The following is a 144179-nucleotide window of genomic DNA, read 5'->3' on the forward strand; positions in this document are numbered from 1 at the left end:
CACCAACTCAGAACTTTGTGTGTATTTGATGTCAATTGCCTGGTTCCTAGTGTATAACATGGGGTGCTGGAGAGCCCAGTGAATCTATCGCTATCGTGATTTTGTGATAACTTTGAGACATCCCTGGGTCCGCACCTGCGTCCCAATCCCCCCTCCCTTTTCCTGACAGAAATGATTGTGCCATGTCACTGTTTCGAAAACACGAAAAACAGCGACATCCCTGTGACATCCAACGGCATGTCACTGCTCTGGAACAGGGACGTTTATGTGCCAGGGCATGTGTCAAGTGTGAGATGCCTTCCAAAAAATGTTGTATTTTAATTGAATTTTAAGTGCATATTTAACTCTTTATTGTATAGATATATAAAGAAATATGATTTGAAATATAAATTTAAAAAATGTATTTTGTTGACCCAGGATGTAACGACAGATTAGCAGCAGGCAGCATCAGGTCCATTTACAGCCAGTGTTGCCAACTCCTCAGTAAGGAAAGTAGCTATTGGCTGTCCCCCAATGTCTTTGTGATGTGTAGCTCGTGAACGATTCGTTCAAAATGAACGAATCATCTGGGTGAACGAACTGAACTGAATCACTTACTGAAAAGAGTCGTTCATTTCTCAACTTCAGTTACCCTCTCCTCTCATGTCTCTCTCTTTAGACCAGGGGTGGGCAAACTTTTTGACTCACGGGCCACAATGGGTTCTAAAATTTGACAGAGGGGCCGGGCCAGGAACAGATGGATGGAGTGTTTGTGTGAACTAATATAAATGACATGTAAAAGCCATTACATGAAAGGATTTGGCCTTTAACAGGTAGCAAAGCATGAATATGCAAGGCTTAACTTGGATCTGTGAGGGGCTTTGTTGATGTTCATGACGCTGAATGTCTGCTCACATACGTAGGTATATCGCTTAGCTCAGGAAATTTGTCGGATTTCCCAATTAACTCCAAAAATGCGCTGATCTCCTCTTTCAGCTCCCACACTCGTTGAAACACTTCGCCCAAACTTAACCAGCGGACACGAGAGTGGTACAGTAAGTCCTGATGATCCGCATCAGTTTCCTCCAGGAAAGTAATAAACTGAAGATGCTGAAGTCCCCTTGCTCGTATAAAGTTAACAAGTTTTACAACTGGATTCACGACATGATTAAGCTGCAATACAGACTTACACAGAGATTCCTGATGGATGATGCAGTGAAGGAAAATAACATCCTGGTTTCACTTTATCCTGGATTCTTTTCAGCAGTCCAACATGTTTTCCAGTTAAATTTGGCAATCCATCCGTTGTGACATTGGCAAGTTTACTCCAAGGTAGCTTCATTCTCTCGATGACAGCAGACACCTGGTTAAGTCCTCTCCTCGCGTTTTTCCTTTCAGGGACTCCATGGTCAAAAACTCCTCCGTTATCTCAAAACTGTCATTAATCCCTCGGATAAAAATGAGGAGCTGAGCAGTGTCTTTCACGTCATTACTTTCATCCAGCGCTAGTGAATATAACTTAAAGGACTCAGCCTTTTTGTTTAATTCTCTGGCTATATCTTCATCAATCAGTTCCACACAGCGAGTCACAGTCCTGCGTGATAACCTGATTTTTTCAAACTGGCCTTGGCTCTCCGGACACAAGAGACCTGCTGTCTCTACCATGCATTCTTTTAAAAACTCGCCTTCGGAGAAAGGCTTGCTAGTCTTTGCTAATTTGAATGCCAGCAAAAAACTTGCCTTGGTAGTTGACTCTTGAATCGCAGTTTGTTGGTGAAAATAATGTTGCTGAGTCTGTAAATTAGCCTTCAACCTCTGAGCCGCAGCCGCCCGTTCTTACGGGGACTGCTTGCTAGCGTAGTTAGCATGCTTCGTAGCAAAGTGACGGCTGATACTGTACTCTTTGAAAACTGTGACAGTTTCTTGGCATATCAGGCATACAGACTTTGATCGGACTTCAGTGAAAAAATTTTTAGTTGTCCACTCCGTATTAAACACTCGGCATTCACTGTCCACTTTTCTTTTCTTTGATCCGCTCATTTTTACAGAAGGGCTCATACGGGTTCATAGGGCAAAGTGAAGAAGGGCGTAATACACCACACTCTGAAGTGCGCCATCTATTGGGGAAACGTGGGCATTACAGGGGAAAACGAACGAGGTTTAATTATAATAAAATTTTATTTAATAATAATATAATTTGGACAAGTTCGGCGGGCCGGATTAAAAAGCCCAACGGGCCGTAGTTTGCCCATGCCTGCTTTAGACCGTAAGAGTCGCTCAAAGCCCGCCCTCCCTCCCTCGTGTGTGTGTGTGTGTGTGTGTGCGGTTCAGTAAACGAACTGAACGTGTACTGAACGTACTGAACAGAACGGTCGGGGAAAATAAATGTGATTGTTTTAGCAGCTTTCAGTTTGCAAACTGTAACTTTATCCAACTAAATTCTCAGCTCATTGGTTTATTATTCACCACCGGCTGTTCTCCGTACGATCGCGAGCAGAACTAAACGTTTGGCCGTGTTTGAACTTATTAAATTCTGATTCACAGACAGAGCTGCGGAGAAGTACTGAACAAATCTTTTGAACGAATCACTTTACTGAACTGATTCTACTGATTCAGTACAGTGAAAAGAACTGCTTTTCCCATCACCACAATGTCCCCTTTTTAGATGCAGTTCAAGATTCAAGGTTGTCTTTATCATCCCTGCCAGAGGGCAATTTGCGTTTCAGAAAAGTTGACATCTACAGTCCAGCAGTAAAGACAGTGGCATTCAGTCTAAATGCATTTGTTTTGTTTTTGTCCCCATTCCCCCCAGATCACTACGTCAATTATTCTATCCTGTTTTTCCCCAGTTGGATAAATGTGAGCGAGAGTGCAGACTAAGAGGTGCATTCATAAGGCTAAATGTGATAGGAAAACACAAAAAGAGCTAAACAAATATGTCTTTTTATTTTCATTACTCCCCAGAGGAAGGCATTGACACAACTGTTAACAATTTAACAACTTTAATTGTAACATTGGTCAATAAAATTGAATAAAGTCTAAGTTGCATGAAACTATTACTTTCAACAAACAACTGTGCCACTACTTTGACACCAAGGATGTTCTGATAGTATAGCACTGCTGTAACATGTTACCTTCCTAAAGCTAGATTAGGAACCTTGCAGTCCTTTCTTTTAGCCAGGCAGAAGAAAATATGTGTGTATGTGGGTTTTTTTTTTAATTCTTGGTCACGTTGGGTGGTGAGGTTGACTTCCGTAGGACACCTTGTGCAGATGGGTAAGGACTAAACAGCTTTAAAATCTCTGCTGGAGGACATATGGAAAGAAGAAAAAGATTAATGGTTCAACACAGTTAGAAAATGCAGTACAATTTTATTTCAGAGGGTCTTCCCATTACAGTTAATGTTGATCTCCCATATTTTTTTTTTTAGATCATTTCTTTTAGATCATGCTGAATTTGTAATATATACAAGTTTAACTATAACTTGCATGTAACCATAACTTTAATGAAAGTTTTCTGTGTGTTGTCTGCAGCTTGTTATCCTTGAACTGCAAGCTTGTTAAGTAATTAAGTAAGAAAATGAATGATTCCTATTTTAATTCAAATATTTTATTTACATCATTTTTCTATTTAACGCTCCAGCAGGGAGAACATCCTCTCCATCTGTGCCTTGCTCTCCTGTGTCCTCTTCTCCGCTGCCTCCCTCTGGAACTGCATGTCCTCTTTGATTAATTGCATCAGTTCATCATGATTGTCCCTCTCTCTCTTTCTCTTTCCTCTCTCCCTGACCTCTCCTCCTCCTGGTCACCCACTGCCTTGCTTGGCCCTGGTGTGTCCTCAGGGATGGAGGCAATTAGGACAGGGGGTGGGGTGGAATGCCTCTGTCCCAACACCTCATCCATGAGGACAAACCAGGACCAAGTTGCGGCAGTGGGTTTCCCACTCACGCCCTCTCCTGACCCTGGACACTTGCAATCCTAAGGCAGAGGAAATCAATCATGGTAGTTGACAACAACAGCAGCAGCAACGCAAATGTTAGAAAAAGTCAGTTTATTAATTTGTATGAATATAACATAAAGTAACATAAATTCAATTTGAATGCACAAATTACATACTTTGTATTTCTTTTTAAGATTGTCCCATTTTTTTTTTTTGCCTGTAAAGGTGACACACTGCCAGAAACACTAGGATACAAAGTTACAAAATAACACATGAAACACTAAAGACTAACCTAGAAAACACACAAGAGAAACAACACCATCAGGGAAGAATGAGAACTGAAAACAACAAGAAAAACTAAACTCTGAAAATAAGAAACCAAATCATGACAAACTTCGCATTTATAGAGTTATCCCCAAACGAGCGGGAGCAGGAAAGACATACGGGGTGGTATAGAGCAGCCGTTAGCTATGCTGTGAAGTGGACTGCTAATGCTGAGCTAAATGGGCGGAGTTTAGTCCCGCCTTAATGCTGTTGCTAGGTTGATCCAAAGTTTGTTGAGACAGCAATTCCAATATGGATGCGGCCTTTGATTAGACTCATTTGCCGTCTCCATAACACGCGGGTACACAGCGTTGACAGTCTTCATTCAGGACTTTTATGGCTGTATCTCACTAAAGTGACTCGAAATCAGCCATAAAGTCAGTAAAGTAGCTGCCATGGTCTCTGTGTTGTTCTCCGATGTGCGGACTGCCAGCGCGTCACTTTTTTTTTCTCGAGTCCGCCTGTCTTGTAAACTAAGCACGCCTCATAATTAGACTACGTAAAGTCATGTGTTGTATTACCACATTATGTACAAGAAATGACCGTGCTCAGGCCTGGTTAGTCCTGGATCAGTGTGCAGGCCGGTGGCGGAATGGGGAGGGGGGACAATCATACTTAAGCACTGTAGCCTACTTTGCTAGTTGGAGTGCGCCCTAAGATTGTTCTGCAAATTAAATGTAACGTGTGATCGACTTGTTTCTATAATCAAATGCTAAATTAAATAGTTAATAACTAAATAGGCAATGTCTCATTATCATATAAATATAAGACATGAAAATGACGGATCATTACAGATTATGACGGACATTTTCAACCCTGTCCGTCATAACATGAAAGCCTAGCGCAACCTCTGATCACAGTAGAGATGATGAAGAGGAGCAGGGCCTTAAAGAGATGAAACAACAATCAGAAAGTGAATTTCATCATTCCTTTAGTTATTAATGCAAACAGTAATACCAGCAGCACTTTCAGTAAGTTACTTTGCCTTTTAATGGTGCACCTTGTCTTGTCATGTGTCCAGTGTGTGGGTCCTTTTTAAAGTCCTCTGCATCAATGGTGGTGACATGAGAATGGAGCTGGGATAAAGTTGCAGAGTTGGGTGCGTCTACTTGTTTATTAGTTGAAAGTTTTTCTGCCACAGGTGAATCTCAGTTGGGTCTTAAACACTAAGTGGTTTGGACTGGTGGCAGCTGATAAAAGTCTCCATGGACACCTCGTCAATCATAAGGATTTCTGCATTCAAAAGCTCACATCTGACTTCATCCAGTTGGTTGCCAAGACCTTGAGATGGTTGGTTTAAGGCTTCTTCTGGAGCAGCTTGAGGAGAGAGTTCAGTGTTGTTCCAGTGAAAGCAGTCAACAGTACAGGAGGGTTTGATATATCCGCTTCCTCATCACGTGTGGGCAGTTTGCACAGTATCTTAGATGCCTCTAATAGATGCGTTTACGTAATAAAAAACTGCTCTGGGTTTAGTCCACAGACACGCTTTATGCACCAGTCTCTCACAGCACAGAACACACACGCTTGTGTCCGGTTCAGACTCTGATACATCTGACGTAACAGTGCTGATTGATCACAGGGGGCTCTCTTATGGCTCTGACTTCTGTAGCAGCATCATCCTGTTTACTGTAGTCAGGTACATTCTCTTTTACATTTTCACGATCTGGCTGTCTGGCTTCCAGTTCATCAATACACTCCATCCCCACCATTTCAGATACTGGTGCTAAATTAGACCACTCATCTATCATGTCTATGTTCTGTTCATAGTCCTGGAGAGCACTTTCAATTTCTTCACAGTTTTTTTCACATCTCTGTTTGTTTCTGTCCACGATGTATTTTACACACTCAGGACGGGGAGAATATGGCAGCTGAACTACAGCACTGTTGTGGAAGGACTCGTATGTGGGTAGAGACTGTCTTTTCAGTTCTTGGTCTGAGCGGTGAGGAAGATACAGTTTGAGCAACGTGCCATAATACTGCTCAGGATATTTCTCCTCAGATATGCGACGAGATCTGATGACTGCAGGTTTATCAGCCTTTCTCCTCTGTACATGGCCCATCTCATTCAGCAGAGGCACAACATTTGTACCCCTTGTCTGTTGTCCATACACAAATCTGCAGCAAGAGGCAAAGTCCACCATGCACATCTACTCAAACTCTGGTATTTTGGGTCTGGCTTTAAATTTAAAGATGTCATCCACACATTTAGACTATCTGGTGTTGTGTTGACAAGGCTTGAGCGTGGGAGACTCTTTTTAACTGGATTATCATCTGTCGGAATGAGCACGACACCACGGGAAGACTTCTTCATGTTAAGTCTGGTGCAACGGGCAACAGCTTCCTGTGCGGAAACCTCTCTCTTTTTGGAATATGCCTGCATGATTTCCCTCATTTCAGTCTCTGTTTGAGTTTTCAATGAGTGCTTGCAGATATCGACTCACAGTTCTCACATTTGCACATATATGTGCAGATCTAGTATCAGACCGTAATAAGACAGAATGAACAGTAGGTCCATGTTTGCTGACCACACGTCAAGCAGGTGAGGGTTGTAAGGATTTACCCAGCAGTCCTTTGGATCACGTTTGAGTATGATATTGCTGGAAAGGCTCATCATGTGGAGGTGTTGCTCATATTCATTCATGGTTAAATCAGATCGAGCGAGGACCTCTACTAAACTCAGGGAGGCCGATACAGTTTCATTCAGCATCAGTGGTGTTAGTTTTGTCTTTGCTGTTTCAAGCCTCATCATCTTTAGGTCTCTTTATTATTGTCTCTCTGCAAGGTTGCTTAGGGGAACCAAACCTGCACCCAGATTTTGCACCTTTAAAACAAGTCTTTGAGTGGCTTATGCTGGGAATTCCCTCTTCTGTGACTTCTTGTACAGTTCAGGTTGTGTATTTGGGTCAGGTAGCTGAGCAGTGATGTATTTGGACACAAAGTCACACACAGTTTGATCACCGTCTTTTTCAAACACAGGTGAACCTTCTACCCATAGTAGGCCATGTATGTGACGACTTCCTCTGTGTTGGAACTCAAATCTGTAGAAACAGTCAAAAACATTGCCCAGAGGTTGTGCAGGAGACAATATCAAGTCTCTGAACAGTGCCTCGACATGCTTATCAAACATGCGCATTGTTGTCACAGGATTGCTTCTCAGAATGTCACACTTTGTGGACTGGTCCAGCTCATCAAAATTCACTTCCTCACCCTGCTGTGCTTTTATGGCTATAATCACCTCAGGCCAACGCATTTCTCCTGCAGAAAACGGGCAAAAGAACGTATAAGGATTCCCAGCTGTCTGATCATAGCAAAAAGATCTTTGGTTGTTTTGTCCCAGTATGCTGGTGTTCCTCTGAGTGGCTGCATGAATCAAATTGCATCGCTGTTCCTCACAAGTTTCTCTACCTCATATGTCTCTCAGCATTCTTGACGTTATCTTACGTCCGTCTCTGGTCAAAGGTTTTCCTTTGTGTAGCTGTATTGTAATGCTGGAAGTGGCCAAGTGTATCTCTGTCACAAACTGTGCAATGAACAAATTATTTGTGTCTCTTGCAAAGCCATCGTCAACCCCAAACAGCCTTGCTTTGAAATAACTACTGTCTGTTAGTTGAATAGGTCTGTTTTCATCCAGTGTATTTTGACCAGTTGGAAACTGAACAGGAAAATCTTTTCCCTCCAAGTTCTTTTCCTTAAAAAAAACTGACTGGATTGCTGCCCTCTGCTGGTGCTAAAAGTAAAAGAGTAAATCCCTTCACTAACATAATATCTCCTCTGAAACATCACGTGCAGCTGAAGGCATGATTCCAGAGCTATTCCACCACTATGGTCACTCTCTTGTTGTTTCTCATCATCATCAATATCATCATCACCATTCTCCTGTGTCTGATTGTCATCACAAAGCATCGTGTTTCTTGTTATTTTCAGGGCACATCTCATGTTATGGTCCTGAGTGCAAGATTGTTCTTATGCCTTTCTCATATTATTTTTCTCATAGTTGTCTGTGTTTGACATGGAAGGCTTCATCATGCATAACATTGAGTGATATAAGATCGCTGCCTCAGCCTGAAACCAATATTTTCTATATGTTCTTGTAATATTTTGATTTTGCTTCAGTCGAAATTCAGGATGAACAGCATATCTACTCTTAATATATATTTTTTTCTTTTTGCTGAATTCAGTGTTCTCCCTGTATCTGGTTGTAAATGTTTTTATTTTCTTCTGTTGTATTTCAGGTCTGTTTCTGTATTGGTTGGTAACATATCCTTTGTGTGAATTCTTCATCAGAATGTTTTTTACATAAATAAGATTTTTTTTTTGCCATAAATATTTTATCTGAAGCATAGCCTATGTTTTTCTTTCTCATTTCTTTGTGATTCAATATTCAGATAGCAATAGTCTCCTGTTATATTATTTCCTTTGCTGCTTGTTCATTTTTGAAAGTCTGATGATGCAAGACATTAACATTGGAAAAATAATTTACCAGAGGAAGTTACAGTTCATTTTGAATCAGTCTGATGACAAACGTGATGAATACGTAAGTGAAGTAGAGTTCAGGAACTGGTTATGTTCAGTTTGGGTATCAGGGAACATGATACGGACCTGCGGTTGTCTCACACATGACCCACAAGTTATTTTAGTTTTTATTCCCTGTAATGAGTTATCAGAATGTTTGAAGAAATTCTGAGTATGACAATAACAAACCATTTTTGTTCATCGGTTGTCCAGCCAACATAACTCCTTTGTCGTCCCATGAGCGATAACCATAGACTGTAACCTCTTGCTGCTTCTGCTTCTCTCTGCTCTGATGCTGCATCCATGTGGTGTTGGACAAATCGCAATAACGAATTTCCTAGTTGTAAAATGCACATGAACACCAGTCCTGCTCAAGTCGGAACAACAACTATGAAAGTAATAAGGTGGACAACTTGACGTCAGAATCGTCATGACATAGGGGGCACAATATGCGTTGTCAATTTCACATCATATTTTTGCTTAAATATAAAATGCGACGTTTACACTTCACACATCCTCTTCGTAGCATCAACGTTGTTTCCTGCTGGTGTTACAAAATTCCGACTTTCCGAACTGAAATCATGTGAATGATTTGGGTTAGCAAACACGAACACAACCCTAACAAGTTGGAAGAACGACTTCCCAACTCGTAAACTTTGAACCACCCGAGCAGCACTTGAATGCAGCACGAGACTGCGGCAGACACTTTTCACAGGCTCCGCCCATCAGCCTGAAGTCTCCTCCCACTGCCTGTTGTTTGACAACAACATTGTGCTGTGGCCGCAGCTGAGAGGACACCATATCTATTTGTACTGTGCGGAAAACAAACACTCGCCTTTTTAACCGAGAAAGAAACGTTAACCAGCCTCTTTTCTTTATCGGCGACCCAGTAGTGGTACGAACATGAGGACGGGGTTCGGCTCTCCGGTAGTCTTTTGGCTAGCATTGGCCGCCGTGCTCGGTTTGGTACTCGGGATTAATGAGGACATCGACCGGCCTCTATTCGGGCCTCCGGGCTCTCCCATCAGGCTGCATGAATCCGACCAAGGACTGAAGAAGGCTTTACATTTTGCCGAGGAGCGCTACAACCGGGGCTCCAACGCGATGCACCTCCGCAAAGTGAGCCGGCTTATCTCAGCCACCAAACAGGTAATAACTGCGCCGTGCATACACTGTTATTGTGTGAAGGACTCCGTCATAAAAGATGAGTGTGAACCGATAATGCTGGCTTTACAACAATTTGTAAATGTACAGGTAGCCTACAGTTTGACGTGCTGAGTTGTGTAACACTGTGCCTGAGCTGGTCTATTTAAAGCTGCGTCAAAGCAAGATAAAAGCTAAACAAAGGGGGAAAATGTTGACCTTTTCTTTCTTTGTTTACTATTTTCACGAACCTCTCATTGTGTCTGGGGGTTTTGCTTTATTTGGACACTTCTATTTAAACATTTTGTCCATGCAGCAACAAAAAAAGAATCCAAATAATACAACATAACCATCGTTCAAGCCTACTTGATTAGTATGTGACACACAAGTAGCCTCTTTTATGCCTCAGGTAAACAAGACAAGATACAAGTTATGTCCTGATACATGCTTTTTCTAAGGATCACATGTTTGTGTATCAGAAATGACTGTGGGTTTGTGTTTTCTTTGTTTTGTTTTCCAGCTGGTCAAGGGTATCCGCTACAATATAACAGTGGAATTAAGTAACACTCAATGTAAGAAGGCCACCATGCTCAGGACATGTGACTTTTATCCCGAGTCACAGAAACTCAAGGTAGGTTGTGTGTGTTTGCATGTGTGTCAGTGAGAGATGATCTAAGGGAGAAGGAGGCTAGCTCATTTTCATGGTTTTTAAATGTTATATTTCACTAATCTGTGGACATGTGTGAGCACCTGATTGCAGTGGATATGTGGTGTTTGTTCTGCAGAGTCGTGACTAAAGTATCTTGTGACTTGACTTTCCTCGTGCTTTCAGGCTCATGCATGTACATCACTAGACTTCAGCTTTTTGTATGTTTTTTTGTTCGTCTAATCTCAAAATCTATTTGTTTTTTAAACGGCATCCTAACCAAGGAAAATAAAAGAGATGTTTCACTTGTAAAAATGTAAAAACATGTAGGAGTTAAAAAGATTTGTTTCATGTTAGTAACCTGAGCTACAGACAATACCCCGCTTGTTAGTGAATTTTCAACAATGTTTAATGAAAAGAAATCCCTCCGTGATAATTATCAATACCTGTGTCTTTTCTGTGTCTTTGTTTACAACAGACTGAGGTGTGTGTTTTCGAAGTGTGGGACATTCCCTGGCAGGGCACTTCCACTCTGCTCAAACAGAAATGTCAGCCTAAAGGTCAGACTGCAGCTGAAATGTTGACCCCTCGACCACCTCATTCAAAATCATAGCTAAAGAACACAAAATGACTGTGGACCCCCTGGTGACTTGTTTTTACAATCACACCAGTTATGCTGTATTACAGTTAACTTTCTTTGGATGTGATTTCACTGCTTCTTTTATTTCTTTGTTGTGGAAGCAGTGCCTTGAAAGGTTGCATCTGGTTAAAGCAGTTTTTATACAGAAAAGAATCATAGATAAAAGGATCTACTTGTCTACTTAAAGATGTTGTGGAAGTGTTGAATAACTCAACAATCAAGTAACACCTGAACCAAAAGGACAAAGTAGGTGAGAGGTTACGTAGTTATGAGTCTACCTATAGATGTTAATATCTTTCTCCTCAGGAATGAAAAAATAATCTATTGGAGGGTTGAACCTTGTTAGGGTTATGACTTAGCCTATCTTCCGGTAGTCCTAATTACTTAACTAACTTCTATCAAACCCTAGTCTTTAAAAAACATGTTACATTTACAGAGCTGTTTATGTCAAAGTCACTTAACATGTTCTTCTGGATCTCTCTCTCTCTCTCTTTGATCAGTTTACCTTACACAAGAAGAGACCAACAGTGTCGTGGCTGAATCTACCAGCTCGCTTTTTGAGGTAAAAAAAAAAATATTCAGACCAACAACAGTACTGACTACTTTTTTGATCCTTTATAGCTGAGCTGTTTTTTTATGTACTCAACCTTTGGTCTTCTGTGAAATGTAAATTATTGTGTAAGTGGCTTTCATTAATCAATTGCTTGTCTGCTGTTCCCCAGCAGGAGTCTGTGGAGCTGTTGGGAAAGTTTAAAGAGTTCATGGTGAAATACAACAAGGTCTACAGCAGTGAGGAGGGTGAGTGTATTGTGTGGTTTGTCTGCTCTGAACTCTACTTATAGGCTACTCTTAGCAATTAGCCCTCATGAAAACCTAACCATATGTGAATCAAAACATAATGGTTGCTTTCACAAATATAAGAATGCCATAAACAGTGAATACATGTTAGCAAGTTGAACAGCAATCCAGCTCTGTGTTATTTCTAAAAGTGCAGCTTTGTGTATTATTGTATACAAACATATTACTCCTTCCTTCTGTATTCCTGGTGGAGGGAAACCAAATATAATATTTGTTGGCTGAATCTGTTTCTGTAAGTGTCAAATATTTGTGTTTTGTGTTTATATCATGTTTTTTTGTCATTACCAACTCAAAACACAGAATATGTCCACTCACTCATTGTTAGAAGGTTCACTTCAGAAAGAGGAATCTTACTATTGAACAATAATATTTAAAGTATATTTTTATTTCACTTGTATCTTGCAGAGACAAACCGTCGCTTGCGTATCTTCCATGAGAACATGAAGACAGCAGAAACGGTTCAGTCATTGGATCAAGGCTCAGCGGAGTATGGAGTCACCAAGTTCAGCGACCTAACTGGTGTGTGTGTGCATGCTCATGTTCTTGTATTTCTTCATATTTTCCAATGAACACTGTGTGTGTTGCATCAGCCTTTCTTAACCTATTGTTACGCTTACTTATTACCACAAACACTCTCCTTCTCTCTTTCTGTTTTTCTTCCTTTCCTTCCTCAGAGGAAGAGTTTCGCTCCACGTACCTGAACCAGCTGCTGAGTCAGTGGACTCTTCATCGCCCTTTGAAACTGGCTTCACCTGCCCGTAACCCCGCCCCTGCCGACTGGGACTGGAGGGATCATGGAGCCGTTAGCTCTGTTAAAAACCAGGTACCAGTCACGGGTGGGAAGTGGCCTTCGTCATTAAATATGTAACCAACTGTTATGAGGATTTGGTTTTCTGCTCAGCTAAGTAACGTCCTGGCCAAATGTATGAGAATTAATAATTGGTTGGGATTTGAATGCCATAGAGCCACTAACCCTCAAACAACTAGGGCATCAAAGCATTTATTCTCGTTGTGAATCTGAGGGATTTATGAATACTTGTATGTACACACAATCTAAAACAGACACCACAGTCACGACCGCATTTCAGCTGCTTAGTTAGCCGATCAGTAAAAGTTACAATCAAAATAATCTTGCAAGCCAGATAACATTTGCAGAACTCTAAATGGCATGCTAACACTATTATTTCACAGCTGCTTATTGAGGGAGGAAAACCATTTACTTCACATCAGCAGCATAAGTCAGGTAAACAATGCCTCAGAGATATAATGAATACTTCTAGTTCAGGATTTAAGGTACAATTATTATATTCCATCCAGTCCTTTTTTTTTTTCTTGTTTAACAATTACGGTCTGCAATACACACTGCTGACAGGCCTCTTATTATTCATCCAGTAATGATGTTAAATAAGAAACTTTCTGTATTATGTCATTAGCAGTTTAGCTTGTATGTGCTTATTAGACACATACACGTTGGTTTAGGATGAAGCTACTTCTCTAAACTGTTTCCATGTGATTTAGTCGGGACATATCTACATATTTTCAGTTTGAAGTTTCTAGATGTTCATTACAGAACGTCTATCTGATACATTTGACTTGAAGATGATCTCCTCCCCACAAATGATGTGAGGTGGCAACCACCACATACTCTTTCCACACACCAATGGATTAACTCATTAATAGACTTTTTATCTATGGAGCTCTCTGTGTGTCGGAACAACCGGTCAGGCCAGTCTGAGATTGACAGTGCTGGAAGTGCTCAATGCTGCCAGGGTCGTGCTATAAATACATCTAGTTATGTATGTACTTAGCTAATAGTTTAAGATTCCTCTTTCTCTTTTCTGACTTACAACCCTATAAGAACATATCCTGTGTCATGCACTCGTCAGTTACTGTTCATGCTGATTCAGGGATGTGTTTTTTTGTTTTCTTGAAGGGTATGTGTGGATCCTGCTGGGCATTTTCTGTTACGGGTAACATCGAAGGCCAGTGGTTCCTAAAGAATGGCTCCTTAATCGCTCTCTCAGAACAAGGTAAAACACTCACACACTGATATACATGTGGATGTAGTTCCAAAAAAACACAATGATACAATAAATAATTCATTCTCCTGCAAACAAATCCTTGAAACAAACAAGCCATGATTTAATTGGTCAATTGATTTGCCCCTCTCAGAGCTGGTTGATTGTGATGGACTGGACCAGGCATGCAAAGGGGGGCTGCCGTCAAATGCTTATGAAGCGATTGAAAAGCTGGGTAAGAAAGACACGGGTAGAAGAAGTTATGTTTGTCAACATTTAAAAATGTTTTGTTTTCAGAGGTATTCTTGCATACACATCATTTCTGCTGAGTCGAATAAATACATCAACACTTGTTTTCACTTTTCATGTCTTGTTAAGGTGGTCTGGAGACTGAGTCAGACTACTCCTACACTGGACGCAAACAAAAATGTGACTTCACCGACAGGAAGGTGGCAGCTTACATAAACAGCTCTGTGGAGCTGTCCAAAGATGAGGAGGGTAAGTGTTGTATTCAGATTCAGATTCTTTATTGTCCCACAAGGGGAAATTTGCGTTGCAACAGGAGCTCAAGTTATTAAAGTGCAAAGTGGAGGTGTGCAAATGTGCAATTCAAGTGCAAAAAGAGCAACAAATGGCTAATTGTACTAACATATTAATTGCACTTGGTAAAAATGAGACCTGGAGTCTTGTTTATGTATGTCATAGCAGTAGCAGCTCCTGCTTCCTTATGCAGCGGTGACATAACATCCGCTGTTTCCTTGGCAACGATAAGCATTTTGTGTCTGTCGTGGCGGCTCATCATGGCAGTTGCCGCGACAACACAAGCCCCGTAACAACTATAAAATTACGTATTTCTCTGGCATTGATAACGGTTGGAAATATTTGAGGTAATGAAAGTACTCAACAAGAAAACCTATAACATAAGTTTAGTCCATTTTTAATAGATATATAAATATTTTGATGTTAACATTCTAATAAAATTCTACGTATTTGGCCTTTAAAGGACTTTTATTTTTTTCTCCTCAGAAATCGCAGCCTGGCTGGCTGAGAATGGACCGGTCTCTGTGGCTTTGAACGCCTTTGCCATGCAGGTATCCAGATTTGTCGTTGCTATACTAATCCACCACAGCAAACAAATCTTATAGAATGACATTTCATTATTTTTAATCATCTTTCGAATTTGTATAGTTCTACAGGAAAGGTGTGTCTCACCCTCTGAAGATTTTCTGCAACCCCTGGATGATCGACCACGCTGTGCTGCTCGTGGGATACGGAGAGCGTAAGTGTATTCATTCATCTTTGCTGACCTGATTCCTACTCCTGTAACGGACATATTTGTTTGTCCAGTTAGCCGTCAAACTCCTAAATAACAAGCATATCAACTCAAAAGTAGAATGTTTCGCAAACAACGATACAAGGCTGCCGAGTGAACTGTATGAATGTTTCTGTGCTCTCAGGTAAAGGAACTCCATTTTGGGCCATCAAAAACAGCTGGGGAGAGGATTATGGAGAACAGGTAAAACCACTGTATCTAATAATCATCTTTGTGGATTAGAGAAACATTTATGAAGAGGTTGAGATGGATTAATTTAACAAGAGATCCCACATTAATATTTTGTATAACAGTTTAATGTCTTACACTTCCTCAGTGTGCAGTTACTCTGTTTTGTATTTTTAACAAAACGATCCACTGTTTTATAAACTACATTAAATTCAAACCTTTAAAGACAGTAATATGTAAAGATCTAACTGTTTTATGTCCTTTTCTTTCTCATACAGGGTTACTACAATCTGTACAGGGGTTCCAATGCGTGTGGGATCAACACGATGTGCTCATCTGCTGTTGTCGACTAAAAAACTCGCACCTTATATTGACAGAGACATACAGTACACACACACACACAAGGACACACACCATCATACTAAAGCTGACTCCACATTTACACTACTCTCTAACACACATTTGATCCAGACAGCAACGAGATCACAACCAAACACACCAGGCTAGTCCTCATGTTCATATTTCACACCACCAGTGTTTAACTGCTGAGTTTGCAGACATGTTTTTAGTAGATTTTACTCCTGCATCTCTTTCCGTTAGCCCAGCAGGTGTAAATGGTTGCTGTGTTTTAATTCATTGTATGACCTCATCTTACCCCAAAAGTTACAGTTTCCTCATACAAATGAATATTGTGCACTAACCGTAGTTACTAACTGTTTTTGTGTACATGCTATCTAGTATTAAAGAGGACTTTTGATGTTTGGGGGTTTTATTGTTTAGCACATGACTACATAAATGCACTGTGATTCTAAAGACTGCTGTGAGACGGTGAGAAATGAATGAAGATTAAATAAAGGACTTCAGGAATCATGTTATTTGTTCAGGTGATCTTTTGCACACATACAACCAATCAAAGATCTTATAAAATAAACAACAGTTTTATTATTTTTAAAAGTGATCATGTCACAAATTATGACATTTAATGGGAAACACATTTACCCCCCATAAATATTTACTGCAATTTTGGTGACTGGTATCTTTTCCATTCTGCTCATGATTATTTGATGGTCACGTACCCTACTTTTTATTAAGTTCAAATAAGTCTCAGAGCTCCCAAAAACATGTCTGTGAAGTGTTTTGTTCTAATCCACTCTGATGCTGTATTTGATCAGGTCTATAAAACCCCTCTATTTCAGCCCCGTTCAGAACAGGCTGTTTCTGTGTCTGTAGCTTTAAATATGTAAATGAGCTGTTTCTGACTACGCCCCCTCTCTGGAAGGACTTGGGTGGCTCTAACTTTTTTTCTCCATGCCCAATTTTTTCTGGTGAGACTCAGGGCAGATCAAACACCTAGCTGTGGGAGTGTCATCCACCTGGGGGAGGGGTTACTGCCCTTTGTGATGTCATGAAGAGAAAACGCTAGGGTCGCATATTAATGTTCAAAAACCATGGTGATCGTTTTATTTTGCATAAAATGTGCCCTTTAACAATTCTTCGGACATCACCCCTGGATTCTGGTTGAATTGGACAAGTTAACATAGAGTTTCGCTAAAAATAAGTCTGTCTTTTTTAACTGATTGTCTCAAGGTTTCTTCACTTCTCTACATGGGCCAACACACAATTTATACACAAAACCCCCATTTGCTTGCATCTGAGTAAATCTTTTTTATTTTTCCAAAAGTAAATCACCAATGTGACAAAACGAAAAGACATACGTAAAGCATACTATAAAAACAAAAACAAAACCATCAAACAAACCAGTAACATCAAAACACCAGTCCAAATTCATATGTCATGGGTATGTAAACCATCCCACTTAAAAAAATAATAACACGAGTATATAAATAAGCAACAACAAATAAACAAACAAACACACAAGACAAAACAAAAACCCTGCTGCCCATGGTACGACCCCCGGTTCCACAACTGGGACCGATAACTTGAGATTAAGTTCAAGTAGATACAGTATGAAGCGAGGCAGTAAAAATTCATGTTAGATAAACAGTCAAATTAAAAAATGTCTTAGACATAATACATGATTCATTCATACATAATTCATTGTGAAAGCATATTTAGAAATACAAGAAGTACTAGCAATAAAAAAGTAACTGATAGTCGACTGTTTACAAAACATAGCAACGACAATGACATCAAAATAAATAAATATATATACATAAGAAGTGTGCTCCCTGTGTTTGGTTGTTGACTTCTCTTGATATATATAAACAATCTATTTACTGGGGGTACATTTAAACAAGACAATATATATTTTTTTGTCTGTTTTTATTAAGTTGTAGTGCATCATCTTTATGACCTTTCACCCCTACTTTCTACGTAGCTCTCCCATTTGATCCACGACAAATGGTTTATTTCATGAAGTCCTCTGATTTTATATGTTAACTGTTCCATTACTTTCACTTTTTCAATAAGATCTTTCCATTTCTCATATCTGAGTAAATTATACAAACACTTTGCCCATCTTTTTGGCTATTAAGAAAATCTTCAGGGAAACCATAAGTGTGTGGTCCGAGAATCATGTGTACCCGATAAATACAGGACAATTTTATGTTTAAGTTTGGAAGTGGACTATGGGAGGAATACTGGGCACAGAGGGAGAAGGAGAGGGGATAGTAGATGGGCTCTTTTGTCATTCTTATATTACACAAGGTTGGCAGGCAGAATTTATAGTCTAGGGAAGGTGAAAGACATGATGCTACACACTCTTGTACAGTATGTGACGGTCTGCACCTTTAAGCTGTTTGCGAGCCGCCAAAAAAAGAAGAAGAAGCTTAGGTTTGGAATGGATTTTAGGAAGGACTGACAAAATGAGGCAATGCTTGAAGACTCTTTATTTTGGATTGTAAGATAGATATTTTTAATTACTATTATTTTTTAGGGTGTGTGTGTGTGTGGGGGGGGTATTATTATTAATCAGCAATTTTGAGAATGTAAGCTGAAGTACACGAAGCCCTGAAGTTACACACCGGCACAGCAGGTGGCGATATGCACATGTAAACCGTAGAAGAAGAGAGAATACCGGAAGTGTTTCGTTTTGCCCTGTCAGAAAAATAGGGACGCGTGGGAAAAGTAACTGGAAAGATAATCTGAATTTTCTTGTTTCTGAAGTGATTTACCTCTGCTGTAAAGCTACCAGAACACATTGAGCATCGGAGAAACGCAACATTACAAGGTTTTCATGAAAGAAACATCCTTATGGGGTTAAGTGTGGGGTTATGTGTCTGAAATAACGAAAGTGAGCTTAACTTGGATAATTGTGTTAAACTACTAGAACTTTTAAGATATATGTGTTCCTGCATAGCTCTTATTGCGAACAGAGATATGAAGTGTTTCCATCAGAAATCACATCGAGATAGTCAGTGTTTGTTTTTTAAAATGCTAGGCTAGTTTATTTAGCCAGTGTGTTACTCATGATCGGATCTCCTTTTTGTTGTCTCTTCAATGTGTTTAATCACCACTGTTTATCACCACGATGACGTCACTCTGCCCTCTTCATGCAGCTGGAGAAAAGACCTGAAGAAGCTCACCAATAAACATGTCACAGGCCACAAAACGTAAACACGTCGTCAAGGAAGTTCTTGGAGACTTCGTCACTCCCACAGAAACACAGACCATTGTGAAGGTGAGCATTGGATTTATTATGTCATGACATATTTATGTATTTATTGACAGCAAACATCCACCTAACAGAACCCCTCTCTCTGTGTTTGTAGATCATCAGTAGCCGTGGAAACAACCTCCATGAAACCGTCACGGCGCAGGGTGAGAGCTTCCTGGTCAGCATGCCCACCAAGTTCCGCAAGAACCTCTGGATCAAGAGAGGTACTGAGAGTGGGATGATATGATTTATACTGACAGATTATCATGATCATCACTCATTTATATTTTATATGTATGTCTGTTTTATAATCTGAATGTCGTAGACTGCTGAGTTATGAATCACAACACGCTTAGTTCTTTAGAATTGATTTTATGAATTCTTTTAATTAACTATTTATCTGCTTATTTTTATCAATCTGAATTTCCCCTTTAGGGATCAACAAATACTTTTTTTCCCGAAATCGATGCTTCAAGTAGTCATGGAAACAGTCCTTTAAGGCTTAATATACCGTTGAAGCTCAAGTTGAACTCCTTCTCAGAGCTGATAAGAAGCTGCGATGTTTAAGCCTTTGTTTTATAAGAAGGCTGTTCTCTTCTTTAGTGTTGTCGGCGGTGAATACACTGACAGACTGTGAAAGCAATAGCAGGACTGTTCAAGTGCATATGCATCCTGGTGCATGTGAACAAACACACATAACACCCATTCATGAAAGAAAAAGCCCCTCAGTAGTATTTGTGCTCAAAAATTGACAAAGAACCTTTGAAATATAGCCAAAGAAATAAATGAAGAAACAAGCTGCAGCGTTTTATCAAAATCCATCTGTGAATACTTTATTGAATATTTTTCTTAGTGATGGAAAACAGGATCGCTTGTTTCTCTCTTTGCTGAATCACTCAGGTTAAATTATTAATGTTCATCATCTATTACCCCTCTAGAGATGTAGCTTTACGAGACACTGACGGTTTTATTCCAAGGAAACACAGGAGCAGCACCCTGATGAAAGAGAGAAAAATGTCATAAGTCTCTGATCTTTAATTGTTGTACTAAAATCTTCTTCTGCTATATATTTTTTCAAACTGTTGTGTTCCTACAGGCCTCTGTGCTACCACAGTGGCTATACAAGTTCCTATGTTCAACTAGGGTTTTTTACGCTTTTTTGAACGCTCTCTGCTCATTAAAACAAATCGAATAAAAGATGCCAGCACTTAGAAAAAAACACTAGGTGGACACTTGGCCCAAGACAATTTTTTTCAGTCAGTGTTCTGTGGGTTGGATGTGTGGCGCTTTTAAAAAGGAAAAGATAATACGTTGGTATCAATGGAAGGGCCGATATAACTCACTAAAGTGATAAGTTATTTATTTGTTGTTTGTGAAAAATCTATATATCCTAGCAGTTATATTGAATGTAATTATTTTTTGTTCCATTCCTTATATTGTCTTCTTTCTGATCGCTAAGGGGATTATGTGATTGTGGATCCTATTGAGGAAGGAGAGAAAGTGAAAGCTGAGATCAGCTTCATTCTATACAAAGATAACATTCAGTACCTGCAACAACAGCAGCTCTGGTAAGTGGAAACATGTGCACTAATACATGTAGAAACACATCACACAATTAGCCCCCCACCCCCCAATTCTACCAGTACCTGAGTGTATCATGTTTGACATATGACTCTCTGCAGGCCAGAGGGGTTTAAGGAGGAGCTGTCGGAGCGGGATGTGACGAACAAACAGCGGGAAAAAGACGATGAAAAAGGACAGGAAGAAGAAGATAGCAACTCTGAAGAGGATGATGATAGTGACCTGTTTGTGAACACCAACCGATGTAATTACCAGTACATCGAAAGTGAGGAGGAAGATGAGGACAGTCAGGAAGAAGATGATGATGACAAAGAGGAAAGGACAGAAAATGGTTCATAGTGGCAGCGCTGACGACATGGACGATGGAGAGTTCAAGGCTTGGTAGTTGTGCTCAGCTGCCCTGCTGTTGTCACTGACTGAACTGATGACCAGCTCACTGATGGTCCTGGTGCAACAGCTCCCCCTGCAGTTCATGTTGTGTATGGTATGCTCTGGGCTCAAGAACAGCTGAAGTCTAGTTTTGTGTTTACAAAAAAAAAAGAGATGTTGGAATTTAACTCAAATTGAGTAAGAGATCCAGAGTATTTCCATGTAAATTGTTTAAGATTCAAATGTTCTATAGTGTTAGATACTTATTGCAGATTAACTAAAAACTCAAGCATGTTTGTATACTGACCCCCAGTGCAGCCACTACTGCATTACAATCACATTACAGGGTGAACAGCATTTTTAGGCGAAGTTGAAAGGTAAATGTTTATCCATTCATCCGTCTCCACGGGACAAAATAAACCCTTTAGTGAGCTCTGATGACTCCGAACTTGAATACAAACTCTCCTACGTCAGAGTTGATGAAAGACATTTCTGTTATTCTTGACTCCAGAGGAGTCCGGGTGTGGCGAGAATTTCGACCACAGTCTAGTTTTACCGGTTCTTTTGAAGGTCTTGTTGGATGGATTAGCTCCCTCGTTTGGGGCCTGAGTGAGATTATTGAAGTACTGAACGTGACGTCATTACGACAGCGTTGACATTCCTTCACAATATAATGGTTTGTTTAATATTGGACATTTTTCATAAAGATTCCTTCTTCAGCTGTTTTCATCATCACTTGTCTTTGAAGTCCTGCTGCCCATGTCCTCCACGTCAAGCATAAAATGTTTCTGTCATTCAAAGAACGTCTTTGTCTTTGACCGTGCGTTCTCTTCTTGGAAATATGCAACAGTATCACGAGCACGGCTTTGGTAATAAAAACATTTTTCAAACATGAGCTCACTATGTTTAGCATAAAGCCAAGAGCAGTACAGAGCTACTGCCAGCACAACCAGTTCTATTGGAACATGGATCTGAACTCCCAGTTTACCCCTGAGGTGTATGTGGAGGGCGGGGACAAGTTCCTCAGGCAGCATGCTTTAATTGCAGAACTGTGCTGAATCGTTAGCTCTCTTACTGCTGGAGCATGTTTGGAAGCTGTTAATGTTTCATTTTTTTATGAACCCTGATGAGTGCTGCCAGTGCTCTGTACGTGTTACAGCCTGCGTCAGTGCATTCTTAATAAAACTGCAAATCTGACACTGATTAAAACGGATTATTTTGCATTCTAGTAAATCAAACAAGAATCAAACAGTTTTCTTGTAATCATTGTTTGCCAAAATAATAAAGTTTAAAAAATCTAATCAACCTGTTGTCCTGTACCTGTACAACTGGCTTCAACAGCTCATCTTCAGTGTTACATTTGCTGCCTCAGGAAAAAGGAAATCTTCTGAGAGCTAATAATTCATAGCAGCTTAGATTTAATTCACATATCTTGAGACTCCTCTCTTACATCTTACTCTGTGTTTTTATTGTTTAATAAGGTCTCTACTCGAGATGCTCGTATTGGATTTGATCAACAGACGTTTGTGTTCATAAGAGAGTTTGTATTTGACATTTATGATGTTAGCTTGACCTTTTTTAGCAAGTCAAACTACAGTTAAGTCGAGACTGACTGTATCACCCTAGAACATGCATGGATGCTGATTTGAAACAGCAGCAGCTTTTCTATGCAGATGTAGACCTCAGTTTCAACACCACTTAAAGCCTAAAACCCTGACTGTGTAAACACAGGAGCATCATACAGTTCATTAAATGAAGGGTGTTGCAGGTTTATAACTCATTGGAGAACTGTCACGTGTTCACTTTCAAGCTGCACTTTTGCTTTGTTTGCTTATGTTTAAACAAAAAAACACTTGTTCATGATTGAAGTTCAGTCAGGACCACTTTGTCAAGAAAAAATACTTTGTTGCAATTATTTACATTTGGCGGTATCACTCTGTTCTGGGATCTCCCTGCCCCTTCACATATTAGGTGGAAAGCTTTAGGCAGGAGCAGAACACGTTCCCGCCCTTCCTGTGCATACAAAGAAAGCTTGATGCAGGGAGAGAAGCACCAAAACCCAAACAGAGCAGACCGCAATGACAATAGCGTGACATTGTCAGAACAGCATAAAGGGAGGAGCTGGGGGGAGGAGCGGTGCAAAGGGAGCAGCAGATAGTTTCAGCTGGCCGTCAGCTGACAACATATAAGAGGAGACACGATGGTCATGAATATTTTTATTTTTAAATAAAATAAGTCATTATAATTATGTACAGTATAAAAAAGATGCTTAATGGAAGAATGTCTAATCTGTAAAAAAAGTGACTGAAATGTGCAACAAAAAAGTTTCAAAATCATGAATAAATATTGGTAAAGCATTTTTAACGCCCGGCCTCCAGGGCGCACACGTCGTCTGAATATGGATGCCATTTCATAATACTACAGCTGCCCGCAAAAAGTGTTTGCTTTGGGCCAGTTATGGCTTCATTCCTTCAGAACACATGGCTTGCAAAAAGAGATCACTGTGAAGTTGCACTCAGTGTTTTTTCTTTTCTTTTCTTTTTTTCTTGTTTCCATCTCTGAGGGGCACGTCCCAACACTGTCTCTGTGTCTGTTTCACATCAGCCCAAAGTCTGACCACCTGGTCGGGGCTTCGTTTGTGAACCAGTAGGATTCTGTGGTAAGAACACACCGCCTCCTCTTCCTTTGCAGGGAAGTCAAACGTGAGGAAGGCTGGGTGGTGAACAGGGTGAGTGTTAAGCCGATACATACACATCCCAACATAAACATCGTCAATGGGGAACATGTGAACCGTTTTAGAGATGCTGTGCAGGCGTTTGACCAGCAGTCCTGAGTAAAGCACTCCTCCACCGCCTGCATACATAGGATACAGGCCCCTGTAGAAGCTGTCAGGAATAAAGTACTTGGACTTGTTGACTCTGCTGGGTAAGGCTGCCCCTATGACATCTCCAACCATGAAGTCTTGTAAGGTCTTGTGTGCTTGTGGCATATCGAGCTGGTCCTGGAGGAAGGCTATCATATTCAGAGAGTTGACAAAGACATCGTCGTCCCCCTTAAAGACAAATCGGGTCTGGTTACAGAATTGTGTGAACCAGCTCCAGAAGAGCACATCCTTCAGGGTGAGGTTAAAAAACGTGTCCTTGAAGTCCCACTGCAGAATGTCTCCATAATGTTCACTCTCCAGCTTTAGTAACTCTGTTGTATCCACACCTAGCTCTTCAGGGTCTTCTTTGCCTATCAGAAACACCCTACGAACGTACCCTCCACTTTCTTCTCCCTCACTACTGTTCCTCTTCCCTCCTGCTATCCATCCAACCTGGCCCCAGGTTTGTCTAATGGCCTGCCGGTTTTTAAAATTGAACTCAGTTGACTTGATGGCCAGTAGAAGCAGAGGTGGCTCCTTCTCGCCCTTTGCCCCGGCTCCACACACTCCGTCTGGCTGGTTGAGGGTTGGATAGTCCCTCCTTTGCATGTGGCTCACAAAGTCCTGCATCTGCTGCGGCAGCTTTTGAAACTCTCCACTTTTGCTGTCCAAATCGCTAACTTCAGAGAAACTTTTCCACAGCAGGGACTCGTGAAACTTACTGTTTTGAAATCGCCTCTTCACATTGTTGTTGGGGCGCAGGATGGGGTTGAAATTGCGGTCTATCGCCAGCTGGAGCCGGTTCCAGTAGGCATCGCCTTGCCAGTGGAGCTCCCAGAAAGTTTTAGGGAATGGGGAAAAGCTCTTGTTTCTATAAGTTCCTGAGGCCACAAAGTGAGCCCTGCTTTTACCCACCATCCCTGGGGTTGCTGTGTTATTCATGGACAAACAGACCATGATAGTTATGTAGAAGAATAGCAGGACCAGCAAGATGCATGGGGTGCACACACAGACGATCACTTTACGCAGGCAATAGTAGCGCCGCGCCATCAAGCTGTGAATGCATGAACAAATATGTTAGATGATAAAAATCGTTTTTCTGTGTAAAAAGATGCTATTGAGGAAAAACACACTAAACACTGAAAGACAAGACCTGGTGTTTTGATATGAACTTTTGAATTGTATCAGATTTTCCTTATTAACATTTTTTTGTTGCCAAGTTTGACTAGAATTTGTGAGCAAACTTTGCATCAGTGGATGAATCAGCTACTACATAGACCTGGTGGTGAAACTGTTGTGTCGACTAATGAAAAACTTTCAGACTCAAACATATTTAAAAAGATGAAAAGGGTCATTACAGAATTGGAGGACAAATCAAAAACTTTTGAAAAATTACCATTTGTTTTGCATATTTTTGTTAAATATTTTAGAAAACCAAGTAATAAACCATCAAATAATGTGATTCGTCCAGCTCAGGCATCAAAGACACATTTTTTATTAGATGTTTTCTTTGTTGTGCGCTGCGTTTGGTGCAACCCTGTTACTGATACTCAGGAACCTGTAAAACGTGTATTTTTAAATATTGCTTAAAAAACCCTTCACATTAAATAAAGAGAGGCACATTTACATTGAATACTGATTTAAGAAAATCATTTAAGATTATTTTGATAAACATTACTTTAGACTATAAGTCATGACATAAATGTAATAAATAAACACAGGATAACAGGAACCTTGTTGATATTATTTTATAGGTTTCACAATAGGTGTAAAAGAACTCTGTAAAAAGCCTGTTACTCTTATTTAAGTGACAGGGTTGCAAATCCATGCTAATGCTCAAACTTTTTCTTACTGGTAGATGCTAGCTGTACTAGCAGTTATGCTAGCTGGCAAAGGACAATCTAAGATATATAAAGAAAAAATGAAATTGTCTTATTCTGATAAAATCAGTATCATGGTTGAATTGGTTTCAGTGACTCAATTTAGGCTGAGAATGTCAACAAAATGTGAAAAATAGAAGAGAGCACTTTTTGGTCTGGCCATGGTGTTAGCATATAGCTTAAAGATGTCATTTCTGTTGAATCTTGTTGTTTCCTGTTCTTACTCTTCTTCTGCGTTGCTTAAATTGTTTTGGTAACAGGGTTGCATGCATGTTGTGGGACACAACTTTGAGGCATAATTACTATTATTAAAAGTATGTTCATGGTTAAACAAACAGTATCGGCAATAACAAGAGAAATATATTAATAAAATGATGTAAAAAAAGTGAATTAAAAACGTATTTTAACTGTTATATCTGATATTAAAGCTTTGAGAGGGTGGGACAAGAGATTACAGCCACTTTTAGGGGTGCTTGGGAGGTATTTGGTTTTTAAAATAGGGTTTTAAACCCACTTTCACCACAACTATCTTTACATTTTGCCTCAGGACACAATATGCATAATAACTGTGTGTTTTGGGATTTTTTGCACAAATTATTTTAATTTTCATGGGTGGGACAGAAAATGTCCTCTAAGAGTTGAGTAGGGCAGGTAACCCTTGGAAGTAGAATACGATACAGTGATATTATAAAGTAGAAAAACTTATCATTTAATGTATTTATTTAACATTTCTTTAAGCAGGAAAGAAACTCTTTGACATCATAAATCTCTTTTTCCTGGCCAAGACAAGCAGCAGCACATTTACAGAGATTCACACAAGCACAAAGTGCTATATAAATAAAGTCTTACTTAACTTACTTACTTACAAACAACAAGCTGTGAAACATTCAAATATGTCAAAAATACAGTAGACATTAAGAGAGTAATTTTCTAACATTCATAAAACACTAAAATAAAGACAGCGTATTTATAAAAGCTAATTTAAAGAGATGAGGCACTGCTGAGATACACATAAAAAGTCAGCTGTTGTCTTAGCTCACCAGTATGAAGCTACGCCTCCCACATTGACTTTATACTCGTTATGTTTGTCTGTAACTGTAATCATTTCGGCTCACCTGTTCTCTGAAAAGTCTGCTGTATTCCCTGGAGATTTTGTCAACAATGTTACAAAGTCTCCCCGAGCAGTTTATTTTGAAAGGAGTCAGGTTTGCCCACAAGGAGTAGGCCTACACCCACTGAGGACAGACAGCAAACTGGAAAGACATGTTTTTTGGTTTCTTTAATGATGAGGGAACATGGGATCAGTAACGGACCTGGATGAACTATATAATCTACAGGAGAAAGATGTCTATGGATCACTGATTTCTATCCCCTCCTCCTTATGCCATCAGAACAAGTCAGAACCTGACATATAACGTTGTTTATGTCACAGAACAAACTTTTCAAAAACGTTGTCAGGCAATACACCCATCTGTCAGCCTGAAATCAACAGCCAAGTGAAACTAGTGTGGAACAGGTTTGGCAGCTGGTTAACACAAATAAGCCCTGGTTCTGCAGGTGAGCTGTTTATTTCTTTACATGAGCCCCAGATTCACGGCATTGTCATCCAAATTCTTGGGAGATGAGGTGCTTGAAATGCAATGCACGCAGTGCTTCTTGCAACACTCACGGCAACAATCAAACAAACTGATGGTTTCACTCAATGAAAGAATCAAAAGCTAGCTTCATACAGAGATGTCCTTTTATACTTTTTCATTTGAAAGACGTAGGTCAGATATTTTTTGAGAACCCGCCCTGCACTCCCCTCTCTCTTGGATTTGTATTAAACCATAAATGAGGCAACGCATACATGTATCTAGTTATATAACAAATCTAATGCAGCCATGATTAAATATTTCAACCATACCCTTTGATTTTCTGGTTTGTTTGTCCAGATTAAATGTTGTTGAAAAGTCCAGTTTAAATGATGATATTATTTTTCACAAGAGATCCACAGGGGTATTATTGTTCACACCTGTGGATCTCTCTTATATAGTTATATGTTACTGTGAAATTTTATTTAGTTTAGTTTAATTTAGTTGCTAATACAACTCAAATGTATTAATCTTACAACTTCTTTGAAATAATAACACACAGAGGTTCATCCATCCAATATCTATACTGCCTTTCACTGATCGTGGGGGCTGGAGCTGATCCCAGCTGTCATTGGGCGAGAGGCGGGGTTACACCCTGGACTGTTCACCAGAGGCTCCTGTCTGACGGGGATTCAAACCAGCAACCTCCTCGCAGTGAGGTAACACTGCACCCCATGTGCAGGCTCAGAAGTCACAATTACTAAATAAAAGGTGAACTCTGCCATCTAGTGGAGCCATCTTTTCAGCTCCATCTGTACCTCTGCAATATGTTTAATTGATTTGAATGCACTTTCTTTGTATTCAAACTTATGGAAACTAAAAATAATTGTTTCCAATATGTACACTAAAAACAACAAACAGTTTTGTTGTGTTACAAAGATGACAGTATTGAAACCAAGTGGTAGGAATAAAGTTTTATTTTTCATATGAAGAAGTGGATTTGGATTTTTCTTCTTTAACAAGTAGTATGTCTTTGATAAAACTTGCAAAAATCCTCTAGCATATTCCAAAAATGATGGGCATGAAGAGAAGGGGATTTATTGCTGGATGTTAAAATGAAGACACTTTTTTTTTTCACTGATTGGAAAAACAATTTGCTTGCTGCTTTATCCATGCACCCAACTACCAGTACCACTAGGACATGCAGGGGGGGGGGGGGGGGGGGGCAGGGGGAGGTAGGTAGGGAGGGAGGGATAAGAAAGGGGGACGAGGAAGGAGGGGAAATTAAGAAAGTTGGTCGGTGAAAAGGACAAAGGCAAACTGTGACAAACACAAACATGGTCGGGCTGTGTGTGTGTGTGTGTGTGTGTGTGTGTGTGTGTGTGTGTGTGTGTGTGTGTGTGTGTGTGTGTGTGTCATTTGGTGTGCTTTATGTGTTCCATGTTTACTGTATGTGTGCATGTAGGGTTAGGAGAAAGAGGGCAAGGTATTATTAATTCAACTAGCACTAAAAGCACACTACCCTCACTTGCAGGATTTCCACATTGCAAACCCCAGATTGATTACAGTGATATTAAGACAAAACTAGCCAGACCATTTGGCCCAAAAACACATTTTCTTTTAAATAAATGTAGTTGATTTGCCATTGTTACGATACTTTATATCAGTGACCCATGCATCTTCTGTGTGAAAAACAACAAACTCTGCTCATTTTAAAATTAACTCTAATAGAGATACACATTGTATCTGACCTAGTTTCAGTTTTTCCATTGAGCTCGAGAGGTTTCTAAACCTGATGTATATCTGAAGTGGAAGAGTTTCTAACATGATCAGCTCACTGTCAATATGCCGTTCACTATACTCGTCAGGAAATGGGGCCTAAGATCGTCTACTTGTTGCTTCTAAAGGAGTGAGAAAGGCATGGAGGTGGGTGGTAACGTGAAGTGGAAGGGGGCAAACAGAAACAGACACGTAACAGATCATTCAGTCGATATGAACAGGCAACAGAAATTCAATCAATAAAGGTATAGGAATGCAAATCAAGGATGCAGTAATCAGTATTATCATACCAGTATCATGTAGCAGTGTGAAGCTGCACATAGTGACTCACAAGAATTTTTTTTTTTGTTCACTCAGAGGTGGTTGTGATTCCAGGGACCCACCACTTAAAAAGGGCCTGTAAAGCGCTCAGTAGGATAACATTGATAAATAACAGATAATATAATGAACAGATGTGGTCTTCATCACTTCATCATCATCATCATCATCATCATCATTGTTATCAGGGTCATCATCATCGTGACTCATACACAGCAACACAACAATAAAACACATACATACAATTATTTAAAGTGGAGAAGAAAAAAATAAATAAAAAGAATCTCCTCTCTGATTCCAAGAGTTTTTGCCCATGCTCTCTTAATCGTGGTCACAACTGGAAAAAAACAGAAACAAACCCAAAATAATGAGGGAAAAGAGAGAGTTCCGGGTTGCGGATCTGACTGTGGACACGACTGTGACTGAACTGTGCGCTCACTGCTTTAAGTCTTTTGGCTGTGATGTGATGGGGAAGTCCTGAGACAGTGCGGCTCTAAGCTGCTGGCATAGGAAACGAGTGGGCTGGGCAGCCCACAGGAGGCCAGAGTCAGGCTGGATTACAACGGTATTATGTTCTGTTTGGATCAGCAGCTCCCTGGCCAATGACTGCTCATGGAGGGAGGTTCTAACAGTGCAATGGAGCTTCTGGCAGCGTGAGGATTGGTGGTAGGAGCATGTCAGTCAAACAAGAGACCATACCCTCCAAGGTAAACAGACGAGAAAACCAAATGAGGCTTAATGAGGTTTGTGTGTGCGCATACAAGCATGCACACACACCCACGTGCACACACACGCACTCACACACACACACAAGCACACTTACACGCGCACACACACGGAAAGCACACGCACACACACACACAATACAGACATACGTACTGTAACCATCACCAATGTCATGGCAGCACCCTGAACACCAACACAGGAAATTGGAGTCACTTTCCCCTGACAACAGTAACACTCTTTTTTTCAGGAATTACGACAGATGACTGAGAGGCAGCAATGAGGAAATAAATAACCAATTTGAATCATTCAGAAATCAGCAAAACTACCCTACACATCGGGTCACATGGGCGACCGATGTCCAAGTAAAAGGAGGGTATTGCATGGGTGATACTCATGTAAACAGACACATTTACACAGAAATTAATATTGCATGATGACATAATCAGATCACAGTTCAAAAAAGAGGAAGATCCCAAATAAGTGAAAAAAAAACACAAAGCAAAAGGAAGGAAGAGGGTTCGTCTCTATAAAAAAAGGAGTCTTTATAAGAAAGGCTACAAAACTCAATGGGACCTCCGACTTCAGCATACAGCAAAAGGCACCACAATATTATTCTATTTATCTAACTTGTGAAAAAATTGGCACATAATCCTCTTGTATTTTCATCTCTTACAATGCTGTAAATCAAAAAACTTTACATATAAATACCCCCCCGTTATAAAAAAAACTCTTTGCTGTTAGCCAGTAGACAATTTTTGCTGAAATGAAAATAAATATTTCATTTGTTTAGAATATCTGTCTGTTATACAAAATAAAAATATTTCTCCTAGGTGCAGATCCCAAGTCACTGGTTGGTGTAGGAGCAAGGGGAGTGTGTGAGGTGGAGAGAATGGGTGACTGTGAGGGATAGGCTAAGTCTTAAAGGGGAACGTTGTCAGCCTTGGAGCGCTGTGACTGGTAGCCTCGGCTTTGCCCGTTGGTGCGTGTTCCCGCCCGGCTCTGCGCGCGGTGAGTCCGTGTGTCTGCACCTGATGATGAGCGGTAACTCTGGACCGTTAGGGGCGGGTCCATGTTCATGTTCTGCATACTTAGGAAAGGGGTGCTCTCTCCATGAGCGTCCTCTTCCTCCTCCTCCTCCTCTTCCTCCTCCTCCTCCTCCTCCTCCGACTGGCTAATGCTCTGTGAGCTGCAGTCCCTTAGGCCTGCCGAGCGCTGGGAGATGTGTCCATTGAGTCGGTTGCGTCGTGGGCGGCGCCGGCTCCGTATGGGTTCCCGTGAAGAGGCATACTCTTGGGTGGTCTCGTAGGCCTCGTCGTCAGGGAGACGGTAAGGGCTGGATGGTAGACTTCCTGTGCTCTCTGCTAGGTACGGTCGCCGGGGACGCCGCGGCTGCCTGTATAGACTGCTATCCTAAAATACAAGAACATGAGAAAGAATGGGGTGCTTGATAAACACTTGAACCAATCACAGGTGAAGGATTAGGTTAAATAATACCTGGTTATATACCATACGTTTCCCAAAAAACAGCTTTTACACCATTACCATGCTGCATGAATTATATCACAGATATTATTTTGTGTTCTACTTTTCCGTACATCAGGGCAACGTAGTAGTGGCTGGTCGTCCTCTCTGCTGTAGGCGGCAGCGGCAGGAGGCAGGGAGAGGGCGTGGCCTGTGTTGGGCGAGGTGATCTGAAAGGTGGGAACCTGGGGCGGCAACGGGGGGTAATGGAACTCCACAGGAGACAGGCGAGCTGGCGTAGTCAGCGCTGACACATACCTGAAGAGGGAAACATCCGCAGTTCATGACAGTGTTTGAATCCCACCTTGAACACAGCTTCACAAACAAAGTCCAACGACAATTAGCCATAAAATATAACGGACAATTATGGTTTGTAAAGTGATGACACTCTGTTTGAATGCTGTACTCAAACCTTGAAGTAGCGTCAAGCTTTTGGAAACACATGACTTCAGTATATTTATGATCAGCTCTTTCTAACTGTGCTGCTTGGTACCAAATGATACCAGAAGATCCCCACATTAGAACCGCCTAATGGGATGGCCTACCCCTCCCCCGTTTGTCACTATCTGTCCTGTATCTCTCTCTATCCCATTTTTGAAACTGGCACAGTTTCGGCAGATGGCTGTTCACCATGAGTCTGGTTTTGCCCAAAAATTTCTGCCTCTTTAAAGGCTTTATATGCCATTTTTTGATCCAGCAGATGTCGCCCTTGAGCACCAGCATGAAACCAAAACAACTCGCGCTGCACTGTTGTGTTAGCATGCTAATGCTAGCGATCTTTATTATGCTCGTATCTTCACACTGCATGTAAATTTACCTGAAATGAGCGTGATCTAGAAACACAGTTAAGCAGTGAGTACAGTATGTTATTCTTCTTTTCTCTAGTCCCTCAATTAAACAACTTTTATACGTGAGGGGAGGAGTCAGCCGGCCGTCCTGACGATGTAAACAAACTGAAGATAGGACTCTGAAAACTCTGAAAACATCACAGACAGTGGGACTCGGGTGTTACACTCATTGTAGACAGTCATGACTCACAGAGTTATTTTCAGAGGATATACTTGATTTATATTACATTTAAGTGTAAAAAATCACATATTAAGCCTTTAAAGGATGTTTTTTTCTTGCCACTGTAACTTTGCTAAATGTTGCTGAGTGTTCATGATGGATTAATGTTGGATCTTTGTAGATAACACAACAATAACAAGGTCTTTTACCTGCTTTGTGTGTGTCTCGAGATAAATTTGTTATGAATTGGCGCTATACAAATAAATATTGATTGATTGAACAGGATAAGTCTGAGGATGTATTGTATTTATTTTGGCACGAGCGGTTCGATTGTTGGTGACCTTACAGTACAATTTGTCTAATTCTTATTTTTGAACTGATTAGCCACCTTGCGAATCATTTAATATTTACAAAGATGGGAAAAGCAACTCTGAATATGTGCCATCACAGCTTCTTTTATATGTAATTGACTTTAACTTAGAAGGTAATGCACAGACATTCATTTTCAAAATGAATTGATCTAAAGCTCTTCCTCATAAATGATCACTAAACTCATGCTCATATATCTGGACCAAAAAAATAAATTTGGATGCCTAACCCGCCTAGCCATACACCTGCCTGCTAGTGCACACTCATTGTGAATGAGGGTTGTCTGTCTTCAATAAATCAAAAACAAGCTAGCTAGTGACACAAAGTGATGACAAAGAAAAGAAGTTTGATACAGTTAGTAAAGACAATGACATGCTGCACTCCTCTCTCACGCAGGCTTCATCCTGCAGTTTTAGATTAGATTAGATAAACTTTATTGTCTGTCTCAACAGTGACTCCTTTGACAAGGCTCAAACAATAAACACGACTTACCTTAAAACACATTTTAAAAAACAGACATTAAAAGGGGACTGTTAAAAACACCGGCTGATCAAGAAGGTGTATTTGATTTTGTTCAGGGTGGTTATTGCAAGGGGAATGAAGGATCCAGAGGGACTTTGTAGCGTCTGCCTGATGGCAGTAACTGGAAGGAGTGGTGGAGGGGGTGAGAGGGGGTGAGAGGGGTCCTCTGTGGCTTTCCTGATCACAGAGTGGTTATACAGTTCAGAGATAAACCAGTTATATGTGTGTTGTCGTAAACATTTGACAAATGCAATCCTGAGTGCGTGCCATCAGCTAGCACGTTTGTTTGACAGTGATGTTAAGTTTATACACGTTTTCACACATGAAATCCTTAGTGTCTTAATGATGAAGTTCACACACACACACACACACACACACACAAACACACAAACACACACACACACACACACACACACACACACACACACACAAACACACACACACACACACACACACACACACACACACACACACACACACACACATTTCTACTGTCCCCACCTGTCACTGTGAGGCGAGTCTCTTAGAGAATCGTAGGAATCCCCGTACTGCATCCCTGGTCCGGATATGTCCGCACAGCCCCAGTGGGCAGCTCTCCTTGCCATGCATGCCGGGCTGCTGCATTTACTGGTTCCCACTGAGCTTGACAGCCCCCCTGACTGGCAGTCTGAGTTCATACTTTCTGTTCGCTCTATGCTCCACGTCTGCTCCTCATGTCTGTGTGTGTAAGTAAAACAGGTGAGAAGTAAAAAGAGGAGCAGGAGTACACAGAGGAAGAAGACACCCTGGGAGAAGAGACTTCAAAATGAGTTCAAAATGTGGTGAACTTCCTGTACTTTGTCTTTGACAGTGAAGTTTTCCCTTTGACTAAATGTATACTATAAGAAAACCATGAGGACATTTATTTCAAAGGTACATTTGTCCATGAAGTAATGCTTAATCATGAATATTTCATGATTTTTATGATATTTATGAAGCCAAGTACCTCCAGCTGTAGCTATAGTAACGACTGCGACACTTGTAAGTTAGTTTGCTAACTTTAGATTGGCAAGAAATACAAAGACCTAAGTTACCTGAAATGACCCTGTGTAACATCTTCTTAAGTTCCTCTTAAGATTCTGTGCATGCAGATATCATTGTGCCAACTATCAAGGTTTTAGGATCGCTGCCTCTCTATGACTTCTGTTGCTAAAATAATGAAAGTAAGTTTAATTAAATAGCACTAAAGCAAAAACAATGAAATGAAGCAGGATAATTTATTTTCTTAACAACAAAAAGGTTTCTATGAATTCAGACAATTCACAGTCCACTCAACCAAAAGTCATCATCATAGCTATTTTCTACAAATGGAAAAGTCTCCTAAAAACAGTTTACAACTTGTAATTTTTAATATTTGAATATGTCCCTCTGCATGTGTGTGTGTGTGTGTGTGTGTGTGTGTGTGTGTGTGTGTGTGTGTGTGTGTGTGTGTGTGTGTGTTGGGCTTACCTTGAAGCATGTGAGGCAGTGGTGGAGTGATGGGAGCGGGTTGACATTCGGCTCCCTGCGTAGTTGCCCGCACCCTCAGCTCCATGGCTGATCACACACTCTGTTGTTGGGATGCTCTTGGAAATGTACTACAATAAATGCACATACATATAAAAAAGAAATGTTAATACATTTCATCTGTTGATTTTAACATAGCACATAACATTATACAGAAAGGAAACAGAAAACATATTTACAAATTACAGAATCTCAACAGAAAGGAAATGTACTAAATGCAGAAAGTGACCCGGAAGAGAGTGAGTGAGCGGTCAATCGGTTTGTTTTGGCGGAAACACTGTTGATGGATTTTATGGACTAATGGTGACCAAATGATGTTTTGTCCGGTTTATGGAAGCCACCTGAGACAGTTTACATGATTTAGCTTTTTGTCTAAACGGTCTCTGGAGTTTTTAAAAGACATGGACGAGACAGAAGGTCTGGAAGGTGCCCTTGGTCCTCCCGTCTCGACCATGTCCTTTCAATAAACACATTAACCGTCTTCACTAAAGGGACAGAACATCGTTTGGTGTTCGGTAAAAGTGTTTCACTTACGTTGTTTTTTCTCAAATGTAAAAATGTTTTCCAAATTGTAAAAACTGTTTCACACTATCATTTTGGTTTGCACTTCCCAGCCACCATAGTTTCTTCCCCCTTTTTCAGTCATGTGTAAGAATAATTCCTCATAATGTCAGTAGACCAAAGTAAAAGAGCTTCTTAGTGGAGTTAACTCTAAGTATCAAAGTTAAAACATCTCGACACTACCTCCACCTGAGGATTCATGAACAGGCCGAGGCTCTGGTCCTCTTGTGGACTTTACTGAAGTAAGGCTGACAACCACTATGATTTATTTTTGTATCCTTCTTTGAACATTTATACTGATATAAGGGTATTCTGAACATTTAAACCAGCACATTTTATTGGACAATAACATTAAATGAATTTAATTTACCATTGACTTTCAGGAAACTAAAATAAGCACGGAAATCTAAAATATGATTTCTATCGGTTGTGATTGGTAGTTTATAGAACATTGTCAGTGATTTGCTATTGTTGTACTTTATTGTTTTACTTGTCCCTGAAACAATACAGTAAAGACTGTAGACAAAGAGTTAAAATGTCTTTGGTACATTTCAGCAATAAACCCTTCTTCAGCCTTTGCCCTACAAGAGTTTCTAAAAAAAAATCTAAATGATTTCATGAAATTATTTGAACTTTAAGAGCTGCTCAGATTGAAGTGCAGGGTTTCAGGAAATGGTCTCAAAATCATCTTTAACGGTGTGTTTCTTCACTTTGGACTCACGTCGCCCATCGGAATCTCCTCAGGACCAGGTCCAGGGTGGTTAGGTCCATTGGCCAGAATGCGGTTGGGCTGCTCCACACACTGATTCTGGTTCTGGTGTGGGTGACTGTGCATCTTCTTCCTCTTCTTCCTAGAGACACGGTGGTGGAGGGACAATAAGACATCTGGCGAGTTAAACTAGAGACTGACACTGATGCTACTCAGTGTACTTACTTCCTTTATAAAGTCCCTTTAATGTCTGTAGAGTTCATTAAATAGCCAAGCCAGCACCATGACTACCTACCTACTCTGCATGAATGCACACTATCATAACACTGATCCCACTGGCTGCTTGTTTCACCATGTTCTCTGAGATGTCGTTTTAATGCAGCAACTCAAAGCTCTAAGTAGGGTTAACACTTCTTTTCATTACAGTCCTATAAAGCAGTGTAACCTTTATAATTTCAACCAGACATTCTAGCTGCAGTCAGTCTTTCGTTGCAAACAGGACAAACAGATGAAATAGTTGGTCACATGACCCTCTACTCGGCTGCATGTTGAGGGTTTCCAGCCAATAGTCAAAGCTCCTTGTTAAGCAGTTTTCTAAATTCCCCAGATGATAAATGTGTGAAAGGATACATCTTAATTCAAATCAATTTTTCCCCCAAAAAGCAACAATTAAGAACAGTTACAACATTTTAGATTTTTGTCGAACTTTTACTGTAACTGAGTATTTCAAGACTGTTACTTCAATTGTTACCCTTACTTAGTAAAAGTGTAAAAGCGCAGCAGGATGCATGAGCTTAATTTGAAGTTAGGAGCACTAAAAAAAACGGTGAGTCAATAAACCCCCCCTCAAAGACACATACTTAGTTTTGCAGTAGGCCACCACACAAACAATGCCGACCACCAGTAACGCCACACAGATGCCAGTGATCGTCAGCACACGTTTTTGGTAGAGCTCCTCAGCCTCTGTGGAAGGAAACATCCACACACACACACACACACACACACACACACACACACACACACACACACACACACACACACACACACACACACAGGATCACATGCATGCACACGTTCATTTATTGCACACAGAAAATAACAAAACAGACAATAATACATGCACACACACACACACACACACACACACACACACACACACACACACACACACACACACGCACACACACACACACACCCATGAGCACTAATCCATTGATGGTTACTATAGAAACATACAGTATTTCTTACTAATAACCCCTGTAGCTGTCACTGAAGCAACACTTTCCCTACCATGCCTTAGCTTTAAATGGACTACAGTGAAACAGGAGTTGTTGTTCTTATAAATATGTTGATAAAAAGCAGAGCTGTTACCCTACATGCTGACAAAGACTTCTTATCCTAAGCACATGTATTCACAATGGTTATGGGGATGAGATGCTACGGGTGGTGATGGAGGGAAGCATTCCTGTATGAATATGGGCAACAACAAATAGGTCATCCAAATGAAACATTGAATAAAGCATTTTCTGTTCTAACTGTTAACACCACAATGGCCAGGGAGTAAAGTCATGAAGCTCACCATACCACTAACTGTCACAAATGTATATTTTAATTTTGACCTTAATTTGAAAGGATAAGACATTTCCCTCCCCATATATGAACAGGTTAAGTTGTTTTATCAGGTTTGACCGAGAGGAGCCTGGTCCTGTTTCAGGTGACAGTCTGGAGGTCTTCTGCTCTTTTTTATTGGAACTTATTTCAAGTGTTTTGTTTTTATTGTCAAACCATGCAGCCAAATCTCATTCCTGTGTCACCTCTGACCAAGACAATCATTACTGAAGGAGATGGTTTAGTTGCTTTTTTTTTGCATCTGTAAAAACACAATTTTGCTCCTACTCCTCAACTACACTTCTACATGTCTACAGCAAGGCGAGATGTTAAACCTGAAGAAGTATGACACAAAATGTAAAATAAGTGTATAAAGGTCATTTCAGTAACCTAAAACTTAATCCTAATTTGATTACCTGAGGTTCATCACAACTATCTCTACTTTTAAAGGGAAAATATATTCTCCCAAGCATACGCATATTACTCTTTGTATGTGTGTGTGTGTGTGTGTGTGTGTGTGTGTATGATTACTTGTGTGGTTATTGATGTTTGCTTTGCAGTGTGTATGACTTTATTGATTTGATTTCTGTATCTTATTCATGACTGTGGAAACATTTTGTTTGTTGTACTCAGTGTTTTTAACCTCAATGTAAAGCACATTGAGCTGACCTATTTATTTATAAATAAAATAGCAATTGCTATTTTCAATTAAATACAATTAGCAAAGATATTTTATTTGTATAAAATAATAATGATGACGTCTCAAGACAGATTATTACGTTAAATACATTCTGACATGGTTACGGTGATCATGTGTGAATAAACATTGCAAATCATCATTATGTAGAATAACGGATTAGTAGTGACCTGGTTTAGTTTGTAAAGGAGCTGAAACATAATTTAAATTCATATAATATCTGTATGTACTCAAAGTAACCAATCCAATCACAGCCTGATCCGGGTTTGACTGGTCAGTCATGAATTTCAGAAGTTGCTTAAATCTTTTTCCATTAAATGTCCACTATTATGACTAAAATGTTATTTATTAGTTGTTAAAATTAGAACAATATCATAAGTGACTAAAGCAATCAGTCAAAAAAGCATCATGGATTTGTAGACTCTGAATAATACGATGCTAAAATGTCATTTTCAGAAATGTAAAAGTAGGTCATGGTGAACGTGAACGATCTTCGTTCAGGTCTGGGCCTGTTGTGCTGTTACACTCTGTGTCAGAACAGCAAGCGCCACAACAACATGACAGAGGGAGCAACAAACACGGCACAACATGAGGAAAGGAGGGAGGGAACGAAAGGAGAAAAAGCAAAGTGATGAGCAAGAAGACTCATGAGGTCATACATTGATTAGGGTGGGTGGGGGGCTAGGGTTCAGGGGTGAGAGGGCAGTAGGGCCATGTTCAGGAGAGAGACCCTGACACCAAAGATTGACCTGACTCTGTCCCCTTATAAACTAAAACTAGATTGTTAGTCATGGACGATTAAATCCTCTAATGACTATTACATGGTTACCTATATAGTCTTTAGTTCCATTGTTTCTTCTCAGGTAAATAAATACAATGACATCTATCAACAGATGAAGGCTATCAGTCAGAGTATCTATAGCTGTTTTTTATGTAAAGTTGTTTAAAAAATTGGATGTAACACGTCAGAAATATATTTATTGATTTATTTCTGAAGTAATCTTGAGAGAAGATCAGTTGAATCAACAAATCGTCACCTCGTCTTTCCCCTCCCTTAAAAGCTTCAGACACGCTACATAAGGTAAGGGGACTGCAAAGGTGTTCTAAATAAAGGGTCTGTGTAGGGATTTTAAAAAGCCTACAGGAGCCCTGGCTTGGCTTTGTGAGTGTGTCACAGGGTTCTGATAAAGAAAGGCTAAGGGGAATGGGAAGACAAGATCCCTGGCAGAGTTGGACTCACAGCCATCTTGATTGGGGACAGGTGAGCATCTGAAGAATAAGGACTGATTACGTGTTCAGGTCTTTGACTGGCTTTTGGCAACAATTTGCAAAAAATGTTTGCTGCTTCCATGTTTTTGTCTGACAGGCTGTTTGAGGCGGTGTGCACAAAGCCCAGACGAAGAAGCAGATACTTGTTTTCATAAATGATGTAATACATTCTCCGAGATGAGATCTTTGATTTTGTGTTTGAATAAACACATCTTTGTTTGGTGTTTGCCCCATTGTATTGTGTTTTAATTAACCCCTGCACTTTCATTTATAAGTATGTCAATTTGTCTTTTCCTCTGTCTCCCGTGAAAAAGTATAAGATTGTGAAAAGGTTGCATGCAGAGAAGGGATGTAACATGTCTTAAAAAGCAGGATTGTGGGCAGGAGAAAAAGAGGGACAGATTGAGGGAGACCCAGTTGTTGGTTTTTCGAAAGAAGATGGTACATTAATGTGTGACTGTGAGAGGATCTTGGCAAACCGTTTAAGCACAGCAAAATGAATATTAATGATCCATACCCATAAATTCAATTCTGAGAAGCTCTGCCAGCGCAGATGGTAAAAGGAAAGAGACAGATAGGGTCAGGAGTAATGTCCACTTTGTAGCAGATATTTATTTTCATGTCCTGTATACACAGAACCAGGAAATGAGTTAATTAGTGCTTCAAGCCATGGCGATTGAAATGTGTATTGTCCAGTAAGAGACAGACAACTCAGACAGCCTCAGCTCTGTAACCCCCAGAAATGAAAGGACAAAAAAGGAAACGTGCAAAAATCAAGAGCAAAGGGATACAATGAAAAAAAAAAAAAAGGTAGAAAGAACGAGAAGCCAACAGGCAGGAAATTGCATGCAGAGACAGACGGACAAAGACAGCAAGACAAGAAGCCACATCACTTACTGCTATATTTACTAGACCTCATTTCTGGAGTAACAACACGGGACAGAAATATAAAACAAAATGAAGAAAAAGAAGACAAATGAAAAAGCATAAGAAAACAAAAGACACAAAGCAGTGGGTTACTCTCCAACATAAAAACACAATGAGGCTGCAGATGGTGTCGGGTGCTCTAACTCATTTGACTAAGGGGAGTTGTGTGCCTTTGTATTGATTATAGAATACCCCTTGTAAAGCACTCCCCCCCCTTCTGCTTCATATCACTGTTATAACCTTTCATATGATTCCAAAGACATCATCTGAGCATTCAGCATTTCTATTGCATTGCATGCATTTCTATGTAAATAGAGAGAAGTCAATCCTTTGTTGAATAAGCCTGTCGTCCCTATAGGGTTCCCTCAACTTACTGAAGGAGCATCACAATGCCAAATAAAAGCACAACATCACACGGACATATTGAAGCGTGTAGTTTTTGTACATTTTGCTTAGTTTAGCAGCGTGAAGCCTTTAAACTAAACAAAAAAAGTATTAGTATATATTCATGGTAATCATTCGACATTATGCAGTTTGGAAAGGTCAAGAAAAGACAAATAGCAAAGCAAGACCACATGGCATGGAACAAAAGTTTTCAACAATATAAAGCCCTGTTTCCACCAAGCGGTCCGGTTCGGTACAGTAACCCATGTATTGGTGTTTCCACCGTCAAAAGTAGGGAAGGGTACCAATTAAGGCATACGTACAGTCCTACTTTCTTGTTACCCTTCTGTTGGTGTGCCATGGGTATCAATCCGACACTAAAGGGTCCCTTGTTTACTGTGTCCCGTAATAGCGGGCTACACTGTGTTGGGCTGCTATGATGTCACACTATTACATAGCTGACGAGGCTATCTCCATCTGGATTACACTCCGCTTACCACATAAGGGTACGGTTGGCTGTGGAAACACAAGCAAGTTCAGGGTTTACCGTACCGAGCTGAACCAAACTGTACTGAACCAAACTGGACTGCTTGGTGGAAACGGGGCTTAAGGAGTTATATTTCATACCTCCTCTATTTCCCTATGATTGCTTGGCCAGTAAAGGCAGCCTGCTCCATCAACTCACAGGAAGCTTCTGTGCTCAGCAACATTTCTTTTTCACATGTGCTATTGAAAAACGTACTATTGGTGTTTTAGTGTCACTGCCCAAGCAATCATAACAGAGAGACAACAAATACCCCATTTGCATCCTTGTGCAAAACGTTGGGAAATCTGCATAATTTGGTCTTTGCCTAGTGTTGGATGAGGAGATAGATAGCACTGTCTTGCTGTACGGTGAACATAAAGCTAGAGCCAAGAGACTATTAGCTTAGCAAGCATCAGGACAGGACGTAGGGTGACACAATTTCATAAATAACAAAACACCTGTGGTTTCTAAGTGACCTCAGGCTAAAGAAATATGACACCTGGAACCTCCTTTTAGCACTTAACTTAGAATGAGTTGATAATTTAACAAAATAGATGAAGTTTTAATCAGAGAGGTTTTTAGTTGCTGGTAGGTTGATTTTGTTGTACACGATTTCACTGTGTCCAGTCCTGCAGCTAAGCCAAGCTAAGCGTTTCCTGACTGTTATGTACTTATTTCCTACAAATGGATTACACTATGTGGAGGAGAAGGAGCAAAACATGTGGCACCACTTTGACTATATTGGAAATCAACCCTTAACGGTTGAAGCAGCATTTGGCCCCATACAATTTTATCGAATGGTCCATGGATGCACCGAGTGAAACAACACTCACTGCTGAATTTCATTGACATGAATAAATTGTTTGTATTAGTAGAAATATCATAAAGGCAACATGTTGTCTGAAACGCGAGGCGCAAAGTGATTGGGGGCGTGTCTTACTATATTTTGGAGGCAGAATCTGGGCGTTATATTAAGCACAGTGTGCAGAGGGGTTGGATTAAGTCGCCTGATTATACAAAGGTGTGTATTGGGCTTAACATGAATCAAACCAATCAGAGCGTCAGCTGTCATTCCCTTTAAGAGCCAGGGGCGCAGGCAGGCTGGTGCGACAGCTATATGGTGAATTTCAGTCTTTATTCCTGGATAGACCAGACTCCGGCCAGCTCATGTAACTTCTCTCCTTTCATTGTGCCCCTGAACACACAGAACACACACAGGACACTGTATCAAATATGTTCATGGCGGTTTCAACATCAGAAACGATCAGTGCCTTCCAACATTAATAGAGAAGCAGTGAACATTTCTGCATTAGGGAACTAAAGTGTATCCTCATTAATTATTAAAATCTTATGCCACGCCGCCATGGATCGGACTGGATCTTATTTAAACTCATGTTCGCTGTGCTCAACAGAACTGGGTGTCTGTGTTCAGCTGAGTTTCTGGCCCTGAGCAGGATTAAGGTGTAGCAGGCATCCAAGAGGATGACATCAACAGATCAGCCTCATGGAAAAGGAATGTAGCCCAAAGATGACAAGAGACGAGGAAAACAAAAAGCTCGCCATTTCTCCTGTCCCGGTAAAATCTCAACTTGAATGTATCAGCAAATGCAAAAAAAATATTCATCTGAGCAGAGTGAGCGGCTGTGCTTCACTTGTGTCTATTGGGCAAAGGAAGTCCGTTATCAACTCATTGATGTATGCCCATCTTCCTGCCGCGCCCTCTACAAAGCAGGAACAGATAAAGACTTTAGACCAGGTTTCAGGTGGTCTGAGCTGAGATGACTTCTGTGTCCCCAAGATATGTGCCGCCTGTGCCCCTGACGACACCTCATTTTAAGACCAACACACATGGGCACTAACCAGGGAAAGATTCTTTTGTGGGCTCTGTGTGCCTTTATCGGAGAGACAGGACAGTGGATAGAGTTGGAAATTATTGGGCAGGAGAGAGTAGGGAATGACATGTGGGTAAAGGAGCCACAGGTTGGAAAGGAACCTGGGCTGGACGCTCTACACGGGGGCCGCACAAACAAACCACTCGACCACCGGCCCACCATCAGTAATTTACTTTTTACACACTGGTGAGAAAATGACAACTGAGTTTGGTGGAAAATAGTAAACGCACCTGTGCTGGACCGCAAGATGCTTGGCACCTAAAAAGGCATTCCTTTGTTCATCATAAGCTTTAAATGTCTGTCATGGTAAGGACTTCAAACTTTACTGTCAGAAATCATAGACGCATCAATGGACCATCAACTACGATATGTGCACAATAAAAGCTAATAACTTTAGCCTCTGCATCGTGGTTGTGCTCTGTCTCCTCTGTTTCTCTCAGATTGTCTGTACAGTTTACAGTACGGTAAGTGGAATTTAAAAATGTAAGAGTATATTCATAATCGAGGAAGATGGTGCTTAATATTAAGTTTTGAATTGTGGTGCCTTTTTTAGCAGCTAAATTATGTGACCAAATGAGCACCAAAGAGGAACCAGGGGAGACAGTGAGAAGAAGGGGGAGGGGGTGGGGGGGGGGGCACAGAGGCATGCAAACTCACACTCAAATACACCCATCAAACTTAATTTAGCATGAAACATATTAGCAGGTGTTAAACACACACGAAGAACACTCCCTCAATGCAATCCCTCCAAAAGTAGCATGCGTCATCTCAGTGAGGAGGAGACAGACGAGAACAAATGGACATACTGTAGAAACCGGCCATTACGGAGTTTTGACAGCGGTCCCCCGAATAGTCATTGGGACACCTGATGGAGGGAAAACGAGACACAAGAGGGGGAAAGGGAGGTTGGGTTAAAGATACAGTGGGAAGAGAGGAGGGGAGGAACACAAAAGACAGATAGGAAACAGGGGAGAGGAGAGGAAAGGAGGAAGAGAGGGAGACATAAGAGAGCAAAGAGATGAGGGATTAGAAACAGCACAATTAACCAACTACAGAAAGAGAGAGATGACCTGCATACTGTGAAATCACTTCTACAGTTCAGTCAGACAACTCACATTTCTATCTGTTTAAAATATTTGTTGCAGCAGCGGAACAGAGTTTGTGTTTATGTGTCTATGCTCCGACCTAATCACTCCTCACAGTTTCATTTTACATGCAGAAACTTTCAGAGTGAAGGGGTGATATCTTAAATCTCCCAGTCGGCGCCAACTGGTGGATTTCTGGTGTTAGTGGTGGGGGCCGAGCGAGAGTTCAGTACTGGTGCAGGTCAGAGCTGGCCATGAGAGAGCAAAGGGAGAGACCTGAAATCTTCCATCTTAAATAGAAAGCTAATTGACAGGAGGTGTTGTCAGTTGACTGCCTGAACGGGCTCGCAGGAGTCGCCTCATTTAAGAGCGTCATATGATGGTGGTGCAGGAATTAGGGGGGTTAACAGATATATTCTCCAGCCTTCAACCCATCTCACACACAAACACAGATGGACACAGACACACATTAACAAACACACACACACACTGTATGTGTATGTATTGATTGTGGCATGTAACCCAATGCATACTTTTTAACCCCTGACCACAATGATGAGATAATCATAACAAAGTAGAAGTAATAATACAGTCACAGGGGTGCACATTAGAATAGCCTGTAAGTTTACAGACACAGACCTTTTAGAGACTGGGGAAAAGCACAATATCAATATGCACATAATATCAGCTCATTGAAATGATAAGCTACCAGACATCAATCACCGGGAGTAAAGAGAAACAGAGAAACTTTATAAAATCGAATTAATTTTTACTCCACTTTTAGCTCAGCTCAAACAAATCCTGAACAAATATCTGGCTTGTTGCTGCTTACTGTGTCGTTGTGCTGTTTGGATATAAGCAGGTAGCAACATAAGGATGATGAGAGCGGTGAAACTGAACCTAAACATCAAAGTTTGAGGTCAAGAATTATGAAAGGATTGACCCTTTGTTATAATAACCTTGGGAAGAGCTGAATTCTCTCTGTAATGCTATGTTTATGCTGTGTTGTGTGTTCGGTGTGAACACCGGGAAGAAGCCATAAATGAACACAGCTAGCTGAGCTTAAAACAATGAATGAACATCTGGCAGATGCAAAATGAGAGATGTAGAAGATATTATAAAGAGAGAGAGAGTTAGAGAGAGAGAGAGAGTTAGAGAAGAGAGAGATAAAGCCTCCACAATGTGAGAAAAATAAAATTGTTTCCAGATTTTGGATGTTCACAGCACCTTCAGTTTACATGCAGCTGCAGAATGTTGTGTTTTATTTCTGAGCTGTCAACTGAAAGTGGCTGGAAAAAGTTTTATATAAGGGCATCCTCCATCAAATTCACAACATTAAAGCTAACAAACCAACTCTCCTCATTGCTTCACAACACTAATAATAGCTGTTGCTATTACTTGAGTTGATACTTCCATTGTTTTTGTTAATCCTCAACGGCTCTTTTGTCAGTTGTCCTTGAAGATAAACTTTCTTAAGAGAGTGCTTCAGGTTGATAAATGTCTTAAACTCAGAGCTGTGGCGGGTGTCACTGTCATTGCTTTTACCCAATAAGACAGATCTTATTTCATCTTTTCATTGACGTCATTGAAAGCAGCTCAGCCTAATTGGCAGTCTTATTAACTATAGGCATGTTTTAGAAAATCATGTGCAGCTGCAGCGCAAAAAATACTATTGACAAATCACAACAACTGACAAACAGTTTTAGGTGTAGGTATTGCCCCATTACAGTAACTAAATGATATCAGAAGCTTTCTCTCTCATGACACTACTGTATCTGTTAAACTCAAGTCATGTATAACTTGCAGGACCTTAGTCTTACCCTTACAAACGCTGTCCATATAACTACCTGGGTATCCTCTGTCTTACCACTAAAGAGACAGCTTGCATTTTGAATCAATTACAGGAAAAATCCTCCAAGAGCCAACTCAGCAATTTCCCATAGAGTTAAAAATAGAGCAACTAGGGAGAGGTTGGAAACACTTGGAGCAGAAGAAACCCTATGCCGGCAGAGATTTCACTGTATACCATTACTTCTTTCGCCCCCTTCTTCTCTTTTCTCATCTTCTTGACAACCTTTTTTTTATCTGCCAATTTTTGCTTCCCTTTCTTTACAGTCTGTTCTGTTATTTCAGCCACAAGACCAAACAGAAGAGAGAAAAACAGCCGTCTTTGTTTCCCAACCATTCGGATGGGAAACAACGAGAGCTTGTAATTCAATTTGTTCTGAGTTATACAAGGCTCTTAAAACTTCAGAGACAAGGCATAGACTTTCATGAACAATATGATCAGGCATCGATGCTAACCTTAACACATGGCATTGGAAATGTAGCTGGGAAAACATGGCCTAACGTTTAAAAGACTGGATGGTATCAACAAGGTTTAAATTAATTTTAAAAATGTAACAATCTGCAGCTCTGCTCATATAGGCTGAAAGGAATACGCATCAAGATTTTATCTGCCAGTAGCTAGCCAGGGGGTGTTAAGGTATGATGTAATCCGCACATTATTATTCATATTCCGTTTTAGCCAAGGTGCATTTTCTGTACTGTCCCCAACTTTGACCAAACAGTCATTTTGTAGGACAGTTTTAGTCAGTCCACAACTTCTTTTAAAACTCAATATGTACGCGCCTTGACCTATAACTTTTTGGCTCATGAATTTTAAACATATTTTTTCTTTGTTTACTAAAAAGTTAGAGATAAACAGTTAGGGCAACTTATTTATATACTGAGTTTTAACTGTGTTCATTATTCTTAATGGACTTGTGCTTGTATAGCGCTTTTCTAGCATTCTGACTAGCCAAAGTGCTTTTCACACCACGGGTCACACATGGTTAACATTCATATCACATTCACACACTGATGGCAGAGGCTGCTAAAGTGTCCATCAGTAGTGCACAATCACACACTGCTGACGCTGAAGCAGGAGCAGGAGCACTTTGGGGTTCAGTGTCTTGACTAAAGACGATTTCACATGTGACTGCTGGAGCTGCGTCAGACCACGTGTGACAAACGAAAGAAAGCAACACAGTTTTTCTTATTGAATATTAATTAAGTTACTTGTAAGTAATTATTTTTACTATTTATTTTACAACAGCTCCTACCTGTACCTGTATAAAGTTAGGTGAAACATTTTCCCACAGCGCTAAGCTTAAAGTATTATGCCCTTTTTGGGGTTCATATATTTAATCTATCTATCTACTTTTGTACGTTCACAATAGCTACAAAAATGAAAACAGACATTATTGGGATGACTTAGATTGGGTTGATTCTCAATGCTTATTTGGATGTCAAGTAAGCATTTTAGATCACAGTCCTTCCCTGTCAATTAACATGCAATGTGAAGCTACGGGCTAACTAAAGCATGCTAACATTAGCCTGCTAACACAACAATGCAGGACACAGGGAATTGCAGCTCGAGGCAAGGAACATTTTGTCTGCCACTTGCGCTTTAATTATGGTGCGTTCCAATTTATAACTCCTTAGTGTGAACGTGAGGAGAAGGGGGTTGGTGGTATGTCGCTGGAGGAGAGCTGGGGTGATCAAACTAGATCAAAAAGTCACACATTCTTCCACTAATGAAAAAAAGTTTTCCTATTGTGATAATAGTAAAAGATGTAAACATCAAGCCTTTGAGACAGAGAGTGGCTCTATGGGCTGCAGGTGCACGTATGTGAGGAGGCTACAACCAGGGAACAGAAGATAAAGTGATGCACAGTGTCTTTAGAACAAACAGAGAGAGAGAGAGGGGAGGGGTAAGAGACAGTGGGAGCTACTACACATGATGACTGAGGGGAAGAGGGCGAATGAGCGACCGACTTACTTGCAGGACAGCTGGTTAATACCATGTATGAAGTAACAGTCTCCTCCGTTCACACAGTAAGCCTTCTCTGAGTCGTTGCAGCGCCTTGCATGACTCACACCTGGCGACGGGCTGGTTGTGGTCACTACAAGGGGGACAGTTGGACAAGACAGTAGTACAGCATATTTTGTAAGCTCTTCGTTCAAATAACATTTTATGGCAGTTATAAAACATATTTTCAAAGTACACTGTCACAAACTTTTTAGAAAACTTAAATACATTTCAAGAAGCTAAAGGTGTGACAAATGTAATGTTAATGTTGTTGAGCACTGCGCAGAGCAAAAACATGGAGCCTTTCAAGGGACAGAGCTGCTGTAGGGACTAAATCAAAGCTTACTTTATGCAGACGTTCTGATGTTACAGTGCTGTATATCACTGAACATCCTGTCTGTGCTGCCTGGTCACCTGACAGGTAATCTATCAATTTACATGGCAGGAATGTCATGTAAATCAATACCTCTCAGCAGATTCTGACAAGAAGATGGACTATTTTGAATGTGATTACGACACATTATCATGATCACATAGAGACAGTTCTGGTTTGTTTTTTAAAAGTATGAGAGAAGAAGAAGAAGAAGAAGAGATGTGATCTAGTTAGATTGTGAAGACATATAAAACCACGTTTTGTTCATTTTGCAAACAATGTGGATGATTCATTTGCCTGAATAAGTTTTGAAATGGTAAACGTTAAGTCAAATGTTTTTTATTTACATCTTCCACTGACAATTGAAAATTTACCAAAGGGTTGAAGAAACTTGTGATTCACACTAAAGACGTTATTCTATTATAATCTATTCTATCATAATCCTTTGCCCCAGTAAAAGGTAAAGGTGAATTAAAAGGTTTTTTTTTACAAACGATTATCTAAAGAGAGCTAACAGGAGAATAACTGTTTCGGTTTTTGTTCAAGTACATGTTGATCCAGTTTACTAGCAGATACATCAGTTGATACCTGCAGAAGTTTAAGGTTTTCTAGGGACAGAGGGAAGAAACTCTCCATGAAAAATACAATTAGAGATGAAGGCCAGAAGAACGAAGCATATTTAAAGGACATTAGTATTGGTATGCTACATCATGATAGACTGTGACAAACAGAGAGACAAAGACTGTGTCGTTGCTTACAGATCTGTACACTGATTATACTAGTGGTGTTTTCTTGTCCTAATGAGTTTTCAGCCACGCAGGTGTAGTTGCCAGAGTCTTCTTGACGGACGCGACCGATCTGCACCTTTGAGTTTTTTCTTAAGGAAAGGAGAAAGAGAGGCAGAGACAAGAGAGGAACAGAGGGGGTCAATAAGACAATGTCAGCTGACAATCTTTAAAAAAAATATATAGCAGACCTGTCTGTGACTGACTCTGGTGATTTCCTGGCAAGACAAAAAAACTAGTTCATCCAGAAAAGAGCACTACCCTCACTGTGTCATCTAACAGTGAATGGGAAGGTGTTTACAGAACAATTGTTTGATCTAACGTTTTAAGTGCAACAACAACTAATGTTCTACTTCTAGACAGATTTTGGATTCAGGATGAAGTTTCCCATCGTCAATCATTTTAAATTTAATGATTACGGTGGCTAGAAGGTGCAAAGGCTTGGCAACGGCTCAAACGACGTACCTTTAAGAAAACGTAGGCTGCTTCTAAAACTTCTAAAACAAATGCAACGGCTGAAACGTGCTGCAAATGAAACAAACGTGCTGAAAAAAGCAACTAAATTCACATCAAATTAGCTGCAAATACATAAAGGAAACATTTCAAAAACAAAAACTGCAAGTAGACCAAGCTGCAACAGTACAAGTACTCCAGGGCTGTAGGAGGCGCTGTGTCGAACAGTTTATTTATGTGAGAGACTGAGCGAGTTCAGTCAAGGAAGGTTATGTTTAGATTGGGGAAGTTGCATCGTTGAACCACAGAATAATGTCAATATTACAGCAACAAGGAGATTTAAAGTGCTTTGAGAGATGATGTCTGGTTGACAAATAGCTGATAAGAAAGCTGCCTGCGCGCTGCTGGTACTGCTGCCTGGGATGGGCACAGGACTTCTGACCATCAGGAGATTGAACTTGTCAGGCCCGGGGCACGAGGTTCTCGGTGGGGAAGGTGTAATTGTTTGGTGACAGGGAGGAAAGTTAAACTGTAGCCCTGATATTTAAAGCAAGTTCAACCTGGACTCTGACAGCGGGGACGGCAAAAGCATGATGGGTAAGGTTGTGTCTGTGGGGGGCAAAGGGATGTGTTGGAGCTGGAGCTCATTAGGCCCAGACATCCCGGGGCTGCAGCGACGGATCGCCCGCTCAGGCTGTCTTGTACCCGACTTTTAATTGTGCAGCTTTTCTGAATATGCTGTGGGTTTTTCTAAATGTCGTTTCAGCCGTTGCCAAGCCTTTGCACCTACCGGCCACCGTACATCAGTCACTGAAGTATGTGTAACAATTGTTTGAGTTATGAAGTTATCTGTCTGGATTTGGAGGAATTTCAAACATTTTTTTACATAAAGGTTCAGTAAAATGAAGAAAAACTTGGACAGAGCTATAACCATGACAGCAGTTATTGTTTGCACACAGAGACAAGATTCATGCTATAAATGTTTATCATTTGTCGTTGTTGTTTTGTGCCTTGACTGTATGTTTGTGTGTTTTGATTATTGGTGGATATTTGTTTTGATTAATCATATGCACGGATTCTAAACGTAAACATGTATACAATCATTTTTTACAATTGTAATTCATACTGGGACTGTTTCACTCTAAACATGCACAAAACATTGCACATTGCTGATACAACTTTCAGTGTTTCTCTGCTCTTGTCCCACACCTGGACTAAACTAACAAATCCATACTCACTTATTGGTCTTAATTTTAAGATCTCTGCCTTTTTGAAGCTCGTGTCCGTCTTTGTACCAGCGAAAAGAAGGGCTGGGGTTCCCAGATGACTCGCACTTCAAGTACAGCTTGTCCCCTTCCATCAGAGACTGGCCTCGCATCAGCCGGAGCTTAGGGGCAGAGGCTAGACGGAGAAGAAGAACAAGACAGAGGGAAGAGAAAAAGAAAATCAAAGATTTCACTATAGAAATGATGTTTCTAATTAAAGTACATCTTCATGTATACCTGTGAGACTTTGCATGTTCGTTTATTTGTGTGGCCGACAAATAATCTGTACGGGCAGTAAGGGTTCAAATGTTGGTTCAAACAAGAGAGACCCTCAGAATCACACACACACACACACACACACACACACACACACACACACACACACACACATATGTGCGTAAAGAGTATAAGTCATTTGTTTATTAATAAAATAGGTAAATGTTAACTTTAACTGAACTTTAACTTTAACTGATATCGAAGTTAACGTCTTTGGTAAATGGAGTTTCGTTTTTCATTAACTGTGCCCACCTCTGCCAATAGGTGACGTCACTGAGTCTATGACACTCTTCCAGGTCCTGCTCCTGATGTTTCCCAACATGTGTCCGCCCCGCCCTCATTACACTCACCTGCGTCTCATTATCCTCTGATTGACTGTGTGCTTATTTCTAATGTGTCCTCCCTCATGTTAATGGTGTATTTCTCTGTGTTACCTCTTTTTTGGTTTGCTCGTGCTTTTTGGATTAACCATGTATCCAAACCAGACTGTGATTAAACCTTCTCTTTGTACTCTGCCGCTTGAAGTCTGCATCTGAATCTTTTCTGAGTGTGTGTCTTTGTGTCTGTCTCTGCCATAAATACTCCAAAGAGCACCAAACATGTATTGCTGCGCCTCTAAAAATACTCCAAAAACAATTCACTTTCAACTCCAGTTCTGTCACCTTAGCAGGTTCCAGTTGTGTCTGGAACATCATTCAGCCATTAAAAAGAAGAGAGAATGTATATGTGATTAAACAGGTGTTTATCGATGGGTTAATGCTTTGGTGGTTTGTGGTCATCAACTGTTAACGTGTTAATCTTGATGCAATCAAAGTAATGCAGTAATTATTTTTGATTGCATTAATCCCATACCATTTTGTCCCTTTTGGTGCACCGTAGTTAATCCATTCCATTATGAAAATAAACGACACTGTGGCGCCTTGCATTGGCTCAAAACAACTCACAGACAGTTCAGTGGTCGAGTCAAACATTATATCCACCTTGTGACATCAAACATTTCACTCTTTTACGCTAATTTCATAAAGTCATCGATCTGCAGCAAGGTCCTTTTTCTGTGCTTAAGTTAATGTTGTAACTTTTTTCGTTCTGAGGGAAGTTCACATCTTCTTCAAACAGGAAGTACAACAATGTGAGCTTAAGATCGTACAAAATGTAAAATAAAAGCATTGAAAAAAACGTTTTGAAATGCAAAATAATGGAACGTTTTTATATAAGTAGTGAAGACGTATAAAAGACAAAAAACATTTAATGCCCTGTGCATGAGTGTGTAAAAGTTAGTGTTTACATGTAAATGTAATGGTCTTTTGCTTGGCTTCTTTATGTATTGGCAGCTTGTGTTTATGAATGTAAAACAAAACACTATAAATAAAATGTAAAAAAAAATTATAAGGTTAGCAATGTTTTAATTAATCATTTACAGCCCTGGTTGAAGGTCTTTTCATGGGGTTTCTTCTTAGTATGATAACATAATTCAATGCCAGCCTTAATCCTTGAATCACACTTGGGTGAGTTGCTGAGTTAAAGAAAGACATTTTTGTGCAGAAAAAAAGGGAAGAACCTCCATGAAGCACCATCAAATCAGCGTGCAGTTAGGACTTTTGGACTCACAGCAGAACAAGCAGCACATCTTAATATCCAGTTCCCACACTTTAGAGGGATTTAGTCAAAAACACACAATATTTATATATATACACACTATAGAGTCATCTCAACATCACCAGATGCTGACTCTCTCTCTCTCTCAAGGGCTCCTGGCTTGTGATGGTTTAGGCTAAAGAATAGCAGTGTCACTACCATCACATATATTTGTTAGAATAACTTTCCTGCTATTTTAGCGATATATTTAAAATAGCTGAATATATTTCTTTGGGGGGCTTGAGGTGCCACAGACCCAGTTTGAGTAGATTCACTGTTCATACTTGAGTTAACAAAGCTAGACTTGGTCTTATCTTAAAAATGAAAAACAAACACACACACACACACACACACACACACACACACACACACACACACACACACACACACACACACACACACACACACACAAACAAAACAAGAGTGTACTTATCAAACCAACTGCAGATGAGACACAGGACGCACACAGCTGTTTACCCTCTGTACTGGCAGCCCAGAACCAAACAGCAGAAAAGTGAGGGACTTAATTTAGCTCTATTGTAGGAGTTTTCTCAGGAGTTGCTGTTGACGAGGTGAATGTTTGTAAGGTCAGCATGTCACAATACATGCACAACACAGAGGGCAAGGTCACAACACATTTCCACTCTGCTTCTTCTCTCCGCTTCCCCACTTCAACATCAGAGCATTTGTTAATACAAATTTAAATTGAGCTTTTTGTTGGGACAAAGGGCCGAGAGCAGGCAAGCTTTTGATTGCCACGTCTCCTAACTATTACACCTGTTTTACCTAAGAGAGATTCCTGCTCTAAAAATTTCCAGAGAACACAGACCAACACAACAAGCCATGCAAAACTAGATGCATGTTCATCAAATAGAAGCACACACACACACACACACACACACACACACACACACACACACACACACACACACACACACACACACACATACACACACACATCTAAAGCAATTCAATTTAATCCTCAAACAAATCTAACAGTTCAACAGATGATCATGAAATCAGAAATGAAAACAGACTTTCCAGTGTCCATTACGCACATCTTAGAGAGTAAAGCCGTGGATTTCAGCAGCAAAATAGATAAATATTAATTAAAATACTTCATACAATGTGTGCCTGCGTGTTCAGGGGCAAAATTAAATTAGAGAAGTTAAATCAATCAAATAATTAATCTCTATTTTGTATAGCACCTTTTCATATCAAATGTTATCTCAAAACACTAGCCTACTAAAGAGCTTACTCTGGACCTGACTCTTTGTTATTTACATGAGCTGTTCAGAGTCGGGTCGATTTATAAAAAAGGGCTGAACTCCGCTGTGTTCATAGCAACGTGTCAGTATGCAGGAACACCTGACACAGCTGAGACTGAGATTGGTTTGATTCATGTATAAATATGTATAATCAATCACCTTATCTAACCTTTTGCACAGCTTAACTATCAACATGTAGCAGGACACGCTCCAATACACTGCGCCTCCAGTTTTAGACTGGGACCAATAAGTCTCCCAAGACTTATCTTTCTTGACAGAAAACTCAATTACAATTGGTTAAATCACAATTGCTTTCAAAATCGGACTGAGTCAAGGTGTTGCACAACATTTCACAACATAAACTACAGTTTACATGTGGTTTACATTTTTAAAGCAAAACTGATAAACCAATCATAAACCAGGCAGATCTGACTGACGTTTTCTAAAATATGTGTGGGAGAAAGAGAGTGAGGTGTTAAAATGAATTTGAGGTATCTGCAAATTGGAAGAAGCTTGGCAAACCACACACAAGCAGGATGTTCAGACAAGCAGAAGATGAATGAAAGGACGTTCAGTTTGTCTGTACATGTAGTGTGAAATAACAGTCAAGCCTTCAGTCCATCTGTTCACCAGTCCTTCCCAAATACCTGAAGTGGTGAGTTATCGAGTACAACATACCTCTTCTTTCTTGTTGTTGTTCCCACTTTGTAGCAGGAGCTCTGAAAGATCTCCCCACAATAAAATAACGTGATTTCTTATGACAACAGTTACCAACCAAATGCTGTCAACACCCTGTACTATACTGAGATAATAAGAGCAGAAGGGACCACATTTTAATTTAAGAGAATGCAATGCCAGCTCTGTATACCAGTCTGACCAGTACCTGCCAGCAGCATCACTTCCATCAACATCACGTGGAAACAGGCACCAAACGAACAACAAATCAACCTCAGAAACACAAAGTAACGTGTTGTTTGCACGTTTTTCTCTTTATTCCCCCATATTCTGATGACTCTGCGATTGTCGGCTTCATCACTGATGGTGATGAGAGTTTGTCAGAGCTGAACCAGTCTAGTTCCAGTGGAACTTTCTCAAAATCAACGCTGGAAAAACTGAAGACCTGGTGGTGAACTATTGCAGGCTTTGCTTTGTTTGTTTTGCTGCTCTTAACACTGAACAATATCCTGCTGTGGAATATTACAAGTGCTTTCATTATAAACTAAATTGAGATAATTGTTCAATAGAGGCCTTACTGATTTAAGGAGGTCATCAATTAATAAAGGACAGTTGAATTATAATTTGGCTTTTTAAAGGGTTATTATTTTATTTCAGTTATTAAACTAGCAGTTGTTATTTTCAAATGTGTGTATGTGCATGTATGAAGCATGTCAAATAACAGAGTGAAAAACTGAAATTTTCCTTGGTGATTAAAACATGTAAAAAACTGTAAAACATTTGAACAACCTTGCTGTACACTCTACTGTTTCTGTTTGATGTTTCAAAACCATGACAAAAGAATGAGAGGAAGGAGCTGTTTTGGGTTCTACATCAGGGACTTAACTCACACAGCCTTAACACACAGGTACCCTAAGTGTGTTAAGGCTGTTAGAAAGGTGATTAAAAAAGAGAATGTGGTAATTTATTTCATCTCAACTCATTGCCAGGAACATCTTTCTCACTATATTAATGAGCAAAAGTACCAACATGTTGAGAAGCATTGAAACTCTCACTACAGGGCAAGCTACTGCACTGTTCAACATCATATGCACATTGAAACTCTACTAATTATGTCCCTTAGTACAGGGACATAATTAGGTGTACCAAGTGAGGGTTAGTATGATGAGGAAATACTTAAACTCTTGTGAACATTTAAAAACCAAAAGCCTGCACAGCCATCTTCCTCCATGCATAACATTAGTGCAAGAAACTCTGAAGTATGCTTGCATGAAAACAATTAGAGTATTCACACATCCCACACACCACCGCCAGCCTTACAGGTCTATTTCTGCAGCTGCAATTCAAACACAGAGGTTTCCACAGCATTGTGAATGTGCATAAAGGGGGTGACATAGAACGTCTTCATGAATAAATGTAGGATACACAGATATGCATGTGACCATTTATCCACTATTATTTCTGTTTATATCTGTGTGTGTTTGTGTGTGTGTGTGTGTGTGTGTGTGTGTGCGTGCGTGTGTGTGTGTGTGTGTGTGAGCATACACACACTGTAACTTGCTGATCCAAGCCTTCTGTATCACTGAGTGATGGGAGAATTCCTCAGTGAGACCCCAGAGAGGTGGGGGTGGGGGTGGGGGTGGGGGATGGTTGGTAGGTGAGCCACAAATGTACAGCAGCATTTAGGGAATAGCCTGTGACCAGCCCTGCTCCAACAGCCAATCCCATATGACCAGCGCTCCCATCAGCCGTCCATCAAGAGGTCTTTCTTTCAAGGTCAGCTGATGCTCACTCCCTCCACTCCTTCCCTCTCTAACCGTGACTCTCTCCCTCCCCCCTACCTTCTCTCTCTGGCTAAACAGGCATCAACAAAATTAATCTAATTTTTGCTAACCATGATTCAATAACAGAGAGTGATACGCAAGCCAAACCAACTGGGTGTGTTTTCACAGTGTTTTTCAAAGGGGGGTCCATCCCTCTATGGGACTGGCTGAACGTCCCAGCCACAGATCAATATCCAGCGTGGTACAAACACACTTATGCCCACAAGGTCTGCCTGGGACTTGGGCGTCATGATTGATGACCAGCTAACATTGAAGGTTCAAGTAGCCTCGATTGTCCGGTCATGTCGATTTGCCCTGTACGACATCAGGAAGATCAGACCTTACCTGTCAGAACATGCTACACAGCTCCTGGTACAGGCTCTTGTGATATCACGCATTGACTATTGCAACTCTCTACTGGCAGGTCTTCCTACATGCACTATCAAACCCCTGTAAACTTTTATTTTTTAAAATCTGATTTTTAAATGTGTAAACAACCAGAAACAATGTGTCAGCTAGTAAGCAAACCGAACAGCGTAAACAGAACAAGGGCTACATCAGGTGGAAACTGTTGAGCACCAAAACGCAGGACTACATTTGATCATTCATCTTTTTCAGTAAAAACTGACAGAGTTCAAGGTTTTTAAGACACAAGTAAAAGTGGCTGAAACTGAAGAAAGTATGTGAGCATTGACTGTTTCATCTTAGAATAATCATTTTACTGTTTTGTCTTATTTAGTCTCTTGTTTGTATTGGGTTTATAATGTCTGTATTTGTATAGCATCACTGTTTCTGTATTTCTTTTAGTCTAATACTTCTGTTTTAATCCTAAAAGCCGAGTCAGGGACAGGAGTTGGAAATTAGCCAAAGCTAGAAACTTGTATGCATGACATCTACTTTGTACTAAATATATGGAAGCAATGTTCACTGCATGTGTCCCTGCTAAATCAACGAATAAAATTAAAAAATTAAAAAACTGCAGAACATCCAAAATGCAACACGACTGGTCTTCAACCTGTCCAAAAGAGCACTTACACTCCACTGTTTATCTGCCTTCACTGGCTCCCAGTTACTGCTCACATCAAAATTAAAACTCTGCTGCTCGCTTACAAAACAGCGACAACAACGAGAACAGGACCGTAAGACTCTTCTCCTCTGTCGACCAAAGTCCCTTTGCACCTTTAAGAAAAAGCTAAAGACCCAGCTGTTTCATGAACACCTGCCCACTTTATGATAGTTATGATGAGGATGAAGGATGAAGTCACTGACTTTTTGTTGTTGCTTGATCTGTTTACCCATATGCCAAAAATAATCACAATAATAGTCTTACTTATAAAAGCACCTTTAAAAACACGAGTTTACAAAGTGGTTTGACAACTAAGTGGAGAAAATCAAACAAACAGTAACTCAAAAAGTAACAAGCTCAAATCACAGTCTCAATCTACCCTCCATTCAGTCTTTAAATCAAACCATTGTAGTTCACTCAGATTAGGGATGCACATTGTTTCCATGTAAACCTCTAATGTGCGGTGGATGTAAATAATGTGCCACTCCTTAGGATATGATATTCTTTAATGATTTAAAATCTCAACTATTATGTTTTTAAATACAAAAATAAACCAAATGATGCTTAAATTATAAATGAATATGCTGCAGACTTTAGTTTGATTAAAGTTGCTGGGAAAGGCAAAACAAATGTTTTTGACTTCTGTTTTTTAATTTGGCTTTGATATAGATTAGTTCAATATGTGGCCTTTATGTTATATTTGTATATAACGATGCCTCTCTTTATTTTAAAGGCAGAGGAGTAACTAGAGCTTTGCAAGGTGACAGCTTGCTTGAAAAAGAAGTGGAGACAACAGAGGAAGTGTTAGGATTTTATGCTGTTAGGCTTCTTACCCAAAAGGGGACACCCTTTCTACAGAAGCGCTGCTTATCAACAGGCAGCTGATTGGGGCCAAAAACCAGTAGGGGGCATCTGAGGTCTCATAAACTTAAGCCAAAGCAGTAGCCCAAAATGTGCAATTTTTGCAATGACAGTAGAAAACCTCCCGAAGAGGGCCCCATATGACAGCTCTCACTCTTGTTGCCCTGCTAAGCGTTGCATGCATTACTGCTGTGAAACCAGTTTGTCAAAGAAAGTCAACAAAGAAAGATGAAGAGGAATTATCCGTTCATAGGAGAGAAAACAAGAAACAGGAAAAAGGAGTAAGTGCTGGCTGGCAGACATAATGGTGATGAACGCTGGTTTGAGGGCCTTTCTATGGAGTATGCCCCTGAGGGGAGGGTGGTGAACAGAGAGTGTCCAGGATGTGATGGGTCCTTCATGATGTTTGAGGCTCGGCAGGGTCCGATATATATATATAAATGATCACTCTATGATGAAGTGGATGAAGCCTGAGTGTTGTCATCCATCTGTTACTGCAGGGGGTCCAGAGGCTCATCGGCAGCAGCCGCCATGTTCGAAATCCTGTCTCAACCTAACTTTCAGTCAACCCAAAGACAGACTGAGAGCTGGAGCTGAGGCAGGTTTAAAGCCTCTTGATGAACCTTTACATCACACCCACCTGTCAATCATGTCAGCTACGCGCCTAATAATGGATAACATGTATCGTTTTCAAAAACAGTGTGTGTCAGTGATAACAATAACTAATCAGACCTATTTTGTTTTTTGTACCAGGCTGTAAATATGTTTGTTTATGCCGTAAAAACGTTTTTTTTGCCAGTCATGTGTATGTGACTTCCAGGGTACCTGGAGCCAGCCTCAAGCGGATACTCAAGGAACTGCAGGATTTTGCACTTACACATTGGCTTCATTTTTCAAGACAGGAGGGTGCCGTTTGAATAAAACATGATAAATAGGCCTTCTTATACATATGAGGATGTCATAACATAGTGAAGAGACTTAACTGTTAGAAGAGAAATTGAAACTGCCTGCCTCACATTACTTCAAATTAAAATAGGCTATTTATCGGCTTTAATCTCCTCCAGTTTTTGAATAATCATATTATAAACACATCAGCTTATTATTAAAACATGTTAAATGAGCTTATTGCACTTATAGTCTGCACTATAATATTTAAAGAGGGAGTTTTGAATGAGATGTGTTCCTTAAGAAGACAGCCTTAAACTACAAGTGGAGACTCAATGAGCATTATTTTACTCAAAATGTGATTCCTTCACCTGTCCAACTCCTGTCTTTACTGAAATCATCAATAGCAAGTGTAATTAGGATAGGATGTTCAGTATTCACTAATCACTAAATCGCTTAAACTGGAAGTGACTACCCAACTTTATATTGAAGTATATTGGGTGCATCCCCTGATAGGAGTTTATAAATGAATGAAACCCTAACCGGAAGTGCAACCCAATTTTATTTTGAAACTTTTTGTGTGTATGTCACACAATTGAACAATTATGACGACTTAATGTACTCAGAGGGGTAACGAGGCAGACAGGATAGGATACCCCCCTTTGGAGTCTAGACCCTGGTGGTGGTGGTGATAGAAGAATGTAGGATGTGATGAGGAGTGGGTTTCTGAGGCTGTATCTGAACTCTGCTGAGCTGGAATGAAGGTGACCGGGGCGGAGGAGGAGGGTCGCAGTGATCACACTGAAATGACAAACTGACTGTGGAAGAGAGAGAACAGGTTCTAAAATTTGACCGCAGCAGGATGATTGGTTGGATTATTACTTAAAGGGTAAACGCCCCAAATCAGCTGATCACCAGAGCAGAGAGACGGAGGAAGGGTAGGGAGGGAGTGACTAAGTTGAATGAAGAAATTGAATAAATGTGTGAGAGGATATAACCAGTCTTCCTGTTTGAATTTACGCTGAGTTCCATTTTCCAGCAGTTTGGGAACCCCTGTGTTAGTAGACAGGTATAGCACCTTTAGAAGGCCTGATCAGCAACACGCCTGCACACGTGAGCAGGATGTGTGTCAGCTAGTGTCTGTGGGTCAGCTGACAGAGTAGTGAGAGAGAAACGTGAGAGTACATTCATAAAATGTACAAAGACACCAGGAGGGGAACTGGTGTGTTCATCATGAATTTTGAAAGCTGTACAGTATGTGCCATGCTTTTAGTTGTATTGTGTGTGTGTGTGTGTGTGTGTGTGTGTGTGTGTGTGTGTGTGTGTGTGTGTGTGTGTGTGTGTGTGTTGATGTGCGTGTGTGTGTGTTTGAGAGAGAGAGAGAGAGAGAGAGAGAGAGAGAGAGAGAGAGAGAGAGAACAGGCCTGCGTATGTGCTCATGTATAAAAGAGAAAAGCTCCCTCTGTCTTACTCTCTGATCAGTGTGATTTCTGCAGCGCACAGCAGTCACCATGGAAACCAGGGAGGGAGCAGGAGATACAGAAAGACAGGATGTAAGGCAGAAAGAAAGGGGAAAAACAGATTGTGCAAGAGTTGCAGTGAGAGACATTTAGACTGAACAAGAGAGGGAGGAAAAGGGAAAAAGGCGGAGAGATAAGAATTGGTTCTCAATGATAGCAGCCACAACAGACATTCATGCAGTATAAGCTAGCTCACCTCTGCACAGCAGCAAAGCCAAGCTACAGGCCATTGGTACGTGTGTGTGTGTGTGTTTGGGGGGGACACACTTTTGTATATATGCCGATCACAAGAAAATGATGTTCATCATCATGTATGCAAGAATGATTGTCAATAACACATTTAGCTTCATCCCATTCCTTTTTTATTGCAGTCACACAAAATCAATTGCTCAGAAAAAAAACACAGACACACAATGACTTGCCCTTGTTTGGCATCACTGTTTGGCATTTTTCTATTGGCTACATCGAGATCATTTCTTGTTTAAATAGGTCCTAATGATTCAAACGACCTCAGGCATTCTTAAGACACACACGCATACGCGCACACGCACACACACACACACACACACACACACACACACGCACACACACACACACACACACACACACACACACACACAGAGGTTAACTAGTACTCAGAGACAGAAATGTGTGTGGTTTAGTGATCTTTTTTATGTAGGGATGTATGTAGCCTATGTATGTATGTGTGAATTATGTAGTATGTATATGTCTATGGCATGGGACATGCCCTATTATTTTATAATAGTCTCACACATGTGGGGCGCCGGTAGCCTAGTGGTTAGTGCGCACGCCTCATGTACGGAAGCCATGGTCCTATAAGTAGTTGACCCAAGTTCGAATCTGGCTATTCCCCACTCTCTCTTTCCCTGATTTCTGACTCCATCCACTGTCCTAAAGGCATAAAAAACTCCAAAAATAAACCATAAAAAAACATAGGTGGCATACGTAATAGTGGGGTTTTCAGCCCACCTTTTCTCAAGCTTTCTCACATTTCTCATTATGTTTGGTACTCTGTATCACGCATCTGATGGACATGTTAAAATTGCTGAAACATGGATTATTCACACAAAATAAAACACGTGAGCTCGTTTTTATTTTATCCAGGGGCTTGTGCTTTGGCTAAGAGAAATCCTCCAACAGACAGCTGCTGCTGCAGCTGGATCAGGATCATCTGTCACGTCTCCAATGTCATTGTCCAATCATGACCTTCACTGTCCAATGTGACATTGGGAAAGCTTTTGAAGTAAGCCAATCAAACATTCTCTACATTGTGAGGCAGAGAGACTCAAGACTTGTAAAAGTGAGTTATTTATAGATCTTAATTGTTTTCTTCTGACAGAGCTATGGTTACATATGGTTTATATATAATTTACTGTTAGTGACATTTAACGGCAGGCTTATAACAAGTTAGCTGCCGCTAGCTCTGTCACAGTAAGAAGATAGTCATCACAAGATAACAAAGCTTATAAACAATAATTCAGAAGAATATCTCTGAGTATGTCAGCGTATTTAATTTCAACCAACCATTAAAACGTCCGGAACTAGCGCCTGTAGTAAGGTTTACTGAAGAGTCTACCAATGGGCGTAGAAAAACAACAAGTATTCACTGTCGTTAAATTAAGTAGACATGAATGTATCTGTAAATTAACAACTTAAGTAAGAGCACAACCCGTTGATGACGGCTGACAGCGCTTGTAGTTAACGTTACAACAAGTAATATGCCAGTGTGTGAAACTGTCCAAAGTAAGGATTAGTGAAGTTGATACCGAGTGCATGTGGTGAAATAGAGTAATTTTAATCACTCAGCAACATCACGTTTCAGTTACAGACTAGCTTGTTATCGTACTCAACAGAATGCACTAGTGAAGCAAACCCAGGGGTGGAAGTAGTTCTTTTTCTCTACCACAACCTTCATCACTTCATATTGCTCACCTCTCCTCGGCTTCAAGCATCCTTGAAAAAAACGTTTCAATATTTGAATAGGCTACCTGTATGGAGTAGAAAGTCATTACAAACACTTGACATTGTGTATTTCAGTGGTTCTGAAACTTTTTCTATCATGCCCCCTCTATGAGGAGAAACATTTTTGTGAGCCAAGTTTACCTCGGTTTATGCCATTGAAAAGTCTAATAGGCCCTATTTGCTGTTTTTTTTGTTTTAAGAATCAAATTAAGTACATTGATTTTCATGCATCAATGTGTGCCTTTTCTGCACAACTTTATAAATGTGTTCAAGTCTCTTTGTCCTTTTGTGTCTTTTTCAAATATCTTGTAGTGTTCATCAGCAGACTCATCACACTGAGGAATGCATTAATTTAAATACTTATGACATTATTTCATTTTCTTTGATGCACTTTGTAAAAAGGCAAACAAGAAAAAAATTAAGCTAAGGACTTATATTTCTGCATCTTCCTCAGAGTCAAACCAGTGCAGAGGCAGTGCGTCAAAACGTTAGTCCTTTGCACCAAAATAAATATGCCTTAAGTGATTTGTGTGCTCAAACACTTTCTTTGGATTCTGCCCTGAGAGAAGGAGTCCATTGAATTATAATTTGAACATCTAAGGTCCTTCTCTGAGAGCACCAATCTCTATTTGTGGAGAGTTTCCTTCTACCTTGCTTTCAGAAAGGGAAAATATCCTCTATATATTGACAACAGCGGCACGAGTGAAATTAAAAGGCACTTATGTCCATCTGTAAGTCCAGCTGCATGCACTACTTACAGACACATGTACGTATGTGTGAACACGTTTGTTTCGTGTGTCTTTTCTTGCTCCCCCCACACACACCATCCCACGTCACGACACTTTCTATCCATTCTCTCCTCTCATTTCCATCTTTCTTCCCTCCCCCCTCCCCCCTCTCACCTCTACCCATCTTGTTTTCATCCATCATGCTCCCATGCCTCCCCTTACTCAATTATAATTATCCTTCAACCATCACCCCACCCTTTCTCACCACTCATCTCTTCCCTCAACCTTTGTCCCTTAACATGCTCACACATCATAAACTATGATCTGTAAAGAAGAATAACAGACACAATCTAATTGGGAAGGGGATTAAAACATTGATCAAATTTGTCCTCCAGAAACAGCTAAAGATTCTCCAGGAGAAAGATGGATTAAAATCCCCTGGTGCACCACAGGGATCTTTCCTTGGTCCCATTTTTTATCTGGCCATATATGCTGTCATCTTTCCCTATAAACAGGTAACGCACTCTCCACATTTCTGTTAACCCTTATATCAGAGAACAGATAAGAACCTTTGACTTTGATGATATCAGTGAGGGGTTTGCACAATAAATTTCACACTTTCACACAAAAACGGGATGAGGACTAAACCTTTGAAACATCTTGTTAACAACGCATTATGATTTCTGAAAATCATAGAGGAGTCTTTTCTAACCCTAAACTCAAAAGCCAGAACACCAACATAAGTACTCAAATGGTGTATACACTTATCCACATTTGGCTGTAAACTAAAGAAATGATTCAAGGTCCTGTGGACTCAGAAAGTAGCAAAATATCACTGAATTGATGTCAAACTGAGCAAGACGCAGACAAGACATCCATACAGGTTGACATCATATCCTCAAGGTTGTTCAGCAGTGACTATTGGGAGTACAGAGTTATCTTATTAATTATACATTTTTCTGAGTTATTATTATTTTTGTAACAACAAAAAACGAAAACGAAACGACATTAACATAAGAGCTCTAAATGAGGTAGTTTAACTTTATAAGCACTGCATAACATCCAACTTTTGTATTACAAAAAATGTATTGTGTCACTAATATGTTTGGTGTTGCCTGATACCAACTCAAATGAAGAATGTTTCACTGGAAGGGTAATATTTCAAACAATATATATATGCACAATCATATGGAATAGATTAAAAAAAAAACTGTGATGGGGTGGATGTGTTTCTCAATGCCGTTCAAATTTTAAAAATCTAATACCAACAGGGACAGTTCGGGATTTTTCTCTGTATAGGTGGTCGCCAGCAAACGATGTGGGCTTCATAGATAATTGGAAGTCTTTAGGGGGAAAACCAGGTCTGTTAGGTAGAGACAGCATCCCACTTTGGATGGTGCCGCTATTATCTAGGAACATTGCAGAGTTTATTAATCCAAAACCATGACAACGCAGAGTTCAGACCAGGAGGCAGAGCTGCAGTCTTACACGCTCCTTGACTCTGGTTTTGGCCTCAACTAAATGTTGCTTAGTGCTGTGCTCATGATGGATAAATGTTGGGTCTTTGTAACATAATACTGTATAACAAAGAGTAGGGAGTCTCTTACCTGCATTTGTCATTAATTGGCGCTATACAAATAAAGATTGATTGATTGATATATATGCCAGCTTTGCGTCTCTCAAGGGTAACAGCACAAGTTGTTTTTTCAACCGTGTATTTTTATAATGTATATAATTATATAATATAACGATATAACGAGACTGTTCACTGGATGGACATAGAAAATAGGGAGCAATGCTTCAGATGCTAACCTGAGTGGAATACTTTGTACCCTGTAAGTTCATTTCAGTTTCACACACTTGTATTTCTCTTTCTTCTTACTGAGGCATAATTTACTTTTTAATAGTTTCCTGTTGGTCTGCCTGTTGATAACCAGAGACCAGAGGCGCTGCTTGTCAACAGGAAAGGCAGGCAACTGCTGACAAACGTTGAATCACAGCAGCCCTAAATGTGCAAATTTTGCAATGACAGTAGGAAACCTCCCTAATGGGGCCCCATCTAACAACATTATCTCTGGTTGCCCTGCTGAACGCTGGTGAGAGGGCCCCCTAATTAACTTTTGCCTAGGGCACCGACAGACTCTAGAATCGCCATTATTAATATTATAAATGACTCCAAAACTCACAGCATGAAATGCACACTTACTGCTAACAAGACTGTTTGACAATCCTTTTATTGTCCATAGTAGTTTACAGTGAGAGGAAAAGACCCCACATTTCACACTTGTTTCTTTTTGATAATACAATAAATCTGTGAAATAAAAATAAGGGTGATGTGATTAAGGCGGCAAAATGTATTTTCACAAATGTAGTCCAGAGATTAAAATGTTCAAATGTGCTCAAAGAAGTGAAGACAGCCGTGACTGCTCCAAATAATAAGCATGTTTCAATGTGCAGCTACTTCAAAATGTAAAATTAATTAAATTAGCTTCTTTTTTTGGTATTACTGCATGAAAGGTAGGACGATAGGGTGAACAAGAGAATGGATGATGCACGTACACAGCCCTTACCTTTACAGAAAGATTATAACAACAGATAATGTTTTGATGACTCCTGGTGGATACTAATGATTAACAAAGTCAAACTGATAAAACACATGAAGGCAACACATGGTAGATCTATCAGATGCCTTTAAATCACCAGGATCCTTACACTCAACTGTAATCTTTCCAGGGAAAACGCATTGGCGAACAAATACATAAACGTGTACAGTATGATGAACACTAAACAAGCTGAAAAAAAACTTGAATAAACTTTAACACTTAACACTTTAACACAAAAAATAATTTTCTGTAGCAATAAATGGACTTGCAGCTGACAGCAAGAGAAAAGAAGAAATACTTTCATCAGTGCTTGGGTTGCTATGGTGGCTACAGTCTGTGTGTGCTCAGCAATAAGTTTAGATCAGCCACTCAACACAACCAGCCATACCAATTTTATAGCAGAAAATAACATAGAGTACAATGTATTGAAAAACAGGGACACAGTGTCTTGTGGTAAGCATGTTATCTCTTCACCCACAGCAGAATTTATGCAGAATAAACAATCTCACAAGATTTTTCAATTATGTGATTTATCATTAATGAAACATGTTCTCTGGTCAAACACAGCTGCGACTAACTTACTATCAACCCGTGGTAATGTTTAATGGACATAAACTTTCCGGTTGAGAGACGACATACTCTACAAACTGAGCCACAGTCGACCCTTCATGGTTTTTCTTTGTTCCCATCCTTTTTCATGCATCATACATTTTCCTTATTTGGCTTCAGATGACAGTAATACAATATAACTAGTATGGGTCAGGGTTTCTAGAATTATGACTTGAATTAGGGGTCAGTATAAAGTCTTGTGTTGATGCTCTTTTTGGTGCAGAGCCATTTCTTAAAAATATGTTCCTGTGCCTATCAACCAAATGTTTGTTTTATTATTTCTGTAAAATGTATTGAAAATATGAAAATTAGATTCCAACAACAGGTTTTTTCTCTTGCGGAAGACTAAGGGCTACACAAAACAACATGGCATGCAGTGCAGGTGTCTTTACGATTTTCGACCACACACAGTTGTTATTTTCAGGCCCAGCACCCACGTTGTGTAAATTACAAGAAAATATGCATCGACGTTAGTGCCTGTGGGTGTGTTGGTCTTAAAATGAGGTGTAGTCAGACACACAGGTGGCACGTTCCTTTCTTTAGGACGCAGCCATCGACTTAGCCTTAGATCACCCAAAAACTAGCCTAAAGTCTAAATGCTATTTAGAGGGCAAGTTACAAAGATTGGCTTGATGAACTCAAAGACACACGAGTTCATAAAGAATGTCAACTCAACTCTGTAACACACACAGCAGCTCCCCCACTGCTCAATGATTTATATTTTTGCATATGCTAATACAATCAAATTTAGATTTTAATTTGACAGAGGGGGGGCGGGAGACGGCAAACTTTTGTTTCCCTTATCACTTGTCATCTTTGTATTCATTTTGGAATTAGGTCGATCTAGTGATGTCAGAATATGGGGAAACATTCAGCACCACCTTCACGTCAGGGATAATCTGCGTGAGCCACACACAGCCAAAAACAAAACTTCACTAGTGGAACTGGACCTTCACAGTGATAGGTCCAGTTGAGATTGAAGAATAGACACTGGTCCATTAGGATTTCTCTGAAGAGTTGCTCTATATGGTAAGAAATGCCAGATAGGGGTCTGTTTATTTTTTAGAAGATTTTTCACAGTCTGAACTGCTCGTCCTGCTTCCCCTTTGCTCTGTGGAAACCTTGGACTGCTTGTTAAATTGTCCAGAAAACTGTACTCCTTTATCTGACATCAGGATCTCTTGAATGCCCGGTCAGGCAAAAACAGAAAATGACATCTGTGGATTTGGTGTCAGGCAGGTGTTTGATCTTGCCAAACTTGGAAAATAATCTACAAGTAGGAAGGTTTTTCAGGTCTGCCCCCAACTTTTGCCATGGTCAGACTGTAACAGTGGTCTTTGAGATTCTGTTGCGCTTCTATGCAGGTTCCACATTTAAGCTCCATTTCCATTTGTTGTTTATGACCAGGCCACCACAATGACTGACAGACATGCTCCTTAGACTTCACCACATCTTGATTTCCTTCTTGCAGGTTATCGAGGACTTCATTACGCATTGCAGTGGAGATAACAAGCCGTGGATCTTTCAGTAGTAGTCCATCTTTTACTCAATGAAGCTTGTTCTGATCATTCGCATTTAAGCATTGGCCACCCTCTTGTAGTTCAGCCCACTACAAGATGATCCTCTTGTAGTGGGCTGAGCTACTAGAAGCATCTGCTGAGCTCCTCCCCAGACCCTGTGGTAATGACGGATGAGGTCTCGGGCATTGAACTCTTTCTCAACCTTGATAGAGAGAGAAGGATGATAGCCATAGACACACTAAAGGAGGAAATACCAGAAGATGAGCCAGGGATTGTACTATGAGCATTCTCAACTGATATGAGATACTTCTCCAAGATGCAGGGTTCAGAGCAGTAAGGCCACAAAGTCCTACATCCAGTGTCCTGATTAAGGTGTTCGGTTTGTCAATTAGTCAGACTGACTGTTGCCTCCAAGAGCAAACAAAAGCCCTTCCAACATCCATAACTCTTAAAGTGACCATTGAGGGTACAGAAATCTGAACACAGAAATCACAACATTTCCTGATTTGAAAATTAAAAAATAAATACTATGTAAAATAAATAATAAGATATGTGCCTTTAGGAGCAATGTTTCACATATATGATTAACGTGTGGGAGGTCATCATGCACCTCTTAAAGGTACATGATGATCACTCTGAGTTGATGTAGTGAGCCGTCACTGTGAGTGGCACAGGAGCTCTATCCATCTGTTTTGAGTGCAACAACAGGTGCAGTGGACATTGTAAGAAGGTTTAAGCACAAAAAATACTTGAAGCCACGGTCCTCTACAACTGCAAATGTGCACAAAAAGTTGATAAGGGAGCGCCAGATAGCCTAGCGGCTTTGACGAGCGCCCCATGTATGCAGGCTATAGTCCTCGTCTCAGCGACCACGAGTTAGAAACCGACCTCGGCTCCTTCCTGCAGGTCATGCACCGACCCTCTCCTCCCAACATGTCCTGTCTCAGTCCAGTTCTCCTATCCAATAAATGCAAAATGTCCCAAGAATATATATTTTTAAAATAAATCATTAGCTTCGGTAATGTCTTGGACCCTCTCTGCTTTTACACCAGAAGGCTTTTTAAAAACAGTGCAGATAAGTTGTTTTCTGTTGCCTAGCTCCGGTGATTGGCATAATATTCGTGTTTGTGGTGTTTCCAATGACATACTGCACTGTGAGCCTGTAATTTACCCACAACACTGATTTAAAGAAGCAGGGTCTTCTAGCTCCGCCATGTCTTCTTGCTACAATTCTACATCATCATTACCATCATCATCAGCATCAATAATATCAAAACCCTCGTCATCATCATCATCGTAGGTTTTCATGGAAGAGCTGGGTCTTTAGCTTTTTCTTAAAGGTGCAAAGGGACTCTGAAGAGCCAATGGAGTTTGGCAGTTCGTTCCACCACCAGGGGGCGACAGAGCATAGTTAACGTCTTAGGTTCCTATAGTGAAGGTTGGATCAGACACCTTTCATTGGCAGAGCGTAGTGGGCGGGAGGGAGTGTAGACCTGGATTGTAGAGTTTAGGTAAGGAGGAACCGTTTTTGTTGATGTTTTTTAAGCGAGCAGCAGAGATTAAAATAGCTATATCACTCTTCTTCTCCTTGTTTTTTGTTGCGTTTGCTTTTCTTATCATATTTTTTGTATTCATAGTGGGTTGCAAACAGTTACCAGAAATACGCCAACTATATTGGGTAGTGCATACTATCATGTGAGATTGCCTTTTTTTCTATACTTGGAAGTCTTCGTCTAAAACTGCATGAAACCAACTGTGACTTCCATACCATGACGGACTCACACACACAAACACAGGCAGGCATCAGAGGGGAGAAATCCTCAGCCTTCTGTAATTCAGTGTGCATAATTTATAGCAGCCCCAGATCTTCCTGCAAATGACAGCACTATGGGGCATCTGCTGCATCTCTGCTACTGCAACAACTAACTGGCATAGCTTTGTCTTGTTTCCAGGGCTGTGTTTTAAGGATTTGTGTGTAAGTGTGTATTGTGTGTGTTGGTTTGTGTGTTTGTCGAGGTACAATGCTCTGTCAATGCATGGACAGTAATTGAAACAGAAGAGAAAGAGAGACACAGAGACTGTCTGAAGTAGACACAGATAATGCAACAAAGAGGAAAAAGAAAGAGGCAGACAAAAGACCTCTTGCAACGCAGACACACACACACACACACACACACACACACACACACACGCCGTCATATCTATTTACTGATACAGTCAGGGTATCTCCCTGGATGTGCATATAGTATGTATGTTTGTTAGTTTGAGCACCACATTCACTCTGTTATAAAGTGTGATGCCTGTTGACAATTCACTAAGTACTGTTCCGAGCACAAACAGCAGTGTGAGCATGTGTTCACATGCACTGAGGAGCCTGAAATTCACGACTCAGCTTCTTTCACAGCACCATATACTCTTCTCTCCCATATCCTCCTGACCTAAAGGTGTTGGCACCAAAAAAAAGCCATAATGAAATCTTAAATTCCCCAGGACTGGTTTCACAGTTTCTTGAAGGCTGTGGCTATGGATATATTTCCTTTTGCAAGGATTGTTTTAAACATGCTGCCTCAGATCAGTTTAAAAGCTTAATATATGAAAGCTAATGTGCTTATGTACTTTGCTTTGAAGGATGAGATCTGAAGCCACACCAGTCTCATGTTTGCTTGTGACAGTAAGAACTGAGCTAAAATCATGATGTGGTTAGCCTAGTTACAAATAAAGCTTGAAAAAAAGGAATAGATAGTTACTCTGACTTATTGACTGAAACTGTGGTGCCTGTGTCATCTGTAGATCAACAAGAAGTATTTCTGGATGTTTTAACAGTTACCCTAAATTAGCATAGTATCTCCAACCATGGCAAATTAACATTTTTTTGTGAGTGTTTTGTTGTTGTTGTTTTTTCTTTCTTGACTCGTGCTGTCAAACGTCCTGTCTACTTTTGTCTCTGCATTGTACATTTCTGTATTCTAGGACCCCCTCGAAAACGAGATGACACATCTCAAGGGGTTATTCCCAATAAAGAATTTCATGAGTGTGCAGAGAGAAGTTGCTGGTTTTGGTCTCTATACGAGCACAAGTTACCAAACTTGACTACAGGACTTAAAAGACAAATAGCATTGTTGCAACAACACTAATAACTGTTCTCTGTAGACCTTTTCATTTATGAGTTAGATAAAGGAGATAACGTCTGTCGTTCTATGAGCTAAAGGGAAGATTGTCAGCATATTCTTGAACTTAGAACCGAGGGGGGGATTTGAGGTATGCAACACTAGCTACAGCATCAGTGACAGGAGAATGTTTGGGCTTCAGATAAAGCTTAGGAAGAAACTGGCAATGCATCTTAAAAGGCATGCCAACAGCATTGATCAGAGAAGACCTACATTATGCCAGAGACTGTCTGGGATGTAAGTCAGGATTTGTTTTTTACGTTTTAAAACAGGGGGTGTTAGCAGTTCAAACACCATTTTTTTTTACTGACTAAAGCAGGTGATGGTAGTGAAGGGGAAGCTGTTCAGGCCTGTTCAATTCTTTGGGGACATGTAAGGTGTTTTGTCAGTCTTGTAGCCTTGGTCCTAAATATAGTTTGTGAGCAATTCTTCATTACATTTATTTTTATCTGATCTGCAAAGTGTACTCATCACATCAGTAGTCTGTGCTTTTTGGAGAAATCATGTGAGAAAAACCAACAAGTGTAGTTTAAACAGATATTAGTAAAGAATGTATTTATGGTTTGTATTATAATAAAAACATTTATCTGGAGCTCAGCGTAAGTTCAAGCAGGAAGACTGGTTATATTCACTCACATTCAGTTTTCTTCATGATGATGATCAGCTGACTATGGGCGTTTACTCTTTTAGTAATAATCCAACCTGACTCAGATACAGCCTCAGAAACCCACTCCTCATCACATCCTGCATTCTTCTATCACCATCACCACCAGGGACTAGACTCCATAGGGGGGTATCCTATCCTGCTGTTGGCCTCGAGTTCCCTCTGAGTGCATGAAGTCATCATGACGGAGTCTAAAGACATTGCACATTTGTATTTTCCTGATGTGTTAAATAAATAATCGTTAACTCTTACTTAAGTCTCTCTTGACTGAAATATCCTGTGCTGATAGTCAATAAACAATATAGCTTTACAAAGAATACCATTTTAAACACTTTGTCGGTGGATAAAAAGGGCTATAAACACAATAAATGCTAACTGTAATGTGCTATTCATTTCTGTTTGTCACTCTAGTATGTTCGTTTGCTAAGCTGCGTCCTTCGTACACCTACAAAAACTGAAGAAAATTCTTGAACAGAAATATGAAGAGATATGTAAAAAGGTGAGTGTTTGAAAACTTTCCCTTAGGTTCAGCTTTGTACAGACTTCAGATTGTGGATGGGTTAGGCTGAGGGTGTGTTGTCTGCTGGCAAGCATCCTACCACAGCCTTTATAAGTGGCACTTACTTACGTCTGAAATGTGCCCCCTCTAATGAACATCTCCAGCCGGCCCGTAGCAAGCTGGAGATGTTCATTAGAGCTCCGCTGTAGATTTAGTACTCTGACATTACTGTATCCACCCAACAGTAAGGGACAGTGCAGTCAGTTTGCTACGATGACTTTGAGTTCTCGCCAAACTCAATCGGAGGCAATTTACAAAGTGGGAATTTATTTTGAAATACATCACCGAAAGTTTGAGATTGAAGATAGCACATTCAACTGCAATTGTGCTGCAAAAATATTTTAATTCAGTATTATAACTAGGGCTGTCAAACAATAAATCATTTTAATTGCGATTTTTCATTAAATTTCAATAGTTATTCGGCTTTTATTGTTTTTTTAATCGCGTGTTTGAAATTTCATTATTTTGCATTTAAAAATAAAAAAATCTTTTAAGGCTTTTATTTTGCATTGCTGTACTGTCTTCAGCTCAGAGTACATCCTGTTTGAATTTAACACTGCTTTTATTTTTAAATAAAATAAGGGTCATCTGGTAGATCGAAGCTTATAGTAAATGGCATTAACTTAACCACAGAAAAAAGAACTCATTACGGATCACAAACTAAAGTAAAACAGCTCAAAGGAACAGTAACAACCTGAAATGTTTGATGTCAGGAGGTGGATATTACTATTAGAGTTTTTTTATTGTGAAACGAGACATTCAAAGATGCAGCATTCTTTTCAATCACTGTAACTACAGGAAGATGCTGCGGAGGCTTATCTACGTTGAGCTTAAAGGGACAAAATATAGCATGTGATTTATTGGAAAAAAATGATTTATTTCAGTCTTTAATTAACTAACTCAACTAGTTAATGCTGACAGCACTAATTATAACACTTAAGTGTGATGTGTGTCTCGGGTAGAGTCGGACGCCTCTCAGCCGAAAGGTTGGACATTTGGATCTCTAGGTCGTGCGGCCACATGTCTAAGTTTTTATGTGCAAGAAACTGAACCCCAAATCACTCCCACTGCTACACCAGTGACATGTTAAAGCAAGTGAATGGAATAGTACTGGGGCCGCCATCGGAGTGTGAATGTGACGTGTAGTGTAAAAACAGCGTTGAGTCAGAAGACTAGTTATCCCTGCCTCTGGGAACTTCTGCAACGTAAACACAGTCATTTCTTGGTCATTGTAGCTCCAGCTGTCAGTAGTATGAGCCCCAAAAAAACAAACTAACCTTGTGATATACTAACACTTAAACGCACAGTATGTAAAATACGCCGCCAGGGGGCTCTCAATCAAAACAATAACAAAAGATGACGTCCAGGCTAGCGGGGAGTCCTGGGAGTTCTCTCTGCTACTGCTAATGTTTTATCTACAATGGATTTTTAGCTACACTTTTATGCAGATTTCTATTTATAGAGACGTATAGATAATTATTAGAAAACCATCGACGGGAAAACCATCCCCTCTTTACTGGAAAAGAGTTGTAAGAAAAGTGATTAGAATATATATATGTATTAAGCATATCCTTACTATTACTACTTTTGGCCATACATTTGAAATTCCCATAGTAATTTAGGTAGGTGAATCAAGTCAATGCTCAAAATAAAGGATAAATAAAAATTAAACAGATGTTATGATAATGACAAATATCAATGTTCTTACAGCAGTGGAAATGTAGAGGAAACTTTAATTGTATCAAAACAGACTCTGCAGTGTCTAATTATGTTGAGTTTCCCTTCATTGTGTGTGTGCGTGTGTGTGTGTGTGTGTGTGTGTGTGTGTGTGTGTGTGTGTGTGTGTGTGTGTGTGTGTGTGTGTGTGCTTGTACATGTGTGCCTGTGCACTGGGTGGCTGAGCTCACTGAGTATCTTCTCTCCTGAACTTAATCTTGCTTTGAAAGTGTGTTTCAGACAGGTGCTGTAATGCCACAGCACTGTCATAAATAAATGACTTGATAATTTTAGCATGATGTTGCTGAGGTAAAAATAGAAATGCATTGCCAGCAATACCATGCAAAGCTGGTTCATCCAGCCGGTGGTGAGAAAAGGGTTCAACTTTTATCCTTTAAGCCCCATCAATGATAAATTAAGGGAGGAAATGTGAACATGAAAATAGTAAACGTGCACAACTCCCATCTTGATCTGCTGCCCTGTGTATTTACCTCGGGTCATGTTAAGATAGAGTATTTAAGCTTTTCTGGTGACAATGAGTTAAGTCAAGATCTCACACACCTTTTCAGCTGCTGCACAACAGTTTCAGCTAACTCTTACAAACATGAGTTTTAAAAACAAGACCAAGTGCTCCAGGAGATTGTGTTGTTACACGGGGAAACAGTTCAATTTCAGATATCCATGGTGGAAACTTGCAACAGGTTGAGAGATTATTATTGTTACCACTGCTCGCCATCAGGATGTTATACTGGCTGTAGAAAATTATACAAAGTTCAGAAAGGAGGTTACCTCAATAAAAGGCTGCTGTTCCTGCCTTCTCATGCTGTGGCCCCTTTCTTCTCGGAGCTGCCTGGCTTTCACTTGTGTGTTGCACAAGCTGACTACTTCATGCAGATCTTACTTAAGTTGCAACATCTCCATTAACTACCAGTTCTTGTCTAATCGTCGTCAGAAGCCAGCTGTTTGAGGCATAACCTCAGGTTTATCTAAAATATTAAAACTGTCTCTGCCTCTCCATCACTTGCACTCACACACTAACATACACACATCCATTCTCTGCAAGGCTTCTTATTGCATTATGGGTGACCGGGTTATGGAGGAGGAAGTTTCAGGAAGCGCATGCATGTTTTTTAAGTATGCTGAAACATTGTATAGACCACACACGCGCAACCAGGGAACGGTGACCGTCTCCTTACATCACCATGGCAGTTTCAGTGTCCCTGGTGAGTGTGAGAGTATGGCAGGTAAAACGAAAAAAAAAGCCTTAAACTTACCGCAGTCCTCGCACAGCACTCTCTCTACATCCTTCTTCAGCTCCGGCTCACTGGCGTCAACAGGGGCGTAAGATGCTTTAAATACCAAGGGCTCAGCAGTCGGGTCCATGAAAAAGATATATCTATGGTCCTTCTCCACCGTGGTGCAGGGGGCCTCGGAGCCGAAGTCCCCGACGGTCACGAGCTGCTCCCTCTCAAGGCCGCCGCTGTTGACGGGCCACACGTCCAGCACTTTGACATTCACACTGTAGGGCTCCCGGGAGGAGACGTTCTCCGTGGAGGAGCGCACCTCGCCCTCGATGACCACGGCTGATCGGTACGCCTGGTCCTGGAGGGAGTTGAGACTCGGGGCGTAACAGGCGAAGGAGACCCCGATGACCAGCATGGAGAAATGCACTGGATCAAGCCTCATGCCGTCAGCCTGTGCTGTGCTGCAGTGCTGCTGGGCGGCGGAGCGAGCTGGAAGAGAGAGACGGCGGCGAACGGGCTCCGGCAGAGCAGGCAGGGCAGGGCGGCAGACCTTGTGGAAGTGTCCATGCCATCTGTGTCTGCCGCTGCTTTCCCCATACGGCTGCTGGCCTCGGATGGAGGGACACACCAGCCTAAGAACCGGAAACGGCCCGCTTCTGCATGCTTAAAAATGTGTTTGCTGCATTCTCCATTCTCCTCAACCAACCACCCCCCTCTTATCTCCTCTTTTCCTGAAAGGCAAAAAAAGGACTCGTAAATTAGCCTCTCCTCGAACCTAGCTCTAAACGGCTATCTCTCTCTCCCACTCTCTCTGCCTTGCTTCCCTCACTCTCTCTCTCTCTCTCTCTCTCTCTCTCTCTCTCTCCAGCTAATAGGCTAGCATCGCATGGGTGGGCGCATTGCCTCTGTTGAAGGGAAAAAAAGCAGTTTGCGCGAACAGAAGAAATCACAAGAAACAATACGCACTCCACTCACACGCAAGGTCGGGTCCTTTGTCCACTCATCTCGGTCGTCAAAAGAGTCCCACAACTGCAAATCTGTTAGTCGAGGATCGGATTTAGAAAAAGGCGAACAGAAAACGGAGGGGGGGACAGACAGGATAAGATAGCAGCGGTTGTCCGGTGAGGCGATGCAACAGTAGCGCGCACCCTCCAGCCGCGTCCCCTGCGCCCCTCATCAAACGCGAGCGGCTTACGTGAGCAAACATCACCTGCCCGGTCATTGGCGTCGGCTCGCCACGTCCTGCGCAAACACCCTAATGACCCGGCACCCCTCCGGCACACCGCCACAGACCCAACCCGCATGTGACCATTTCAGTTGACAGTGTAAAACCTCTGCGGGGTGGCTGCAAGAGATCCAACACAGGCAGAGTACAGACACCCAGCGTTGAGTGCGCCTGTAGCCAAGCCCTGCACAGCACCCACTGAGGATCTCCAGTGCAAGAGGTGCAAGGGGGGCTATAGGCGACCACACACACTGCGGATAGTTGTTGCGATGACTAACGCTGCGAATTTCTTTCCGCGGATTCGTTACTACGGCGCGGCGAATCGGAAGTTTCAACACTTCAGCCTTCCTGAAATCCTGAAATTACCCACATTTTAATTCATGACAGTTCAGTATTGCTTTTGGACACCATAACAGCCCATGTGTATTATAGGCTACTGAGAAGAAATACCCAAATATGTTGCCAATCCTGTTCAACTATACAGCTTATAAAATCACTTTTCACTCAATAAAATCTCCACATTAATTCGACTTTCTCCACAATATGCTCGTGCTTTTTTTTTCTAATGGCCACAAAAATCCCCTCCTCCCGCAGCAAACTGGCCTCTATATCCATCTGTGTATCCATCAATCAAGCCATTCACAAGATTTGCTTTTCTCTCCCTGTCAGGAGTTGTGCGTCCTTCACTAGAGGTCAGAAAGCCTTCCATTGGTCGTGCTGAGAAAGGGATAAAATAGAATGTCATAGGGGACAAGTGGACCGCTTTTTTTTTTTTTGTTACAATAAACGATTTAGATGACAAAGAAAAATGCACGAGGTACTATTTCATCACAGTATGCACCTACATCATGGCCTTACTCACATTTTACCAGCAGTAGGGTCATACAGGGACCAGTCCATGGTGCTGAAAGGCTTGACAGGTTTACTGCTATGTCCCAACAGGCCAATCACATGAATCCTCATCTAGAGCGAAGGCCAGAGTCAGATTTCTGCAATAAAGGTTTGTCTCCTCTCTGCATGTATGTACCCTTCCTCACTTTAATATACTGACATAAGTTCCACAGAGTTATCTTCTTCTACTTGTTAGTGTTTCATACAATTTCACTCCTGTGTTTGCCCCTGGTGCTCATTGATTACCAACATGCAGGTTTATATTTTCTCTTAGTCAAATGTTCATGGTCCTACATTACTGGGATTGTTTCATCAAATCACTTTAGGAAGGCAATCCAGCCCAATTTAGACCATTGTCTCATCTTTATTCAGGCAACCTCCCATCTATTCATCAGAGCCCTTATTCAAAGACCTTGGACACGAATTAAGAGTTCCCAAAGCCTTAAAAAGCAAATGATGAGTTGTCAAAGCACAGGAGTCCTGCTGACTTGTCCAAAAGACTGCCATGAACTGCTTCATGATTCCCTTGATACTGAATTCATGGGGATGATCAGAGAGGTGCTTTTTTTAAATAATGCACATGGCATGTCAGCAGGGTTTTGATGTTATTTTCTATTTGTGATGCTAAATTAAAAATGTTTTTTGGCATAGCTGCTGTTTTTTTTTTGTTACAGTCAAATAGACAATGTCTGTATGCAGTTCCCCTTACAGTCATATTTACCTCAAATTTACTTGAATTTAAACTTGAATCCAATTTGTTGTTATGGTTAAAAAATACAGAAATGAATGGGCTTTTTTAAATAGATCAGTCTAACCTTTCCTTTTCTGATCAAAACCCTTCATTTACAGGTTCCTAAGTCATATAAAGCATACTTCTAGAGGTAAATCATTCAAACAGATAAATTGTATGTGCACATATAGCAAACCAAAAATGGTGAAAGTGATTCGGATAACAAATCTCTTCGTCATACATGTGGTTATAGATTTATTCTACGCTTGTGCGTTTTGAAGAAATTCTGCTTTTTGGGGCTTGTATCAGTTCATGGCCTACAGTGTGAACCTAACCCACTTACAAAACTTAAATAAGTGCTTAAAGGACATAAATGAACTACCAAGGAAAATGCTTTTCCCTGATGTTTCCCTACATTTTTTAAAAATAAACAACACACAAACAACTATTAGTTAACAACTAAGGCATGTGGTGTTGTGTTCCTTTTTCAGAATTTGTCAATTAAAAGTAGGCTATCGATATTTCACACCATGTCTAGAATTTGACAATTAGCTTTTTACTGCTTTTCACTGCAGAACCCTTACACAGTCATTGAGACACAATAGATATCATGCAGATCCATTCAGAGGGTGATAGATCATTGTTTATTCAGATAGATTTATTTCCCCCTTCTCCCCCTGTCCCTCTGTCTCCTCAAACAGGGACTGTCCAAGTGCGCTGTCCGTGGTGCTGAAAGGCACAAAATCTGTCCATGGTGCTGAGACACCCAAACCAGTAACAATACTGTTGTTCCTTTTCTTCTATCTATCTGTCTATCTATAATCTATCTATCTATCTATCTCTCTATCTGTCTATATATCTATCTCTCTATCTATCTATCTATCTATCTATCTATCTGCCTGCCTTTTTGTGAGTTAACTTCAGTATTAAGCTACACTTAAGGTCAAACAGAAAACTCTGCGACACGTTGCAAAAACAGCGCTATTGTCTTGAACGCAGCCTGCTTCTTTTCCTCCTCTCCCACTCTCTCATCTCGCGATAGAGCGGCGGAGTGGTTTGACGGGCAGTCGAGGTTGCAGCAGGCAGAGGGAGACGGTGGAAGGTAAAGCAGGGAGGCAGCATCATGGCGGACAGAGACAGTGGCAGTGACCACGGCGGGCCCACCGCAGGCCCCGGCTCGCTGCCCCCGGGTGCGTTGGGTGCCATGTCACGGCTGCAGCACGACACCGAAGAGCTCGCATCCAAGCGCGTCGACATCCAGAACAAGCGTTTTTACCTTGACGTGAAGCAGAATGTTAAAGGCCGCTTCCTAAAGATAGCCGAGGTCGGAGCTGGGGGAAACAAGAGCCGCCTCACTCTCTCCATGTCGGTTGCCGTGGAGTTCCGCGATTATCTAGGGGACTTTATCGAACATTACGCCCAGCTGGGCCCGACTAACCCGGACTTGGTGCAGGATGAGCCCCGGCGGGCGCTAAAGAGCGAATTTCTGGTGCGGGAGAATCGGAAATATTACATGGATCTGAAAGAGAACCAAAGGGGGCGGTTCCTGAGGATCCGACAGACCGTTAACCGGGGGCCCGGATTGGGAAGCGCGCAAGGCCAGACTATTGCTCTGCCGGCGCAGGGTCTCATCGAGTTCCGTGACGCTTTGGCAAAACTCATTGATGACTACGGCGTGGACGAGGAGCCGGCGGAGCTTCCGGAGGGCACCTCGCTCACGGTCGACAACAAGCGCTTCTTCTTCGACGTGGGCTCCAATAAGTACGGAGTCTTCATGCGGGTCAGCGAGGTGAAGCCCACGTACCGGAACTCCATCACGGTTCCGTGCAAAGTGTGGTCCAAATTCGGCAACACCTTCTGTAAATACGCGGAGGAGATGAGGAAGATCCAGGAGAGGAGTAGAGAGAAACGGGCCTCCGAACTGCTACCTGAGGGCCCGCTCGGCGGAGATGACGGCGAGGATGACTGACGCGGATTTTAAGAGAGCAGGAGTGAACCAACAAAGAAAAAAAACTGAACTCTGAGTTAACGAGACTTTTAACTGTAAAATAGAAAGAGATTTTCCAAGGGAATCACCCCACACACACACAACCTCCACAGACATGGCAGCACTTCTGCTGTCTCCTCGCCCATTCTACTGGATGTCACCCCACTTACCACCCATTAAACAGTAAGCCGCTGCTATCAAGGATTGAACTGTAAGATATGAACTGTTTCCTACTTGATTTAAATGACAATGAAGAGTGTTTGTATCTCTATCAAATGACAGATTTTGCACACATCAAAGCTATTTCGAAAAAAAAAAATGTTGAAATGTTTTCAAACTGGTCATATGCTAAGTTTTAATCAAACATAAAACCAGAGGTCTATTATATAAATAACAGTCTTCATGTAGAACGAATTTTGAAATCCGCACAAAGAGAATATATTATGGACTTTATGAAACCAAAACGTGATATCAGATGTATAGTTTAATATAAAGGTACGCATAAATAATATGAAAGTGCTCTAAAAGTGTATGAATTGCAGAACGTAGCAGCGTTAGCATGGGGATAAGCTCATGTTTTGAAAATAAGCTTGGCAGAAATGGGCTATAGTCTGTAATTTGACTTTAAACATAGTAGGCTAATGAAAGCATCTCTCTCATGATATTATGAATAGTTGGAGACTCATAACTAAATTGCCTATTTTGTGCGCCTCAACAAATGGGATTAATCTCTCTGAACTACTCTACTAAATATCAACCCTCTTGCAACATGTCCATATAAACTTTAATGAAAAAAAAGAAAGTGCTAACTAAGATGTAATAATTATGATTTTGTGAATCAGCTGTAAAAAAAGACAAATCCTTATTAAGATACCCACGTTTTCTGTGGGTTAAGTATTTTCTTTGTTACTTTGTTTTTTCCTCTGGAGGGGGTTGGGGATGCAAAAGGATAGGTCCACTTGTGGGAGCGCAAAGCGCTAAAAGAAAAGAGATATGTCAGGACAGCACGCAGCGGGACAATGCATCCTCTCTGACATCATTACGACCCGTGCCTTATACACTCCACTCGTTTACGTGTTCTCACGTGGATGGTCTGTGACCTTGACCGCTGTACGCTTTTATTTACGAGTGCTGTTATTAGGCCGAAATACACTCACCCGGGCTGCAGGATCACATCCCTGCGTTGCATGAAATATAGGTGGCAACAGCAAAAGTAAGCTGAAAAGCTGCTGGGAGAATGGGGGCCAAGGATGATCGTTAACACAAACAGAGCTCTAATTCGTTTAGGCCCTTCAGAAACATGGGGTGCCACTGTACATACGTACAATTAGGAAACAGGAAGGGGGGGGCTCAATGTTATGGCACCCTCTGCCCCCTGTATCCCTAACAACAACCCTGGCCCGATGGCCTCTCATGGAGTAGAAATATGGCTCCCTGGAACAGGAGAAAGACCCAGGTTGCACTGCCTGTGGCTGCCGACATGGATGCTATCTAAACTATATGCACCATGATTATAACCGGAGCAAAATCAATTCTACACCAGGAATGGCTGGTTGAGGCTACGTGTCGGAGCTAAGAAGGTTGCAGTTAAAAAGCCAGGCAGTCAGCCTGCCAGGCAGTCGTGCCGGGCTGTCCCATGCTATCAGTCTATGTGCTGTCCAGTGGATGTGGAGGCCTCTCAGTGCAGGGTCGAGGTAGTTTCTTTCTCTTTATGGTGCTACAGGCCATCGATCGCTCCAACGGGCCTCACTGTTTAGAATATGTTACTTTCACATCATTTTCTTTTTCTAATCCTCTTTACTTTTGTCAAATTCCTTTGCTCCACATGATGTTGTCCACAAGGTGTCAGGTTTCTCCTTCCCAGGCAGAGAGGAGGCCACTGACTTGTGTAGGACATTTCATACTAGTGTGCAATATTGTGTGAGTGCCAAACCCGGCATTGTATCACGTGTATACACTATTAAAAGAGAAAAATGTATAGGCTATGTGTTCAGTAGATATTTGAAAGCATGACAATGAGGTTGTTGGACCTGCATTGTATATCCAAAATGTGAAGTCTTTCTTCTCATGCACTTGCTCAAAGTGAAAAAAGGCAGACTTGTAGTGAGGTATTTTTCCTGTCATGTTCTGTAAACCAGTTGGCTGCCTTGTTTGTCTATCAGTATGCGTAGACTAGTTCGGGTGTTTTACGTCCCCCTATAAGTAAAAGCCTCTCCCTCATCATTCCTCTGCTAACAAACAACACAAACATCACTTTCTGTCTCTTTCAGTACATTTTCATGCACAGATAAGTTGAGCTATAATTATATAGATATAGCTTGATTAGGGCCATTTAATTGGACTTTGGTCCTCATCCTAGAATACAAACAGCGGGGGAGAATCGTTTTATGGACAGACGTATGTCCAGCCCTGCTTCAGTCGATGGTGATATGCCCCTTTCAGCTCGTTACAATTGAAACGTCTTCTGGTTGACTTATTATGTCACATTCAAGACAATCAAAAAACAAGTCAGCAAGCGGCAAACCTAATTGTACATCAAATGGTGTAACATGGACAACCTTACAGCTCTGTAGATTTTGGTACTTTCTCGCTCTAGCACACCCAATGTTGATTCCTGCTTCACTCCCTGCGCAGGAACTGTAGAGCATGCACGGAACGCCTAGGCCAGTTTTGGGCCCGTTGAGGTGCAAGAGTTAATCGACCCCAAATTATCTAGGTGTGTTAGATAGATAGATAGATAGATAGAGACCTTATTGATCCCGAGGGAAATTCAACAGTTAGTTTGAGGAATTCAACTAAACCACTTTCAGACTAACATGTCAACATGTATTTGAAAGTCCAGTTTTAGTTGGACTAACACAATAAGTCGACCTTTTTAACATCATCTAAACGAACTGCTCGTTAGCCCTGCAGACTGATGTTGAAAAGTCTCTTAGAGCTTTGGTCTAGTGTTGGCTTACACAAACAAACACACACAGACTCTCTCTCTCTCTCTCTCTCTCTCTCTCTCTCTCTCTCTCTCACTCTTTCCCTCTTTATAGGCCTCTTGTTGCTATCCGAGTGTTTGGAGGCCTCTGAAGTATTCAGGATGGTATCTAGACGTGCACTGGGTCACCTGTCCTTAGAAGTCTATAAACTGCAATGAGCCTGAGCTCTCTTGCTTTGGACTGCCCATCACAGGACAGGTGAACTACACTACATTGAATTCGTCTAGTTCAATATGAGTTAGGAAAATGTGATCGGCCCAAGGACATCCACAGAAAAAAAAAACGAGTTTGATATATTTCTAATGAGGATCGCAGTCCTTCTCTGGAATACTCTTTGTCAGACACATAGCCCTTTCCTTCCTTTGACCCTTTAAACATCTTGGTTTCCACTATTAACAAATAATTCCCCCAAGTGGTTATTTCACCTACTAGCTATATTTAAAGTAGGTTGGCCTACACCTGTTAATACGTCTGGTCATAGGCCATGTCAGAGTTGAATGCCATCTAGGTTGCATGATGAGGAGGACTTGTGGCTTGCGGCTTAAGAGACCTCAGGTGGATAAAATGTACCAATGTGGTCATAGCCTGGGCTTGCCATTAATACGGGATATATGTGGCTACACTTAAGTAGAAAGCACACCTGAGCTGAAACAGTGCCCTTTGAATCGCTGCCAATTAAAGTTGATCTGTGTTTGATTAGGCATGCCTGTAACAACACGGCCAAGGAAAATGTTCAAAGAAAATCCCATCTGTTATGTGCAGGACTTTTTGGCTAAATTGCGTCTCTGTGTATTGTTGAAAGGCCTCATGAAGCCTGGAAATGTATAGTAGAAAGCTTACCAGCAGCCTAGCTTGACCTATTGACCCATCTGTCAGACAGATCCAGTTTTTCATTTTCATCTCTGTTTGGAGAAATGATATTATATCCTCACACTGCCCTTTGGAATATAAAAAGACCATCCTCATCAAACACACATACAAGCCACCAATGACTATGTGCCCAACAAAGCACATCTGAGGTCGTTCTGAGTTCATCTGGAGTTCACCATGAATCTGGACTCTATGTTGAGATACAGCACTTACTCTCCTAAGTGTCCTAACTTGAGCTTGATTCAATTCAGGCCTCTTGGAAGCCCATGCTACATGAAGACTGGAAATACTATACTTCCTTTCCCTTACAAACAAATAAAAGGAGAGCCTAGACCTGGTCATAGTTAACATTGGTAATGCCTCACTCTGTTTAACGCACACATTTTCTAAAAGACTAAAAGACGTGTCTTGTTTCGTTAAGAGTCTGTAATCGCCATGTGCTACTGGGTCAGTTGTGTTTGTAGTGCAGAATGATTGTGTTGTGAAGCATGACTTGTCTATTAAGGAATTAGCTTTATCTGAGTAACGGAGGAGGGGGCACTTGGGATTTTGCAGAAAAAAAAAAACCATGGGACAGATTGGGATTTCTCAGCTTTTGAGACCTTAACCGAGTGTCCCAGCTAAACGTGCAGTGACCTTGCAGCCATGTTGTGACAACACCAAATGGTCATCCATTTCCGGGACCCAAATGCTAAAATGGTTGGCTGATGTTTGCTGTCTTGCTCTCTGCATGAGGCTTCAGTGTTGAAGCTGTTTGCTGTCTTCAGATGTTTTCTGGCTAACTTCAGAGTAATATTTGATGTTTGACTGAAGCACTGACAAGAATAATGTCTTGATTTATTATACAGCTACAGCCATCGTAGCAATCCTTAATCATGACCTTATCCTGTCTTTCTCTGATATTACTGCTGAGTTCATCAAGTCCCGTTTTGTTTAAAGCAGGGATTTTATGCTCCTCAGTAAAATGTGACCAGACCATTTCTTATACATTTGAATAGATGTTGAAATAAATTGTAGATGATACTCTTAATGCAGCAGTAGTTACTTGTTGCATGTAAACATAATCGATTGTTCCGATCTTAGTGGATTGCTATGATGGCTCCAATGGCAGGTGCTTGGTCAGCTTGTTCCCCGTGTCTTAAATGGGGAGATTATTCATGTCTTTGACTGCAGTTCAACAGCCACAGGTGCAGGACTGATAACAGCAAATATCAGCTATTGAAAAGTGGGTAAACAAGTACTGACTTTAAACAGACTGAAACTTCCATAATGTCTATTAGATAACCAAATCTGTTCTGTTTCTGGTTACAGTGTTGTAGTCTTTGATTGGCCGTTCAGAGTTCCTGGTTAATCACACAGCCAATTGCAGCATCTGGTCAGAGCCAAGCACTGACTCATCCCAAACTACTGACAGAGAGAGTCATTCAGCACGCCTTCTGTTTGCACAGCAACCAGGTTGTAGGGTCCATCATGTTTGCAGATTGGACAGGCTACTGTTGTGTTTAGCTATAAAGAAGTTCTTTCAAATGTTTGGAACTGGAGTTTAAGGGGAGGGGCCAATGCACAATGAACATATCCCATGTCACCGTTTGGTCTGTATCCCTTTACCATCCCCATATGAGATAATATGTTGTATCTTTCAAAAAATATTTTATCTGTGGTGTGTATGTATATATATATATATATATGCGTGTGTGTATGTGTGTGTGTGTATATATACATATATGTATATATACATATGTATATGTATGTATATGTGTATATGTGTGTGTATGTGTGTGTGTGTGTGTGTGTGAGTGACACACACGCACACACACACACACACACACACACACACGGTTTGTTTGTTATATATGATGCTCCTCCTTTCAGAAAAATATAACATGTAAACAGGAAAAACATAATGCTGTTTTTTTCCTTTGTATTTTATACTTACAGAGAGCATTGAATAAAAAAATGGATAACTACTTGCACTTTAGATATATTAAGAAAAATAAATATCTGCATATTATTTTTTATAGGGATCTCACATTCAAAGAGTATAAATTACAGGCTTTGTGACTATTGCTGGACAGAGATGTATTGAGTTTGACTTATTGAAGTACATTTTATCCGTGTTTCAGGAGGTTTACTAAAGTAAATTGCATGATAAAGTAGTGCTACACCGATATTGTTCCTTTTTTTTTGTTGTTAAAAATGTCTGAAAACTGTGATAACAACCCTCTTGTATCATGTTTAATCTCTCCCTTATAGAATATTTCTACCTGAAATATGGCCTTTCCTGACTACATGACAATGGTGCTTACTTTGGCTTTGACATCAAGCTCATTCTGTACATCTCAACATCTTTATAACGCACATCCTTACACTTCATTACTTTCTGTTATGTACTCTCACTACCTTATTAAATTTCCGTTGATGGACTAAAGGTGTGCTGTTTTGTACATTGCTGTTTGTTTTAATGTTCGGGGAGCCTTGTTGTCTGAAAATGACTAATCGCGCAATAAAAAGTCATTCCAAACGTCCCCGTCTCTGCACAACTGTCTCAACTCTACAATCCACCACTTTTAGCAGCTTAGGTTGATCGATATAAAGATCATTTATGAATTGGAGGTTAAAATGTTGTTCTCAAACAACGCTAACTACCTGTGACTATTTATACTATATTTTCCCATTATTCAGCTGTCCTCTTATTGTGTTCTTGAATACACTATGTAAAGATTACAATGGTGGTTTTTATATAAATATCAGATTTTAAACATCAAGGGTAGAATGCCAGATTGTTGCCAAATTAATTTAGAAAACTTTTCAGCCTGTGACCCCCAATATAACGCTGCTAGAGACTGGAGGTGGTTAAAAAATTTAACGTTGCGCACAGCCTGCGACCCCTGGCATTAGAAAACCACAGCCCGAACACCATCACATTATTTTTGTAAATTATTATAAGAAACTACTTTTTTTTATGTATTTTCACAATAATGGGTAAAATATGCTATGCTATTTTTATATGTTTTTGGAAGGAATCTCGCGACCACCCTAACAGTGTTTTGCGACCCCCAGTTTGGGAACCACTGATATAGAGGACAGCACCTACTATTGTCAGCAAGGTGATGATTTTTAACTCTGCACAAGCTAACAGGTCAGAGCACCAAAAGTGATAAAAACTTAAGCCACTTTTCGACCACAGGAACTTTTCCTAGGAACTAGGAACCTTTTGAGGAACTATGCACATGTGCATTTCGAACGCAGGAACCAGGTACTACATTTAATTTGTGAGTAATAGACCTATTGGTGCGTTCCATTTGATCTCGGAAGTAGGAAATTCTGAGTTGCAGGTCTGATACGTCATCAGGAACGCCCCCCCTGAAGTCCAAATAACGACTCGGAAACTCGGAGAACCTTCAGTTAAAATCCAACATGGCTGCTACGTGCATCAACAGTAACTATTGTGTTTATTAGCAACGTAGTCCTCTTTTTGTGTAATAAAAACAATCACACTGATAGTATCCTGCAAGTTCTATCTGTGGACTTGTTGTCGTGTAATTTTTGTTCACAAACTATCACGCAGTGTGTTCTTATCGTCTTGTACTAGCTTACAAACCAAAGGTACTCCTGGAGGTGTCCGTGTTGGTTGTCTGACTCGTAACACCTCAGTTGTGATGTCATTCCCAGCTCCGAGAGCTGAGATCCTAGATCCGCACCATATCCCCTTAAAAACACTCTGCTTGGGGGGGCCTTGGTGGGCAGTGCTGAAAGTCTCTGATTGGTCAGCCACAGCAGGGTTTTAGATCAGTCACAGTGTTTAAAAGTTACAAGCCCACAGACCCCCCCCCCCCCCCAAAAAAAAGGAACAAAACATGATATTCTAGTAGGTTAATTCCGGGCAGGTTTTTACAGATTTAAGCTCGGCCATCAAAGGCATCGACTCAATCTTTGTTTGGCTAAATTAGTATCTTGCTTTATGATATGATCAATGATCAGACTTTTAACATTCCAGCGTTCAGCATTCCTTTAAGAAAAGCCGGAGAAGAAAGATTGAGATAGACCGACAAAATGGAATCTGTCAATAAACACTGCCTTGAAGGTCACTTTTTTCTCTAGACACATACTTATTGCTCCGATGTAACGTGCTGACTCAAAGGTGCGGTATTTCATTTCAAACATCAACTTTTTACAAATCTTAATTTTAAATAGCTCTGTGGCTGGAAAGCAAAGCCAACATGGCAGTGCTAAAGCTTGCTGTGCAACCTCTTGTGAGTTTGGTTTCATAATGAGGGACTCTTTTCTGTTTAACTTAAAATGTGATAAATATGACTTAGAGTCATGGTCACATCTGTGGCAGCTCTGAATCAGAGGTGGCTGCTACTGGATGTCCTGCTAGGTGTCAACCTGGCTAATTCATTCACTCCCTCTCAGATACGTTTGTAGCCATGCAAATATCAGAGATGCTATCCTAAGTCCGTTCCATTTGTGGGTGAGTAAAAACGTGATTATTATTAGAGCCCGACCAATTAATCAGCCAGACGAAAATATCGGCCGATATTAGCATATCAAGTGACGACTGGTATCTAATTTTATCACAGATATTACTAGATTTATTTACCAGTCAAATAGCATTTCATTTGAGTTTCATAGAATTACACGAGCAGTTCTCTGTCTGGCTGCCACCAGCAGGGGGCGCTATATGGATTACACCAAGCATTATCACAATCCAGAGTGTCAAATGGTGATGCACTTACATACACAGTTACTTCCCATTTGAGTGACCATCTTTTCTTCATTATATTTCTTTTCCACAAGTGTATACCTGCATCTGAGGGATTAACAGTAAACATGTGTAAATCTATGTCTATCAATTTCTACAGATCGAACATAGATCTAAGAAAGATATCGGCCGATATATTGGTATGGTATCACATTTTTCTCTCACCATAATATCGACATCGGTATCGGCCTCTAAAAGCACACATCGGTCGGGTCCTAATTATTATTCTAACATGTTAGCACAGGTTTATGTCAACATAACTGGCTGGTTAGCTCTTAGTGTTTCTCATACTGAATATTTGTTTTGTCCTTTGCAGAGAAGATGGTGAGCTTTTAGTGGAGAGAAGACTTGGTGTTTCAAATTAACCTCCTTGTTTTGTTTACCTGCGGGTTCCACATGTTTAGCTTCATAAGTCGGCTATGAGCTACTCCTCTCAGAATTTATAGCTCCTATAACTCCTCTCATCTAAAAATGATCACTGCTGACTCCAGAAAAATAACCTGGCCTTAAGCGTTCTTCAAGCTATCAAAATGCCAGTCAACAAATGAATACGTAACCTCCTGGTGGCTTTGTCAACATCCTGTATACGGTCTTTTATATCTCTTCACAGACCTCCTGCTAATGTTCCAAGGAGTGTGCACAAACACAGCTCAGGGTTCATACTCTGAGGATAGTCTGGGCTATGCCAAGTGAACAAAGATAAACAGAAGTGTGAAGACCGTGTACTTACCGATGTTGGAAATGCTGTATATTGCAGCTTTGAACTGAAATTAAAAAAACTGTTCATAAGATTACACAAAGCATTGTGTATATACAAAGATACCAGTGGCATCCTGTTCCTTCAGTTTATATTCACAAAAAAAGATCAATAGGCACAGTTATCTGTATAAAAGTTGACTTTATGAAGCACAGACTTAAACTCAGTAAATACGTCCTTTACATAGTGTGAGCATCCTGTCAGAAAAGTTCCAATATACAAACAAAAAAGCAGACCCAACACCGACATCAAAGTGCCAAGGTTGTACTTATTTAAATAAACATATAAACAATCCTATAATACAGCACAGACCTACCCTAGAACATCGGGAAACACTGGTTATCACAACAGCCAAAGTGACTATAAGGGGGCAAGTCTCCGTGTAAGAAAGCATTTATTCATCCAAACAGTTCAGCTTTATAAAAAAAAGGTACTTTCTTTTGAAAAACTCAGCTCCACTTCAGCATTTTAGTCTCTACAAGCATTCAATTCCAGGATTCCAGTTGTGGTTCCAGGTTACCAGCTCAGTCTCAAAAGGATCCCAGGCCTCATTGGAAACTATAAATGTGTTATACGCTGTGACAAGCGGAGATGTTACTGTTCATACTGTCTATATCCACCAGTCCAGTTCTGTGGATATACTTCTGAGCCACACTGGGACAGAGGAGGAACTACACTTACTGATCTACAGTTGTGTCATAAGCAAATTACATAAAAGAGAAATGTGTGTGTGTTTAGTTGGGTCTGTAAATATTAAGGTGCTCATAAATAGCAGTACCACCATCCCTCCCACCACATCCCCTACTTCCTAAAATTACAAAAAGTTCTCGTCCAATTAGAAACAGGCTTAATATGACATGTTCTGCTACGCTACCATCCTCTCTAAGATTTTGGGAAATAAGTGCAAGCTTCCTCAAAAACATCTTATTCTCTAAACACAAACACTAGTTGATTTCCAATATGAGGCCATGCCAGCTACTTCTATGTTTTTAAATTGGAACAAGATATTTGTTGGATCTGTTTCAGTTCAATATACAAATGTTATCAGGAGGAGAACGGCTGCCTGAGGGCTGAAGATGCTTTTGATCCAGGCCTGATTGTGAAGGCTGTGTTGTTCAACAGAAGACCATTGTATTGTTTCCTCACCAAACATGCTCAATAAAGTCCTGTGAAACATTTTCTGACTGCTGTATTTACTCCCCAATGCCAACAGCTTCAACATCTTTTCACTGGAACCACCTCACCTTGCATGCCATTGAACAAGCCTGCGCGCGCGCGCACACACACAGTCACACACACACAGTCACACACACACACACACACACACACACACACACACACACACACACACACACACACACACACACACACACACACACACACACACACACACACACACACACACACACACACACACACACACACACACACTTCTCAATCAGCTCAGTGCACATGTTTTTGGTATAAATCGAAACATGGCACAATTAATTTATTTAGCCACATATTATTCTTTTCAGTTCAGGTTTAAGTTGTAAAAAAAAAAGAAAATAGTAATTGAATACATGTGAATATTTGGAGCACAGACAGCTTAAAACAAACACAAGGAATATACTTGATTGCTTTGTAAAGGAGGTGACTTACACACCCCAATCTCTCAACAAGTAGGCACTCCACCTCCAGTCTCTGTAGAGAAACAGCATATTGAACAATTCAAACCAACGTTGTTCCACTTGGCAGCTCGTTCACAGGTACATATAAATGAGACTGAATGCATGTCAAGAAGGAAATGCTGAAAAAGAGTAAGCATGCTCTACTGCTGTGAATAAAGGATTGAAGGAATAAATAAATAAATATGCTATACATGGCAGGGACTTGGTCCTTCTTAAAGGCTCTTATCAAGAGTTTCTGAAACTCCGATAAGAGTATGCTGTATCATAAACACGTCACACTCCACCCGTACTGTAGGTCCTTGTGTTTTGTTAGGTGCGTAAACGAGAGAAATAAAAGGCCAAAATGCTACAGTAGTACCATCTCTTTCCGAGACACTGCCTGACTCATGGACTGCATGACGAGGACAGGACAGAGAGCACAACGGCAAAGCAGCCGTCTCTCTCTCTCTGTGAGTACTATATCCGGCCTTGAATTAATACTTTTTTATGACTCAAAGTTCTGCTCATAACAAAGAACACATTTGAAATAAAGAAAACTGCATTGCTCTGAGATTCATTTCAAAATAATACTGATGATATTTTCATAAATAGGGATCACAGTTAAGATGAATGTAATGTGCAACACTAAAAGTTCAAAGAAATGAGTCTTGGCAGGGTCACTTGTTGAGTATCAAACATTCGGTCTACATCTTTATCTATTGCTTATAGATAGCAACTCGTTCCTCACCATGGTAAAAAAAACAATCTGGGAAGGATTATGTATGGAAATCTCTCTTATTGCTGCCAACGGTCAGCAATAAGAGAGATTGCAATAACAGAAGCTACAGAGAAAACAAAAACGAGAAAATACTACGAGGAAAGCCAGATAGAAGTGGGAGGATCAACTGCAGGATGTTGTTTAGTGGGTTGTGGTCTCTGGTCTTCCTTCCTTGCCTCAGCTCCTGTGTCCTAGGGCAGCTGCCCGCCCATTGAGCCCACCATGAGCCTGACTGATGGACGGAGATGACTGTGTCTTGCGGAGGAGGCTTTCCCGGCCAGCCAGGCCACCCTCAATGATCAGGCCACCCATCACGCTGGCCTCAATCTTCTCAAGGTCATCCGTCTCTGCACAGAGTTTGGCCTGCAGGAGGTTGATGTACGTTTCATACCTAGTTTTCTGCTCAGAGAGGAGACAAGGAGAAGGAGGAGAAGTGAGAATATAGACAAGAGAGAAAATGAAACAAGATTTATTACCTGATTTTATATTGTTTAGAATAGAAATGTACATCTATGCTGGCTTGACATTTTTGGACAGAGGTTGTGTGAAATGTATTCCTTAATATCATTCAAGTGTTAATCCAATGATTTACAGTTCAGGACGCCTAAAAAGAAGCTTTTCATGTTTCCATTTCAATGAAGTGAATTTTGCAAAAGAGAGTGTAAAATAAAACACAATTATGAATGATGATTGCATTGATCTGACATATTGTTTGTGTCCCCATAAAACCCTCCAGACAAATTAGCTGAGGATGTATAAAGCCTTTACCTCGTACGTGAGGTAGTGCTCTTTGAGCCGGAACTCCTCCCACTCACGGCTTTTGGGGTCAGCTGAGGGCGAGTTTTTCCGGTGCTCTTCCAGCTCCAGGCTCATCTGCTTCAGCTTGCTCTCATGACTCAGCAGCTGCTCCCCCTGCACCAATCACAGCAAGGAGAAAAAACCGAGAGATACCCCAAACAGCCAATCAGATACCGGCAGACACAAATAGAAAATGTGTTAAGTACCCAACCCTGCTCAGAGATTTTGAAGAAGGATTTTGCATACTGTTGTATTTTCTTGTAAGAAAAAGCATCAATCATTGCCATAAAGTACTGACAGTATTAATATATGTTTCATGATTAAAATGTGACATATAGTGCAATGGCTGTGCCTGCTCCTGTGGGTGTGTGTGTGTGTGTGTGTGTACCTGTTTGAGTCTGGTGGAGGAGGATGGCAGAATAGGCCGACAGAACTTCTTCATGGAGCCGATAGCAGCAGGAAAGGCCGGAGCAGAGAACAGGGCTGCGACCAGATTTATCCTGAAGATCCAAGACATCATCTCCTCCTCATCACTGGAAGGAGAGCCGGGTAGAGCAAAATGCCAGAGATAGAAGGATGAATCATACATTTTTCATTTAAAGTTTATTTAACCAGGAACAACTAATTGGGATTAAACTGTAGCTCAGACTGTTGTTGTCACAGCAGCCCCTACCCCTTTATATGTCAGCCTAAATACCACCTGTGACTGCCAAACTCTGCATAGGAGGAGGCTACGTAGCATAATGGGACAAAAATATATATTTAAAATGAAAAACTCTAAATTGCATGAATCGTGTTTTTCTTCTAATGTCTACCCTTTTGCAGCATAACTAATAATACGTAGTATAAACTGATGACTGATGATATTGTGACTTCAGTGACTTACGGAGCCTGCAGCAGGAAGACTCTCCAGTCCGAGGTTTTGAGCTTCAGTACATTGGCTTTCTTGCTGTAGTCCATGGCTCGAGTTGCTAATGCATGGTGGATCCGCACTGCATTCTTCAGGTCCACCTCTGAAATGTCAGCATCAGGCTTGTACTCATCCTGGGTAACAGAGGTAACAAACAGAAATAATGTGATGTTGAAGTCATTCTGTTACATTTAGCAGATAACTGCAGGAGTACAAACTTTCCAACAGCAGAGGGAGACAAACACATGGTAGAGCAGCCATGTCTCATTCCCTCCCTTAAAGAGGACATATTATCCACCTTTTCAAACAGTCCCCTGTGGTCTAAATGAAACATCTGTGCTGTGCTTCGGTCAAAATATAACATGAATCAAGCACCAGAGGAGGTTTGTGACCCTGTATAAACCAGCTCTCTCAGAACGCTCCGTTTTGGTGTGTGTGTCTCTTTAAATGCAATGAGCCCCCCCCTGAGTTTTCCTGTTAGACATCACTCCTCTGTAGAGAGAATAAAAATGGCGGACCTGCACAAAAGTTTTGCTCTAGGCTGGAGGTGGAGATACCAGGGGAGGGGAGGGGAGGGGATTTTTATACCAGAACCCAACTTGTGACATCACAGGTTGAGCCATTAAGAAACACTTCAGACATTTATGATCATAAAAAGCTTCATCGAATGCTGATCATTAATGACCGTCACATTTGGTAAGTGCTCTTTGATTTCCTGAAAGCTAAAACTGCATGAATCATGTCCAGTGTTCATCATAAAAGTATCTGTGTTCACAATCAGATAGTAGTAAATAATAATCAAGTCATTGATAAAAATGATCTGTATGCCTCTAACCGGGACACAGAATAATAAACAGACTGCACATTGTTCTTCATGTGCTGCTGTTTCTCATCAGGAAACATACAGACACAAAGCTCTGTTTCAGTGTGTAATCACAACTGACAGCTGATCCAGCTGTGATCAGCTGACGCCGTCATCACAAACAGACGTTCCTTCATGCGAGACGTCTTGTGTTTCTTAACACATAATTCCTCTTTGGTTCTCTACTTTGCTTCAATTGCTGGTGTCTCCATGCGTCTCTAGTGGGTGGGACTAAGACGCAAAGAAAATACGCAAGTGTGGGATGAATGGATCTATCTTAAGAGACATGGACGAACCTTCTATCTCACTCCCTCTCCAATAACACTCACACACTCACACACACGCAGCAGAGGCGCTAACAGCATCCACACAAAGACAGAAATGGAGGATGTGTTTCTATGGTAACAGAGCAGAGGACGAGATGTGGTACCTTCTGGAGATACAAGATCATCCCCTTTAAAACTGCATAGAACTTCTTCCAACCACGGCGACCCCTCGGGGCTGGAAGAGGGAAGAGTGACGCAAAAACATTGCATGATAAATGATTTGCCGCTACGGTAACTTCAGTAAAACATTTGTGAGTGTGTGTTTGTGCAAATCTGTGTGTGAAACACTCACTGCGTTTGCCGTCCATGTCAGCATGGCTCTTGCGGTTCAGTACGCCGTGTTTGTAGGTGACAGCATTTAATAGAATGGGAATGGCAATGAAAGGGTTACTGCCGTCTGTTACCCTGGCAACACGCTTACTTCCACCCTCACACTGCTCCTCCACCAGCTCTGACAGACTCTTCCTCAGCTCCTCCTCCTCACTGCACACACAAAAAAATCCATTGAGATAAAGCTGAGCGACACATTTTCAAGGGTAGCCACATCTGAAAACCTTTTCCTTCTGATGAACAGACAGGCGTACTCACACGGCCCACTCCAGCTTTTCATTCTTTATTGAGTTATACAGGACCTGTGTGGGAAGGCAAAGACGGGAGAAATTGTAAAGATTCCTTTTGTTTAGTATTTTTAACTTTATGACTTTATTATCATTACTTTATGATCGGGTGGTTGAATGAAGAATGAAGACGTATTTTAATTAAAATGTGTAGATGGGGAAAAAAACAAACAAGCTGACAGAATGGTTGGTGGCTAAACTCTCTCAGGGGGAGATCTGTACCTTTAATAAGTCTTTAGGAAAGTCAGCACCATTGTTGAGCCCGTCTAGATTGCTGATGAACTGCTGACAGGACATCTTCTTTCCGATATTCTGAGAGGAAGGAGAGACAGACACAAACAAACGGTGAGTTCAAGTTAAAGGTGAGATTGTTCATCTTTAGCAGAGCTCAGTAACCAACAGAAGTTGCACATTCATCTCCTTCAACTTAAATGCAGTTCTTCAAGAGTCCACATGGTGGCAGTATGATGCTGCTGTTATAAAATAGAAACAAAAATGATTAGGTTTGTGGCCTTTGAGTCACACTTCTTCCACCTCTGTGGAGACCGAGTTTGGCCTTCTTCACAGCAGCAACCCAACTACACAAACTACTGAGCACATTTTTTATTCTATCAATCCATCAGTCAATAAATCAATGACTCAATCACTTAGTCAATGAATCAATCAGTCACTTAGTCAATGAATCAATCAGTCACTTAGTCAATGAATCAATCAGTCAATATTTATTGTATAGTACATGTTCAGTATTTCAACGTTATCTCATGACACACAAAAAGAGCAGGTCTAGACTGTTCTCCTTGGTATAGTATCGATAGAGAACCAAAACGAATCCACCATGAGCACACAACTTAGAAACATTCAGCAGATGGCAACACTGACAAGGAAAAACTTCTAATGTTATCAAAAATGTGAATTTTAATTTTTGATTTTGAAATAATTTACTCCCTGAGAGAAATTCTGATTTACACTGTTATTTTTAGAGACATGCTTCTCACACTATTGCACTAACAGGAGCTGTGGACATGCATTAGTGGAGAGATTTCAGAGTGGGGCTGCTACACAGGGAGCGCACTAGAGCAGTTAGGGGTCCGATGCCTTGCTCAAGGGCACCTCAGCAGTACTCTGGAAGTGCCCTGGCACCTCTCCAGCTACCAGAACAACTTCCCTCCGGTTCCCAACCCAAGTCCCTACAGACTGAGCTACTGCCGCCCATAATCCCTATCTGCTGTTCACTTTCTATATATCATTGGTTGATTGATATATTTTTATTGTTATACAAAGTCTGAAATATGTCTTGAATCACAGAAGTTCCTTTTGCAACTTCAAATTAAGATAAGGAATATACATATGACATCATATTTTGTAACATAAACACAGGATCTCAAGGCCCTTCAACATGCCTTTGATCTGGGATCAAGCTTGAACCTTTATTTAAGGATGTTCTATTTTTGCTAAAAGCACATTTTTATTTGAACATCTTGATTGGAACAGATATCAATAAAAGGTTGTTTCTAACCTCTTCTCTTCTGAACAACTCTTCAGTGAGAAACAACGATTTAAAAAAATGATATACCTTTGTCTGTTCATCTTTTACTTTAGCACTATATAACATTGATTTAATACAATGACCTTAATTATATTGCTAGCTGACAAGAATGGGAAATGAGTTTAACAAAGATTTAGTTCCATAATCACACTTACCACCTGCAGGAGCAGAGAGAGACCAGGGGGCCATTTTTTGTTAGCAAGGGCAAGATGGAAAGGAGGAATGGGAATTCCAAAAGAGAGAAAAAAGGGATAGGGTTAGAGGAGGTTCATTCCCTAAAAGTACATTTGGCAAGGAGGGAAGGAGGGTCAAGGAAAAGCAAAGCACAGGAAAGCACAGGACCTATGGTACCATACGAATAGGTTACGACATGTTGCCCACACTCCTGTGCTCCAGTTTACAAGTGAATAGATGTGACTATTTGAGCAGCAGAGAGAAGAGACAGAATAAGGTCAGGAAGTAGGCCGCAGAGAGGAGAGACAGAGAGCTGAGGACGACAGAGACGGGGGGAAATATAAGACAATGACAGAAAGGAAGATCTGCATGCCTGATTGTCTTTATATTTAGTTATGCAGGACGATTAAGAGACATTTGAGGCCTGCAGAACGAGAGAGAAAGGGTGTTTCAGTACGTACATGTCCGTGTAGATCAGTGTTGAGCAGCATGAGGGCACAGGTTAATGTGTGGGCGCCGTCTGTGAGGGGAAAATACACAAAGCCAAGGTCAGCTAAATGTTTACTCATACAGATAGAATCATCGAGACAGAGATGCGTACTGTAGATACCTGCAGTCTAAATTCATCTCAGCTTGTGCTGTATTTGAATAGATTAGTTACAATGCAGTGAATATGTGATGCAGTTAGTTCTGTTCAGACCTTCAGTGAAATTACGTACTTAAAGTCAGTTAGACAAACAGGTTTTTACTAATGATAGTATACATTAACATATTGTGAAGAACGTGTCTTAATGATTCTGTAAGAATGTAATAAAGATCATCATCACTACCATCGTCATCCTCACATCTCTGACCTTCAGAGGATGGCGTGTGAGGGTTGCAGTGACAGAAGCGTCTGGAGAAATGTACAAGGACTCTCTCTCTCTCCTGGGTCTCTCCCATCAGGGGAAATGCCCTTAAGAAGTTTCTGTCAGGAAGACAAATGTTGACCGGTGAAGCATCACACCACAACTATACCACAATATGTCTGGCAGTGTGTAGAATTGGACGAAGAATAGAGTTATGACACTTTGATGGAAAATGTTATGAACCGTTACATGAAAGCCAAAGCTTCAAGAATCATCTAACAGATTGTTTAAATCCATTCGATCTTGTGTCTGTTTGCCATAGTCAGCTGTTTTCATACTCTTACATAGTACAGATATATGTAGACAGTGATGTAGAGCTGAAACAGATAGTCATCATTCAATTAATCTATGGACATGAAATTAAAAAAGATCGTTTTTAAGCAAATGTGTCAAATAAAGGATGATTCCAACTTCTGATATCGGAGAATTTTCAGCTTTTTTCATTATTATTAAACATTTTATGTGTGTGGATTTGGACATGGTTAAGTTTGACAAATCAAGACAAACAAGAGGAAATAGCCTCGGAGAAATAGATAGATAAAAACTAATCAGCAAAATATTTAAAAATCAAGCTAATGCTTTGTTAAGCACTGGGCTGATATGTCTAACCCTAATGTGATAATTAAGTCAAGATCAAGAGAACTGAAGGACAAATAAAGATGCCAGATAATTAAGAGGCAACTACAGACACCTTAATGAATCAGATTATGTGTTTATAAAATGTTGACAAGAATAAGGTTCAAATCGTTTCCAAATGAATGCAGGACTTTTAGAAGTTAGCATGTCACGTTCAGCAACAGTTGGGCTTTCTGGCTCAGTCGTGCACACACACATAATAAGGCCTCTAGGCTGAACACACGGGGGCTGAAGCAGCACTTTGAGACAGGAACATGTCAGCTACAAGGCCGTGATTTACCTTGCAGCGATCGGCCACGCTGCCTACCTGGACCCAACACGATGAGAACAAAGCTAATGCCTTGTGAAGAGGTAAAGTGAAGGACACATACACTCATGTGTATTGATGACTACATCACATACCCATCACTTCCAAGTGCTGAGTGTACATTACCTCAGGGCTCGATCCAGCGACAGGCCGGAGAAATCAAAAAAGCCAAGGTATTCGGAGGCCACCAACTGGCTGAAGTCGTTACTGCAAAGAGAGAGAGAGAGAGAGAGCGTCAACAAAGTGAGCTTGTGTTTAATATCTTATTAATACATCCACAAGATGATGGTAATAAACTACATACTACAAATAGAAATAAACTACATCTGTATATTTACATGTGTGCAAATAATGAACATGTGGAAGCAGTAAAACACATTTTCATCTTTTTTTCTGTTGTTTGTTAGTGCATCAGTAATCATGCTTTTGTTACTGTGTGTGTGATTAGAGATGCACCGACTAATTCCTCAGGAGGACTCCCTTATAGCGCAACCCAAACCTCTCAAGCCATATTGTTGACAGAATTAGAGCCTGACCAATTAATCGGCCTATTATAAGTATATCCAATGACTATCAGTATCAGATAATTCTATCACAGATCTGTGGCGATATATCTGGATTTATTTACCAGCCAATAGCATTTCATTGGAGTTTCTTTGCATTACACTAGCAGTTCCCTTTGACCAGCAGAGGGCGCTATATGGATTACAACGAGTATTATCACTTCCCAGTGTCAAGCTTGTGATGTTTGTACGCACAGTTACTTTCCAGTTGAGTGACCATCTTGTCTTCATTACATATCTTTTCGACAAGTGTTTGATAACTGAATTTGAGGGATCAATGCAATAAATGTTAATATCTATATCTATCTCTACACATCGAACATAGATCTAAGTAAGATATCAGCTGATATATCTTGGTATCAGATTTTCTTTCACTCCCAATATCGATATCGGTATAGACCCCAAAATCCCATATCAGTCAGGCCAAGACAGAATATAACAAAAACGTCTACAAATACGACAGTGGGTAAAAGAAAATAGTAACACCAGGCATTGTTTCCCAAAGAGAATCCCTTTGAAACATGCCTGCTTGATAGATTGTCCACCACAGGTAGACCTTATGTCATCCATATATGGTTTATTAATGACAAATTATCTGGCTACGACACAACATCTGTTAAACGGGAAAAAGAACTAGGTTATGTTTACGATGAGGAGGATTGGCAACATCTTTTAGAGCAATCACAGACGCTATTAATCTCGACATATCACAGATATGTGCAGTTGCATGACAAACAAAACATGGTACTTTCAGGCAAGAGGAGGAATCCTCCAGTAAGGTCAAAGCTTTTTTTGCCTCTGCTGATGGCCACCTCATGTTAGCTTGTGTGTTCGGGCTGTCACCCTGAGTTGTTTTGCTGTGGGCATGGCATGAAACATGTGGCATGTGTGAGTTAATCTGAGATCGGCACAGATATGGGATATATTTGAGAGGACCGCCCACCGATCATGGCCAGACAGGCTGAAATTCAGCCAGTTCCAATCACCTGCCAGTTAATAAGTGTCTCTCTAGTTATGATGTGTTTTTTTTACTCACTTCTTTCCCAGGTGTCTAGCCACATCACAGCGTTTGAAGCCCTCCAGGTGATAGAGGCGCTTGGCCAGCCTTTTAGCAGCCTCACTGTCGGCTCGGCAGCCATTTGTCAGAGTGTCCGTGCTACCTCGCTCCAAACGCTCCAGACTGCCCAAATCACACTCCTCTGAGTCAGACAGCACGTCTGCAAGGTTGGCATCACTGGAGGAGAGAGAAAAACACACACAGAGACACACACACACACACAATCAGGTGTTTAGGTTATAAATAAAACACATGTCCACACGCCCTCTCAATATAAACTACACAGAGGAAACTGAAGATCTCAGGATAAACTCCATTACGTTAAACTATGTGCACAAACAAACAAACGAATATCAAAGGGAGGTTTTAATGACACGTTATCACACTGACCCAGATTCCCTTTCCCCCCTCATGTTCTACTTTCATTCAGTGAATCTAAAAGATGATTGTGATGGATCTTTCACCTGCTCCAGTCTCTTCATAAAGCTCCTCTTATCTGTCAACTTCTTACATAATATAAAATTAAGTGCTGCAGTAGAAAAGGCCATATCTCAAATGTTCTCTTCTCTGCAGCAATATGACGACAATACAGTAAAAAATAATCCCCCCCCCCCCTTTTTTTATAGACGTTAACAAAGGTTTTTTTGTTCTTTTTTTGGGATGCATATGGGGGAGAAAGAATTCTCTGTTCCATGTAGCTTCAATTGCCCTGAAGACAAAAAAAAAAACAATCTCAAACTGAACAGCAAATTGTCAATTTCATGGTGATAAGTAGGCTGTCTATCGAGATAAAATGTGCATCTGTGTGACAATGAAGCAGGGCAGCTGAACAAGTAAAGGAAAGTCCTTATTCAGGCCTTCAGGAGCAGTTCAAGTAAGAAGAAGCAGTAAGAATTTCTGAACACTTAAAGACACCATTTGAAACAATCGGAGTTCATTGCCAATAAATGACTTCCAAGTCCTCATGAATAACAGATGTTGTTGAACACAGTGTGTACCCTGTTGGAAGTTAATCAAAAGCTTACCAGTGTAACGGATTAAAATAGTTTAATGTATTTCTAGGATTTGAGGACCTGTATTGAAGTGTTTTAAGTTGTAGGATCTTTCATGTTATTCTCAAAAGCAAAGAACAGCTGTTGTAGTGAATTCTGTGTAGGACATGGTCATCATCCAAAATCAATTTGAATCACCATATGTATCGTATCGTGGCCTCTGTATTGTGATACCATATCGTGGGATTGTGGGAAATACCCAGCCCTAGTGTAACGTAACATTGTCTCAAACTGAGATGAATTCAAACTGTGTTTAAAAATACTGAATCATCAGCGTCCTCCTTTCAGACTCTTTCAGCTTTTATTGACTTCCACCAGCTGGAAGGAACATGTCAAAGCACTTGTAATGTAAACAGGAAGTAACTTGAAGAATGAAAGCACAGCAGCCATCACTGCAGAGACTTAATGCAGGACACTGTTTGATGAGCTGAACAATCAAGCAGAGAGCTCACACTCTATCGCTCCGTTCAATGGTCATCAAGAGAACCGAGAGCATCACTGCAGAGTAGTAATTACTGTCCTCCTGCATATTCATTTATGACTTCCTGCGTAAGTTGATTAGGATATTGAGCTGCTACTAACTTGGACTGTATACCTCACTATACATCAGTCCTTCATGAAAAAATATTTTGTTGCTTTTGTATCACTTTTCTGTGAAGCAAGCAGATTCTTTCAGCTCTTTTTTATTTACGCTGTCTAAGATTAAAACTAAAAACCATTACATTAAAAACGTTGAAAACAAATTAGAGGAACAGCTGGCCGCAGTAGCTCAGTCTGTAGGGACCTTGGTTGGGAACTGGAGCGTTGCTGGTTTGAGTCCTGGTGCAGACCAAATCTGGGAAGTGGTCTAGTAGCCAGAGCACTGCCGAGTTGCCCTTGAGCAAGGCAGAGAGCACCCCCCACACACACACCCTCCTCCCACAAGCATCATGGGCAGCCCCCTTCACTCTGATATCGCTCCATTAGTGTCCATAAGATCCTGTTATGTTATGTGTGTGTATTTCAGCCTGTGTTTGTAGCATGTCTCAATAAGAGAGTGTAAATTTAATTTCCCCTAGCGGGATCAATAAAGTATATTCTTAACTGAATTTCATTGATCTGTTTTTTTTCTCAAATGAGCAAAAACAGCTCATCTATTTCAGCAAATGTTCTAAAGACACTGCACTTATTCACCCCTATCTATTTCCTGTGTTCAGCGTGCTTTGACATGGCACTGTGTCAGCATTCTGGCCAGTTGATTCAGACGTTTTTTACATAATCAGATCAGCCCAATTGCATTATCCTAACAAATTGAATACATTACGCACGGTTGTTGAGAGGGATATGCTGGTTACCATGGGAGCCAAGTGTTGTGTGCCACAAGGAGGAGGAGGAAAGGGATAGTACTCAACCTCAAGACTGCCTGTCATTAGTTTGTATTGTGTGGCCAAAAGCAGGTATCAGAAGAAAAGACACTGATGAAAAAGACTGACGACTACGCAAAAACAAAGTCAAAGACTTTCCATGTGAAGGCGTCAGTCCCATGCCTTCCTCCTGACTTCCCTGCTCCAGGCGAGGTTACACTCTGTTTGAAGCTGATTCACATCATCATACTTTTTATCTGGCCTCTGACCTTGGACTGATTTTCCTTTGGAGACCCTACTAGTATGTATTTCCCCAACATCACAGTTCGGAGGATCAGTGGGATGCATTAGAACCTCCAACATGACATCGTAGCTTTTTCAAAATCATTCACCCATATTGTATCGGAGCATCAGCGGCAAAAAATGACAACAAGACTGCAAATGCTGTCAGATAGCAGTTTCATTTTCAGGGAGCCTGTGATTATCCCAGAGCCAAGGGTGGGGAGTTTGTTTATCCGGAAGAGTAGGACGAGGTAGTTTGTCTGAATCTGATTAAAATGCAGTCACAGGGCTAAATTGTGCGACTCTGCCCTACCACTGCTGTCTGGCTATAATAGGCCCATCACGCACACACAAACACACAGAAAACAATAAGACAAAAAGGAATGACATATCGACATACATATTGTTGAGCCAAGATAGTTGGTGTAACTGCTGCACAAGTGGCACACAGTTAACCAATATGTCTATCTAAAAGCACACAGTCACTCGCTGTAACCTGGCTCACTCTGTGTGTGAGCTCGTCAGAGATGGAGAGCATGATTGTGCTTGCCAGTGACTCAAATGCTAATCTTTTCTGGCTGTGCAACCACACCTACAAGACGTCCTGTGTGCTAGGTGTGTTAGGATGTCTGTCCATGTCTGGGGTGTGTATGGGGGGGGATTTCTATTCTGTTATTTCACAATTTCTATTTAATTTTACACATTGGTTGACTAAGACCAACATGCAATGGACAAACACAAACGGAATATCTCCTGGTGTGTGTGTGTGTGTGTGTGTGTTCATTAGGTCATCTGCTAGGACTATTAAATAAAATCTTTGCAAAGAAAACTGTTGCAATCTTGGACTCCTGGATAGTAAGCAACAAGGACAACTCAGACACAGATACAAAGACACATCCATCATGTATCCATGTTGCTTTCCCACAGGATTTACTACCAATCCTATACCTCCAGAAGAGTTAGGCTTAAAACATACACACCTAACAAACCTGCTTTAAAATCCCTGATTTGTAAAATCATTTTCATATTTGAAGTCATCACTTTGAGCTCTGGACTAGTGAAGGCCACTACACTGACATTCTGTTAACTAAACAATATGTATTTTTATCTTTTTATAATCAAAATAATTAGAAGCAGCCCAATAGCAGCCCTCAGGCTACGTTAATTAAATCCTTGTGTATTTCTCTACGGAGTGATCAACACACGAAAAATGCGTTTATAGACCTAACTTTCTTAATAATCTTTAAGTCACGTTTAATGCAATACAGCGTACCATGAATAAAGCCCTCCTGTAGGCTACTATTGTAGAAGTAGAAAATGACTTTTCGTCAGGGTAAAGAGTTCAACTACCTTAGACTGGCTCACAATTTAATTTGCCACGCAGCATAATGTTTATGTTCCCACCCTTTATCCATTATGAGTTCTGTTTTTATAGAACCATTGAACTCACAGCAGTTGCAGCAAAAGGTCGAAGTGAACATCATATTCCTCTTTCCACATTGTCCCCTCGGGTCTTGGAAAACAGCGGATATAGGCGCGCGACGGTCCGACCGCCTCATCATCCAGTGGTCGGTAAGATCTGCATCGCCCAGCTGCTCTTTTTTAACTCACACGAAGCAACTCAGAAGTCGGAAGTCACACCATACAAAAATACAGACAACTGCACGATGCTAAACTCCACTGTAGCATTATTTCACGGTGGTGTCATCAGGCAAGGAGTGGGATTTGGCTTTTTCCTTGAACTTTCCTGACTGTCCAAACGCTCCTCAGAGGAGAAGTCAGGGGGGCGGAGCTAACGTTTGACGACCTATGCTGTTCCTAGTGGTGGTTTTACAATGACCATGTGTGTCCCAAGCAAACACTACTTCATTTTAAGAAAGACTCCGAGGCAACAGATTCTGTATTAGTGTGGAGCTGTACTGAAGTCACTATACTGCTTTCTAGCATAAAGCTATTCTAAGTTTTTATGTCCATGTATTTCTCAATAGGTTATTGTTTCAATTTGACACAACTTGGATAAGGTCACTTTATCCTAATAATTAGGGAGTAAACTAAGTGTTGAGCTCTATTTTTAAAATGAGGAAGTGGATCTAAGCTTTATGGTGAATAATAGCCTATATAAAGAGTAAATGTAACACAAGCCTACATGTCTCTGTTGTTTAATGTATTCTACCTCTGCATAAATGTTATGAATGAAGCCTATACTAATATAAGGATACATAGAAATAAAGACAAGTATCACACACAATGTGATGAAGAGTTTCACCACTACACAAAGAAACACAGATTTTTAAGGAAACAGTGACACATGGGTGCATGTGAACTTCACAATCTAATTCCTTCCCTCTTTCCTCCTTCTAAACCAGTAGAAAGAAGAATAAAAAAGCAAGGAGGGCCAGCTGCAGAGTCTAGAATAATAAAAGACTGATAGAGGAAAAGGAAAAGCAGATTGGGTCAGAGTCAGAGAGAAAAAGAAAAAATAAGCTGAGAATATTTTATGATTCCACCTTTTCTTTGAAAAGTAACTTTGACACCATTAAAGGCAGCATGTAAGACATTTGACACATAAATACAGCAGAAATCAAGTATATACTATGTCAATGTCTCTCTGAGTCATGACTGGCTACAATGAGTGAGAAGCGAGTCCACCAGCTGTGTTGTTTACATCATGTTTACATGGACTGGATGGCCTTGAGCTGTTTTAGTCAAGGACTAGAGAAAAGAAGAACAAACTCACTGCTTATTTTGATGTCACGTCAGTGTCTTTAGATCACTGTCATTATGTGTCAATTTATGTGCAATATGATGCTACGAATTAACCAAAGTGTGCTAACATTAGCATGCTAACACAACAATGCAGACCACAGGCAACTGCAGCTCGAGCAAAGGACAATTTTGTCCGCTGAATGTTGCTTAATTATGGCATGTTTTCTAACTGATAACTCCTTAGTGTGAACGTGGGTGGAGGGGGGTTGGAGGTGTGCCACTATGACAGAGGTGTCACAAACAGCGGATTGTTTTGGTTTAATGCTGGTGCTCAAGGGGGACATCTACTGGATCAAAAAGTTGCACATTCTTCCTTTAATGATGGTGTCTGGTCATCCTAGAAGTCTAACCTATAAGCCAGTATTCTGTATGTAAAAGCTCCTCTACAAAAAGGCACCAGATGGACAAAATGAACTGTAAGACACTGGAAGCTCTAGACCTTCTGGACAGTCTTGGCTGAAAAGCCTCTCCAATGTTGTGTGGAGGTTAGAGACAGTGCTAACACAATTGTTGAATACTGTTGAAGTTGATACTGGTTCCAAATTTTGTTCATCTTGTTCCTCCTGCTGTAGTCGCTGCAGATGCTGGCACTCTAAATTAGCATTGCTGTCCTCTAGGACCTGGCACGTTAGTTCCTTGAGCTCTAGGCGGAGGATATTCTCCTGAACGATGGCTTCCTGGACTGCGTGCCGACGGAGCATGTTAGGGGTATTCACCCACCACAAATCGCAAATCACATAGCAGACTCAGAGCCAGTAAAGAATAATCTGGATATGTTTCAGCAGCGATAAAGAACCACGTGTCTGTGTGTAATTGAGAACAGAAAGGAGAAACGACTCAGTGTGTGTGCAAGAGAAATATGAGCGTCTCCATATCTGTGTCACTGAGCGAGCATTAGGATAAATGAGCGTCATGCACATCTTTGTTTATGCACACATGCTGGTGGCCAGTGTGTTGTTAACATGTGTACCTTCCTGCACTGTGTGTGTGCACTTCAAGTGTATATGAAAAAGATTAGTGCACACTGCAGAGCTGCTTCTCTGATGTTGACACAACTGCGCCTGGCTTTGATGTTCTCTGCTTGGGTTTAGATCTGGTAGGTACTGTATGTAAAGGGAAGGAACACACACTCGGCAAGTTTCCCATGCAGCTACCATACATTCAAACGTGCAGTAGATGCACATGTGTACAAAAGAGAAATACATGCACATGTGAAGAGAAATTAATACAACACTTTCCTTGCCCCTATATTAAATTGTGCTCTGATGGGACTCAGAGCATCATTTTGCTGTGAGCCCGTCTTCTTTCCCCTTAGCATTTCCTGATATGTGTCTGTTTGTTTGCTTCACCATTGTCATTTAAGCAGCATTCAACTAGTATCCAAGTCTGTGGTAGATCTAGATGGTTATATACAGTAGCTAGCTGCTAAACAGACAGACAGAGAGTGTTCCCTGGGGGTTATTGGCGGCCTTCATAGATTATTGTTAAGCTTTAACCTAACCGAGGCCTGCAGGGCACAGAGGGACACAACTGTAAAAGTAACACATAGACTACCTGACCAAAAATACAAACATGATTAAATTAATATTTGTCAGTTATATAACTAGTGCTCAATGGTAAAAAGAGCTAGGGAAGTGGCAGCCACTATTGGACACTCTGTGGAGCTGCAGCTTGGTCTTGTTAATTTTCCATCTCGTCAAACCGACGCATTAACATCATCTGATCACAGCAGAATAACTTAGATATTAAGATATACTGTAAGTATACTGTGTAAGGCACTTACCAGCAATCACTAAAACCAGCATGGTCTTTGTCAACACTTAGCTTACGTGATGTTTATATATATATATCTACCAGAGCATCCTTCCCCATACACTGCAGCCAGGATAAAAGTCTAGACAAGTACAGACATCTAAATGTGTTTCTGAAGGGGCTGGGCTTATAATGTCAATCCATCAGGATCTCATAAGTACAAGATCTGTTCTCGATTTCTTGGGTAGGGACCTCATTAGATCTGAATCTCGTAAAGTGATTAGCAGTCCAATTAAAATTTTCTTAAAATGCGGTAAATGTTAATGTGCTTCTGTTGTAATCCAACCTACATATAGTATAAACAAACTTGCTTAGTGTCCGTGTTCAAAGCTGCACATCTTGCAAGCAAAACATTGGCTCATTAGCGTTACCAATATGGGTATAATAGCATGCTGATGTAAGCATATAACTCAAAGCCCCTCTATGCTCGTGCACTCTTGAGAGTCAGTCCAAGAAACATAACAAGAAGGGTATTTTAACTATTAGCATGTAATAACCTTGCTTTTCAAGCTACAATTTAATTCAAATAGAATAGAATAGAAAAGCATTTCTATTAAAATAATGCACACTCCTTCAGAAGATTACAACCAGAAAAATATGTGCTTCAACTTGAATTTGTTTTGGAAATGGCATTTACCACACTGTAATTTGTACGATATTTGTAAATATCTTAAAATCACCAGAGGAATAGACTGCTGTGAGTGTATTTTAAAGTATCCCTTTACGGCTGATAGCAGATGTACAACACACACACACTTAATCCAAGACCCTGCTGGCTAGAGGAGAGCTGAAGACGATGATGTCATGACATAAACAATAGCTCATTCAGCTTGGCACTGGCAGTCAGGAAGCAAGACTGTGCTTTAAGGACAACATCTGAAGACGAGGGGAGGAGTAAGAGAGGGGTAAGAGAGTCTTAAATCGCTGTGGTAGCACCAAGAAAGTCTATAAACAAATCCTGACAGCCAGATAATCATGTTTTAGTTCCTTACATCTATTTGGCGTTCTAGCAGGTCAGTTACGAGCTGTATAGTAGGGCTCCATCTAGAGCTTTTGCTGTAGTTTATGTTACATGGCTTTTCCCATGTGGTTCCTGTTACCGAATCCCTCCTGAGGGGTTCCACATGTTCTTCCTGTATCTTTGTTATTGCTGATAAGGTAGTAAAAGACAGTCTTGTCAGTTGTTTCTGTATTCCCCCGGTTCCTTGGACTCTATGCATATCATGGACAGGAAGCATGAGATGTAGATCAAAGTGTTAAATCAAAGTGTGTCATATATAACAGCTTCCTATCTTAGGTTAAGTAAAAACAGACTAAGTGTTTGTCGCTTGAGTGAAAAAAGATTTCATTAGTTCATGGCTACAGTTTAAAAATGTGTGGCAGACCAAATCCTTTCAGCTCATCAAAGACCTAATGATGATATAAGAATATTTTTTGTAATTGTATTGTAGTTATCCTTCAAGCCCCTGTAGGATTAAAAATTCAGACTTTTGCAGCTTCTATTGGTCATTTGAAAAAAAGACTGCTCTACAGTAACATCTTAACATGTAAAAAATGGTCTTCTTACCTGACAGAGTTGATCATGGCTCCACAGCCTTCAATGGCTCCCTGGGAGTCTGTATGATATCCATTATGAATGGCCCAGCGCCCGGGCTGGCTCAACACAAACTCGGACCTGCTCCCTGGTATGGTGGTTCTCAGCGGGCTTCCTCCTACTCCAGCTCCAAGAGCAATACTCTCTCCAGCTGTGAGTTCACTACCTGGGGACTCTGGTCCAGCCTCACACCCTTCTTGCTCCTGAACAGTTTCCAGCTCCAGCTCAAGTGGTTCAGGTCCCTGAAACAGCGCCCTCTGCTGGATAAGAGGTGTTAGTGGCGCCTCAAAACTGACACAGCTGTCTGTCTCATCCGTGAGTGACAGAACATCCAAGGAGTCCAGGCTGCTGTAGCAGGTCCCGCCCCTCAGCAGAGCAGACTCTACAATGCGCTCAAAAGTGGAGCTAAAGCCGTCTTTGTTGTCCACCCTACCTTTTTCCCTCTCCTCCTCTTCCAACTCCTGATCGTCTTCATCCTCCTGAACATCAACTTGCTCAACAATCTGTTCAAACACAGAGCTGAAGCTGTCCTGATTTTCTGTCACTTCTCCGTCTTTATTTACGTCTTCCTCTTCTTCCACTTCTGTGTCCGCCTGTTCCACTGTTGTCTCAAAGTTTGAGCTGAAAGCGTCCAAGTGTGTATGAGTCCCCCTCTCGTCTCCTCCTTCGTCCTCCTCACCTGCTTCATCATCCTTCTCATTTCCACCTATGCCATTTGCTAGTCTGTTAACATGGAGAGAGAAAAGTGTGAAATTATCTCCACCACATAGCTCAAACATATGAATTGCAAAGCACATGACTCATACTTATTGTTGATACAATTATTTATTCTGAGAAAGAACGCAGAATTGTAAAAAAGATCAGCCGGAATTTCATTTGCCAAACCTTCATGATTTTGAATATTTTGTTCATAAGAATATGAATCTATTAAGGTGCTCTGCTTTCTGTACTGATGTAAATAAAAACACAAGCGATAAAACACAAACACATTAGCAATTAGAAAGATCTTAAATATCACATATTTCAATTTATCCAAATATCTTCACAGTAAACCATTTGATAACAAACATATTTCTTCTGGCACATTCTTAACTTGACTTTTTACATTTTAATATCAATTGGTTTAGTCATTCATTTTGCTATTTGAAAGTTAGACCATTAATTATTAATTTAAGCCTTTTACTATTAATTTGTGGAATGCTAATTTGGCAAATTATATACAGAGAAAACACTTTTAACATTTTAAAAAAAATCCAGTGGGGAAAATGTCACTCTGTTTTAATAAGACCAGAAAACATGGACACAGTCTTCCAAACCGCAAGGACAACCTTACACACGAAGGCTGAAGGAAGTTGTGTGTATTGTAAATCAGTCTGCTTATCAAGAGCAAAGTTATGAAAAACCATTGATTAAGTTGATATAATATCTTGAATATATGGATATTTGATGAAAGTATGGAGGTTGACTTTTTGCTGGATCTGACTGGACACTGGTAGTTCTAACTTTCAGCACACATTGACATCTAAAGTTAAAGTTTAAGTTAAAGGAAAGCAACAAATGACATGTGTCAGTAAAAATAAGTTGATGAACAAACCTTCCAGCCTGTTTGGGGGGATTTGCCTCCTCAGTAGATAGTAGCATTTCTTCATCTTTCTTCCCCTCCTCTTCTTCTTTCATCCTCTCCTCTTCATGTCCAACCTCCTCCCCAGGTGAGCTTACCTCCATAACCTCCACACATCCTTTCCCTCCCATCCCCTCCTCCTCTCCCTCCAACCCTCCCGCTGTCTGTGGATCCTCATCACCACTGTTATCTAACCTTGCTTCTTCCAACTCACCTTCCCCTTCCTCATCCTTCACCTTCCCCTCTCCCTCCCCAGTTGTCTCCCACTGTGCCTCCTCCTCTCCTTCTCTGGTCTCTACTTGTTGTTTTCCTTCCTCTACCTCGTTCACTGCCCCGGCCCCCTGCTTCTCCTGCTCTGCCTTGTTCTGTGTTTCTGCTAAAGTGTCAGTAAAGGTGGCTGACTCTGCGTTCACTGGGTTTTCTGGTGGAGTGGGAGACGGCAGAGCCTGCCCCTCCTGGGTCATGATGCTCCTCACTTGGGGTGAGGTTGCTTTAGATCAGCAACCAGGGGAAACCTCTGCAGAGAAAAAGAAACAGTGATGTTTGAATTGAAGACTGTGTTGCATTCTTGTGTTAAATAAAGATGTATTTGTAAATACAAAAGATTGAGATCAAATCTGGTGACCTGTGTGAAAAACAAAACACACCTAGTATTGAACCACAGCCCAGTTATGTATTTCCTTTTTCACAACTTAAATTTAAGCTGTTTATTATTACAGTGGATTTTGATACGATGCTAGTGGAGCTTAAGAGCTGCTACAAATGAATTCAGCTCCTTTTTCTTCACAGAGTCCTGCTCTGGTGGAGCAGAGGGAAGCCAAGAAGAAGAAGGATGTCACCTAATATGAGTCCTCAGCAACATTAGATCAGAGCTTTGCTGAATCATCTGCAGCAAGAGGCTTACATCACAGCTGCAGTGACATATTTACTGGCATTCAAGACTTTCTGATGACACTGGCATGCAAGTGATTTGCATAAGAACCTCATATAAAAACAAAGTGATTTATCCATGGGTTATTACAGCGTATCTTGAAGTAAAGTAGAAATGAACAGGATCATGATCGAGAGGACAGATTTGTGGCAGGTGCAGATGTGGGCTAATTTTAAATTCATAATGTTGCAAGTGCTTTAGCTTAGCCCTTAGAGGAATAATATGTAACTCTGACACCAAGCGTTCTATAATGGGTACTGCAGGCCAAATTCAAAACATTGGAGAGCTTTTTCCCCCCGCCCCCTCTTCCCTAGAGTTGATGTCTTGCGCACACTGAAGCTTCTGTGTTTAATCATCTCCGCATCAGTCTGCGTTCTAACCTCTCTCCAATTTCAGAAGCAGCTCCAATATTTATCCTAGTTTTACCACGTTTCTGCTCGTGGAGCTATTAGAAAAACGCTGAGGCTATTTAGGTCAGTTCACTTGCCCGCTTCCATCGCTGCAACACCTGGTGGTTTGACATTTGCCTTGCTAACTGAGGGGTGAGGGGCAAAACTGCATCTTCTCTGGTCCAAACAAATACAGACCATTCAGAACCAGAGGATATATTGACTGCTGCATTGTTGATAGAGAAGCCAGCACTTCAACATAACCTGTTTCCTTAATGTCTGATGATATAGTGAGATCATTTTATATTTTAACTATGTAAATAGCTCTTACATATTGAACCTTTAAGCATGAGGACACCACAGGCCAACTAAATGTTTCATCAGAACCAGAAAAAGATTATGTGAATTATGCAGACCCAAGAATTTCAGGAAGATTAATCTCCCTTATTTCAAGCCTGTCTCTGAATCACTCCTTAACTTTACCCTTTTTCTTATGACTTCATGTTTTCAAGCAAATGCAGCTATATAAGTCATGGAAGGTTGTCATTTTATCTCTGTGGCAAATGCCATCATTGGAGCACTAAAAGCCAGCAAAAAGCCTAAAATCCTGGCTTAACACTGCCAACCTGCCAAGCTCAGTGTTACAGGGGCACTGGCCCCTGTTGGCCCCTGCCTAGAACCGCCCATGCGAAGGAGTAGCGGGTCTACTCCGAGCTTCCCCTGGATATCTGAGCTCCTCACACTGTTTCTAAGGCTGAGACTATAGCCTACCGTTGGAGGAAATACATATCAGCAGTTTGTATCTGTGGTCTTATTCTTTCTCACTTCACATAGCTCATGAGCATAGGTGAGGGTTGGAACAAAGATCAACCGGTAAATCCAGAACTTTGCTTTCAGGCTCAGCACCCTACTCACCACAGCGGTTCAGTACAACGTCTGCATTACTGACAATGCTGAGCCATCCGTCTGTCAATCTCACAGTCCATCCTACCCTCACTTGTGAACAAGACCCTGAGATACTTTTGGCAAGGACTCACTCCTGACCCAGACGGAGCAATAAACTGATTTACCATTAGAGAGCCATGGCCTCGGACTTGGAGGTGCTGACCCTCATGCCAACTGCTTCGCACTCAGCTGCAAACCTCCCCAATGCCTGCTGGGGTTCCCTGCATGAGGAAGCAAACAAAATCACATCATCTGCAAAAAGCAGAGATGAGATTGTGAGGCCCCCAAACTTGAATCCCTCTTCCCCTGTGCCTTGAGATCCTCCATTAAAACCACAAACACAATCAGTATCAGGATGTGGACAAACTTTGGTCAGACATTGACTGGATTTCTCGTAGCAATGGCCCCGGGACCCCCGAGCAGAGGTGCTGCTTGTCAACAGGCAAGGCAGGCAACTGCTTGGGGCCCCAGACCAGTAGGGGGCCCCAGAGGGCTGTCAAAATTTAAACTAAAGCACTGACCCATAATGTGCAAATTTTGCAATGACAGTAGGAAACCTCCCTAAGATGGCCCCAACATACCGCATTCACTCTCATTGCCTTGTTCCCCCTGTAATCCGAGGTTTGTTCTATCACTGCCTAATGTGGATCTTATGGGATTTATTAACTGCATTCCAAGAAAGCTACAACCACAAACCTGAAAAAATGATCTGATTTACTGATTTACATTTAATGAGCATTTGGTGTTTCTTTAACAATCAAGCTACATTGAGCTGAAATGATCCTAAATTTAGAGACAAAATATCTGAAACACATTTCACTCTAAGTCTATTTTAGTCCATATCCACACTTAAATCCATTCATGCATTTAAACATGTTTGCAAATGCACACAATGACACGTAGTCAGTCTCTCACAAACACAAACAGACACACACACACACATACAAAAAAAAGGGACACATCTGCATAAGTGGAAACAGGGAACAGTTATGAAAGCAGACATGGATAATGGGAATTCTCTTTTTCTCTCACTGTGTCTCTAGTGTCCTGTTTCCTCCCACTCTTTCCTCTTCATCTGTTCCACATCATGTTTTCTGCTATCTCATAGTCTAGCTCTGCTCTCACTTTTCTCTGTCTCAGCCACTTATTTTGCAGTAATTAATGAAAATGGGTCTTAGCCAGCAGAAAAAAAAAACTGTGGAAATGAGCAACACTGTGAGTGCTGCTGATGCAGAGAGAGAGCAGATCTGCTTTGACACCCGACCATGAAAACAGCCAATGAAAGAGACTGGAGTGTGTGTGTGTGTGTGTGTGTGTGTGTGTGTGTGTGTGTGTGTGTGTGTGTGTGTCTCAGTATGTTGTCTCCTTGTAAAACTGTCAGAAGAGACTTGTTGCATTCCACTTTTGTCAGCAGAACACTGCAGCTCTTAAGCCTTATCAATTTCCTTTAACTGTGATCTGACCGTCTGCCAATCACGTGAACAACACACCAACACAAATCTAAAAACATCCATCTCATCCAACCATAAAGCACCAATCCATTGAGGAGGACTTCAAATAAAAGTCTAAGATACCATCATATAGCTTCTTTTGTCTCTTGTGTCTTTTATTTCTCTCTCTATCTCGCCCTGTCTTTCTGTCTCACTCAAAAACTGTAGAACACTCTCTGATTCACAAAAAAGCAAACACCACAATGAACACACAGAGACACACGTGGGTTAAATTTATTGATCACTGTGCACAGAGCCGAGGTCCACCGGGAGTCTCCAGTGATAAGCACGATTGATCTCACATATAGGCAGCAAAATACCAAGGAAACACTATAGTGAGATAATAAGACATGGAGGCTTTAAAAATAGAAAAAATGGCTCCCAAGAAAGAGCTAGTCCAATTTCAAAAGGGAAGCACACAAAGCTTCTTCACTGCATCCACTTTCAAATTGTCTGTAATGTGCTTCCATGAAGGTGGAGGACCAATAGTAGATAGGTTTGAAAAGAATGGTGAATATCAAAGCAGCACAGGGCAAATTAATATCCTTATATATCGTCCCTGGTGAGAGCTACTAATTACCCATAATAAAACCAATACTGTATCAATTATTCAGACTACTATTACAAGCAGTCATGTTGGATATTGCAAACAAACACCATGCAAAGCAGCTTTAGACCCTCCCGGTGAATGCCCATGCCATTGAAACTCCATGTCTCTAGTTCACAGACACAGACTCACTTTTAGATTCTGTAATGGAAAATAATAACTAAGGTTATTTCTTGGCTTGACTGAGTTACACCAGAGTCAGAAGATATGATGTGACAGTCTTCAAAGGTGATGAACTAAGCTTCTTTAGTCAAACACCACATAAATAATGTGAATATTTGAATCACTTTGTGCCTTTAGTCATGCAAAGTTAACACCTTCCCATAGTTTGTTTACACTTTCGCATTTGCTTTTTTTTTTTTAACACCAGAGGTTGGTGCTTCGTAAAACATGATGCTGTGCAGGACATTCCCCAGGATTCACCCTCTGAGTTAAATGACACAAAAGGATGTCCTCAGAAGGCTTAAACATTCAGCAGATATTTCACCAGATAGGCATCTATATCGGATGTGGGAAAAGTTTGAGTTTGAAAAGTTTTAATTGAAGAGTCGCTCACTCTGTGGCTCACTTTATAGAGTCGATCGTCTGTCAACCTGAAGGTCGGGGATTCAATCCCCAGCTCCTCTAGCTCCTGCAGGACCGGTGCTATAGGTGATATGTCCGAGGTGTCCTTGGGCAAGACACCAAGTTGGTCCTGCGACAATTTGATGACTTACAATATTGCAGAGTATTGCAATATGAAACAAGCAAATTAAAGATATCTATGTATCTGTCTGTCTGTCTGTCTGTCTTTAACCACTGATCTGCCTGCAGACAGTCGAGTTGTGCCTCACTGTCAGCCTCTTTAGTTGAAGTGGTGGATCACAGAAGCCAATTAACACCTCTGAGTATTTATAATTTAGAGTTAATTAGCAGTCAAAATGATTCATGAAAATTAAAGCTGATAGTGAATAGATAAATAGTAATAGTAAATAGATATCAAAGTACTTAAGACAAGAAAAGAACACCTCTTCTCCTCCCTCCTCCCTCCTCCTCTGTCTATCATAGCGACATGCATAGAAAAAAGCACCGCAGTCTTATGAATGACCTACTGACCCTGTGCAGACTGGGCTCTGCACCATCACTGCAGCCCACACACACATACACACACCAACACAGAACAGAGATAGAGTCCACTTTCAAATATGACACAGATTGAGACAGAGGAGGAAAACATGTAGCCTTCTTGTAAGCCTGGTACAGGAAAACAGGAAAATGAGGAGTTGGAAGTGGTCCAGGCTAGCCTGCCTATACAAGTCACACTAGCATGACAACAGGGCCTCCAACCATAAAAAGCCTACTGGAGCATAACAATCATCCAGCTCCCCCAAATCACCCAAATATGTCACTTCTATGCCGACAAGCATTCTGCCACTCTGAACGCTTCATCTTAATACATGGATGCTCCAAGTAATGTGGTGCTTTATCTTGTTTGGGCAAAGTCACTGGGCAGTACCATTTCATCAGGTTAATATACTCCTTACTTCCCAAGCACAGGCACACACAACGTCGCAATTCTGGCATTTGAATGTATGGTTAAATTAACGCATATGTTGAGGAGGCCATCCCAATATAGTATATTAAAAAAAAATTGGAGGGGGGAGGGCGTTATTGCATCCTTCTGGTAATATTGTTAGTCAACCGCTGAGTCAACAACATAATTGGAGAGATACAGTAAAAGAGGTTAGAACGAAGATGTCAAATAGACAGTTTTAGAAAATGAAGAAGGGATTGATTCAGTTTGGTTTAGAGTTGCTGCTGGTGTGTCTGTATCTCTGACTCCTTAAGTTGATGATGAATAGATTGCCTGTGTGTCTAGAAGAGAAAACCAGTTGCGTTGGAGGAATAAAGACAATGGAGACTAGATACATAGAAATATGTTTTGGCCTCATTAAAAAGTTACTTTGCTCTCGGAATGACAAAACTAGCTGTTTTTTACACTTCTGTTTCTAAGATGCAACCCCCACATCCTCCTGGCCTGTGTTGTTTTCATCCGGCCTGTTGTAAGTAGGCCTATATTTAACTCCTCATTGGGCTTTGCATTTAAATGTAGGCTACATAGGATCCCATGCTCTCCAGAATGTGGGTTTGCAACGTGACTGGTTCTCTCTGATTCTCCCAATAGGCCTACACCTAAAAAGACAAAAACAAACACCAGCCTTATTGTTCCCCTCTCTCTCTCTCTCTCTCTCTCTCTCCCTCTCTCTCTCTCCTCCAGAGACAGCCATGTTCTGATTAATTTAACATCAATCGATGCACCTATGCTTTTATACTCTTGTGTATATTCTGCTGTGAAGTCTTCTGATCAAAATCAAAGACCCTCATGATGTGTGCCTCTGTTGTATTTGAACTGGCAATACATCCTGCTCTTGTGTGTGTGTGTGTGTGTGTGTGTGTGTGTGTGTGTGTGTGTGTGTGTGTGTGTCTGTGTGTGTGTGTGTCTCTGTCTGTGTGTCTGTGCAAAAGAGACAGCCATGTTCTCACAGCCTCTTCGAGCCAGTAACCATGACAACAGGATGGCTGAGAGACACAGCTCAAGCTCAATTGAGGCCGGTGTCTTTCTTTTCCTCCAAAATAGACCTTGGTAGCATTTCAAGATCGACTTGTCCTCTTACAAGCAAAAAAAAAAGAAGAGGAAACGCTTTTCTCATTCACTCCTCGTCCGCGGGAGGGAGAGAGAGACAAAAACACACATGCCTCCGTAAAATCCCACGGCCCGCACGGTGCTTTTTCTTTCAGCCTTTATTAGCTCAACAAACGCCGCTGTCTTAATGCCTGCCGGTGCGGATGTGTACATTTCAACACACAGAAATAGGACACAGGACGCGAAACCTCAACGCAGCCTCCTTGATAAATAGCCTACTTCTGCTAGCTTCCTTAACACATTGAAATAATGATAGCCTGTCCAAGCATGGATTCTGAATCATGAATTGCCGGCTAAATATTTGTTGGCACTAACACAGCCCTACAAGCTCAAACATAAAAAAAACAGCTTTAACCTTAACCAGTAGAATAATGTGTCGACTCACCAGTAAAATGTGTTCAGTTGGAGGCTGGAAATAGGGAGTTGTATCGGCGGCGTGCTCTCCCACTGTCTCACATCTACACCGGGGAATAACACTAACAGACGGGCTCTTCTGTCCTTCCCAGCTGCCCCCCCCCCCCCCCTCTCTCTCTCTCTCTCTCTCTCCTCCGCGCAGGCTGGAAGGGCAGGCGCGGGAGGTCCAGGTAGCAGTACGCGGTTACTGTGTGAACTGATGAATGGATGGATGTCCAGAGGCGTCCTCATCCTCTCTGTGCTGGAGCCTCGGTGTGTTTGAATGGCAGATGAGAAATCCTAATTCCGCTCCTCGGACTGCTCGGGTGCACCACCACCTCTCCTGTCGTTAGCGCTGTTTGAACGGGACATGTTGATATCAGACACTGAAGCCTGCACAGACAGTTGTCTCTCTGTTATGATATAACCGCCAGACGTAGAATAGTGAAATATTATTCAAATCCGTTGGACTCTGACTTCACATGGTTTTGTTCCTGAAGTCCAGAGCTATACCCTGAGGTCTTTTCCAGAGTTTCAGGACGTTCTCAGAACAGAAGGATGGCTTTATCAGACATTTTACATAGAGATGTAAGATAGGCCTATCTACTTTGCCTAATTTGCTTTGGGATGCTGTTTGTGGGAACAGTTATCAAATCGACCCCAAAAAAAAGAAGAAACAATTCCTGCAGATGATTCACAGACTGTCAAATAGTGCGGTCCAAGGTCTAAAGTCCTGCAGCTGTCATATCCTGGATGTAGCATTGGTCATGCTCTGGTTTGGTTTAACTAGGAATTTTTGTCAGCAAGGGAATCTTCATCTATAAAGCAGTTATATCCTGTTTTTACTCGATGTTACTGTGCATGCTCAAAGTGATTAAAGACTAAACTAGTCTATAGCCTACCTAAAGTTAAGAAAGGCTCGTTCTTACATCATGTTGTGAAGCAATGTACTGCCAAAACAAATCTTAAACTCAGGGTGCATACAGAGTCATTTATGTTTCAGATATTAGCCTATGTATTATTTTTTGTATGGGCCTAATATATTTATATGGCCCTCATTTTGTAAGCCTACATGCAGGTCGCTGGAATAAGATGTGGTGTTCCAACAATACTGTCTTGACATAGAAAGTTATTGATGAATTGATTAAAGATCTTTGTGAGCTCGACCTTTTCTCCTTCCTTTGTGGCTGGGCTAAACTGTCATCACAGCTTATCCAAAAGAGAACCACACGTTATCAAACCACTGTAAAAAAAAAAAAAAAAAGACAAATGGTAGTGTGGACTGGAGACCAATGAATAGCTTCTAGCTTTGGCTTAGATTTCTGAGAAACTCTTCATTATTATTAGAATATATACTTTTAAGTATAACAGATATTTGTCTGTTTTAACTTTACTTATTTTCAAGCTGAGGTATGTTGGATCTGATTTGTGCTCAAGAGCATTTCAAACAAGGCAGGCTTTCAAAGATTTGTGATTGTGCTGTCAGAAAAAAAAAATCAGTCTGCTCAATACCTCTTATGATTAAATTGGGGTTTTTTTACATGGCAGGGATATCAACCAAATTTTCAAATTCTTGGTCTGATTGACCGATAAGAAGTCATTTTATCTGCCAGCATCAAATATAAACTAGACCATGTATCGTCTGTCCTTGACAAAGCATAGAGGACATTTTTCTTACTCTACCAGCTTATGCCCACAACTCATTTCCCGTCCGTTCCACTTGTTCTTTCACTTCACTCCTCTGACATGTAAAACCACATGTATTGTGTTTTAACCATACAGTGAGTGCAGTGTTTTGATAATGTCTTACTGGTTTCCCTCAAGGTCATAAACAGAAGCACAGCAAACAATGGCACATATGGTTCTCCTTTGTCTGCTGCAAAAGTGTTTCAGTGTTTTTTAAGGGTACTTGAACACATCCTGTGCAATGAACACTATAGCACCAAGTGTTTATGTAATGTCTGCATTGACTTAGAACCTAAACCTCCCAACCAGTGATCTGCAATGATCAATATCACTCAAGGAGACAAAAGAGGGGGGGGGCTGAAGAATAATCTATAAAAGAAGAAGAGAGAAAAAGGGAATTAAGAAAAGAGAAATGGATAAAGCAGGAGCTGGGATGTGGACAGAACAAAAGAACGTGGTGTGTGTTTGAAGACAAGGCGAGGAGAAGGTTACAGAGGCAAGGCGTAAAGTGAGACAGGTGGAGGGGAGGGGGGTAAAGCCCTGAGAGGAGAGAGGCGGGGGCAACAGAAGGTTGAAGATGACAAAGAGTTTAAAGGATGCACAGATGACCGGAGAGAGGGTGCATGGTGAAAATAGTTTAAGGGAAACCCACTGCAGACGCAATGTCAATCCTAATTACTAAATTATTAACCTGCCTGGCTCCCCTCCCCCCTGAGGCCACACGGACACACATGCACACACACACACACACACACACACACACACACACACACACACACATGCACTCACTTCTTCATGTTCTCTCCCTCTACTGTGTCCCATGAGAGGCGGAGGATGGATGGAGAAATGAAGAGGTGTGTCTGCAGCTAAGTGACATCTGCAGGGCTGTGATGGTAAGCAATGGGTTGGGAACACTGAAAATCCCTGGTGTGACAATGAGAGGGAGGCAGGAAGGGGAGGGACGAGGGAGGTCATTTGTGTAGAGAAAAGCTGACAGCTTGCGTTTTGCTTTGCTGGACTGGGTGGTATCCCGTTATGGTGCACATTAATGTGCTCAGCCATGGTGTCAAAGTATTATTTAGAATGTGGGCCTCCATGCATGCATTAACCTGTGTGTGTGTGTGTGTGTGTGTGTGTGTTTGTTCAAATGTTCAATCATTAGGTGTCCTGTGATTACATTTGTGTGACTGTGTGTGTGCATAATGAAGCAGGTATTGATAAATCAGTATGATGGAGTGAAATGGTACACAAACTGAATTTGGCACTTTTCTTATCTTCTAATCTCTCAAAGCACTTTCACACTAAACGTCACATTCACACACTGATGGCAGAGGATGCTGGGTCAAGCTGCCATTAGTATAAACCAAAACCATTCATACACATTCACACGATGCTGGCTATGCCATTTGGAACAATTTGGGGTTCAGTCTGCACGTCTAGTGTCAGCTAACCGTTACTCTTACGCTTAAAACACGGTCAACACACAAACACAGTCGCCTGAGAGCACAAGAGAGAGTGCTGCTGGGCACACTGATGACTCTAATCAAACAAATAGACTGCAACCTTCCAATCCAAAATGGAGACATATGGGTAAACCACTTCTCAAATCTCCCTGGCCAAATGAGGGCATGAGGGTCTGCTGTACAAACTGTTGGGAAGTGGAATTGGGGGGAAAACTTAAAACATGATAATATCAGTGTACACAAACAACATGTGTGCAGTGAAGATTGCCAAAAAAAAGAAGACGCTCAAAATGCCAGAGCATTAGACCGGGACAAAGCTTAATTCCACCCCTCTTTAACATTTACATCAATGAATTGGCAAGGGCATCAGAACAGTGTTCAGCAACTGTCATCAACATGTAAGACAATGAAGTCAAGTGCCCACTGTTCATAGATGATCTGGTGCTCCTCTCTCCAAGAAATGGCTACGGCAGCACCTTGAAGGCGTGTTGATATTTTGTTTCTAGGATGCATCTTGGACAATTCTGCATCGATGCAGTGACAGAACATAACCAGTTATTGCATATTTATATTCATATTTATCTGACGTCTTGTCTTCACTGATGAAAATAGAAGCCATGTGCAGTAAGAAAATCAAGGATGCAACTGATCGGGTACTGAGGCGTAGAACTGAATTTAGTCAAAAAGTGGCGTCAATTAGAGGCACACGTTCCTTGAACAAATTACCATCACATGTCAGGGATGGTGAGAACTACCTTACCTTTAAAATGTCTCAAACTTTGGTTAAAAACAAATCAGGCATGTACTCATATACATAATATCTATCCTCCCCTTCTGGTGCCCGTTCCCGAGGGCCTCTGGCTCATCATGCAATTTTAATGAGCTAATTGTATGTGGGACTGTCATTTCTTATGTGACAACTGTGTTCATTCTGGTGTCCCTGTGAGTCCCTGTGAGTTATTTTGTATAATGATCTGTAGACTGTCCTTTGAGGTATCCTGTTACTGTAAATTAGTTTGATGATTTTTTTACCTGCCTGAGGATTACGGATGAAGTTTAGCTTTTGTGCTAATTCCGACATATTTACATACAGTATATGCTGATATGTTGATTAATGAGCACTGTCCTTATTAAGAGAAAAACAGGATAGTTACCCACTTTGCCTAATTTGTACTTTTGAAAGCTTAACAAATTATTTTTTAATGTAACAGCAGGTTAGATGCAATCTTGCTTAAATAAACACATTTTCCCCCGACAGTAAGACTAACACTTGTCTAGTAGACTAGATCAGGGGTTCCCAAACAGTGCTAGAGATTGGGGACCCCAATTGTTTTACATGTTTTTGGAAGGAATCCAATAAATGAACAGTGTCTCCCGACCCACACTTTGGGCTCCACTGGCCTGGTTAATGTTGATTGATTTTACATAATGGTTTCATTGACAATAACGACTTAGATTGCTAATTTTTTACAAGTTAGTGACACTTTAAGAGTATTTTTTTGTATTCAGAATCTACAGCTTAAAATTAAAATAGATAAATATAGAGATTCATATAGGGCTCGTATGAAAATGAAAACAATCACCAAACAATCAGTTTTTATACAACTCAAACTCCAGTATTTCTGTGAATTTCAGTAAGGAACACTCTCATCAAAAATGGAAAAATTTTATTGCAAAAAATGGAAATACAGTTTTGATTGGCTTTAAATGTTCTGCTCCCTGGTTTTGCTGAGCAGCATGCCACAGCTTTCCAGGGTGCACAGCTCTAAACACCCCCAAATGGGTGAACCAAAGGTTTGAGGCAGAAAGGAGGGGCTTCAGTGGTGGAGGCAAAGCTTAGCCAGCAGCAGCAGAGTGTGTGCATCATTGGTGTAGCAGAGATCAGTGAGATGGAAGTTGGGTTTAAATGGACCTGTTTAATTTGAATCGTCTTTTAAATCTGCCAGTTTGTCTCTATAATATTCAATAAACAACATCAATATATCAAACTTAAGGGCTAATCAATGAGGTTCATGTTCGAGTTTTGCTTTCACACATTTTGATTTGGCAACATGCAATCATGTTATATTCTCTTTTTCTAACATCTGCAGCCATCTCAACCTGCAATACCCCTGTGCTGCAGCAGAGGGTGCTGTGTATGCACCATTACCATTTGAATGTTCCCACGTGACCTATTCTCCACGTGGTTCCCAGATAGTGACACTAAGAAGACGGGACTTTCCCATTCACACCGTAATATTTACAGTCTATGATTCACACACAGATACTTAGGCCTCATGTCTCATCTGTAGTGTGTTGCCATAGAGAGCTCACTGTTTTTGTTTTGCTCTGGCAGACCTGACCTTGACACCAAAGAAAGGGTAAGAAAAGGTTTGTGTTGGTGTTCATACAGGTCCATGTTTCCACGTGTCTTCTAACAAATATAAAGACAAGGGCATGATAAAGTGAAGACTCACTTTGACTAGTTTAGCCTACATTAATGTGCCTTATTAAAATGTTTAGGGCTTTAAAACACCTTACTGAAGCCTATGTCTAGAATTAGTTTAAGGGAAGTTGACATCTAAAGCTAATTTTAGGTTTGGGAAATAAACTGACCTCAAGTTTCAGTTGAGCATAAATTATCAGATGTAAGGTTTAGTGTTAATGTTGGATTGATGAAGTAAATAGACTCATATCAGAACAAGCTCTGCTTGAAATGTGTGTGTGTAGACCTTGAGCTTTTTGCCCTGATACCAAATACAAACTTAAAACAGACGATGTCTGGTATCACTGACCTCTTGGTATTGGTGGAAACCCATTCGTGTTTACAAATGAATGCTGTGGTTTCATTTGCGTAATACGAACTTTAGTGGAAGTTGAGGCTTCTGATGTGACCACTACAACTCAAACCAACAAGTGTTTCCAAGGTTTTGATTAAACTGTATCATTTTAATAAAATGTATAACCCTGAAATAGAAGGAGAATTGATGGACCGACTTCAAAATACCTGAAATTATGTTAAGGACCAAGGACTTAGATACAAGACACAAGAGTAGATTTATAGAGTTTTTTATTTTTATTTATTTTACCCTCTCAATGAAAACTTAACCTACAAACCAAACTATAAGAACAAGGTCTGAAAAGAGTTAATTTAAATCTAATAAAGTAGACAAACCACAAGGTGTGAACTTAAACACAGACCTAACACATGAGACAAAAGAAATGGATAGTGGTTTGGCCAGACCAAATTAAAAACAAGGGGTAAACAAAATGGACACTAGTAAAACTGAATACTAAGCACATTTAACAAAGCACAACCAGCTGGGCTAATGCGTTTTGGATCACCTGCAAAGGTTTGAATGTGCCTGCAGGGAGACCCTGAGTTTGTTGGGCTCAGAGGAGCAGCTGGTGGAAACCTTATCTGTAAAGAACGAGGCAAACCTGGTGGTGTGAGCAGAGTGGAGGATACAGGAGGAGGTGGATAGAGGTACGAGTGAAATGCTGAAAACAGATGCAGAGATGAGTGGGCATTGCTTAAGGAGGCAAGTGGACTCCTGCATTTACACCTTCATCTCTCTGCTGCTGTGAGTCCTTCCCTTTGCAATGCTGACCTCAGGGAGCCATGGATTGTGGGGGGGAGCAGAATGTGTTTAAAGCCTCACAATCCTGATGTGGAGGCATGGTAGCCAAGATCTTCTTAGGGACGGTACATTTAAGTGGTACGTACATGTAACCACTGGTGGTGGAGCTTCAGGGAACTCAGGTAAGGACGGAAGAGAGAATAAAAAAACGGATCTGACGGATGTAGGGCTTACAATAAAGCTGTTTTCACATATACACTCCTGAAAATATCTAGATGATTTCAGGAGGATTGCTCCGGATATTCTCCCGACCTGGCTATTCACACATGCTCCTCACAGCTGGAGACTACCCCTGATAGAGAGTCGGAAGTAGAAGCAACAGATTCCGCTATACGATGCTATAATGAGAATATTGTGTGGTTTGGCGGAATCACACTATCAACGAAAGAGCAGAGAAGAACATAATGACTAGCAGAAAACTTAATGCAGCCATTTAATTACGTGCAAGGAGATCATAGCGGTCGTGGGCAGACAGTCTCTCCCCCCCCCTCCCATTGGCTGAATTCTCCGTAAAATATCCTGCTGCGTTCTCACATCAGCCCGGGACTTGCTGCGGAAAATATACTAGGCTGGCAGGAGAAACTCTGGGTGAAATCCGAGCGAAAAATTTGCCACAGCTCCTCAGAGAAATATCAGGAGTCTTTCAGGAGTTTTTCTGCGAGTGTGAAAGCCCTTTAAGATTAGCTGTGGAGCAGTCCTAAGCTAGTGCAGTGCCAAAGTACTAAGATGTAGCATATCCATATTTTACAGACTTGTAAGATAAAAGTGTTCTGCATTCATCAAGTACACATTAAGACAGAGCAACACATAAAAGTCAAAAAGGTGCAGCTCGTGTTCATTTCCTGTAAAAGTTCCCAGGAGGAAACACCCAGTTGTGACAGACCGTGAAGTTAAGAGAGCGATTAGTCATTTGAATTGAAAAACACTTATTATTAATTGTTCCGAGCATTAATTGCTCGGAGGAATGTGACTCACATTTAAAGCACAGACTCCTCTGACCTGGTAACAACGAGCAAACACTCAACAATGACTGCTGCTGTGATAAGGATGTCAACAACCTGTTGACGGAAAATACCGGTCGGATAAATATCCTGATTCCTTCCTGCAAATGTGGTGTTGGAGGAAGAAAAGAGGAAGGGGGTGGGGTTGGGGGGGGGGGGGGAGCACAGCTTAGCAGAGACTGTGGATCAGGTAAAAATAAAACAATGAATGCAAAAATAAAGACTGAGAATCCCTCACATTCATTCACACAAGCTGTCACAAATGAGTGTTGAAATGGGAACACTCTGGAAACATGACACTGGAGTTATTTAAAGAAATGGATACACAGTGAATGGACAGAGACAGGATTTTAACCTGACAATAAATAACTAACATGAATTGATGGGGGGGGGGGGGGGGGGGGGGGTGTCAATGAAAGAAGATCAGAAAGTGAGAGAGAAAAAGAGGAGGAGAGAAAACAAACGAAAGCAGTGATGTCACTACGTCCCACTTCTTTCCTCTACAAATGCAGCAGAGCAGGGCTGAGCCTGCATACCACTGCTGCTGACGACTAACCTGCTCCCACACAAACACACACACTCACACACACACACACAAAGACACACTGTGCTCTCTCACGTCACACTCACTCAGCATACAACACTCAAAGAGACGCTGAAACTCAAACCAGAGAGATGCTACCAGCTGGCAGCCACTGAGTAAGTCCACTTCTCTCCTCTTTGTTATTCTTTCTCTCTCTCTCTGTCTTTTTGTTTTGTTTTGTTCTAGCCATTCTACAGGCTGCCTAAGTTCATTAATCTCTCACACTCTCCAACTATGTTGTGAAATGGCCCGTGTTTTCTCAGAAAGAGGCTTTTCAAACCTTTCTCTCAGTATGCCATGCACATGCCTGATAGCTTTTCTTTCTTCCTTTTCTCTGCATATGAGTGGAGGCAGTAGAAATCTCAGACCTATTTGCATCTTGGTGCTCGGCCAGAGTTATGTTTTTGGATTTTTTTCTTCTGAAAAGCAGAGTTTATGTTTATTATCCTTATGTAATTGACATTTTGGGTTGTTGATGTCTGTGATTCCTTTGGAAGCTGTGCGGTCTGATTTGAATATTCCTGTTGAGCAGCTGTGCCAGAGCTGAAATGTGCACAGTTATTTATGGATGAGGAGATTTAATGGAGGTACATAACTGCTTTGTATGCTTCTGTCAGAACAATCAGGAAGTATTGAAATGAGTGGGCAGTCTGGTCCAGTGATTTTATATTGCTGTTAATCACAGTCAGAGCCTTTGAGGCATTTACAGCTTTACAATATGAAACATCAATGAAAACACTCCCTCCTCCTATCTTTAGAGAAGAACATGACCAATAATGTATCCCAACCCAGCTCTGAATCAAGTGGAACAGATTAAAACAAGGCTAAAGTTATGTTTATTTCAAACAGTAGCTTTTAGAAATAGTAGATGATAGTTTAGAGCAGTGGTTCTCAAGTGGTGGGTCAGGACCCAAAAGTGGGTCGCGGTCCATTTGTGTGCCTGGAAAGAAAATGGTGTTAAAAAAGTCCATGAAGTGCTTTTGAAACATGTTTGTTTTATTCCATTTGTTTTGTTCTGTCACATGTTTTGTACAGTCAGAGATCCAAACTGCACATTTTTTCATGAAGTTAATCTGATTGGTTGAAAAATAGCAAACAAATTGGGTCGCAATTCTTCTGTGAAGGAGTTGGTAGTGGGTCCCGAAGCTAGACCAGCTGAACCACTGGTTTAGATAAATATGAAGTTACAACTAAACCGTACAGATATAGATGAAGGATTTAAAATCACTTTTGTTTCCAGAAGTTTGACAGTGTTACCTTAAATCCTTCATCAGCAGGAAGATGACAACATGCTTATTTAACCGCTCAGTTCAGGCTGAGGTTTTTTTCAAGCACATGTTCTGGTGTGCATTTTTTATCATTTGACAACCTCCAACCTGGCTTTGTTTTTAATTAGTGCGTTATTTTTCATTTCTCAATGTAAGCGATATTCACATCACAAAGTCAACAACAACAAAGACCACACAGAAAAACAAGACGGAACAACCAAAGATAAAAGACTGAGCTCAAAGGATGATATGTGACTTCTTCTCCTGTCTATTGTATAATAATAATAACTTTTTTCACCTACAAGCCCTATAGGCTCTCACTACATTATTGCATAAGTTTCAATAGTTTGCACAGGGAGGAGACTGCTTTGTGTTTACTTGTAGATATAAGGTGGAAGTTCCTTTACTGGGGTTTTGTTCTTGAAAGTTCCTGCACTAGGTGTAACTAAACTGGTGCTGTTGATATATTTGTGCCACCTACATTGATAACGAGCTGGGAAAAGAAAGGTCTGAGCGGTGTGTTGAAACATGAGGGGCCGTGTATATGAGAGAGAAACAACTAATGCTGCTCACTATCTGTGCCTGTTACACTCAGATAGCTGATGTAGTGTGTGTGTGTATGTGTGTGTGGGTGTGTGTGTGTGTGTGTGTGTGTGTGTGTGTGTGTGACCTCTGTGTTCCTGGCAGTGTTTGAAAGCACACCAGCGTTCTCACTGCCAACTGTATGCAGAGTAAACACTGCACACAAAGGTAAATACATTTGGCATTGTGGGCTCATATGCTGAAACCTATTGTGTTAGATGTTAGATCAGGAATGAACAGAGAGTTAAAAAACAACTCAGTATAGATATAATCACTCTCTCTCTATCCCCTTCCCTCTCTCTTCTGTGAGTCTTTCTCTCACTGTCAAAAGCTTCAGAAACAGCAGTCGATCCTGACACTTTGTGCCTTCCACTCCACAGAGCCTGACACACTGCACTCAGGAAGTACACTTGACAAAGGACACGAAAGTGACCTCCTGCACTTAGACGGCACCCGATCCCACATCCTTCAAAAAAAAAAGGGAACCCGACGCAAGAAAAGGGAGTGATCATAACGTAGTGCTGAAACACGACCCATTCAGCTGAGAAGAAGACGAGTGGACGGCTGTCTCTAGTGCCTGTGGAGAAGAAGCAGCATGCTAGCAAAAATCCTTGAGGACATGTGGGTGGAGCCGGAGGTGCTTGAAGCCCTCAATGAGGAGCAGAAGAGGATCCTCTTCTTGAAGATGAGGGAGGAGCAGGTACGCCGCTGGAGAGAGCGCGAGGAAAGGGACGAGAGGGAAGGAAGAGACAATGCCAACACCAGGTCAAAGAAAGGTAGAGTGCAACACCGGCCTTGCTTCCTTTAGTTAGTACATTAATGAACTAGTACACATAGAGAGCACACTTCTCATGTCCAACACTAAAGTACAAGTATGATACGAAACATAGAGCGAAACATAGTTTTGTATCAGGAGAGGGTAAGATGTCTTGGAGTGTGACCTTTTTACAAACACTGAAATAACTCTGGAATGAAGTTAAACTACCAGCTTCTCAAACATGGTGTCATTTCTTTCCAGTAAATTAGTGTCACAATAAAATTGACGTTAACTCTTCACCATCCATGTATTAAGATAAAAACGACTGTAAATATTAATGGATGAAGCCTGAGTGACATCATCCATCTGTTACTGAAGGAGGCTCATCAGCAGCAGCCGCCATGCTGGATATGCTGTCTCACCCTAACTTTCAGTCAACCTAACAACAGGCTGAGAGCTGGAGCTGAGGCGGGTTTAAAGCCTCTTGACAAACCATTACATCGTACTAACCTATCAATCACGTCAGCTACGCGCCTATGGATAACACGTATCGTTATCAAAATCAAAACGGAAGCGTTATAAAATAATTCACCCCCCATACAGTGTGTTCCCATGAGGACAATAACTAATCAGACCTATTTAGTTTTTTGAACCAGGCTGTAAACATGTTTATTTCTGCTGTAAAAACGTCTTTCTTGGCTGTGGTGTGTATGTGACTTCCAGTGTTTCTGGAGCCAGCCTCAAGTGGACACTCGATGAACTGCAGGGTTTTGCACTTCCTCATTGGTTTAATTTTTCAACAGCGGAGGTTGTCGCTTTGATAAAACATATAAACCTCTCTCTTTAAGTAGAAGGAGTGAGATGTAAGAATAATTCAACTCTGATATCTGACAGATGGTTAGCGTAGCTTTAAAGTCTTGGAATAAAAGTGACACAGGAGGCTTTCCTAACTTTAACGGTGACACGTTCCATCAGCCACCTGCAAACTCACCGTGCATCATGTTTATTTTGTCTTTACAGAAAAAAATCACAAGGCATGTACATATCAAGTCCATGTTTACATGGATCATTTGTCAGGACGGTGACTTCCTGATGTATCTGTTATAAAACCCTGATAGATGTTCTTCCTGGCTTTATGCTCAGCAAAGACACAAACAGCCTTTTTACTGTTCAGTGTCTTAATCTGAAAAAGTTATCCATACCCTTTTGATTTCAGAAAGTCATTCAACCAGAGTCTTTCTCACAGTGTCAACATTTGTATTGTTTGTAAGTTCTGATACAAACTGTTTTCTAGTAGAGATCATTACATTTGATTGTTATAATCTTAGTTTTACATCCTGGTAGCCACCAAGACTTTGAAGAGTATTAACAATCTTCACATTTACTGTTTTTCAGTAATTCATTCATCAAAAATAACAATGAGAAAAACCTCAACAAAGAGATTTCATTGTTAACAACTCCCACACATTTGGCCACTACTCAAATATTCAGTTTTAATCTGGGAAGCTGGTGGGGTCATTTTGATGTATGATATTAGTGTTTCTAAATCCTGACCCTGTTTGGTCATTAAAGATGCCACTCACATTAGAAAGGCCACTTACTGAGCTATGAGTGTTTTAAAACTCTGAGTTAAACCTCATGTGAAAATCAAAGGTAGTATTGATGGTATTCATTTACTGTATGTTTGCTTAACACTTACTTTACACACTCACACACACACACACACACTCACACACACACACACACACACACACACACACACACACACACAGGACACGGGGGGTATACATTTATAATAGTTCAAAGTAAGCACATTATTACTCTATTTCCAAGTCGCTCCAGCTCCTTAATGTGAATCAGATATCTTCTAACCTCTGAGAGCCGATGATACACGCCGTGTGTCCTAACACACTCTCTAGTGTTACTGGTCTGATTCATGTTTAAATTACACCTGAAGTGTCGTCTGACTCGTTCCTCAGACCTGTCTTGACGATTCATTCTACACACGAGATTTAGTAAGCGCTGTTGTTTGGTGGTTTGGGGCGTTGCCATGCTTTAAACCAAATATTAAGTTACCTTCTTTGTTTACCCAATCTCTGCCATGTCACCGGAGCTGTCTGTGTGTTTGGGTTACACAACCTAAGATCCAGTTAGTCTTCTTTCATTCTTTGTTCATTCTACATCACAGTTTCAGTTTAGGGGAAACACTTTCTGTGACATCATAAATTACCTTTATTTCTTGTTCACATATCTATGAGAGGAGCGTGTGAACATAAAGGTGTGCTGCACAGAGACCATGTCTTATTTCAGATTTGGTCTATATTCTACGGTGGCTGGGAAGTGCAAAGCAAAATTACAAATGTGAGACAAATTTACATGTTGAAAAACACATTTACATTTATTTTTTTTTACTTAGTTTTTATTCATTTTTCTCATCAACAACAGTACAATATGAATTTTTAATTTTTTTCCTCTTTCCAGCTGTTTAGTTACATTCGGATATTAAGCCAGCAGAAATAGATTACAAAAGTAAGATACAAATCAAAATGTCCACTCCAAAGAATATACATATACACAATAATACACATAAACAAACAAGTACATAAATAAATGTTCATAAAAGTAGAGGAGAAATGAAAATCATAAATAAAAGTTGTAATCATAAAGAAATCAATTCTAATCCACTCAAAGATATCACGTGTCAAAGTACAGGTGCGAAGTCAACCCCAGGGAAAAATGGTGCATGGTCTTGGTCAGCGCCCAAATTAAACAACACTCTCTATTGCATTAGTAAAGCCAGTACAGGTCTCCATCTTGTTGTGAACGTTTCTTTTTGGAGTCTTAATTGGTATGTAATTTGTTCCATTTGGTAAATGTCCCAAACTTTCTGGATCCATATATTGTAAGTGGGAGGGGGTTGGTTTCAACCAGCGTATCGTGATACATTTACATTTTATAAAACAAATTTACAAGATGTGAAACACTTTTAAAATCGATGAGACAAATTTACAAAGGACAGAATCTTGACAAAATGGGAATGTACCAAATGTCGGAAGTGACACGGAAGTGATGGAGTGAGGGGTCATTTTGTTTGTTTTGTTTTTGTCGCGGTACATTCCCTTTCCGTCAAGATTCTGTCGTTTGTACATTTGTTTGGGGACAGGTAAAAGTGTTCTGCCTCTTGTAAATTTGTCTCAGCGATTGTAAAAGTGTTTCACATCTTGTAAATGTGTTTTGTCCTTGGTAAGTGTTTTTGGTTTTGTAATTTTGTTTCATAAAATGTAAAAATGTTTTTCCAAATGTAAATTTGTCTCACATTTTGTGAAAGTGTTTAACACTTTGTAATTTTGCTTTGCACTTCCCAGCCACCGTAATATTCAATGTACGCTCACATAGCGGGTCACTGTATTCAAACTCAAGATGTTCCAGGAAATATGAACAAAAACAAAGCTGTTACTGCAAGCTGGTTTCTGACAAATCTGTGCTGTGAGTCAAGACTTCTGTTTAAACCCCACCTTAACCTGTGCTGTCATGGAAAGCACCTGTTATTACATGTTGGCGAGTGGGGTTTATTTATGCTCCTTGTGTCATAGGGAGGTGGAGGTGTGGCTTAGACATTCTCATTCTTAGAGCTTTCAGAATAAGTTTTCCTGCCAGGAGAAAAATAGAAACAATTGTCTTGACTCACAGCACAGATTTGTCAGAAACCAGCTTGCAGTAAAAGCTTTGTTTTTGTTCATATTTCCTGGAACATCTTGAGTTTAAATACAGTTACCAACTAGCGTACATTATATATAGACCAAATCTGAAATGAGTCCTGGTTTCTGTGCAGCACACCTTTATGTTCACACTCTCCTCTCATAGATATGTGAACAAGAAATAAAGGTCATTTATGATGTCACAGAAAGTGTTTCCCCTAAACTTAAACTGTGATGTCATTGAAAGCACCTGTGATCACACGTTGGGGAGCGGGGTCTATTTATCTTATCTGTGTCATAATGAGGTCATCATGAAACAACTAAAAATGAACCAACTGAAATAATCTAAATATACTTCATATACACCACCACTCTAAAGGTTGTACACACAGCAGTTACAGTATAATCAATAATAGAGTATACTCTATTATTATAATAAAGCTACTGTAAGCTGTAGCACAACTACTGATAAAAGGGTTTTCCTTTAGTTTAACTATTTTCCACATTTTAAAATAATAGTCGGTATTAAAACAATAAAAATAAAACATTTCATTTTTGTTCTGTAAAGAAATGCAGACATACAGAATTCAGTGCATTATGTTAAAGCACACCATTTCTAGATATCTAATGAATCCTGTATTCTTTTACCTTACAATGCCTGTTCAGGCTTAGGATTGGTCACAGCGATTCAGCTTACAAACAAACAAACACAAAGAATGTGAATTGCTGGTATTAGCAGTAATAATCCTTACTTTGGTCAGCATCCAGTTTACAAGAGTCCAAATGTGCAAACGAGATTTAAACACAAACAAACATCAAAATGAAAAGACCTCTGAGTTAAGACGTGTATATTTCATTCCTCATAGGTGCATGCCTTGGTTTACACAGGCCTCAGTTTCCAGTACCAAAAAAACAGAGTTATGTACAACATTGAACAAGTGGGAGGAAGGCTGGTTCTTCAGTTTCATCCAAACGTTCTTTAATACTTTTTATTGTCACCATGTCTCGACATACAGTATGCATATTTTATACTCAATGTAAAGATGACAATATAGTTACATTTCTTTAAGTGAAGTGAAAAGGTGTGTACCTTAGTGACAGCTGGAAATATTAAAGGAAATAACACAACAGAAGTAATAACAACAACTTCAGTACAGATACCTGTTTATTTAACTAGAGTCCCTCCATCAAGGTTTTCTCTGCTTCCTCTACAATATTTAAAAAGCTACAGCAGAACGGACAACCCAACAAATGAGTTTATATCAAATGAAAGAAGAAGACGAAGAAAAGATCAAACTGTTGAGAGAAGAAGAGGAGTTAGATAGAAAGACAGATGTGGAAAGGGTTGAGTAAAAATAATAAATGAAGAAGAATATGATGTTAAAAAACCTGTAGAGAATAGAGAACCTTACTTAAGGTAAGGTTTGTGCGGTGCTCTCCTAAATGACTGTCTATAAATCTATAATCTATGAATCTATGAAGTGGTATTGTTATTAGTAAAATTAAAACACAGCATTATAAGAGAATGAAACCATAACCATACCGTTATCGATATACTACGATCAGTTGTATTCATTTTTCAGTGAGACACAATGAATTGATTAGTCATCAGACAGACAGAGGAAATGATCAGCAGTAGAGAGAGCAGTGAGTGTCGGATGAGGTTCCTGGAGCTCTATAATTATAGGACAGCACCACCTACTGGAGAAAAGTCAGAACAACATTTTAAGATGACTGCTTTTCTCTGAATCTGTGTGAGAGGGGAAAACAATCTGCTGCATGCTTAACAATCCTGTTCTTTCTCTCAATCTTATCCCCCCCTTCCCCTTCCCTCCCCTTCCCTCCCTGCTCACAGCGTACAATAAACATGTGAGCTGGCTGCTTGGTCGGGATGGAGACGTGAGCATCAGTGTGATCGGAGAGGTGGACGAGTTCAGGTCCTCCAAACTCCTCCAGAGCCTCTCGAACAACAGGTAGAAACCGAACACACAAAGTTTGTCTCATGGCAATAACATCAAATCTAGTAAGAAGTATTCAAGATGTCTTTGAGGCGACAAACATATTCTATTGGACACAGAGCCACTTAGTAATGCAGCAGTAGGCAGATTAGAAATGAGTGATGTTAATGTTGAATTTAAAATGAAAAAAAAAGATTTACTCCATGTTTGTTTGTACAGGGACAAGTATGATGTCACACCCTACAGAAGTAATAGTCTGAACTAATTTACAGATACCCATCACACATTGTTCATCATGAGGTTAAATCTATCTTTTCAAAAGAACTAGAGACTGAAACAAAAATGTCCTGAATGCCTCACATGTAAAATGTATGTTAGTCAGGCCTCACCACACATCAGTAACACATTGTGAGCTTTTAGTCTTGTGCACTCTAACAAAATGTTTAGGAGGTTTCATTGTCATTTGCATAAGGACTTTGTTTCTTTGAATGATATAAAGACAGCTCTGTCAGCCAGATCAACATGTTGCTTAACACACATGTGAAAACATCTACAGAGGTTCATCAAGCTGCCATTCCTTTCAGCTGATTACATAACTCTGATTCACTTTGATAAGATGAACAATGAACTAAAGGATTTCCGTCAGCATGCCGTCTTCTTGTTCCAACTGGAGTCTAGAAGTTATTTGCCGTATGACTTGCTTCAGCAGTCGATCCTGTGTGTCTGTCTGTCGGGCTAAAAATGGACGTCTTTGTCATTCAGGGTCCGCAGTGATGATGTGATCGGCATCCAGACAGCCGACTTGCAGCCGGGGAGAGACGGCCAGCAGCTTTCTGATGTGAGCGTGAGTTATTGTGTTATGCGTCAAGCGGCAACCTTTGGAGTTGAAAAAATGAAGCCGATGCGGAAGTCCAAATTCCTGCAGTTTGTCAAGGGTCCGCTTGAGGCTGGCTCCAGGAGACCAGGAAGTCACATACACACCAAAAACGCTCATTTTTAAAGTAGAAATTTACATGTTTACAGCCTGGTACAAAATAAAGAAAGAGGTGTGATTAGTTTTTGTCCTCATGGGCACACACTGTATGTAGCAAGAATGTTTTTATAACGCATCCGTTCTGATTTCATGAACGATGTGTGTTATTCATAGTTAGGCTGAGACAACATTTCCAGCATGGCGGCAGACGCTGGTGAGCCTCTGGAGCCCCCTTGAACTCCCCAGATGGGTGACGTCACTCAGGCTGCGTCCATTATATTTTACAGTCTATGGTTTGCATGAGGCTCTGTAACAAGGAGCACAGAAAATTAAAAACAACGTGTCATATTATTAAATGGTGTCTCGCACACAGGAGGACCCCGCCTCGCCAAACAGTCAGCCATGTGAAGAAGACTTGGACTCCTGCAGCGCCGATGATGACCTGAAAGACCGAGCTGAGGACAGCGATAGTGAGTCAGGTGGCAGCTCGGACAACCACAGCGAGTGGACCCTTCTCTACAAGCCCCATTTTAGTAGCCATGGCAACCAGCCGTCGCTCAAAGCCCAGCTGTCAGGCACAGAGATGGTCGGCCAAAAGGACAGAGGTGACAAAAGAAAAGACAAATGTGATTTATGTGTGTTTAGGGTGAATGTCAAAGTCTATGATATTCAATATTTGTATTCTAATCAGGTCAAAATAGAAACACCAACACATTCATGAACATTTTTTATATTTCACATAATAAAATAAAATAAAAGATGGGGGCCGATAAAACCTAAAAATGATACTGCATACAAAATAAGGTATGCAAACCAAAATAAATAGCAATAGATTGGCTTCTTAAAACGTAAACAATAGCTACCCAAGCCTATTCTTGATACAGAATAATCTGTCATTTGTACTGTGACGAATGATGGTGAAAAAGATTCATTTGATCTTATTCTTTTAACTGTCCAGGATGAGTCCGACAGTCATTAGCACGATGCTTATTTGAGGGAACATTAGACCTCTGGTCCTGTGAAGTTTATTTATAAAGCACATTTCATATGACAAGCATGACTCAATGTGCTTAAAAATAAAAGTATTAATTTATTAATGGTTTATATTTGGGGCCTTTTGCCTTTTTTTTATTAGACAGGACAGCTGAAGAGAGACAGCAAATGCTGGGAGGAGAGAGTGAGGGATGACATGCAGCAAATAGCTGAGGTTGGATTTGAACCTATGGCCGCTGCGAAGAGGACTATTGCCTCAGTACATGGGGCGTGCGACATAACCACTTGGCTATCCATCGCCCCTTAAAATTAAAAGTAGACACATTTCCTAGATACATTTAAAGATATCCTCCATTTATTTATGATTTAGCCAAACGCTTGTGCAAAGAGATATGTTTAAAGTCTGCTTTCAAAAGAAGACACAGTTTAGCTCATGTGTTAAAGAATTCCAGAGAGTAGGACCATAATGGCTAAAAGCACCATGAGCTGATTTGGTATTATTTGGGGTACGGTAAGGAGACCTTTATTTGAAGATCTGAGGGACCTGTCTGATGTGTACTCAGCACTTGTTAAAAACAATAAGAAGTGTTTTTTGTTGTTGAAATGGGAGTGATGCGTTCAGACTTTTTGGTTTGAGTTCAAACCCTGGCAGCATCATTCTGAATGAGCTGGAGTTTATGTAGCACCTGTTCTGTAACTCCAGTAAAAAGTGCATTGCAGTAGTCAAGTCTACTGGAGATGAAAGCATGAACCAGCTTTTAGAGTCCGACTGTGACATGAAACATCAAACTCTGGATAGGTTTCTGAGATGGTAGGAGGCTGTCTGGGAGATATTTGCTACAAGCTTCTGAAAGTTGAGATCAGCATCTTGAACCTGTGAAGTGTCCTAACCATCCAGCTGGTGCTGATGTTGGTGACACACTTCTGATAGTTCATTGTAGTCAACACATGTTGTTTAATGTTATGATGCAACAGTTGATGAATGTTTAACCAGAAATGTTGTGCATATAAGATGTTTGAATGTTAAGGTGGTGACGTGAATATGATTCAGATTCTGTGTATTAATTTGTGTTTCTTTCTCTTCCTCTCAGAGATGGTTTGTAGTGAAGAGAACAAGTCTGAATATCAAAGTCGCGTGGCACAGCTCAGGAAGACATTCGCCGATGATCATCGAAGCTCCTCACCTACCAACACCAAACCTCCCATACCTGCCAAACCTGCTCACCTACAGAAGAAAGGCACAGCTTTGCACAGCTAGGACTCCGAGGTGTCCACCCTGCTACAGGACAGTCCAGACTGAGGACACATACACTGGAGGAAAGGGATCCTTGAACTTTGAACCTTGAAGGATCAACCTACGTACAGGCCTAAGGAGTGGGCCAGAGAAAGACTTGAAAGCTTATGAAGTCAACTTGGAGGATAAAAAAGAAGCAGCCTTTGATGATGCTGAGTTACGCTCCCATAGTTTCTGTGATTGACAGCCAGATGCAAAGAGCTGTCCAGAGAGACTTGCACTGACTACTGACTCTAACTGAGGACACACTGTTTTATTGTAAAATAAATGTTAATGAAGCTAGAAGCACAAGTCTGATGAGGACCATATTCATATCCAACTGTACAGTTAAGAAAATGTAAATGTAGTTATTGTTTCTTGTCGCTGTACTCTGTTAACGTAGTTATTGGTAAAAACAAAATAAAGAGTTACTTTGTAAAAACAGATGAAGGCAATTCTGTAAAAACACAGTTCCCTGAGAGTTTTGATGAGCTCTTTAAACAGGGGCGTCATGCAAACCAAAATTCAGCATTTTGAGATATTTATAATCTGACGGCAAAATGGTTATTATTTCTCCTTCAGTGTGGAAGTCCGAGGAAACCTCAGTGAAATCAAGAGAAATGACTCCCACCCTAATTGCTATTTTTTGTAGCTTTTTTAACAGATATCTTCCATACTTGAAATATAATTTATTATTACTACTTATTATATAAATAAGAATGGTAAATGGACTTGAGCTTGTATAGTTATTTTATAGTCTTCTGACTCCTCAAAGCACTTTTACTCCGCAGGTCACACCTACACATTCACACACTGCTGACAAAGCAGTGAGAGCAACTTGGGGTTCAGTGTCTTACTCAAGGACACATTGGACATGTTGCTGCAGGAGCTGGGTATTGAACCCCGACCTTCCAGTTGAGAGACGACCATCTTTACCACTGGGCCACAGCCGCCTAAATAAGTTATTGTTTTAATACTAAGATATGAGAAAAATCCTGTCAGATTCTTAAAAATCTGAAGGGGCTCCAGCCCCCCCGAGACTGAATGGGACATGATGCCTCTGACTTTACATACAGAGCTGTAAAGTCTGTTCTTGAGCAGAAACCCAACACAGTGTACGGGGAACATGGTCAAAGCCACACAACGTCAATCTGAGTAATATTACATGAAATAAATAAATAAATAGCCTAGATAAAATGTTTATTTAAAATGTTTAAAACAGAGTTATCTGCTTTTTCAAATCAGCTCTTCAAATGATGAACAGTCCAGTGCGTTTGATGATGGTGACTGATGTTAGCTTTAAGCTCAAAGTCTATAGTGAATTGAAGCGCTGTGATTTATATAATTTATATAATAGATTGTAAGTAAATGAGAGATTAACACAAACTATTTAACTGGACAAAATCCTTGACTCTGTCGGATAATGTTTGTAATTAAAAAACAATTTGTCAAGAGATCTGATCACAAGATCCATTTATTCTACTTCTTTTTTTCTGCTTCACAACTGACATAAAGTGACTGGATCCATTACTAACAACTTTAATTATCACCATGACAACTGACACAGCTAACCCCACAACACGTAGTTTAAAGCTGTGGAAAACAAAACGAGTGGATCTTGTGATGAAAATGTTTTGTTAAACGTCTTATTGACTATTTTGTTGCAAATCCAAAGAATTTAGTTACAGTTTGGGATTGACAACACACGCACGTCAACAAACCCCTCCATTGTTAACTCCTTCACGTCTTTACTTGTTTTGGGGCCTTCTAGCCTCTGGCGCAGTCTAAAGTCTGTTAAACACATGATCAGTTGGACTGAGGTCAGTTGACGGGGCATGCATCAGGTGACAGACTTGGCAAGGAGAGAATTACACTTTTTGGCCTTTACAACCTGCTGTTAACGATGACTGATGTGCCTTTTTAATGGACAGGAGCTCCTATGCTGTTCAGCCAACATGCATTTGAACAGCATCGCACACTCCTACAGCTTTGAGCCATCCCTCTAATCTCGTGGTTATTGTCCATGGTGACGCCAGAGAGAGAGAGAGAGAAAATGAAAAGGTGTTCCTGCTCCAATATGTGAAGACTGCACCGAGGTTTTAGAGGTACTGTAGAAAAGTAAACTTAAAAAAAAAGTGTTCAATTTGAGGTGTAACCATCATTTATTTTGAAGGTAATGAGTGTTCAAGCTGCAGTTACTACTTAACTCATGAGTTAAATATTCCCTTTACTTGGTCACTAATTCCCCATAAAAACCTGGACCCTGCTTAACAGTTTCTCTATTTTTTATTGTGTATTTTCATAGTTAGTGTACATGTCTTTGGCTCTATTGAAACAAAGTAACGCACCTAAAAGATTGATCTCATCTTGTTGAATGTTCTCAGCACAACTGTGTTAGTGTTTACTCAGTATCGAGGCATCTGATAGGGGAAGACAGAGAAGTTGTTGATGGGGGTCAATTACACACAATGATGATCTATTCAGCCGAATGCGTCAGAAAGCAGCTCATCAGAGATCAAACAGAGAGCACAGAGAGCTGGGTGAGCATGTGGTTCACTTTGGGACGGAGGGCAAGACACTCGAGGAGACAGAGAAAATGGGAGTCAGGTCACGGGAAGCAACACGTCAGAGTCAACTCAATAAAGTTCTTCACATTCTCTCACTGTTCCTGCCCCCTTATCTTGTGTGTGTGTGTGTGTGTGTGTGTGTGTGTGTGTGTGTGTGTGTGTGTGTGTGTGTGTGTGTGCTTCTGAAGGGCATGCGTGTGTGTGTGTGTGTGTGTGTGTCAGCCCGCCCATATATCTTGAATCATGTGACTTGACACGAGCAATCATGCACAGTGTGAAAAGCCCCACTATATATAGAAGAACAGTGTTGGGTTTCCAAGCAAAGCATTGTAGAAGTCCGGTCATCTTTGTCACATAAGAAAGTGCACGTTACAGACTTGTTATGTTTTCATCGACTGAAGGGTGGTGCTGCTCATATTATCAGAGGAGCCATTTAAACACAGAAACTTAAAAAACAACAGATGTAGTATTTTTTTTTAAGCCTCATAAGATGAAAAAAAACATTTTAGTAGTCACAATAAAGAGACAATGCACCATAATGTGTTGTTTGAGACAATCATACAGAATCTACAGACTACAATGGTGTTGTTTTAACATTCAAGCCATGCTAGTGATGTTGAGTTGTAGATTGTAATGTTCTGTTTCTGAATCTGAAATCTCTCAATCAATCAATCAATCAATCAATCAATCAATCAATCAATCAATCAATCAATCAATCAATCAGTCTTTATACGTTTAGTACAAGTTATCAACAAATGTTATCTCAATACAAAAAGAGCAGGTCTCGACCGTACACTTTGTTTATGTACAAAGATCCAGCATTAATCCACCATGAGCACAACACTTAGAAACATTAAGAAAGGGGAAACTTCCTTTCAGCAGGCAGAAATCTCGAGCAGAACCAGACTCATGTTGAACATCTACCCAGACTGTGTTGAAGCTGAGAGGGAGACGTAGAGAGAAAGAGACAAACAGAGCAACAACAACAACAACAGTGAATAATAGAATTGTAGCTACAATGGTAACGTTATGTGTGGTAATCGCAGGAACAATCATGTATGATCATTCTTTTTTTTTCATACATTTTTTGGCTTTTTGTGTCTTTATTTTCAGAGATAGGACAGTAGATAGGGTTGGAAATCAGAGAGGGAGAGAGAGTGAGGAATGACATTCGGGAAAAGAACCACAGGTTGGATTTGAACCTGGGCCGCCCGCTTGGAGGACTACAGCCTCCGTACATGGGGGCGCGCGCTCTAACCACTGCACCAACAGCGCCCCATGTGTGATTATTTTAATGAACCTTAGCAACTATAATGATAATGAAACGAGGAGGACTGATATTGAGGACTGAGAAGTTGAAGTTATATTACTGTAACATCATTAACTAGTTTGATGGATTTGGAATGAGGTCCCCTCAGGATGAATACTAATCTCTGGCAGTGTCGAGTAGTTACAGCATACATTGATTTACGTACTAAGAATGTAATGTAGTTTTACTTTACATGAATATTTTGAATCCCATGCCTTTTTATTCTTACATTACAGACGTTTTCCTGAAGCGCTGCTCTGGTTAAAGTACTTTATCACCATGTGTCGCTTTAATTCCTGGACCACCAGGACACTTTTTTAATCTGCCGCAGTTTGAAGATTAACAGATTTTGTGTACACATTACCTTAAAAACAAACATGTAGAACCAGACGGATGCATCAAAATGTCAGAGTATCTTGATGAGTTAGTGTTTTGACAGTTGCAGTCCAGTTGTAATTTGCAAGGACTGACATAATAATCTAAGTTACAAATGTTCTTTTGATGTTATCTTATAGTCTTTTTTGGGTTTTTTTGTAGGTTGCATTAGACCCCAACAGAAAAAGAGGATGCTGTTTATAAGAAGACGGTCTATTCTGAAACCAACTTCAACAGCTTTGGGGTGAAAGGTCAAGCCACCTTTTGACCCCCGTGCAACCAAAATATAACCAGAGGGCCGATGAGCCTGAGCTTTTCAAGGATGTAAGACAACCATTGTGATTCTGTTCTGGGGATCCATGCTATCCATGTGTAGTAAAAAAAAATGAACACAAATGGAAA

The 144179-nt window shown here is 40.7% G+C and overlaps 7 protein-coding genes across 16 annotated transcripts; 4 read left to right on the forward strand and 3 right to left on the reverse strand.

Annotated features, from left to right (window-relative positions):
- The first annotated feature begins 9495 nt into the window (after nt 1–9495).
- On the forward strand, nt 9496–16430 carry ctsf (cathepsin F). 2 transcript variants are annotated; one of them, XM_061048829.1, is made up of 14 exons: nt 9496–9903; nt 10418–10528; nt 11022–11103; nt 11684–11745; nt 11906–11981; nt 12447–12560; nt 12716–12864; nt 13975–14071; nt 14214–14294; nt 14438–14557; nt 15086–15150; nt 15248–15338; nt 15517–15575; nt 15839–16430. In XM_061048829.1, exons 1-14 carry the CDS (start codon nt 9658–9660, stop codon nt 15911–15913), a joined length of 1428 nt encoding a protein of 475 aa, XP_060904812.1. In that variant the 5' UTR covers nt 9496–9657; the 3' UTR covers nt 15914–16430. The 2 variants fall into 2 exon arrangements, with proteins under 2 accessions (XP_060904812.1, XP_060904813.1); XM_061048830.1 differs by having other exon boundaries at nt 11909–11981.
- A 2169-nt stretch (nt 16431–18599) lies between these two features.
- On the forward strand, nt 18600–21845 carry eif1ad (eukaryotic translation initiation factor 1A domain containing). 2 transcript variants are annotated; one of them, XM_061048832.1, is made up of 5 exons: nt 18600–18813; nt 19079–19200; nt 19292–19400; nt 20636–20744; nt 20859–21845. In XM_061048832.1, exons 2-5 carry the CDS (start codon nt 19114–19116, stop codon nt 21094–21096), a joined length of 543 nt encoding a protein of 180 aa, XP_060904815.1. In that variant the 5' UTR covers nt 18600–18813; nt 19079–19113; the 3' UTR covers nt 21097–21845. The 2 variants fall into 2 exon arrangements, with proteins under 2 accessions (XP_060904815.1, XP_060904816.1); XM_061048833.1 differs by having other exon boundaries at nt 18600–18750.
- Nucleotides 21846–23378: 1533 nt separating this feature from the next.
- On the reverse strand, nt 23379–27418 carry si:dkey-160o24.3 (N-acetyllactosaminide beta-1,3-N-acetylglucosaminyltransferase 2). Its single transcript, XM_061048855.1, has 2 exons — nt 26985–27418; nt 23379–25043 (listed from the first exon to the last, which is right to left on the reverse strand). Exon 2 carries the CDS (start codon nt 25037–25039, stop codon nt 23642–23644), a length of 1398 nt encoding a protein of 465 aa, XP_060904838.1. The 5' UTR covers nt 25040–25043; nt 26985–27418; the 3' UTR covers nt 23379–23641.
- A 984-nt stretch (nt 27419–28402) lies between these two features.
- On the reverse strand, nt 28403–77504 carry LOC132982373 (pro-neuregulin-2, membrane-bound isoform-like). 2 transcript variants are annotated; one of them, XM_061048834.1, is made up of 12 exons: nt 76451–77504; nt 51592–51754; nt 49874–49992; nt 48713–48836; nt 44611–44669; nt 40593–40616; nt 37362–37464; nt 36514–36643; nt 35175–35302; nt 34188–34403; nt 31862–32045; nt 28403–31676 (listed from the first exon to the last, which is right to left on the reverse strand). In XM_061048834.1, the coding sequence occupies exons 1-12, from the start codon at nt 76860–76862 to the stop codon at nt 31185–31187; spliced, it is 2154 nt and encodes a 717-aa protein (XP_060904817.1). In that variant the 5' UTR covers nt 76863–77504; the 3' UTR covers nt 28403–31184. The 2 variants fall into 2 exon arrangements, with proteins under 2 accessions (XP_060904817.1, XP_060904818.1); XM_061048835.1 differs by lacking the exon at nt 40593–40616 and having other exon boundaries at nt 76451–77503.
- Nucleotides 77505–80301: 2797 nt separating this feature from the next.
- purab (purine-rich element binding protein Ab) lies at nt 80302–87635 on the forward strand. 5 transcript variants are annotated; one of them, XM_061048836.1, is made up of 2 exons: nt 80302–81464; nt 84295–87635. In XM_061048836.1, exon 1 carries the CDS (start codon nt 80390–80392, stop codon nt 81233–81235), a length of 846 nt encoding a protein of 281 aa, XP_060904819.1. In that variant the 5' UTR covers nt 80302–80389; the 3' UTR covers nt 81236–81464; nt 84295–87635. The 5 variants fall into 5 exon arrangements, with proteins under 5 accessions (XP_060904819.1, XP_060904820.1, XP_060904822.1 ...); XM_061048837.1 differs by having other exon boundaries at nt 86422–87635; XM_061048839.1 differs by having other exon boundaries at nt 87364–87635.
- Nucleotides 87636–90753: 3118 nt separating this feature from the next.
- psd2 (pleckstrin and Sec7 domain containing 2) lies at nt 90754–120261 on the reverse strand. Of its 2 annotated transcripts, none has more exons than XM_061048842.1 (15): nt 119664–120261; nt 112207–112750; nt 110586–111335; nt 101743–101940; nt 100270–100350; nt 99147–99259; nt 98754–98812; nt 96795–96884; nt 96544–96587; nt 96248–96438; nt 96060–96130; nt 94744–94901; nt 94246–94390; nt 93828–93971; nt 90754–93458 (listed from the first exon to the last, which is right to left on the reverse strand). In XM_061048842.1, exons 2-15 carry the CDS (start codon nt 112695–112697, stop codon nt 93237–93239), a joined length of 2757 nt encoding a protein of 918 aa, XP_060904825.1. In that variant the 5' UTR covers nt 112698–112750; nt 119664–120261; the 3' UTR covers nt 90754–93236. The 2 variants fall into 2 exon arrangements, with proteins under 2 accessions (XP_060904825.1, XP_060904824.1); XM_061048841.1 differs by having other exon boundaries at nt 99123–99259; nt 119664–120260.
- Nucleotides 120262–127930: 7669 nt separating this feature from the next.
- On the forward strand, nt 127931–139968 carry zgc:92242 (uncharacterized protein LOC436899 homolog). Of its 2 annotated transcripts, none has more exons than XM_061048857.1 (6): nt 127931–128140; nt 130255–130650; nt 136185–136302; nt 137050–137131; nt 137634–137865; nt 139345–139968. In XM_061048857.1, exons 2-6 carry the CDS (start codon nt 130470–130472, stop codon nt 139509–139511), a joined length of 780 nt encoding a protein of 259 aa, XP_060904840.1. In that variant the 5' UTR covers nt 127931–128140; nt 130255–130469; the 3' UTR covers nt 139512–139968. The 2 variants fall into 2 exon arrangements, with proteins under 2 accessions (XP_060904840.1, XP_060904841.1); XM_061048858.1 differs by having other exon boundaries at nt 127941–128140; nt 137050–137125.
- The last annotated feature ends 4211 nt before the right edge of the window (nt 139969–144179 follow it).

This window comes from Labrus mixtus, chromosome 10 (genome assembly GCF_963584025.1).
Source record: "Labrus mixtus chromosome 10, fLabMix1.1, whole genome shotgun sequence".
Classification (NCBI taxonomy): domain Eukaryota; kingdom Metazoa; phylum Chordata; class Actinopteri; order Labriformes; family Labridae; genus Labrus; species Labrus mixtus.

Bases quoted from the DNA above. Each gene is read 5' to 3' on its own strand.
- ctsf (XM_061048829.1), top strand. From the start codon at position 9,658: ATGAGGACGGGGTTCGGCTCTCCGGTAGTCTTTTGGCTAGCATTGGCC. The intron at 11,982-12,446 runs GTGAGTGTATTG...TGTATCTTGCAG, and splicing joins GGTCTACAGCAGTGAGGAGG to AGACAAACCGTCGCTTGCGT. The intron at 15,576-15,838 runs GTAAAACCACTG...TTTCTCATACAG, and splicing joins GAGAGGATTATGGAGAACAG to GGTTACTACAATCTGTACAG.
- eif1ad (XM_061048832.1), top strand. From the start codon at position 19,114: ATGTCACAGGCCACAAAACGTAAACACGTCGTCAAGGAAGTTCTTGGA. The intron at 19,201-19,291 runs GTGAGCATTGGA...CTGTGTTTGTAG, and splicing joins AAACACAGACCATTGTGAAG to ATCATCAGTAGCCGTGGAAA. The intron at 19,401-20,635 runs GTACTGAGAGTG...CTGATCGCTAAG, and splicing joins GAACCTCTGGATCAAGAGAG to GGGATTATGTGATTGTGGAT.
- si:dkey-160o24.3 (XM_061048855.1), bottom strand. From the start codon at position 25,039: ATGGCGCGGCGCTACTATTGCCTGCGTAAAGTGATCGTCTGTGTGTGC.
- LOC132982373 (XM_061048834.1), bottom strand. From the start codon at position 76,862: ATGAGGCTTGATCCAGTGCATTTCTCCATGCTGGTCATCGGGGTCTCC. The intron at 44,670-48,712 runs GTAAGTCGGTCG...TCCCTCCATCAG, and splicing joins ATTAACCAGCTGTCCTGCAA to GTGTCCCAATGACTATTCGG. The intron at 40,617-44,610 runs GTATGTCCATTT...CTGCGCTGGCAG, and splicing joins CGTAATGGCCGGTTTCTACA to AGCTTCTCAGAATTGAATTT.
- purab (XM_061048836.1), top strand. From the start codon at position 80,390: ATGGCGGACAGAGACAGTGGCAGTGACCACGGCGGGCCCACCGCAGGC.
- psd2 (XM_061048841.1), bottom strand. From the start codon at position 112,697: ATGACCCAGGAGGGGCAGGCTCTGCCGTCTCCCACTCCACCAGAAAAC. The intron at 100,351-101,742 runs GTGAGTAAAAAA...CTCTCTTTGCAG, and splicing joins GCTAGACACCTGGGAAAGAA to TAACGACTTCAGCCAGTTGG. The intron at 93,972-94,245 runs GTACACACACAC...TGATTGGTGCAG, and splicing joins CCTCCACCAGACTCAAACAG to GGGGAGCAGCTGCTGAGTCA.
- zgc:92242 (XM_061048857.1), top strand. From the start codon at position 130,470: ATGCTAGCAAAAATCCTTGAGGACATGTGGGTGGAGCCGGAGGTGCTT. The intron at 130,651-136,184 runs GTAGAGTGCAAC...CCCTGCTCACAG, and splicing joins CAACACCAGGTCAAAGAAAG to CGTACAATAAACATGTGAGC. The intron at 137,132-137,633 runs GTGAGTTATTGT...TCTCGCACACAG, and splicing joins AGCAGCTTTCTGATGTGAGC to GAGGACCCCGCCTCGCCAAA.